The 144,179-nt window shown below is 41.9% G+C and overlaps 1 protein-coding gene across 2 annotated transcripts; it reads right to left on the reverse strand.

Annotated features, from left to right (window-relative positions):
• Nucleotides 1–10,580: 10,580 nt before the first annotated feature.
• On the reverse strand, nt 10,581–114,675 carry HTR1F (5-hydroxytryptamine receptor 1F). 2 transcript variants are annotated; one of them, XM_082220785.1, is made up of 3 exons: nt 114,454–114,675; nt 20,376–20,529; nt 10,581–16,324 (listed from the first exon to the last, which is right to left on the reverse strand). In XM_082220785.1, the coding sequence occupies exon 3, from the start codon at nt 16,285–16,287 to the stop codon at nt 15,166–15,168; it is 1,122 nt and encodes a 373-aa protein (XP_082076911.1). In that variant the 5' UTR covers nt 16,288–16,324; nt 20,376–20,529; nt 114,454–114,675; the 3' UTR covers nt 10,581–15,165. The 2 variants fall into 2 exon arrangements, with proteins under 2 accessions (XP_082076911.1, XP_082076912.1); XM_082220786.1 differs by lacking the exon at nt 114,454–114,675 and adding an exon at nt 83,884–84,001.
• Between the last annotated feature and the right edge of the window lie 29,504 nt (nt 114,676–144,179).

The following is a 144,179-nucleotide window of genomic DNA, read 5'->3' on the forward strand; positions in this document are numbered from 1 at the left end:
CCCAAGTTTTCACTTTCTAGGACATAAAGATAATTAATCCAATGAAATCATTTTTTTGTATACATTAATCATCCCAACTGAACAATATTAGACATAAGGCCTTTCCTAAATCAGCCAAACTGACAAAGCAAATGGTGAATTAATAAAACTAAAATCCAAGGAAGGCGGAAGCAGTTTCTGAAAACTGGACTGTTCGTATTGAGTGTTTTTGGCTGAAGACAAACAACGTTTCTTGTGTTTAGTCATCCCTGTGGTGAAATATACGTTATTAAACACAGCTGTGCTACATTGGCTTTATTGAGCCCTTGGCCTCTCATTTTGCTTTCACAAAGGCCGAACACCCCCTTTTCAGGATATAACAAATGTGCGCTGCTTTAAAAATATCTCGGGAACAATGAATCAGAGCAGTTAAAATAAGCTCCCCAATACAAAGGGTAAAGCGAATCACTTGTAGAGATCACTCTCACGGCTCTATAGAGAAACCAGTGTTTAGTTAACAGTCACACAGAAGACTTCCTGCCATTGCATATTGCCCTTCTGTTAAATCATCTGGTTGCTGCTCTTTAGTTATTTCGCACCAGCTTTGAAAACTGCCTAAAATGAGTCAAACTATTGGTCCATTTAGCCCAGCAGCTCTCCAGGATTTCAGTTTGGTTCCGTTACTTTTATTGGTTTGTTTAAAGTGGTTGATGATCCCAAAACAATACTGCATATCTAGACAATCTCCAAAAGATGAACAAACAAATTCATTTCAGTGATGATAAGAGGCAAGTCCAAATAAGACAAACTGCAAGTAAAGGAAGAAGTAATTCATGAGGCTTCTAATTTTACAGCTGCAACAGCAAACAGTTCTGTCTTATAGGCTACATCAGGGATCATCACCACCCTTTTCTCCTTATTTGTCTTCACACTACCACAAGACTCCTGGCTAAAGTTGGTCAGAGTTTTGAGTGGGAGCATTTCTGTTAGGGGAGACCACCAATGACTAAAAACACAGGCTGCATACACACAATCTATACCTTTAAAAAGGGAGTGGGTGGCGCTGTGGTCTAAACCACTGAGCCTCTTGGACTTGCTGATCGGAAGGTCGGCGGTTTGAATCTGTGAGATGGGGTGAGCTCCCGTTACTCTGTCCCAGCTCCTGCCAACCTAGCAGTTCGAAAGCACACCAATGCAAGTAGATAAATCGGTACCGCTGTGACGGGAAGAGAAACGGTGTTTCTATGCGCTCTGGCTTTTGTCACGGTGTTCCGTTGTGCCAGAAGCGGTTTAGTCATGCTGGCCACATGACCCGGAAAGCTGTCTGTAGACAAACGTTGGCTCCCTCGGCCTGAAAGCAAGGAGAGCTGCAACCCCATAGTTGCCTTTGACTAGACTCAACTATCCAGGGGTCCTTTCCCTTTCCCCTTTACCTTGAAAGTATGTTTGAAGCACATTCTTTCCTGCAAAGGATTCTGAGCACTGCAGCTTTCTCCTCAAAAAGTGACAACTCCCAGAAACCCTTAACAAACTAAAAAAGGACTTTAGTTTCTTGGGAGCAAAGATCTGTCAATTGTGATTATTTTGGTTCAAGAAGGAATGCATGTTCTGATTAGCCACTAGGGGGAACTGCTGGCTTGGGAACGAGACCAGGCTGCTCTCTCAGCAAGCTTAAGACCTGTAGAGAGACTGGCTAACCTCTGGGATGCTCTAGGTGCATAACTCAGAATTACCAGCCATAGGTGACTGCCCGTTGCTTCAGCTGGCAGTTACCATTGGATTTCTGGCCAGAGTCTTTGTTAGCAGGGAACCGGGGAACAATGGATGTGTAGATTGCACACACGGGGCTGCTAATGGAGAGGCGGGGAGAGTCCGCCTCAGTTTTTGGCAAGTGTTCGGTGACAACAGCCTACCCTTCAACAGTGACTTACGATGCAAATATACACATGAGGATAAACAAAGGCTGCGGTCCCATGAATACTTACCTAAAGCCAACTGAACACAATGGCAATTCACTCTGAGTGAACGTGTATGGAATCAGGAAGCATGCTAACAAAGGCCGAATTGACAACAGAAACCCCAAATATTTCTGGGTTGCTAGAGTATGAATACTGCACATCATCTGAGCATTGGGGGGATGATTTAACCCACCTGCCTATTGTTGCCGCTTTTCAGTCCTAAAGTGTCCCTGTAGTTTTTATGCTGCTACTGCTACAGAGCAATAGAGCAACTCCTCTAATATATAGGCGATTCTTTGTGCTTAAAACAGCACCACCTTCATAATATTTCAGCAGGGACCAAAACGCTTGGCACCAAAATGATTTGATTCTGCTTATTTACTTGTTTGTTTTATGGAGGTAAAAACTGCTTCACGGCCAGAGGCTCTTAAAGCAGTGTATAGTAATATGTAAAACACAAAAAATAGGCTTTAAAAACAACAAAACCATTCTTACAGTTGTACAATTAATATTCCATAAAATGGCTGAGTCACACTTCAGGAGAAAGGTCTTCATTATGCGAAAACTAACAAATGCATCACCACAGCAGGACTAGGAAGGGTTAGTCACACAGAACCTAAAGAGCCTAGTATCTGGAGGAACAGGCTGGGAGAGGAAATGGTCTCTCCACACTTGAACCCTAGAGGCAGCATCCATCCACTGAACTATCAACCAGAGATTAAGGTCTGAGTCCTGCCCCAGGGTTCATGCTCACTCAACCCCACTTGCCTGATGTAACTGAGGGCCCACCCAGAAGTCTCCAAATATTGCACAAGACTCCAGATACATGTGCAGATCCAAGAGGCACTCCATACTGGGGAAACGTTGAGTCTGCCTGGATCTGCAGAGCCTTCTCCAATATGGGAGAGCCTAGTCTGGCACATTCTACTCATGTTAAAACACGCTGATTCCCAGACCATCTGCGGGCCGGATTTAGCAGGCGATTGGGCTGGATCCGGCCCCCGGGCCTTAGTTTGCCTACCCAAGACCTACAGTTCTGAGGCTGTATCTTATACCATATTATCGTGTCCTCTCCAGTCCTATGCTCACCTCCCCCATCCCTGTCGGTTTTCTTCTGGCTGATTATACGGAATAAATGACGTCTGTTTCTATTTTAACCAGTTTTCCTGCTTCATCTATTGTTTGTATCTTTGCAGTGGGTGGAAACAGCAAGAGCAAGGAGCTGAGTAAATGGAAGGGATGGTTTCGGGAAGTGTTACTCTATTTATATGCAGTGAAGTGCAAAAAAAGGGGGTTGCATTTTATTCCTTTCATATGCAGTATTTGTGGGGTGGGGGAGTGGATTTCAGCCACTTTATCTCCAGGCAAGAAAATGGCAAAAGCAAAGCGAACTTGGCTTGAAAAGTTTTTCCGAAAAGTGAGCAGCTGTAACTTAGAATGAGGCATAGTTTCTGTTGTTGCTGCTAGCCATAGTGCCTTAACACAGTGGCCAAGAGGAAAGGGAGCATTGGAATAGATGCTAAGGGTGGAAGGACCTGGAGTGAGAATCAACGGAGGGATCAGAGCACACCATGAAATACTTCAGGGCTTGCTACTGAATTGGGGCTGGTACCTGAACTACAGGGCTCAAAGGTCATTCTTAGGCACGCAGCAGTCGGGGGATGAGGATATGCCCTTTTCTGGACTGGTAAGTAGAAAGCAAAAAGCAGGAATAAACTGGTCAGTTCTCACAATGGAGAGATGTGAGATGTAGATGGTACCAGTTGGCTGGAGCATGGTGCTGATAATGCCAAGATTGCAGGTTCGATCCCCATATAGGGTAGCTGCAGATTTCTGCATTGCAGCAGTTTGGACTAGATGATCCTCAGGATCCCTTCCAATTCTGTGATTCTATGATTTAGGGCGCTAACTCCCAGAAGGGATTGTGAAGCGCCCCAGAAGGAGATCACCAGACTGACTGAAAAGGCGACAGAATGGCAAATGCAGCTTAATGTACATTTGTGAAAAGTTATGTGAGTTGGAGCATTTTTTAAAAAAGCAATAATAACTTCACATATTCACTGATGGCATCTGAGCTGGAAAAAGATATTGTGCCTCTTTGGGGAAAAAGATAGAAAATAAAACTGCCAATAGTCTTTATACAGATCTGTGGTGTGACCACAGTTGGAGTACTGTGTACAGTTTGGGTAGCTGCATCTCAAAATACATCTTGTTGGGCTGGCAAAAGTGCGAAAAAGGGCAGTGAAATGATCATGGGGCTGGAGCAGCTCCCCAAATTCCCACACCCTCTCCAACAGATGGGGTCAGCAGAGTTGGCTATTTTGCTCCAAAGGTGGGGATGCAAGGACCCATGGTGAATGACCTTGAGGAGATTCTCACATAAATGTCCAGAAACTGATTTGAATGGTATTCCTATCTTTCATCCCAATCTTCAGCTAAGAATGTTGCTCTCAAATCTTGCTCCCCCAGCCTTTAAAGCTTTCTTGGGATCCTGTCATTGCTGATTCTTAGGGTTGCCATATTTCAAAAAGTGAAAATCCAGACACAAAAGTTGTTGAGTTTTGAGGGTTTTTTTTTTTAAAAAAAAACAAAATCCCCCAAAATTGAAGTTTTGGAGCTATTTTTAAGGATATTGGCCAAAATATAAACTTACGATTCTAATACAGAATATATCTGAGATATTCCTTTAAAAATAAAAATAAAATAGCAAGCTGTTGGGAGACCCAAGCTTTGAATGGGAACAGTGATCTTGTAGCTTGAGATGGTTGGATAATGAGGGGAAGAATCGGAAGAATCTGGAGCCAATTATGATGGACATTCTGCAATTTTTCTTGAGGCTGCTCACCTCACAGTTCGATTTGGCTATTATTGTTGCATTGATCTAGTGGCTGGAGACATTTCCCTCAATCTTTTGGATATGGATCAGTGGAAACAAACACTGACGTTTTCTTAAGTTGGCAGCAAATCTTCATTCCCTTTATTCACTGACAGCTACAGCCACACCTTATCTCAGTAAAGAAGAGTTTGGATTTGATATCCCGCCTTTCCCTCCCTTTAAGGAGTCTCAAAGCGGCTAACATTCTCCTTTCCCTTCCTCCCCCACAACAAACACTCTGTGAGGTGAGTGGGGATGAGAGACTTCAAGAAGTGTGACTAGCCCAAGGTCACCCAGCAGCTGCATGTGGAGGAGCGGAGATGCGAACCTGGTTCCCCAGATTACGTGACTACCGCTCTTAACCACTACACCACACTGGCTTGTATCAGAAACGCTGAAGGAGAAAAGGGACATGGGGCTTGCCATTTATGCCTCCTCAGTTTTAGACCAATTTTTAAGAATGAAAACATTTCCAGGACATTTAGAATGAAGAAGGAACCTTGGATCTTTCAGGAGGATCCTGAGTTTAAATGAGCAGCACACTGTGTTCATCAGCCTTCCACAAGCAGGCACCTTCTCTGAGTTTTGGACCACAATTTATGTTTCTCTGGCCTCTGGCCACACTGGCTGAGTCTCAGGACAGACAAAAGGCAGCATCTCTTAGCACAACACATAGTTCTATTCTGGAACTCACTCTCAAAGGAGGAGATGATGACCACCAACATAGACGGCTTTAAAAGAGGATCAGACTGATTCACGGAGGATCAGACTATCAGGGACTACTTGCTACAATGGCAAGGCTCTGCAGTCAGAAGCAGTATGCCTCTGAATACTAGTTACGGGAAACCACAGGAGGGGAGAGTGCTATTGTGCTCAGATCACGCTTGCAGGTTTCTGATCCGGCACCTGGTTGGCTGTTGTGAGAGCAGGAAACTGGCTGGAGGGCCATTGGTCTGATCTAACAGGCTCTTCTTATTTTCTTATAATGGGTACTGTCAGGGAACTGACATGGGAGCGAGAGGCTAAGGGGAGGCTCCCAGATGATGCTGGCAAAGGACCCAGCAGCAGGGGGAGAAACAGCTCAGTAGAGAGGGAAGCCAATCAGCGCAACACCAGGGATAAAGTGGGGCAGACGGGGGAATTGGAGAGAGGGCTCCAGGACTCTTCACTGGACATCAGTGAGGAGAGCCCAGGTCCTCCACTACCCATGCCCTCCCTGCGCAGAAGACTCCCGCGCAGTGAGAGGAGGAGGAGACTGGGTGTCAAACAACTTTTATGTTGGAAGAGGTTCAAGAAACGCCCACTGACGGATTCTGCCAGTGACTGAGGCAGCCATGATGGGAAGGGGCTGTGCAGTCAGAAAGGTTTAACCAGGCAAATTAACCGAGAAAGGCACCAGTTTACGCACAAGTAACTCATACCTATTACAGGTACATATGGGGGGCACTGGGTTGGGGAAGCCTGCTGCACATACTCCGTTGATGATACATTTGGTTAGACGTTTCCCTTGGATCTAGCTTGCTGATGTAATTAATTTCTACTTAGCCCAGTTAAAGCACACATTACTTTGAATGGGACCGTGCTGGTCATAATCCACCCTCGCTCCTGGGATACTCAGTTTAGTGTGATCATTAAACTTTTGAAAATCTATGGGATGGAACCCCAAATGACATCATGAAAAAATCCTTGTTTCTTTATATTGTGGTTCCAACCTGTCTGTGACTCTTTCTATGTTCTGAAATTGGATTGCTTTGCTCATCCGTCTAATTCAAAAGTCAGCTGTCAAGATGAGCTCAATTGCAAATAAGAAACTAATATAAAATCCCTCCCTTGCTGTTATAGTTCAATAGTCTTACAATTGCACCTTGACTATATGGTGGGGAAATTGGAAGTGTGTGTGTGTGTGTGTGTGTGTGTGTGTGAGAGAGAGAGAGAGAGAGAGAGAGAGAGAGAATGAGATCCTTCTTGCTTTGATAAGACACCTTTGGATAGCTGAGTATTTGCACCTTGGAGACAATGTTATTACCTAGCAGTTGTTCCAAGTTTGATCTGTTTTGCTCTTATATGCTTTTCAAATTGTGCAGTCTCCCAGATGGCCCTCAGAGTCCCTTCCTGCTCTACAATTCTATTGTTCTATGAAATGATTGTATCTAAAGTGGCGCCTGCTTGCTGTGGGTTCCACTGTCAAGTTCAAATTGTGGAGAGCCCACAAGCTCTGAGATGGTGCCAAGGCAAAGCAAACCTATTCATTACTATGACCCCAAGCTGTTAAAATTTCATTTTGATTGGCTTGGTTTAAAAGATGATAAGTGAGGTTGAAAAAGCTGCATCAAAGAGGCCAGTTCCTCCCCTCCTTTCCAGCCTTGAATGGTCAACACTTGGTATAATTACAGACACCAAGTTGAATAGTAAGGAGCTGTGTCTCAATATTTGTCAAAAGAAGGTGGATGATTGATCACTATAGTAAGAGTCGAGAAGACATTGCCCACTCCGGCTCACTTCAGATTGCCTAATGGCTCTGTCTGGCTTGGTCAAGAAACATTTCACACAGCTTCTGGCTCAACATGCTTCTTAATGTCAAGATAGCCTCCAGAGATGTCTCCAGAGATGGAATGAGATCAGAGAGCAGAAACAAGGCAGAATCTGGGAATGAGGGAAGAGGTTAGCAGTCGAGGAATCCATTCCTGGGGGGAAGGAGGTCATCTGCATGTCTGCTGTCTGGGTTGGCACTGTCAGGCACCAGCCAAGGCCCAGGCAAGGGGTCCACTGCCAACCCTGGAAGCCCCATGGCCCTGTTGCTCCTCCCCTTGCTGTCACTGCCCTTCTTTAGTAAGTGAGTGACAAGGAGCAGCGCCTCTGCTCACCTCTCCTTCTGAGCAACTGTGTGGATTGGGCCCAGAGGAAGGCTGGTAGTGAGAACCACTCAAGATGTATTGCCCAATAGCCCTCAAATCATGGAGCCAGCATTAGTCAGAAGTTATAGATTCAGAGCCGAATGACAGACGCATAGGCAGGGAGAAATGTGCTGTGCTAGCTGCTGCATCATTGCATTTTTTATTATTTCATTTATTTCTTATATATTGTATTTGACTGCATTACAATATGAATCCCATAGGGACACCATAGGTCATTTAATAAAATGCAATAAAAATAAAACAAAAGAAGCAATACAAATACAAGTAAAAATCAATATGACTATTTAATGTGATAGATGTACCCTCTACTGTCTTCTGGACGTACTGTGGTCTGAATGAAGCAGAACACAGTTTAGGAACCCCTGCATTACGCTATACTTGCTAATGTAAAAGGTTTTAGTGCTAGGGTTTTATAGATGCCTTTTTGTGACACAAGCTTATCCCCATTAATTTCAGGGCATAGATTAACAGACGTGGGCCATGTTGCTAGCAGGAATTGTACAAACACTGCATATGCTTTCCGCCTAGAAAAATAACACGACACAGTTCCAACCGAGATCGTTAATAAGTAATTTTCAGCGGGTTTTGTTGTATCCCAGGGAGAATCGACCAATATATCTTTTATGAATCATCAGGAATCATGTTTGCAGGTCACATGTTATGGACTCCAGCCCTGTAGAAATATAAATAAGACCTGAATGTGATGCCATTGCTTTCCTGGTGAAGTGGACCGTTTTGCCAGTGTGGCTGCTGTAGAATCTATGCATTTGAGGCAAGATGAACATTGTGCTTCCTTTCCCTGGGATTCAGATAATGTGTGGAACTCTGCCATTAGCTGGAAGCAGCCTGAACAGCAGGGCTGGAAATCTGCCCTCCACTCTCCTTGTTTCCCAGTCTTGTTGCAGCCCTGGCACTTAACATCTGCTTCTTTAGACAGTCGCAACGTCCTGATAAATCCAAACTGTTCTGACACTGAGGTCAATCCCACTTGTACTTTCAGTTTCTAACTCTTTTTTATTTTCAAAGGGACATATAACATAGTCTATTTATACGAATCCTTCATACCTGCTGGGGCAAATTTCAGTTGTGTTTGGGTATGAATATTGAAGTTTCCACTAGGGCTTGTTTCCGCTAGAAGCCACACATTCACACATGTCCTCTCTTGGGGTGTCTGCATGCCCATCCGGGGGCATTTCTTTTAGAATTTAATGCAAATGTCTGTGATTTGGGATAGCACAAGGGGATGCTCGTATACGGGCTTTCTATATTTACAAATGATGACTTAGACCCAAAATGGAGACTCAGGAAGCACTTGTTGTGCACTAGGCTCTAGTGAAATAAACTTTGTTGAAGAGGGCATGAGGCTTTGTGAGGCTCAGCATAATTAGAAGATACCCTGTGGGTAAGAAAGGGCAGAAGAAAGAATAGCAGAAGATGATTCTGTTTTAAATTGCTCCCTTTCACCAAAGTTCTGACCTTTATATATGTGCTCTTTGTAGGTATTTCATACTAATGCTAAAAGGTGAACAAAAGCTTTTCAGAATTCTAAATGCAAAAAAGCTAAAAAGAAGTACAATTGATTGTTAGGCAATGAAGGGTAATGAAAGAGCATCTTCAAAGCAGACAGGGTGGCAACACTGACATTGTCTAGCTGCCCTGGAGTTAAGAGATCATAAATGGTTATATATGAAAAGTAAGAAAGTTCAGGACAGTTTCTTTTCATACACTTTGAGATTTTCCGATGCCCTATTCTATTGAGCATTTAACCAAGCAAAGGGATAGGAATCGAGGCTATAACCTTTGGTTATTGAGCAATACATATCCAATCTGGAAATGGTCATCATCTAGGGATGAAGAATCTATCTGACCATCTTCCCTGGGAAATTCTTATATAGAGAGTACTTTCCCCAAGGAAACATGCCCCTATTTCAAATGCAAATTAGTCTTTCCTTTGTTTCCAGTCCAGTCCTGGAAATGTAAATCTGATATATTTTCCTTGGCGGTATTTTTGGGATGATTCCCATTCAAGAGAAGACTTAAGATGATGAGTGAATGTAGCCAAACCAGTCCCAACTGGCCGTGTTAGGACCACAGTACCAATTAGGACTCAAAGGGGCACATGGGGGGGGTGAAGTTACTCCATCTCCACCAGTTGGAACATTCCTATGGGGGGCGGGGGCAGACACTTGAAATAAATGCTTAGAATTGATATGATAGCAAAATCTCTTGGCAGATTTGTAGACTTACAGAGCAACCCAGGAAGCCAGTGTCATTTATACTGGGGCACATTATGCCAATGTAACCCACCCCTATTCCAAATTCTATTCAGAAGTGGGGCTACCAGCTGAGCTGGCCTGAGCTTGGCAGAGGGAAAACAAGCCTTTCAAAATAAAGAGTTTTTGTCATGTCACCGAGCTGAATAGGGACTGGAATAGGGGTAAGGCTCTCCCTGTCCCACCACTCCCCCGGAACATTCATTTTCCAGGACTTACCTGGCCTCAGCTCAGCTGGCTGAACCCTGGCTGAGCCAGGATGGAGGACTTTAGACACCTTATCTCCATTGCCTAGGCCTCTGGCTTTTTTTAGATAGCCATAATGGCATATTGTGACCCAATACAGTTATTGGAAGTGGTAAAAGAGTCTCATGTGGCATGAGAGTATTGGCGACTAAATACTGACCTACAAGTGGCGATATTTGAAAAAGCTGCTTAGCTACATCCTGCAATTGTTGGTATCTTGAATGCTCCAGTTGGAACCAGCCTAAAGGGTAGAAAGAGCCCACCTTTGACTCCTAGCTGCAGCAGCAACTGCTATATTTGCCAAGTATTACATGTAAGCACCGACTGCACAATGTAACAGGTATTTTCTTCTTTATTATCTACATATTGATCCATTTCCCGAACCGGAGACACTGCAGGCAAACGTGATAGCTGCAATAACTTCTTTCCTAACAGCGACACCTTCCCCCCTGCCTTTGTTCTGCTCCGTGAGGTCTTACAAATAATGGCAATATAATTCTTCTGCACTCGGCAACCACTATGAAATGGACCATATAAATCAATTGTCAGCACTGTGACTCGCAAGTTAAGAAGCTCCCGGCTCCAAGTCCCACATCAGAACATCCAATTTGGACAAAGTGGCTTAAGGATAGTGCCGCACAGATGTAAGAAGTCCTTCGGTTGACAGTTTACGCCGAGGTCCTTTTCTGTGGCTATTGTCCTTTTGCAAAAGCAGATTTATGACACTATTTGGAGTATGGAATTAGTGAAGCGCCAGCCGATTCCATCCCACCCGCTCCCGCCTGACTTGTACCTTAATAGATTGGAACTAGGGCGGCAACTGCTGCATCAGAAGAGGCAGTTGCTGCAGTTCTAGCAAAGTGTTTGGACTTAACTTAGCACTGGACATATATTTACATACAACAAAATTGCAGTGCTTTCCCCTAATATGGTTTGAACGTAGCTTTGCTCTGGACAATCAAAATCAAATGATATATGGATCCCAGAAATACACTTCATGAGAAAGAGAGTAGATAACTAAGATGGTCATGAAAGCGACCCATTCTACCTGGTTGTGTTACTCTCCAGTATGACCTCAGTCAAGCCTCAGTGAGTGAATCACATATTTTCCCCAGGTGGTAGACTCTAATGAGTTATACACAAACAAGAGTTTGTAAACTCAAGAGTTGCTTTTGCAGAATCTGACTCTGTGATGCTGAATGTCCCCGAGAGTGATTATTTTACAAAAATCTAAATGAAGCCGTTCAGGGAGTGTAATTTGAAGTGTTTTTCCTTTGGTTGCAGTATTTGATTTCTTTCTCTGAATATTCTGGGCATGTGAAATGCCAAGCAGGCCACAGTAATGTCACATTAATGTAGTGCGGCATGTTGGTGTCATCCATCAGATCTTACAGCTGGCACATTAAATTATGTCTTTTGTAGGCATTGCTTCAACAGGTCCCAATGCCACTGGTTGTAAGATGCAGAACTGCATAATGATAGGCAGCTAAAGACAGCATCTTTTTTTTTAATGGGAGATGGCTTAACTTGCAAAGTTAGAGCATGACCCAGGTCGCAATGCTACATGGAAGTGCAAGGGGAGTTGTATTTGCAAACACTTGCCATGTTTCTTAAGTGTGTGTTGGTGGTGGTGATCATCCTAAAGGACTGGTAAAAGAGTGCCATTGTAAGTCCCAGGACTTATCTACACTTATGCTTTCCAAGTACAGATCCACACTTTAAAGTTACGCGTACAACCACTCTTTTATTGCCCCGGAGCTTTCCCTGAGGAAACCTGCTCTTTGTCACCAAATCTGAGCAAGTGGCAATCCACTGAAAACCTGAATGGGCATTGGTTGGTCTTCAGCTTTAAAGAGTGGATTTTCACAGGAAATGCACTGGGGTGCAAAAAGAGTGCTCATAGAGCTTTAAATCACAGAGTTGTGCCTGAAAAGCATGGGGCAAAAGGTACGTAAGCATGGAGAAGCCTCCAGACCTCAGTAGGCTCAATGATACCTGTCCAGGAATGAAGCAGCATAGATGGATGTCTGCAGGAGAGAGAAATGGTGTGTGGGATATCCATACTTTCCAGGTTGGTATGTACCTAGAATGCTTATTCAGGTACAGTGGTACCTCAGGTTAAGTACTTAATTCGTTCTGGAGGTCCGTTCTTAACCTGAAACTGTTCTTAACCTGAAGCACCACTTTAGCTAATGGGGCCTCCTGCTGCTGCCGTGCTGCCGGAGCCCGATTTCTGTTCTCATCCTGAAGCAAAGTTCTTAACCTGAAGCGCTATTTCTGGGTTAGCGGAGTCTTTAACCTGAAGCGTATGTAACCTGAAGCGTATGTAACCTGAGGTACCACTGTATTCCTAAATCTCCCACATGATGATGAAGAGCAAGAACTAATGTGTTATCTTGTCCCCATTGCTCTTCCTGATTTTCCAGGGTTCTGAATCACACAGTAGCCTACATGTGTACAGCAGGATCCCTACTGCAAAAGTTATTCCTCCAACTCATGAGGAATTTAAAACAGGTTGTTGTGGAGCTTATTAAAAAATGCAGAGTGTCTTTCCTGGCAGTTTCTCAAAAATAATGCAGCAGTTAGAACTGATGCACAAGAGTGTAGTGCCTTGCAATCAGGAGTGTTTTTATGGGTTGGACAATGGGGCTGAACCCCAGATTTTCTATGTAAGATTCCAGATCTCCTGCCCTAATCCTCTTTAACCCTTTTACTTATGGGTGTGCTGCAAAATGGAGGACTGGTGGGACCTCAGCTACCTGCCAATTGCATTTATCCAGAGCACTCCATGCATTTATGAAGATTTGTGTTGTGGGCTTGTGCACCAGGTCCTTTGAGTGATACCCCGACTGCAGTCGTCAAAGGTTCAGTCTCTGTTCGTGGCAGTTAAGTTTTATGAATAAAAATAAATAAATAAATAATTGATAATTCACCTCAAATAGGAAAATGTCATAGACTAACAAGACAACGAAAAAAACTTCTCATTGAGCAGAGCACTCAACTTTGGCCCTTACTAGAAGGTTCTCAAATGGCTTTTGCTTCTAGTTTGCGAAAACAGGCTCTGCAAAGCATTTTATGTCTTGGGGAAAGAATTCAAAGGGTTCTATCTGAAGATAGTCTTGCCATCCTTCAAAGCTGCTTTAGACAATTAATTCTGTGGGCCAGATCATTTTGTATGCATATGTGAGTTGATGTAGTTTCTAGGGGGTTGTGGTGAACTTCCAGTCAAAGTTGCAGTAAATGCTTATGAAGTTTTTTCCTTGAAGAAACTTGTCACAATCTGACCTTTATATGCCTTTTGAAGCTTTTTATTCCAACAGAATTCTTAATGGTTTATTTAATTCAATGCCTGCCTTAGGGAGTGCCATTACTGTGTTGTATTTTGTTAATATTTTCAGATTTAGTGGTTGAATCCTATGCTTACTTATTTTCTTTACTTTGAGGCAAGTCCCTCTCTGTCCATCGTATCATTATTTTGTTGGTTCCTTTTCTGTTGAATTTTAGCTAACACTTTTGGGAATTTATCACTGTACCCTTGCTTTATCTGCTGTTTTGCTTCTTTCTGGAATGTCTGGTTGCTATTTTAAATAAATATGCAGGATGGCAGACTCAGTTAAGAAATGGAGAGTATAATAATTTAAAGTATAATGGTAATAGTCTGGCATCGCAAGGTCATATTTCAGTCAGACTATGACAAGCTGAGTAGTGCAGCACTGATTTGACCTCTTTGGTACACACTGAAAGCCCACCCCCAAGATACAACATGGCACTGTTTTGGCTTCATTATGAGAATCAACCCTGGGAGAGGGAGAAGATGTGAATTGACCATGTCCCTGGAGTCCTTGTGGTAAGGGAAACAACCCACACAAGTCTTGGAAGTTCAGTGGTACCTTAGAGGGAAGAAATCATGTTATGAGTTGGGTTCAATACATCACTTCCATTTGAGATAATCCAGGCTGAATGGTTTCTTACATAACTCAGAGAACACACTTCCTTAATGAGAGAAGCTTCACTTCAGTTGCTGACACGTATGGAAGTGGAATGGTCGTACCCTGAATTAAAAAGTCTGTTTTCCATTTTCATTATGTATTTTATAAGCTAAATCCTTCCATTTTTAATAGATGAAAGATGAATTTGTTTTGTAAAACAGCTTCAGGTTTTAATATCCAAAGGAGTCACTAGATTAGTGAGTAACTGCATTGGAAATGACTTGTGCATCATCTTAGTTTCAAGTGACGCTGACCTTTCCTTGGGATATTTCCTGTACTCCCAGCTGCATGTTACAGCATGCAATCAGGAGCGCACAAAGCTACTTTTTGGATGAGCCCCAAGTATACAATGTGATGATCAATTCACGTAAAAGTTAAGTGTTCCTATCTGAATAGGTCTATGCATGTAGTTAGCTTCTTTCCAATAAATATGACCAAAGGTTACATCTTAGTGTGTGGACAACATTCACTGTGAGATGGTAATGATACAAAACAGAGATAGTCAATATGTAGGTGTTTCAATGCTTTCCTTGAACAGAGCTAGTGTTATTAGAAATCATGTATATGTAAATATTAGAGATGTACTCCAGAAAAAGGTTGGTGGACCTGGATTTCACTCTCTCTTTCTGTGTGCCCAGATTTCCACCTAACATCTGCCAAATCCATCTTGGTTCTCTCATACTGAGAAGACATGGGAGATTACAGGGCTGGGCTTAGACTTCTAGGACTGCTGTGGTCACGGCACCTATTGGTGCTGGAGCTCTTTTTGCAGCCTACCATATCCCTGAAATTTTCTGGATGCCCACTGGAACCCTCTAGATTCTAATGAAATCTCCAACACAGTGTGGCACAATTCTACTACCATGAGCAGAACTGCGAATCCATTCCCCCCACAAAAAAAACCAGTCGGCCACAGAGTACTTTTTCTTTTCACAGAGACGTCTTGCATTGGATAAGTTTCTGGAATGCCTTCTTGAAATCTTCATTAAAGATTGTGTAAATCAGGGGGTTAACAAGAGAATTAATATATCCCAACCATGTCAGAAAATTATTCATTTCTTCAGAAATCTGACATCTTTCACAGGTATTAACAACCACCTCCTTCACAAAGAAGGGGAGCCAGCAGATCACAAAGGCACCCAAAATTAAGCCAAGGGTAGTTGCTGCCTTTCTCTCTCTCGTGGTAGAAATCCGTTGTCTCTTCCATCCCTTTTCATTCTTGGACTCAGAATTGGGGCTTCGCAGGGAGATATGCATTCTGTCCAAATCTCCTGAACGATTAGATGCTTTCCCTTTTGTGCATGATGCTGAGGAAGCTGGCTGGCAGCTTTTCTCAGCTCCTTCCAGGAGACCCTGTCCATTCGCCTCCTCTTTGAGAACACGACTCACGCTCCTCCTGTGAAAAGTCTTAGCTGCCTTGTATATTTTGTAGTAAAGGATCAGAATCAATGCCAGCGGGATATAAAAGGCTCCAAACGTGGAGTAGATGGTAAAAACGATATGGTCGTGCTTAATGATGCACTCGTCATCTCTGCTGGCAGCCTGGTGCCGCCAAAACAACGGTGGCATTGAAATGAAGACAGAAATGACCCACATGACGGCAATCATGATGCCTGCCCGCTTAGGGGTTCGCTTCCTGGCATACTCCACAGCATCTGTGATTGCTCGGTAGCGATCCAAAGCGATGGCTGAGAGATGCAAGATGGAACAGGTGCAGCAGGTAATGTCAACGCTGAGCCAAAGGTCGCACATCACCTGGCCCATGATCCAGGTCTCTTTGACAATGTAGACGATGCTGAAGGGCATGACTAGGATGGCAACCAGAAAATCAGTGACTGCCAAGGAGCAAATTAAATAATTGGCAGGGTGGTGGAGCTTTCGGGTCACAATTATGGCAGTCATCACTAGAGAGTTGATGATAGTTGTCATCACTGCTAGCACAGAAAGTGTAAGAGAAACCAGAATCTTCGGTGTTACTTTCTTAAGTAGTTTTTCTGATGTGTCATTTTGTTCCAATGTATAATTTTGTTCAGTAAAGTTCAGGAAATCCATGATTGCCTTCCAGGCGATTTTTATCTAACAAATATACCTGTAGAGAAGTAAAAACAGTTTAGGAAACAGCAACTTGATATCCCAGAAATCTCACAATACACAACAGATTTCAATATTCTCCCTTACTTTTCCCTGTAGTATTTTCCATGCCACATGTTTTTGTCCCAGTCGTAGAAATGAGAAAATTGATTGGAATAACCAATCCCATAAAGGTAAAGGTAAAGGGACCCCTGACCATTAGGTCTAGTCGTGACCGACTCTGGGGTTGTGGCACTCATCTCGCTTTATTGGTCGAGGGAGCCGGCATACAGCGTCCAGGTCATGTGGCCAGCATGACTAAGCTGCTTTTGGCGAACCAGAGCAGCGCACAGAAATGCCGTTTACCTTCCCACTGGAGTGGTGCCTATTTATCTACTTGCACTTTGACGTGCTTTTGAACTGCTAGGTTTGCAGGAGCAGGGACCGAGCAACGGGAGCTCACCCCGTCGTGGGGATTCGAACCGCTGACCTTCTGATCAGCAAGTCCTAGGCTCTGTGGTTTAACCCACAGCGCCACCCACATCCCTAACCAATCCCATATGGCTTCCTAAATCCTTACTGCAGTCACCACTTCCTTCTTCATTTATTTGGGGCGTGTGCAAGGATGAAAAGACGTGGATAACCTAATCAAAGGGAGGATTTCAGCTAATCATACCAATCCTTTTGGATGACATCTAGATTGATAGCAGCATGTTGAGGTGACCACAAATGGTTCAAGACTGAGAAAAACTATATTTTTGTGCTACATGTGCAGTATACATTTAAAGCAACCCCACCACAAAAGGAATCTGCAGTTTGTCCCTCACGGAGCTCTATTTCGCCGCACCTTTGACAAACTATACTTCACTACTCTAGTAGCCACAATTTTATAGCAGGGATAAGTAACGACTACAGTACTGGATTATATATAAAAAGTCATGTGCCAGAGTGAGTAATATAAAAGATGTGAGCTCTGTAGCTGACACTTCAAAAAATATATGCTTTGAAAAGTATTTTTTTCTGTGGACAACAGAAGCATATCTGCCTACACTAGAAGAGATTGGATCAATCAGAAGTGAAGCATGACATGGTAGATTTTCTGCACTAGCAAGGTGGAAAGCATGTCTAGTCATTTCTGTCCTATTCTCCCCCCCCCAAAAAAAAATAGACTAGGAAGAGTTCAAGGCTGTTGTTGCTTCTTTCTCTTTTAAGAAAGAGTCAGTAATGAGAAAACCCCAGGTCACTCTATAAATAATTACTTTCCTCTTTTCTGTTCTTCCTGCTTTTCAGTAGCAGGTTTTCTTTCTTGGACTCAGTCCTTTGGAAAAACGAGTCAAAACTAAAGGTATAGAAACTGCTACGCTTTCTAATTGCACTGACGCCAATTAAAACAACAACAACCACATAGCAGAATCCCTATTTAAGTTAAGGGAGCAGGGGGAAGATAACCAGCAAATAACCAAGAAAATAGTGGGATTAGTGCTTGCATCCCTGACTACTTTCACTTGGTGTGTTTTTCATCTTTCACAAAAAGGGGTTAATGCACAGGAGATTGTTCACACAGCACAGCTTTTTGACATGTGAAATGTGCTCATTAATTGATTCAGCTAAACATTTGGCTGCTTTTGCTTAAGCAATGCCTCATTCAGTTTGCTCTACAAAAATGCTATGATTTTTAATTTTTTTTTAAAAGGAATATACCTACCTGGATGTGCCTTTACTGAAAAATGGATTTCAACATATTGGGGGGGGGGGAGGTTTATCAGCAGGAATTACCGATGACAGAGAAATTGGGCCTCTGTGTTCAGAGGCAAGATCACTCTGTAAGCAGATACTGAAGATGAGTAACAGGGTGAGGGGTTTGCCTTCAGAGGGAAATGGCTGGCTACTCATCAGATACAAGGTAGGCCAGGTGATGGACCTGTATTCTAATCTAACAGGACTCTTTTTTATCTTCTTAATGTTTTCTAATCATCCCACTTTGCTCTGTCAGTGCTGTTGTTTTGCAAACTGAAGGACTGCTGTGGTTTCCCTCCCAGTTAAATATGAAAGGAGCTTTATGTCCATAGCTCTGTATGCTACTGCCTCTTGCTGTGGTGATGATGTAGTGAAAATGCCAGGGTTAGTGACCTACAGATCCCATACTAGACAGTTGGAAAAATATTATAAGGTGGGCAATTTATGCAGTGAGAACTACTCTGTATCTATCTCTTTGCAATATTTTGACTTTTTACAAATATTCAAGGAAAATTTGACATATTTTTTCCCCTGGGCTTTGCTAGCTGAGCTGCCTCCATACAGAACCAATGCGCTGGCCATCTGTCAATCATGGCCCACAAGGGATGGGGCAGATCAGGATCTAGCCTGATTTAATAAGCATTATTTGGAAAACTTTGAGATTTAATACAAAAGCCTTCCAATAACATGCATAGTTCTTTCTTCTTTCATAAACTAAATCCGTGGACTGGAGCTGTACTGCAGTTTCTTGGATTTGTATCAGCTAAAGGGCAACCTCATCTGTAGATAAGCACAATGAAACTAATTTAGATCACACAACTGAACGGCATCTCACTGGAATATTTACCCTCGTAGCTTTGCAGAACTGTGCCAGCGATGGCCTTCTGGGTATATGCACCAAAAATAACTATAAAGCCGCATGCAGTTATCAACCAAACATATGTCAATCTACTAAGAATTGGGAAGGGGGGGGCAGAGAGAGAAAAGCTGTAACCCCACAGCCTGACTTGGCCGGCCAGTCAAGTGTTGTGATAAACAAGCACCGTACTTGGGTTCACAGAGACTGTGGGCGTAATCCCATCTCATTTCAGTTAATAGTTCTGGATAGCTCTCAAACTGGGTAAAGAAATCTTAGCAGTCCATTGGCAATTCAGTGTCAGCGTTCAGAGTCTCCAGCCACTTTTTGAAGTGGCTGCACGCACAGAGTGATCTGTATGCTTTTGGCAACGTGTGATGTGCAGTGTGTCTAAGGAGCTCTTTGGGGCATTTATTTCCCCTCTCTATTTGCTGATCCATAAAATGTTTAGGTGCAAATCAGGCTGCTATTGTGCAGAGACAGGATTCTGAAGGCTCCTGCCACACTGAGAGAGCACATATATTAGTGTAAAAACTGGGAAACTGCTTGGGGGAAAAGGTGCACATTAAGTAAAATTGCATACTTAAAAGTGCTGGTGAATTTTCATGAGAAAGTAAAAAAAGAATAATATTGCCAACTGATGCGGGAATGTGGCAAAGTCAACTTAAGACGGAAAAGAAATAAGAAACTGAAGTTGACAGATTCATTCATCTTTAGGCTAGACCTGTTTCTTATTTCTATCTGCCACTTCCTGTCATCTGCTCTCTGTTAGAATTCCTGCTCCATAATTGCAGTCATGGGATTGTTGTCTTTCGCATGACGGTATATGTTTTGACTCCACAGAGTGGGAAGTGACAGAGACAGGATGTTGTGTTACTGTGTTCCGTGAAGTGGGACGGTTGCCTTTTGTTCTTTCTCTTTGCTGTCTGATGCTAGAGAGAGGGGGAGCCATGTTGCAGTGCTCCATGTGTGTTTATATGTAAATCAAGTAGATTAGCCAAAATGCTGAGTTGCTGGGGTTCTGTTACGCAAACTACGCAGACGCTGCGGATCCCTAAGTGTGCCGGTGTCTGTTGGCATTGGTCGCTGTGATGTTCTGGCAGAAGAAAGCTTTTGAAGCTCCCGAACGATTGGCCAGGAGGGAGAGAACATGCCATTCGGGCATGTGTCTCTACCAGGGTCCTACTTGAGTGTAGGACGAGCTCCTGACACTCTCACCATCTTACCACTCTTTTCTACCCTCCTCAATGCACCATTCACAAAATGCATTATAACTAACATAACTAAAACATAAAATAGAAGAGTGACTAGCTTTTTCCAACAATGTTGCTCAGCCTACACTTGCCTACCCACAGGGCCCTGCTTCTTGCTCTCTGCAAATGGAAGGAATGACCACAGTTTCAGAGAGATAACAATCAAGTTACTCTCACAAAGACTGACAAACACAGCTTTATTAAACAAAGGTTAGAGATCAAACCTTTTCCTGAAGCTCCATACATCAAGGTACACGTCAAAAAAGTCTATGCAATACAATCCAGTTCCAGTCTTAAGGTGATGGTTTGCTTTGAGTTTTCTCCATGTCCAGCCAGCCTCTATTTTGGAAGGCTTGTGATTGCTTCTTATTTGCCATTCTGTAACAAAAAGGAGAAAAGAGTTCTTAGGGCAACATCTATAAGAATCCTGGGTCTCCTCATATTTTTCTCAGTGCACCACACCATTTTAGGCAACAGCAATACCATACAAAGAGTCTATGGCAAATGAATTTTAAATTATGACTCCAGATCAACACTCTGCCCTCTGGTGGGCTGGTCTAGAGGACTGAAAGAGGAGACTATTGCCAATATGCAAGCAATAGTGTGCTGAAGCCTGAGGACCAACCAGGCTGAGAAAATAAAATGCATGAACATGTGCAGAATGCCCCTTTTTGCCAATGTTATCTCAGGGCTGCACACATCTTGGATCTAAAGGAGATTTTTTTTTAAAGGTCTCTGGGCTGCACTCTCCCATGTTTAAAAAAGGAGACCTGGTCATTCCTGGCCTCTTCCTCAATGCTCTATTCACAAAATGCAATATAAATAACATAACTTAAAAATAAAATAAAGTAGTGACTAGCTTTTTCCAACAATGCTGCTCAGCACTCTCCTAAAAAGTTCCCTCACTGGTCAAATCAATATTAATAAAAAGGGGTGAGGGAAGCTACTTGTTCGGAGAGGCAAGGGAGCTGCCTAATTTTTTAGCAGACTGTGGCTCTGCAGCTTAATAGGTGGCTCTCCAAAGAAACATATGTGGGCATGCTCAGAAACTGAGGAATGATTCTGATTTGGCTTCTCAGGACTTTAAAGCCTTTCCTCCTGGCCACCATATTCTGCACAAAAGGGCCTAAAGCCTTGAATTTCCTTAAAGTAACAAGCCTAATTAAACCATATTGGTTGCATAGCCAGAGATTTTGCTGGTAACTCATTCTAAATCACAGGGTCTACGCTAGAGGAAAATCCAAACAGCATCTAAATTTGTATCTTGTTTTCCACAAATGCAAACAGGGGCTAAGCAGAATCGAAAGGGCAGGACTGGTGTGTGTGTGATTTTGGGGTTACTGGTGGGAATCCATGAGGACTAGGGTGGGGAATTCTCCTTGCACTTGTGTGTGTGTGTGTGTGTGTGTGTGTGTATATATATATATATATGCTTTCGTAGATTTTCACGGGTACAGGAATGCAGGTTTTGGTGTCTTCGGGTGTCTTCCCGTGTAAGAGTCGGGGTGTCTGTGCGACGTTTCGACGAGGTCTCACTCGTCATCTTCAGGCTGGTGCTTTCGGCTTCTTGTTACTGGAACAGAGCAGAGTCTGGTGTTTGAGTTCCTATAAATACTGTTGAGGGGTGTGGTGTATAGCCTCCAACGTTCTGGAACTTCCTCTCTGCCCAGAACGTTGGAGGCTATACACCACACCCCTCAACAGTATTTATAGGAACTCAAACACCAGACTCTGCTCTGTTCCAGTAACAAGAAGCCGAAAGCACCAGCCCGAAGATGACGAGTGAGACCTCGTCGAAACGTCGCACAGACACCCCGACTCTTACACGGGAAGACACCCGAAGACACCAAAACCTGCATATATATATATATATATATATATATATATATATATATTTGCTTTCGTAGATTTTCACGGGTACAGGAATGCAGGTTTTGGTGTCTTCGGGTGTCTTCCCGTGTAAGAGTCGGGGTGTCTGGGCGACGTTTCGACGAGGTCTCACTCGTCATCTTCAAGCTGGTGCTTTCGGCTTCTTGTTACTGGAACAGAGCAGAATCTGGTGTTTGAGTTCCTATAAATACTGTTGAGGGGTGTGGTGTATAGCCTCCAACATTCTGGGCAGAGAGGAAGTTCCTAGATCTAGGAACTTCCTCTCTGCCCAGAATGTTGGAGGCTATACACCACACCCCTCAACAGTATTTATAGGAACTCAAACACCAGATTCTGCTCTGTTCCAGTAACAAGAAGCCGAAAGCACCAGCTTGAAGATGACGAGTGAGACCTCGTCGAAACGTCGCCCAGACACCCCGACTCTTACACGGGAAGACACCCGAAGACACCAAAACCTGCATATATATATATATATATATATATATATATATATGCTTTCGTAGATTTTCACGGGTACAGGAATGCAGGTTTTGGTGTCTTCGGGTGTCTTCCCGTGTAAGAGTCGGGGTGTCTGGGCGACGTTTCGACGAGGTCTCACTCGTCATCTTCAGGCTGGTGCTTTCGGCTTCTTGTTACTGGAACAGAGCAGAATCTGGTGTTTGAGTTCCTATAAATACTGTTGAGGGGTGTGGTGTATAGCCTCCAACGTTCTGGGCAGAGAGGAAGTTCCTAGATTAGTGTGCCTTTTCTTCTTTTGTTCCTTAATTACTTGAGGGATATCTTGAGTGATATCATGAGTGATATTCTGAATACCACTGGGTGGGTCATTAAGTGTAGATTAGTTGCTAAAGCTTTCGTGTCTTGACCTCTTGAGCTTGTGAAGAGTTTTTCTGAGAAGATGGCTGTGCTGCATTTAGTTGTGCTCTGGCTTGGCTTCGTGTATAGGGGCGAGCTGTGATTTTGTGCCTTGTGCCAGCCAGATCTGTGTAGGGATTGCAGGGGGGTGCAGCATCCGGAGGTGCCACTATAGTTTGGCTACTGGATGGAGTCTGTAATATGTCTGTGGAGAGGGTCTGGGTTTGGGTCTGGTGTGGTTGATTGGTGACGGCGTTCTGTGTGCCTCTGGTTCTGGTGTCGGTTTTTGTGGGGAGGGCCAGACCCTCTCCACAGACATATTACAGACTCCATCCAGTAGCCAAACTATAGTGGCACCTCCGGATGCTGCACCCCCCTGCAATCCCTACACAGATCTGGCTGGCACAAGGCACAAAATCACAGCTCGCCCCTATACACGAAGCCAAGCCAGAGCACAACTAAATGCAGCACAGCCATCTTCTCAGAAAAACTCTTCACAAGCTCAAGAGGTCAAGACACGAAAGCTTTAGCAACTAATCTACACTTAATGACCCACCCAGTGGTATTCAGAATATCACTCATGATATCACTCAAGATATCCCTCAAGTAATTAAGGAACAAAAGAAGAAAAGGCACACTAATCTAGGAACTTCCTCTCTGCCCAGAACGTTGGAGGCTATACACCACACCCCTCAACAGTATTTATAGGAACTCAAACACCAGATTCTGCTCTGTTCCAGTAACAAGAAGCCGAAAGCACCAGCCTGAAGATGACGAGTGAGACCTCGTCGAAACGTCGCCCAGACACCCCGACTCTTACACGGGAAGACACCCGAAGACACCAAAACCTGCATATATATATATATATATATATATATATATATATATATATATATTAAAAATCCAGCTCTGGACTTAATTGACTTTACTGGATGACCTGATTTTACATGGTGATGTGTATTACTTCACTTACTTCAAAATGGGATAAGCAACCCCTGCTGTGTTTAAGGGTCCTCTTGCCCATTCTGTAGGATGGGGTCCTGGACTTCTGTCTCAAAGCCCTGCCACAATACTACTGCGGATGGGCTCTTGCTTTCTGTGTGCAGCTGGATGTCAAGAGGAAGCTGTGCTCATATACTACCTATTCTACAAGTACAACATCCTTCAATACTCAGAAGAATGTAATGGAGTCTGGTGGGGAGGGAGTGGAGGGGAGAGATCTGTGTCTAAGATCCCTTCAGCTTTTTCTTTTGTGCTTTACAAATGTGAGAAAGAAAAAAAATGTTTCTGTCTGAACTTTTGAAAAATAAGGCAGTTTAAGCAATTCAAGTGGCAGAAAATTGAACTCCTTTACTTTTTTGACAGTAATTTAGCAAGTGGCATATAAAAAAATGCAGACTCTGTGAATCCCTGCATTTTCCACTTCAGAATGAGCAAACTGCATCGACTGAAAGACATTTTATTTGTGCTGTTTTCTCCCCAGGATAGTTTTACTGAAATAAAGCTGCTCTCATAAGTGTTTCACTGAATCAGAAGCAAATGATGGTATGCAGGTGTTTGCCTGCAGATGATATTCTGTACAAAATAAAAAACTGAAGGTTTCTTGTTTATACTTGCTGTTTTGAGACAATGCCAAAAATTAACATTTCAAGTCAGTCCCATCCACCTTTTCTTGTCTGAGCATTATGAGGCACTCAGATTGATTATACAATCACATATGTCTTCTAAAGTAATAGGACCAACTTTTTAAAATGATCACAGATGATGCTTTTTTCCATAATTGTTTTGTACTTTTTGTTTATCCCTAACTTCATTTTTAAATGGCTCAATATATTTCTCTTGGCTTACTCTTATTCTGGGGTATAGTTTGCTGTGTTCCTATAGGCATTTTAAAAGCATTAATTCTATCAATACACCCAAACCATCAATTGCTGATTAGCAAGAGCACAAACTTTCGTTATTTAGGTTAAAAGGATATGTCAGCACATATTTGTTAACTCTGTTTCCAAGCTCTATTGTTTAAAGCTTGTGTAGTCTCAATATGCTGACTGAGATGTGTGCATCGGTATGTGAAATTACTCTAGCTATTCTAGATCAGTTCGGATTAGGTATAAGAATGTGGGATAAAGAAAAGGATCAAAAGTGAACCAAGATAATTCCATTCCTCGTGCTTTGTGTCTACACACCCTGCTGATTCCTTGGTCTGTGTCAGAGAAGGGGAAACTGTGGCCCTTCAGATGTTGTTGGACTCCAACTCTCATTGGCCCCAGGTGACATGATCAATGTTTTGATTGTGACTATTCTTCCACTCACTCTTCTGTTGTGAGGGAGCATCACTGTAATGGCAGACTCCTCCCCATGTATGTTCATTAGAATGGGTCAGTGGTATCTGGTGTCCATTATGATTAGTAGGGTGGAAGGCAGGAAGCCCAACAACTGGTGGAGCTAGAGCCACTGACAGGCAGAGCCAACCAATTCAAGTTTTGTCCTGATCCTCCTCCTTGCTGTGTTTAACAAGTACATAGAGTGCAAATTTGTGCCCCATGGCATATTATTTTGAGCATCATTTTATGCTTTGCATAGTCAGGTCTAAGGCCAATCTTTTCTTTTTTTCTTTAACTGGGAAGCGTAATGAATCATTTTGTTGGAACATCTAGTTCAGCATCCTTTTTACCACACCAACCAACCAGATTGAGAAGCCCACAGGAGGACACGAGGGTGAGAGTTCCCTCCTGTTGTTGGTCCCCAGTAACTACTAGTTGAGAGCCATTAAGCCAAGCCATTTTATTCATATGACATGTCCCTCCTCAAAATTCTCCTTAAAACATTCAAGACAGCAAGAGGGGGCTAAAAATAGTTATTTAAACATAGACTGAGGGGAGAGTCTGTGTTTATCTTCAGATGAACCTTGACAAACGCTCACTCTTAGATACGCCAACTCTCGAATTTCAGGCATTTTGATTACCAAACAAGGCCTTTTTCAACCTGCTGCACTAATTGTCATTCCTGATATGAAAATAACTGACTGTCACAAAAGCTTCTTTCTCTTGCGTAATAACTTTTGACAACCTTCTGGCATTTGACATAACGCTTACACAAGGGTGACTGACTTCAAAATGTCAATTGGTTGTTCAGAATTAATAATGAAGGACTACTTTTAATTATAGTTTCACCGGTTCAAGCCAATCTACTTGTCTAAGATAATTAATTCAATTTTAAATGGGACTGAGACATGGAAAACAGAACTCAGAACCACATTGAAAGTGCTACACAGTCTAGAGGAAAGGCAGAGCTTTAAATTCAATAAATAACAATATAAAAATTTTAACAATTATTCATAGCAACTCCAGATAATGTTTTGAATTGCCAATTATTGTGCAACAAATTATGCAAAACTGCGAGAATCTTTCTTCATTTGTAAGCACTCGGTCAAGGCAAGATTTTAACAATTTACTGTGGATTGTGTCTGTGCTTTTTATTTCTCTCTGTAGACTGTGGTAAAAAAATAAATACAGCTCCTATGTGCAGAATTTTCAGTGCAAAATAAGGGATGCATCATCAATTTGATTATTTTCTTATGGAGTTCAAAAAACGAGCATTGTCTTCCAACCAGAAGATACATTGGAGGGCAGGGGGAGACATGAAAATGAATATTGCTTTTCTACTGCAAAATGAATTGCTGCTTGAAGTCTGTGTGATCTATTATAGAATGGATGCATTTGCAAAGGTAAAATTCTAGAAGCCCAGTGCTGCTGTTTTCCAGCGACATTTTATGCCTTGCCTTTCCCTCAGGACTGCAATGAGGCGTACAAAGTGCTGTCCCCCTCCCCATTTATCCCCGCACCAACCCTGAATTGTTAGTTTGAGAGTTATTAGCCCAAAGTCACCCCATGGTCTTTATGACAGAATGGGATTTGCACCTTTGACTGGCACTCTAAGCCATCATGCTACCTGGGCTTTCAGTCTGTGAATATGAATATGGTGACCTAGGGGGAGGGGAAATGAACATGGTGGGGCTTTAGACCCCCTCTTCCCGACTAATGAAATCAGGTGTGTAGACTGGTTTGACAAGAATGGCAGATATAGGTGAGGCAACTTAGGACTGATCTAAATATTGAGCTGTACTCCCGTGTGAGAAGTTTCTTGGTGATTTTAATGGCCGCCAACAGATTTACAGCAAAGGGTAAACCAAGTTCACCATCACATTATTATCTTGAGTTCTCACCTTGTTAACTTGATTTACCCTTCACAGCAAGCCTGTCACCAAAAATAATCACCAGCCTTACCTAGAAAACTATCTCACTGGCCCAATGTGGTAGGGATGTATCCTAAAATTTATCTGCTACTTCTACTACTACTACTGTCTATGGGTAGTATACTGAATCAGAGCACTGACAATACATTTTGTTCAGGACTGTCTTGGAAGGTAGGAGGGTGGAATCTAGACACATATAAAAATGTATATTGAATTTAGGAGCAATGGAGAACTTAAGAAACAACAATGGAAAATTAGCTCCACCCAAGGTATGATGGAGAACAGCAACAACAGACAAAAGATAGACACGATACAGTACAAAGTCAGGAAGAAACACTATGGACAGAATAAGAAGAATAAAAACATACTTTGAATGGTTCACCTGTAGGATTATAAATAATTTAATGTGTTAATGAGAATGGAAGTTGTTAGAATTGCAGCTGTGGTATAAGGGTTTGTTTTTCTGACTGGTGGGTAATTGAAACTTATAAGATTATGGAACACAGAAATTATGTAAATCATCAAACCATTAACTCTAGCACGTGGGGGCACATAAATTGTATAATTTGGCATTTGAAAGATTGGCATTACTAATTATATTATAAATTGTTATTGACATAATGAGGCTTTTATTGGAGTATTGTAATTGAAACCTAATAAAAAAATATTATTAAAAAATAAAGAAAAATGTATTGAATTTGCCATAGCTCACCATTGCCATCTAGTGTCATGTTTGTATAATGCACTTTACAACACACTTAAAACATTTTATTTGCAGCTGTATGTGCTGCGCTGGTGCTGGCTCGCCAGAGCAGCTTTGTCACGCTGGCCACGTGACCCGGAAGTGTCTTCGGACAGCGCTGGCTCCCGGCCTCTTAAGTGAGATGAGCGCACAACCCTAGAGTCGGACACAACTGGCCCATACGGGCAGGGGTACCTTTATCTTTACCTAGCTGAGTCCTGGGACTTGGTCTATGCTAAACATGATGTGCTCCACTCTTGAGCTATGTCCCCACCTGAATTCAATGGGATTTATTCCCAAACAACGTGATCACAGAACTGTACAGTTGGAAGGGACTCATATTCCTGCAATGCAGATCACAGTTCTCCTTTAAAAAAAAAAAAAAGACTGTGTGTGCCGTGGTGCTTTTGACCTTGTCAGTTGCAGGTATGATCTTGTTGTAGGGGTGGAAACACCTGCTTGAATTTTGATTGCATTATGTTCTCAGCATCTTTCAGATCATGTCATGTTCCTTCTTCCACTTTGTATTTACCATGTCATCACCTAAATGTCTGCCATAGCTGTCTCCTATGAAGACTGCACTTATTTTGTGTGGAGGAGGAAGCTTCTCTTTAAAAAGAGAATTGTAACAGAGAATCTGTTATTCTAATAGAGAAGTCCTAAGTGTGTTGACTCAGAAGTGAGTCCCACTGAGTACTTAACTTCCATGTAAGTGTGTAGAGGACTTCAGCCTAAATCGGACATCTGGGTGTGCTTCAGCTGTGTTTCCTCTCAATTCCCCCACCCCCCCCAAGATCTCTGCCCATATATTTCAAAAGGAGATGCCTTTTGTGTGCTTCCTTTGTAAGCAGTGAGGCCAGAAGACATCAGCGGCACATGTAAGTGGATTGGGAAAAATATATATAGATACTGGAATCTGGGGTTAGAGCATGACTCTTCACAGCAGTAATTCTGCAACACCTGTGCAACCAGGAGGACTCTCTCAGGGACTGTGGATGCATCGGGTGTCTGTGCAACAGGTAGGCACTCCACTGCAATATCGTAATCCTCTTCAGAGGGCCATGTTGTTAACTGCTTACACTGTCTGCCTTTAAAGCACAGTATGAAGTAAAGATGGGGAAAAGATTCTAGACCAATGAATAGCTTGTCTGGGTGTACTTAAGATGTTGATAAGGGCAAAAATGTGAGGGACGAAAGTCTTAGAGCCTTGTTATAATCACTATTTGTCATTATGTACACTATGCTTTTAGGGATGCGGGTGGCGCTGTGGTCTAAACCACAGAGCCTAGGGCTTGCTGATCAGAAGGTTGGGGGTTTGAATTCCTTCGACGGGGTGAGCTCCCGTTGTTCGGTCCCTGCTCCTGCCCACCTAGCAGTTCGAAAGCATGCCAAAGTGCAGGTAGATACATAGGTACCACTGCAGCTGGAAGGTAAATGGCGTTTCCATGTGCTGCTCTGGTTCGCCAGAAGCGGCTTAGTCATGCTGATCACATGACCTGGAAGCTGTCTGTGGACAAACGCTGGCTCCCTCGGCCTATAGAGTGAGATGAGCGTCATAACCCCAGAGTCGTCTGCTACTGGACCCAATGGTCAGGGGTCCCTTTACCTTTATCTTTACCCTGTGCTCTTACAGTATATGTTGTATCTCTTTCAATCAGGATTATGGTCTTGTCTTAATGGTTCAGACTTTCAAAGTGCCTCTTGCCCATTCCTGTTCAGCGTTTTGCCTTCCCCCACCATATTTTTGTAGTGTTTTAAAATGATGGTTGCAGCTTTTGAGCTGTGTCTTCTTCTGGCGAGCCACAAGTTCTCAGTTGCCTAGCAGTTGGCTTATCCATTCCATTGTCCTTTCCTGAATTCATGTCAGTGGGCATTCTTTATAGTCCTCTGCAGACCCTCCTTCCAATAACAACGTTACAGCTGATTAAGTTCACCATTCATTATAGGCTGTCCTCCTGGGTTCTGTACAGCAAACAGAAATGGCTGCTCAACCCTCCCCGTTATTTCATATGCATTCTCTGTTGTGAAAGTGGTTAACTAAATTAGTTTTGCCTTTGCTGCAGCGGTCTACACAAGGCTGGCCTTTAATCCTTGCTTACAGCGGACAGCCATCTGTTTGAAGGAGTCCTCTATTGAAAGGGCTGCCTGATCTGAATCCATTCTAAAGATAAAAAGCCATAAGAAGTAAGAGCAGGGGCCTTGAAGTTGCCCATCAACTACTAGAGCCTCAACAGGCACACCTTTCACATGGGAACAGCCTACCACACAATGGTGAGATGCACTGTATTTATACTTACATAGTAAATTAGTGTATGAAGGTTTTATTGAAATTTGTCCTCTTTGGCCCTATTTTTTGGTGATGTGTTTCCTCTTTCTGGGGAGGTGTATAGAGGCGCCATCTTCTCAAGATGATTGAGGGGGGTCAAAGTGACGTCCTGATGTCATGCGTGTGACATTGTGAGGAGCCAGGCAGCAGAGCCAACTGCCCTCTGAACATTGAGGGAGACCAGCTCCCTCAAAAGAATAATAAAAAAAAGGGAGATCCCAAAACTGCCTTGGCACCTTGGAGCTGGCATGCATATGTGGCCACCCTGGTCTTTGCCAGAGATTGTATTGTTAGGGCAGTCACATGGGCTTGTTCTGTTCACTGGTACAAACTGAGTAGTACAAATGCTTTTGAAACCAACTCTTGAAACTCCTTGGGAAATCTTGACTTAGCCTATTGCATAGGCAGAGCCACCACCTTTTGCCTGGTGTCCTTGGAAACACTGCAGTGAAGGCGTAATAACCATGGGCAGCGTAATACGGATGACACCTCTTCCTCCTCTGCCTAAGAAGTGGAATAATTGAGCCCTAGAGGTCTGGGTAATGATTCACTTTATTAGAAGATACAGCTGAAAAAGATAAAATTAATGGGCTTGCTGTTCCATGTGAAGATCAGATGTGTTGTCTGAATTACTAAAGCACCCTCATTTCCAGAAACATTTATTCTGCTATCATTTAGTGTCAAACGTGTTATTACAATTAGCCACCATGCCAACTCCAGAAATTCAGTGATATTTATTGCCTGATTTTTCAGACTTCTGAAGTGACGAAGGGAAATAGTGAAACCACTCAACTTGTTTATTCACATCATTTTTCTTCTGCTATACCTGATAATGAATTTATTTCATCTTAAGGAAGTGTGAGACAGTTAATTTCACTTTATCGCCTAAGTTTCAATGTATCATTTGACAAAAGGTGACATGTCTATAATTCTTACTTTGATACTTCTGTGGAACAATTAATTTCAATCAAAGTCTAATATGATGCTTATTTTGCACAATATCCTTCACGATACATACAATTTATATTTATTTTCTTTCCTAGCCTCAGGTCCAAGTTAGATAGGTCACAATTTTAACACACAAAATATGTTAAGTGCAATTGGCTTTAAGAATTGCCCCCTTTTCTGATCATATCAGAACTTTTGAGCAGCGTTTCACATTGCAGATGACATCAAAAACACTCTTGAGCAGTTCCACTTGTTTCTAAAGGTATTAGAGGGGTGGTGATGAATAATCCCCCCCATACTTAAAAAATTCTCTGCATGATTCAATTATGTGCCCCCACACCCACCCACCAACAAACTCAAAATGTATATCTGAGGCCACTGTAAATAATGGCATGAACTAGTCATCAGTTTCCATAAGGAAACAGTTAACATCTAACTCTTCTTTTCAAAGGTTCCTTTCAGGCATCTTGGTTAATGAACATTCATACAGATTTATTTGCACAGAATTTCTGGGGAGATTAGACAGTGTTGACTATTTTTGATCATTCAGCATTACGGAATTCCGTGGTCCCCCCCTTCTATTAATTGCTAAATTGCTGTTTTTATACAATACTATACACGGGTGGCACTGTGGGTTAAACCACAGAGCCTAGGACTTGCCGATCAGAAGGTTGGCGATTCGAATCCCCGTGACAGGGTGAGCTCCTGTTGCTCGGTCCCTGCTCCTGCCAACCCAGCAGTTCGAAAGCACATCAAAGTACAAGTAGATAAATAGGGACCGCTCTGGTGGGAAGGTAAACGGCATTTCCGTGCGCTGCTCTGGTTCGCCAGAAGCGGCTTAGGCATGCTGGCCACATGACCTGGAAGCTGTACGCCGGCTCCCTTGGCCATTAAAGCAAGATGAGCGCCGCAACCCCCAAGTCAGTCACGACTGGACCTAATGGTCAGGGGTCCCTTATACAATACTATTCTATCGTTTTTATGTTGTATTTCTGTATATAGAAAAAATTTGAGATATTAAGTGGTTTAGAAAGGCTTTAAAATAAATGAACAAATAAATACTGATTTTATATATATATATATATATATATATATATATATATATATATATATATGCGCAGGTTTTGGTGTCTTCGGGTGTCTTCCCGTGTAAGAGTCGGGGTGTCTGTGCGACGTTTCGACGAGGTCTCACTCGTCATCTTCAGGCTGGTGCTTTCGGCTTCTTGTTACTGGAAGCCGAAAGCACCAGCCTGAAGATGACGAGTGAGACCTCGTCGAAACGTCGCACAGACACCCCGACTCTTACACGGGAAGACACCCGAAGACACCAAAACCTGCATTCCTGTACCCGTGAAAATCTACGAAAGCAAATATATATATATATATATATATATATATATATATATGCAGGTTTTGGTGTCTTCGGGTGTCTTCCCGTGTAAGAGTCGGGGTGTCTGTGCGACGTTTCGACGAGGTCTCACTCGTCATCTTCAGGCTGGTGCTTTCGGCTTCTTGTTACTGGAACAAGAAGTTCCAGTAACAAGAAGCCGAAAGCACCAGCCTGAAGATGACGAGTGAGACCTCGTCGAAACGTCGCACAGACACCCCGACTCTTACACGGGAAGACACCCGAAGACACCAAAACCTGCATTCCTGTACCCGTGAAAATCTACGAAAGCATATATATATATATATATGTTATATATATATATATATATATATATATATATATATATATATATTGCATACAGTGCTGTGTCAAGCAAGAGCCACCCCATACTTTCCACTGCATTTCACTATCACTTTCCTCGTCACAAAAAAGTCTGCTCTTTGGTGGGATATGGAGTTAGCGTAGTGGCTCTGCCCTACCTTGTGAGCCAGTTGCTCACTGCATCTCTGCCTGGCAAGCAATGAAGTGATAGCCAAGAGGAGGCGGCAGCGGTGGCAGCAATGGACTCATTGAGGGATGGTGGCCCCTGGTGGGGATCTTGCCAAAACGGCCCCCGAAACCTGGAGGCAACTTTGCAGATGCCACTTTCCACCTCGCAGATGCCACTTTATGATCTTAACCTTGTGAGATACCATTCTGTTCTTTAAAAATCTTTAATATCTATAGGCAGCAGCTACAGGAAAAGCAGGGTGAGGCAAGACTACACTGAACCTTCTCACTCAGGTTTTTAAAAAGCAAGTAGGCTGGCGTATAGGGCTTATCAGATAAAGCAGATGCTTCGTCTATAAATCAGTTTTATGTATTTCACAGGTCATTGGAGACATCGAAGGCAATTCCTGCTGTACTGGGAAACAACACCCTGCCCGGCTTACAAGATGTGATAGAGCTTAAGCTGACTGTGCCCTCCCACTTTTGTCGATCATTATCCACTTTCATTACTGTTCTTTAATGTGGAATACATTGATAGCTAAGTATAACATATGGGGGAGGTGTAGCATAGTTACAGCCTTATGATACGTTAATGATTACGAAGAACACAGTGACCACTGAATGCATCAGGGAGAACGGGAAAAGGTATTAAAAGAACCACAGTAAACTTCAAGGTTGAATGACAAAGCCATTAAGATGAAAAAGATCACAGCCAGTGGTTATGAGTCTCATGCTTTGCATTCCTTCCCCCGCCCCTGAAGTGGGTGGAATTACTGCTGCATACACCATGATTACCATTTTTAATATTGCCTACAAGTTTGCAGTGTGTATGGTGTGTAGGCATTTTGCTAGCACTAAATGACACGCGCCCCTTTCCCAAATCAAGGTACACAGTACACATGGACAACCCAGTTATTTTGGTATCTGAGGCAGAAAATCCAACATGCGCCTCTCCCACTCTTTGATGTCATCCTATGCATCTAACAGAGAACTTATCACACCCCGGGAGCTAAGCAAACTCTGGAGCGCTTGTGTTAAACAGAATGTGCGCAGTAGCAGTCAGTGGTAGCTTTGCTTTCTTGCCTTCTGGACACTGAGTGTTGCTGCCAGTTCCAGAGAGGGGCAAGACAGAGAAAGAGGGGCAAGCAGAGACAATGGCAGACCCAAGCTAATGGTTGGAAGGCAGGTGAGCAACACTGTGCTGCCCCACCAATTGCTATTGAATGTGTGGGATTACCCACAAAGAATGTACACCTGTTTCTTGAACAGGTCCTGATGTGTATTGTACAAACATTAAATATAAATAAAATTACTTATGAGGATTTTTAAAAAATAAGCATATAGTTTTCTTTAAAATATCAAAATAATAATAATACAGTCATACCTCAAGTTGAATGTGCTTCAGGTTGAGCGCGTTCGAGTTGCGCTCCACGGCAACCCGGAAGTAACGGAGCGTGTTACTTCCGGGTTTCGCCCCTTGTGCATGCGCAGACCTGCCGTCACGTCTGCCGTTCTGTTCGGGATGTGAACGGGGCTCCGGAACGGATCCCGTTCGCATCCCGAGGTACCACTGTAAGCAGATACGGTATGAGAGGACAGAATATATACAAAAGACACAATAGTGGTAATTGTATTAAGCAGAAACACATTTCAAAAGCTTTCCAAGGGTCCTCAAGGAGCTACCCTTCCCTTAAAAGGTCTTTCTGAGCTTGTCCCAAAGGAAGAGGAGGAGAGAAGCTAAGATGATGTGAAGGACTAAGGTGCGGTCATGGTGGGCGGCTAACTTGTGGTTCCCGAGATGCATTTGGGCTTGAACTCATCAGCCCCAACCAACATGGTAAGTGGTCAGGATGATGGGAATTGCCATCCAAATGTCTGGAGGATGGCAGGATAGCAACTCCTGGGCTACAGTGTCAAAAGCGTCTATTTTTCTCTGAATTGACTACAATATTTATACCTCTAAACTCATACAGTGGTACCTCGGGTTAAGTGCTTAATTTGTTCTGGAGGTCCGTACTTAACCTGAAACTGTTCTTAACCTGAAGCACCACTTTAGCTAATGGGGCCTCCTGCTGCCGCCGCGCTCCTGGAGCCAGATTTCTGTTCTTATCCTGAAGCAAAGTTCTTAACTTGAAGCACTATTTCTGGCTTAGTGGAGTGTGTAACCTGAAGCGTATGTAACCTGAAGCATATGTAACCCGAGGTACCACTGTATAGGTAAAAGTAAAGGGACCCCTTACCTTAGGTCCAGTTGTGAACGACTCTGGGGTTGTGGCGCTCATCTCGCTTTATTGGACGAGGGAGCCGGCGTACAACTTCCGAGTCATGTGGCCAGCATGTCTAAGCTGCTTCTGGTAAACCAGAGCAGCGCATGGAAATGCTGTTTACCTTCCCAGCAGAGCGGTAACTATTTATCTACTTTCACTTTGATGTGCTTTTGAATTGCTAGGTGGGGAGGAGCAGGGACCGAAGAACAGGAGCTCACCCCATTGTGGGGATTCGAACCGCCGACCTTCCGATTGGCAAGCCCTAGGCTCTGTGGTTTAGACCACAAGCACCACCCGCGTCCCTTGTTCTAAACTCATATAGGTCAGCATTGATTTCTAATTTTTATATACATCTTTGAGCATTACTCCTAAATAATGATTTGTCTGAAGTCTAGTTTTATCATCTACATGTCAGCATTTCCTAAACAATGAGTTTTCACTAAAATTCCAAGCAAAATCTTGACTTTAGACAGTGTTTCAGTTCTCTACCTGTGACCAGCAATTTACCTGCTTTGAAGCCCTGATAATATTTCCACTATGTGTTCATCTTGTCATGTTAGCAAGCAGTGTTAACAATATTAGCTTAGCCAAGTTCCTTCCTCTTAAAGTATTTCTCTGCTCTGCTGGAAATAGGAATATATCAGGTGAACTGCAGATGAAAAAATATCTAACCTAAGCTAAGAAGAAACAGTTGGCTGCAAAGAACAGGATGTAAAAGGCAAAGATGAGAGTTTATATCACACTTAACAGGAAAGCGAATATAATACATCTCTTAATATTACTATGAGATCACAGGCACCAAACCAGTAATGAAGCCAGGCATCTAGAATTTATGAAGTCCATACTAAACTAAATGGAATGATGCACAAAGCATTAGAATAGTGAACTCTGGCAACACAAACAATCTATTTTCCTCTAATATCCAGGACACTGGCAGTAAAAATGCAAAAATAATAAATAACAATTTCCCGTCCTTTCGTGACACCCCAAATCAGCTGCCTTAGGCAGCCCACCTCACTTTGCCTAATAGGGAAGCCTGGCCTTGCTAACCTGTCAGTTTGTCTTTGTGGAAACTGAATTTCACAGCTATGTAGCCATGAAGTAGATTTTGAAAATCTGCAAACTTTTAGTATTATTCGGAATAGGAAGTCGCGAAGCTGTATAAATACACAAATCTAAATGTCCCTTTTACTTACAGAGATATTTCTAGCCTCAGCTTAAACAGATCTGGAGGAAGAGAATCAGCACAGCTCACGGCAGCCCATTTCCAACGTCAAAACAGCTACTAGCATTATTATTTATTGTTTATTATCAATTAAATTTCTATACTGCCCTTCATCTGAGGATCACAGGGAGGTTGACAATATAAAAACTATTAAAAAAAACATAACAAAGTGTTAGTAAGTTTCCTCTCATGTTTTGCTGAAATCTGTTTTCTTGCCATGCCCACACATTCTTTCTGCCCTCTGAAACAACAGGGAACAATTTCAGAAGAATCCCAACCCCTGTTATGTAGGGGGTGTTTGGATTAGGTAGAGATGTCTGTCTGCCCATCTCTCCCAGTTCAGCTGGCCTCCACTGGCAGATTGAGGAAAGCATGACTCTATTGGTGCCATGCCTCCCGTTTCCACCCACTGTACATGTGGAAAGGCAGGGGCGCGGACACGGGTGACGCTGTGGTCTAAACCACTGAGCCTCTTGGGCTTGCCAATCAGAAGGTCAGCGGTTTGAATCCCCATGACAGGGTGAGTTCCCGTTGCTCTGTCCCGGCTTCTGCCAACCTAGGAGTTCGAAAGCACGTCAATGCAAGTAGATAAATAGGTACTGCTGTGGCGAGATGGTAAATGGCATTTTTGTGTGCTCTGGTTTCTGCCATGGCGTTCTGTTGCACCAGAAGCGGTTTAGTCATGCTGGCCACATGACCTGGAAAGCTGTCTGTGGACAAACGCCAGCTCCCTTGGCCTGAAGTGAGATGAGTGCCACAACCCCATAGTCACCTTTGACTGGAGTTAACCATCCAGGAGTCCTTTACCTTTTTACCTTTACCTGGGGCAGGGGCATTCTGAAGGCAGGGAGAAGGGTGGGCCAAAGTGGCACAAAATCCTCTGCATCCCAAGCTGGTCTTTACCTTCTGCTGTGGTGAGTTGCAGATGCTGCCATGGCCTGCCACTCAGCAAAGACGTGTGTGTGTGTGTGTGTGTGTGTGTAATTTGGATTCTACCCTTCTCTACTTTTGCATGACAGGCCTTCAGATATTTGAAAATAGCTACATGTGTCCCTTAACCTTCTCTCCTTCAGGCTAAATATACCCTGAATGGGCAGAAGTAAGCAATTTTATGACGGTGGTGATGGTGCCATTCCACTGGACATTAAGATCTAGTGCAGACAGAAGGAGTTGTTTATTTTGGTTCTCTCATTTTTCTAACTTTAAATTCAGTTCACATATCTGCAGCAATTTGTGAATTGTTGTTTTTTTTAAAAAAAATCCCTATTAAAATTCAGCATTTTAGTTTGAATTTCTCTTACGAAACACATTTTTGTAAGCCATTTCAGCCAATGCACGTATTTTTGCAAGCAAATTATTCTAATATAAAAAAATGCATGTAGTTTTCACTTGTATATTCTTTTGCATGTACACTTTCCTCTCACATATGCTTTTTTATAAGCAATGTTTGTTTGGAGAACCATAACAAAAATTCAAATAAGTGCAAATTTTGAAAGGAGTATTCAAACCCTGCCTTATGTTGGTGATGTCTTTATTAATTTTAAAATCTTATGTTTATTGTGTCTTTGTTTTAATTTATTAGGAGCTGTTTGGAAGGCAGAAAAATAATATATAATAAATTTAAACAAACTTTTTTTTTTTACCATTATGCACTTAAAACATGTTAACATATGACTTCAGGCTGAGAGTGATGTACATACAACTGAGAATGCTCAGAGGGTGTTGCTTTTTGTCCAGATGGCAGATGGATTTTATCAGCCTAAAATGAAATCTGGTGATCAAAATGTTAAATCTGAACATTTGCCACTGGAAACCTTAGTGCCAGTGATTTCCATCTTCCATATGGATGTGAAAGCTGGAAGCTGACCAATGATACAGAAAAATAATCTAAATGCTTTGGAAGGCAAATGTCTCAGAAAAGAGCTAAGGATTAAATGGGATGAATTCATAGCAGATGCCAAGAATCACCAGAGAGTTTCCTGACCCTTTATTTTCAAAGTCATCCAGAAAAGATGAAAATCACTGAAAACATATTTTCAGAATGGAGCTAAAGCATCTGCCATAAGATCCTACAGTATCTGCCATAAAATGGATAGATTAGGCTAACATTGTTTGTGCCCTATGCCAAGGTGTGGGCAGATAGGCTTGTTATACTAAAATCCCAAGTTCATTTCCAAAGGCAAACACTTAGAATCTGTGATTTTGTCTAAAGTGTTGGACAGAACTGGGTTACAAGTCAGGCTTTGTTTTCTCAGATAAATAGGGGTGGGTGGGTGGATGGACTATCTTTTCATCTGTATCTTTGAATCCTAAGTCAGCAACTTTATCTCAGTGCCCAAGATTCTGCCTTAGCCTGCAATGTCCACTTTAGGCTGAATATATATACAGAATTTATGTGTATAACATCCAGCCTTATATAGTTCTACTTTAAAAGTTATTTTTCTTGGCCCAATCATTCCCTAACTTGTGTAACATCTTGTCTGATGAAAAGTTTTGGAGAACTCAAACACTTGCCACATTTTTGAGACTTTCTGAATAGTCCTAATAAAAGTACGCAACTATGGACCACAAAATTCAGGCACTCAGAATGGCAAAAATGAACTGAGCTTATAGTCCCCCCACTCCAAAACCTATTGCGTGGTGCTCTCTGCAAACTTTCTTCATTTCATTAGTATAATTTTTTGGATGGGTGGCGGTCATTTTGCTGTTGCTGTTTTTAAACATTAGCGAGTCAGAACTCCTTGCTGATCTTCAAATAATCAGAGATCTAGCAGTATATCTGGGTGTGTCTTCTGCCTACTTTTCCAATGGATGACAAATCAAGAAGACCCAGAGAAGCTGAGGAACAAAGAGAGTTAAGATAATACTATGACGCAGGAGTGCTGTTTTGTTACCCAAGTTCTCATCCTTTTGTTCTACAGCTAGCCTTCACAAAAGTCTGGCTTGGATCCAAAGGTGCTCTTGGTGAGCAGAAGGTAGTTCTTGTGGAAGAGTAGCTTCTGGGGTTTTCTCCACCCTCAGATTTCCACTTCTCACTACAGACCCCTATGCTTTTCTCAAGGGTTCCTCAACCCTCAGGAGAAGGTCTGGGGAAATGGTCAGAGGAGATGCAGCTGGAAAGTCCTATTCTGTGAATGGAAGTCCACTCAGGCCAGTTGTGATCTTAGCCTGTGCTCACAAGTGTGCACAATGTTAAATTAGTTTAAGATTAGAACAGAGGAAGCCATTGTGGTGCTCTCCTGATGCTGCTGGACCACAACTTCTGTTATTTCTGATCGCTGGCCATGCTGAATGAAACTGATGAGAACTGCAATAATATCTGAAGGACACTATGTTGGCTGCCTCTAGATTAGACAATTAATTTTAGTGAGAATATAGTCCATGCTGAAAGACAAAATTATTCAACTGTTTGAAACAATAGGAAACCAGTTTACAAGAGCCATGGCAGAAAAGAGGGCCCTCCCACCTGCAATATTTAATATCTAACCTCTTTCTGATTTGGATATTCATTTATTTGTCTTTTAAAAGATCAATTTACATGTATAAAGGAAAGTGCATCGCAAAAGCAAAATGTTTTACAATATACAGAGGAAAGGTTCTGTATAATAGCATTTTGTACATCAACAAATCCATCCTACAACTAAAAAGGGTAAAAAGTTAAGGCCGGAAGGGGAATAAAAAGCAATCATGCTTCTATGCCCTGCTCAAAACAGCCAGATGATTTAGAGAACAATCAACACGAAGAACTTTCTGAATGAGAATGCTCATGTTTAGTTATGATTTTATTCCCTTGTGTGCCAGCCTAAATGGGAAGCAACATTATACCTCTCCAATTTAAAACACCCAACAGAGGAAGCCGCAAATCTCTCACAGGAGGCATTTCATTTTCCTATGCACAAGCCGGAGCAGTTGGAGCAGACCGATAAATTGTAACTCATCCAATTACCAACTTCCATGCAGCATCCTTGTGTCATACTGCAAATAAAATAAAATACAGACAGACTAAACTGTGGCTTTTCCTGGGGGGTCTGATTAGACTTAGTTTATAAAAAGAAGCTCCCTACACCCAACTTCTTCAATTTTACATTCCCTTCTTTTCAGGATGCAATTGCTGCCTCTCGGCTCCTTTATTGCACCCTGTTCTAGGTTTTCCCTAGAAAAAGATATTCTGCTCTTCAATAGGCTTGAAGTATCAACTTGGAGCTATAGAGTGGAAATCACTGTTGCACTATGTTAGCCTAGAATAACAGAAGTTTGGGGCTGGGAGAGTATGTTGGTAGTTTCAAATACCTGATGAACCTGGGCTGAAAGAGAACATGTTCCTTCAACTTGTCCTAATGGGAATTTGCCATCTTTGTAGCTTTCCCCCAATTTCCTTCCAGCATATCATCCTACTTAAACTCCAGTGTCCAGAACTGAATGTGGTACTTTCAGATAAGTGTCATTAATTCCTTCCCACTACTCTGAGTCATTATGCAGTGGTGAGAACTATTTCTTCCTTCCTATAGCTAAATGCAGCCCCCTCTGAAACCTGCCTTACTGCTTGCTTAAATCAGCTGAAGAAAACGTAACAAGAATAATGAACCACTCTTTCTTTTTTTAAAAAATGGTATCCCGGGGCTACTTACCACCCTGTCCTTAATGCACACTAATGCATAATTTGCAGTTCTATATAGCTGCAAATTGAACGAAATATGCAGAGTATGTTCATGATTAAGATTTAATGACAGATTAAGTTTTAATTTAGGGTTCTTAACCAGCTCTAAATCTTTTCATGGAAGACCTTTCTCCCCATGAGGATGCCTTAAATAATTTCCCTGCTTAGCAGTTAACAGACCCACCTTAATTTTTACCCCAAGGTATTATTAGTAAAGCTTTGCATAGACCTCTACGGATCCTGCTGTAAGATGTCATGCAAGTTGGGGAACAGAAGGAACCACTCTTCTTACTTTCTATATCTTTGTAAATGACCTTGGATGGCATAGTTGGAAGAAGCTAAGATTTTTCACATAGCAATTTTTGTGGCAATCTTGATGCTAAATGCAGATTCTAGTATTGCCATTAAGATGCCAACAGTGAAATAACACTGTGGCTTTAATATGGTTATCAGGGAATTCCCCTGGATCCTACTGGCTTCACTTTAGTTACTCAGATCAGTTCACAAGCCTTAAGCTTCCCAAACGGTGGTCTGCAAACCTCTAGTGGCCCATGGGCTTCATTCATTGTAGATCTGCAGCATATCTACAAATTTGTGTTTGAAGATGGGAGACAGTCCATCCAGTGCAGTCATATCGATTTTTAAAGTTTGGCTTCTTTATTTCTTATATTGTATTTTCTTCTATTACACTTTTGAATTATATGAAATTCAATTCAATACAAACAACGCATTACAATTGGCACAATAGGCAGAAAAATGGCTGACCCTCTAAGTATCCCTATTTTCCAGGGACGTCCCTGATTTAGAGAAGCCATCCTGGTTTCTGATTTCACCCCAGAATGTCCCACTTCTCCTTAGCATGTCCCTCTTTTAATTGGAGAAATGTTGGAGGGTTAGGCATTATCCGAGTTGTCTGAAGGCAATCCTGTACAGTGGTACCTTGGGTTAATAACTTAATTCGTTCTGGAGGTCCGTTCTTAACCTGACACTGTTCTTAACCTGAAGCACCACTTTAGCTAATGGGGCCTCCCGCTGCGCCACTGCCACACAATTTCTGTTCTCATTCTGAAGCAAAGTTCTTAACTTGAGGTACTATTTCTGGGTTAGCAGAGTCTGTAACCTGAAGTGTCTGTAACCTGAAGTGTCTGTAACCCGAAGTGTCTGTAACCTGAGGTACCACTGTATAGGGAAGTTTTTTTAGATGTTTAATGTTTCATTATGTTTTTAGATATGCTGGAAGCTGCCCAGAGTGGCTGGGGCAACCCAGTAAGATGTGTGGTGTATAAATAGTAAAATTATCATGATGGAATGGTTTGCCCCTATTTTTGTCAGAAAAATGTAATTTTCAAGTCCTTGCATGGGGGAAGGTTTGGGAACCATTGCTGTAGAGAATTCAAGATATGCAAAATCCAGCAGTAATAAACTATAACTGAGGCAGAATTTTTTTTCTGAACTGCCTGATATATATACCTAACTAGGAAGAAATAATCACTGTTTTTACATTGCAGAAAAAAAGCTGATGATTCATACACATTAGCCCCATACTGAGATTTTACTTATGCATTCTCCAAATGCCAGGGTGGGGGTGGGGGTGGGGGGCAGACAGGCTACTGAGTAGCCAAGTCCCCTACATCGCTCTGGCTGACAAGTCCTGCCCTCTGGTGTCTGCATGTACAGTACAGACATCAGTAGGGACGGAGCCTTCATGCCTGCAGCTATGCTTGCAAAGGCTTCCATGCAAAGATTTTGTGGAAACATTTTGCTTGCACATCTGAATGCATGAACAATCTGTTCCTACAGGTATTCACACTATATGCGCAGGCACCAAGGAGTGTAGTTAATCGTCACAGCCTGGTCCACCTGCTCTGAGAACACATGAGAACAACTTATGTGTAGGACTATAGCCAGGGCCGGCTTACCCATAGGCCCGAGGGGTGCGGGGCACCCCGCCGCCGGGCTCTCAGGGGCACCAGGCCGAGAGTCAGGGGCTGAGATTTGGTGTCTGAGGATTGAAGAGACAGGCCAGCCAACAGCTGCTGCTGAGCAGAGCAGAGCCCGTCGGAGCGCCACAGCTTTTCTGCTGCGGGCGCTGATGCAGCTGGCTGGCTCCACGCTCCTGCGCGTCTGGGATTGGCGGGCTGTTGAGAGACCCACCCACCCAGCACACACACACACTGCTCACACGAGGTGCGCAGCTCCCCTCCCAGGCCTCTGTGGGGAATGCTCTCCTCCCTCCACCCGCAGCTGCATGGGAGAGAGTTGGATGCCCCCCCCCAAAGCTCAACAACTCTGAGCTGCCCCCCTAACAAAAGCTCAATAACTTTGCCCCCCCCCCCAACTGGGGGCACTGGGCAGTTTTTTGCACCCTGGGGCCGCATATGCTAAAGACAGCCCTGACTATAGTGCAGATTTAAAACTTAGGTTATTAATGCCCTATGACTATTACTTAGGCTAGTTCCTTTGCCGTAAGATGCTGCTTAACAGATTGCAGCCAATCCTGTTCCAGCAATCTCATTCCCAATTTCTGTTGAAAAGTGTGGCTTTATAAAAAAAAAATAAACTCGGCCATGTAAATCACAGCTATCTGGATTTATAGGCTTCCTGATAAATCGTAGTACTTTCAAACACAATTAGCTCAACCTTCCTAAAGTGCTTTCGCTATCTTAAATGAAGCCGAGCACATTTAATTATCTCGCCCACTTCGTCTTGCCATTTATTTGACTTTCTCTCTGCAGGTAATGTCAGACTGGCTTGTCTGAATTTTCTTGGCAAGTCCAAGATAGCATCAGCCGTTTTTAGGAGTGTCACCGAGATAGAGAACAACACCTACACCATGCAGCAAGGAATAACAATTTCCTTCAGTGCCCCTGCCATCTCATCACATTAGGGGGAATTAAAATGGTGGCTGATCTGGTGCTGACTAGAAGAAAGCTATAGCCCATCCCTGCTGCTAGATATGCCCACCAAGGGTGCCCACTGACACAGGGAGAGGGCTCACCACAGGGCCGATCACTGACCCCGCCTCTTAAACTTGGATCCCGCCCTGGCACTATACCAGTTGTTTTTAAATAATTAGAATTTATGTAAAGAAAAACTTTGATGCCTCAGCACAGTAATAGATCTAAATCTAGATATTGGCTTATATTCTGTTTGAAAATAAACAGTTGCATTCATTTTTTAAAAAACTGAGTTAAAAATAAAAATTAGGCTACAGAATAAGCAACTGGTATTATAAATATTTAATTACTTGCCATTACTTAGTTTTGGCAATAATAATGCATGCAGTTCAAAGCAGCGATTAATACAATTTATTACATTAATTTCTCCTCACAAAATATTAAAATGTTGGCTGTTTATTGTTCTAAAGTGTCCCTATGTTTGCTCTCTGTTAAAATGCTAGAGCAGGGGGTCATCAAGCTTTTTGGACTAGTGGGCACATTTTGAATTTGAGAGAGTGCTGGGGATGCCAGTCCCAAAATGGCAGCCACAGAGGGGGTGTGGCATAACACAAAATGGCTGCCACAGGAATATGGCATAACACGAAAGTAGAGGGACAACCAGCACCGGTTTCCATGGGAAATCAGCTATTTCCTGCTGGTACTGACTCGGTAACTAAATTGTGTAATGGATAACCCCACAGTCTGCTAGCTGAGGCAAGAGGACTGAAGAAGCAGGGAGGGATTGTGGGTTCTCTATTAGCTAGTTGTGTGCCGGAAATTACGGTGCAATATTCCCAATTTTTCATCCCCCCCCGGAATCATTGTCCCTGAATAGAGAATCTAGAGGCTAAGAGTGAGCATTCACTGCTTACAAGGAAAGCGTCTGCTTTAAAGGAAGGTGGGTGGTGGGTGGGAAAGGAGACAATACACAGCTATCAGCCTCTGTCCATTTTCAAATAGTCCATTCTTTTCATTGGTTCTTTTTTCTTAATAAATGTTGTAAGGGTTGGAGTTGATGTTTTCTGAGTTTTGGAAAGTTGCACCAACACACACACGGGCCTTTATATAAAAAGGTGTGTCTCAATGTTTCTATGATTAGTATCCACTGCATTCATATGGTGACACAGCAAGCATTAAGGAAGTTGGATAATAGACCCTGTTTCTTTGGAACAGTTTGAGTTCTGTTCTGCCAGTTCTGGTCAGAACCTCCGGTCTATAGAAACCAGCTGGAAACAGAATCCTGCTGGCAAGTCTATTCGTGATAGTAGTGAGTGCTGGATTACCACAGAGAGGGAAGAACGAGCCGTACAAATGACATTTTGAAAAATAAAGTCAACACCTTGAAAGGCACTTTGCAGAGCCACTGCATTTGAACTAATGGCTATGCAGTACATTTAATAAACCTCTGTCAAAGACTTCTTGGCGATGAAACCATGTTTGTGCTGCAATTAAATGTCTCCTGTGTTCCAAGATGGGTCAGTGCAGTAGTAAAATAACTCATAATCTGTGTTATCTGTACACATTTTTAAAAGGTTAAGGAGATATGGATGTCATAATCCAATTTGCTCTGAAACAGGGCCCCAATTGTTTTTGCAGGGAGTCATAAATCTGAAATACAAAAATTCAGAATCCCTTGCGGAAAAACCAGAACAGTATTTGAAACCCATCCTTTTGTTAAGAAGCTCTTGGACATTTATTCCTGGCCAACTCAGTGAAGTGGGAAGATTTCCTTCCTTATCTACCTACATTAGATGAGTCAGCAGCATGATACATAATGGGGACTAAATTGTCTTTAGCTGGTTTTGTTTCCATTTCCATTTATGTGTCATTTCTATTACTGCTGTAACAATTTTATTACTGATTCGTTCTTGATTATCCTGATCTACAATGAAAAATTAAATTCCCAAGATACAAACTAGAGTGGCTGGGGCAACCCAGTCGGATAGGCAGGCTACAAATAATAACATTATTATTATTATTATTATTATTATTACTATTACTATTACTATTATTATTATTATTATTATTATTATTACTACTGCTACTAGATGTAGCAAACAGCCTACAAATTTAGAGAATAATATCTAGTGGTATTTAAATATTGATTGGAATAAAATTTCAATGTGGTTTAAGTATGAGGATTTCACTTCCCTGTTTCTTTAAAATGATACATTGTGTGTGTAAAATCACACACACACACAATGTTTTTTATTTCCTTTTTACCATTCTCATCTATCTATGGGCTTTATCAGTTGCTCCAAGTCCAAATATTGGCAGCTATGATCACTATGATCTAGACTTCTCGGTTAAAACAGCCCCCCCCCCAATATGTCAACTTATCAATTTTGATAGGTGTCAATTTCTTCCGAAACAGTTTGGTTATTTGAAATCACTTCTTAACCTGTTGAGTCGCCTCACCAGGCAAATCAAAGTGACATTCATTCTAGCTCATAATTCTTAATGTGAAATGAATAAGATAGCTTCTAGCTAATAATTTTGTAACCATACCCGCATACTTACATAAGCAAAGGCTAGAACAAGACTTTCTTCAGCTTCATAGCCCTATGAAGAACAGAAATGTTTTTCAAGGCCTAGGTTTCAATTGAATAATTTTAAATGGGTATAGCATCTATAAAAGAAATACATCTATAAAAGTCTACATATAGAGGGCATTAAATATGGATGTTGTGCTTTCCTCCCCTGGCCCATTTCTTTTTTCATTTGTGTTTCAAATAAAATATAACAAATGTTGACTCTTGTTGACACTGGCCATGCAAATGTCAGTGGGCAGTGGAAAAGGCTGTCCTTTGACCTCACATCAGCCTGTGCTCTGTCCATCTAAAAGTGATTCGTTCTCTGTGCTCTCTTTCATAGCAGGCAATAAAAGCATCCTTAGAAAATCTTTCATTTCCATTCTTTTCTTGCAAATGCCATAAAATGCTTTGTGGGGGGGAAAGGTGAGTGGATAAGGATGAGTGAAAGTCATGGTGAAAGCTGGGTCAGGACAGCCAGGCTGTGGCCCTAAGATGCTCTACAACCCGAGGGAATTGCTTGTAGTCAACGTGGCCCTGCCTTGCATCAAAAGTGTAGGAGGCTATTTCCAAAATAAAACCCGTTTTCATGCAGCGTTTGTTTCACACTGCCTCCCGTACTTTTGCCTTGAGCATCATTTATTTCGTGTGCTCCTGTGTTAATATGCATGTGCACAGCTGTGTCTGCACAACTTGGTTATGGTGCTGTTACAGGGGAGGGATGAGGAGACTGTCACACTGTGAGTGGGCTCAGTGAGGAATTCTTGTCACTGTAAGCAAATTGAAGTGGGGGTTCAGACCAGCGTGGTCAGTCGGGCTCAACATCTCTTCATATTTCTTCAGTGCACAGCATAGATCAGATAGGTATAAGGAGCCACGGAGAGAGCCTTGAGGCTCCATTGCACTCCCAAGGACGTAATCAAAATGCATCTGGTTTAATAACAATGGATGGATTTGAGATATCCAGCTGATAGCCTCCAAATCCATTCAGAAGTGGAAATGGGCAGAGCTGGCGAAAGGTGGTCTGCTAATCCTTAACTCCACGTTGTTGAAAAACTGCACATGAAGAAAGATTATGGCAGCTATAAAGAAATCTCTTACCAAGCAAAGGACAGCAAGTCACAAACTCAAGACCCACTTCCTGCCAACTGATTCTTCTCCTGTTTTATTGTATAATATTCCTTTCTGTCATACTTACCCCTACTCTACCTAGGAAAAAAAGTTTCTGGGTAGCATCCAGAAGTTCAGTTGCTTTGCAGTCTAATAACAGAAAGGTTTAAAAACTTTTATTTGATCTCTCTCTCTCTCTCTCTCTCTCTCTCTCTCTCTCTCTCCATTTTTTAAAAAAATGAAAATGGATGGTGCTGAGCTCAAAACACAGCAGATCCCTCAAGCAGATTCTCTACACGTAAAACCATTCCTAAATGCTTTTAACACATGACTGCAATGCTGTAGGGGAGAAAGTGTGGTTGAGTGGGTGGGTGGGTGAGAGAGAGAGAGAGAGAGAGATCTGGAGCACAGCACAACAGTGGAAAAGAATTAAGCTCTCTTGTCACGTATATAAATAAAGGAACAAATGATTGTTCGCCTCCAGACTCAACTTCCTTTATGCACTTACCATATATACATACTAACAATTTAACTCGAAGTATTTTGATCTGCAATGCTTACAGGAATCAATGTATGTAGCTGTCACACAAAGCCCCCCTATAGTTTTCATTGTCAAAAGTTGTTATTAACCACCTTTCGATAATGCTGTTCTGCTAAATTGTACTTCATGATCACTTCCAGACTGTTATCATTCTGCACATGGGATTCAACTGCATACCAGCTGAATTATGTTTCACAATTGAAGTGGATTTGGCCCTCTTCTACAACAAATCTACTTCCAAAAAAGAAAAGATTTTTTTTTTCAGTAAGGAAAGTGACATGGAAATGCACTGGAACGTGCAGAATAACAATGGCTTGATGCACTGTTGTATGACCTCCTTACAAACAGAGTCCTAAGTGTTGATAGTTTTGTACATTTCTGGTTATACCATTTTTTTATGCCTGCTTCCTGAAGTGGGCTCTCTATTATTTTTTTTTAAAGAGGGGGAGCCACTGGAGTTTTGTTGATCTTACTGTTTAATTAAGCCCTTAAACAAACAAAAATTAAAACATTTTATTGCTGCATCCTTATTGTGGCAACAGGAGACTGCTGAGGAGACCCTCAGGTTTAGGGTGGGATATAAATCCAATTAATAATAATAATAATGGCAAACATTAATGATATATCTGCATGACATCATAAAACATAAGATCATGATGTGTTGCAAAATTAGCCCAATTCTGCAGGCAGATACACTAGCCCAAAAAAGGTGTTTACTCCTTTGCTATTTATGAGAATAACCTTGCTGTCATCCAATGCTTTTGCTTAACTGAACTGTGGATTGAACTCAATGCCAGTGCATGACTGTTACACAGTATGTGACTGTTACACAGTTTGCCCCTGCATATGAGGAACTTGAGTGCAATCACTTTACAAATATGACTATTGCTATGTAAACTCCCTACATTGCTATTTAAAATACTCTTGTAATAAAACACAGCTGGGATAGATGACTTGGTAGAGCAAGAGGCTATTAATCTCAGGGTTGTGGGTTCGAATTCTGAATTGGGCAAAAAGAATCCTGCACTGCAGGGGGTTGGGTTATTAGATGATCTGCATGGTCCCTTCCAACTCTACAAGTCTATGATTCCATGATTGATGTGTCGATGGGTGACACATTGCTAACATTTTCACAAGATCATGCACTGGAGAAATAAACAACTTTAATTTCATAAAACGTGTAATTTTCACCACTGTGCATATGGTGTTAAAAATATCACTGCAAGTACATAAAGACAAAACATAACTACCGTTTTCTATGATCCCTAAACATTTAATTCTATGTTAAGCCTAATTGAAATAAAAGACTTTTATGAGCCTCTTCTAGTCTTTTCCACGTAGTCTTGCTGGGAAAAGCATTGTTGCTCTTCAGGATTATCTGCTTATTTAAATGTAATTACAGAGAAGAACATTTTCCTTTCATTTATTTCAATGAAATCCACAAATTCCAAGGACCCCTTTCCTTTTAAAAGGAAGGCACTATATATGCAAGCAAATAAATCATAGATAAAAAGAGTCTGACATCCCAGATAGTCAACAACTAAAGTAAATTATGTTTTTAAATAGTTCACTATGGTAAAATAATGTTTCCTTTAAAGGAAAGGCAATATATTTTCAGGCAAAACTGCTATTTCTAATAAAATTACAACCAATCTAGCAAACAGTAGCTCTATTCACACATCAGGGTAAGTCATAAACCATGGTTTAATGTCCATGAGTGAACCACAATCACGTCACTGCTCCCTGCACATCCTGGAAGGACAAAAACATTGCCTCTGGCTTAGCATTATACCTGGACCATGTATGTAGTTTACTTCACTTGTAACAAACCATAATCTGTAGCCAAGGTTTGTTATTGGCTTACTGACCGTAGCTTATTGGAGCAAAACAAAGCATGATATTGGGTTTGGATGTAGCACTAAGCCTGGGATCATGGTTTGTTTCCTCCCAGGATGAATGTGGAGGAGCCAACTAACCCATATAGGTGCCTTCATAGTAAACCATTAACTATTATTTACTGTGATGTGTGGACTGGGACAATATATGATATCAATATAACCCTATGCATGTCTCCGCAGAAGCAGACATCCATAGAGTTTATTCCCAGAAATATGCATACAGTGGTACATCTGGTTACAAAATTCATTCCGGAGGTCCGTTCTTAACCTGAAATTGTTCTTAACCTGAGATACCACTTTAGCTAATGGGGCCTCCTGCTGCCGCCACCTCCTGATTTCTGTTCTTATCCTGAAGTAAAGTTCTTAACCTGAGGTACTTCCTGGTTAGCGGAGTCTGTAACCTGAAGCGTTTGTAACCCAAAGCGTTTGTAACCTGAGGTACCACTGTACAGGGTTGCAATCCTGTGCCTACTTACCTGGGAGCAAGCCCGACTGAGCTCAAAAAGACTTGTTTTTGAGTAGGGATCAGGGAGGAGTTTGATTCACTTCATATTTATAGGTGAATCTATCAAATCTGTTCCAGAAAGTGAACGCTATGAGAATGGAAACATCCTTTGAAATTCAGAGTTATCTGAATTTTGCAATGCAGTTCTCCAACCAATGTTTACAGAAACGCAAGTATTCAGGATAAATGTGCACAAATATGGAGGTATAAGCGGAAATAACATGACAAATTGCATTCTGTTAGGGAACACTGTTTGCCAAAAAACATGTGCATTCGTCAAAACTAAATTCCCACTAAAATGCTGATGACTGGGAAATTGCCACAGAAATGTGGAGATTGGAAAGTTTGGAAAAATGAGAAACGGAGAGGAACCAAAATTGACAGATCCTTCCATGCCTACTTCTGAACAGACATATGTAGGATTATTCTGTCACTTTTAAAAATGCATTTGAATGTCTTGTGTCTTTCTCCTCCTACAGCATTCTAATTATAGCTACGAATATCACTTATATTCTCCATTTTATCAAATGCAAGAGCCTTATCTTTGTGTTTTAGATCCTCATGGCATTTCTCAGATTTTCTAATCTTAATGTTGATCTGCCATCAAAAGCCTTTATGCTGCCATCACAGCATTCTAGTAATCTCTCGGCATGCCCAGGCCACCGTTTGGAAAACCACTTTAGTACAAAACCTTGAAGTTTAAAACCTAAGGCTCAGACCCAGAGAGCTATTTAGGCCATTTCAAAGGCTTCAGCTTGTCAGTGGTGTTAAAATAAAATAAATAAAAATTCACCCCTTTTTACCACAGATCCCCACATCATAGCTCAAACTCTTATCAGTTTCAAAAAGGGTCTTTCATGTGGCACATGGGGCTATTGTTTGAGAAACAGAGGCCTAAAGCACTCTTGGATGTCCAGAACTAATTGTACAGTTCCTTGGATTCTGGCCTAATTCTGTAAAACAATTTCCTGATTCAATGTAGCATTTTTCATACCGGGGACAGTGGTAGCCTCCATACTCAGTGTTTCCTAACACCATTATATTGCCTCCAGTACAATCTTGTGTCTAAAGAACATGCCATTGGGGGGAGTACATAATTTGCTGAATTTGATGCAACAAATTGTGGATGTCCTTCGAAAACATAGATGTTTAGATTCTCTTTCTAAGGCATCTTTTCTCTGAGGGGAAAAGTGTGCATGTTTTGAAACTTGTGATATTGGAACCAGGGCTTTATTGACAGTAGGCTTAGGTGCTGAAGGTTATTCAGATTCTGCAAAGAAGAATGCAACTGGATGCTTGCTATACATTATTCATACATTGCCTCAGAGCACCAACACCTTTACAGAAGGCAAACCAAAAAGTTTCTGACCTGAGTAACAGAAGATACTTCTGCTGAGTTTGTCACAGCATAATAATGGTTTGATTTTCACGAACATGTTCCAATTGCCCATTTATTATATTTACTGTCTCCCAAGTGTGCAATTAAATTATGGTTTGTTAAAAAACAAACAAACAATTAGGCACCTACTTCTAAAAGATTCATAGTTCCTTGGATTAGCAAAATAGCTGACTTCTTGAAAAAAAAATATTACAAGGGATTTTGTTGTCCTTGTTAGAGAAACAAGCATAGAAGTGAAGGATTCTTAGATGATTGTCACAAACCAATTAAGCACTGGAAACATGGTAGATATATGAATGTCATTTTAAAGTGAGGAGGGAATTTTGCTAACTCTTTAGACATGGCACTGATGAATTTTCAAAATCTGAACAGAATGGGCCTTCGGGTCGAAGAAACCATGATGTAAAATGGATGTTAGTGAGCACTATTGAAAACATGAACTTTTTATGGTACTTGGTTTGACTGGAAACAGTGTATTGAATTATTATTTTCCTAATGCAACATACCTCCACTTGTGAAATCACACTAGAGGTTTTATGCTCTGTTGCTGTGAAATAGGCAGTTTTAGGTAAGCTACGTTAGGGTATCGGTAGATTTTAATAAAGCAAAAACTGATTAAGCAAGCCATATCTGCCAAATAGAATAGCTCATATCTAATATACTGTTTTCTTGATTTTTATTCTAGTCAGCAATATGTTATTTATTTAGGCTGCAATCCAAATTGTATGCACCCTTACCCAGGAATAAAGCCATTGACCTTAATGGGACTTACTTCACAGTATAGGATTGTGCTTATCTATATCTATCTATCTATCTAAAGTCACTATTAGCAAATGCATTCTCTAAGTGTAGATTCTTATGCAGCCAAAACAAAACCATCCATGCACAAGAGAGAAAGACGGTCATATATAAAGGCTGTTACCTGGCCAGAATAGAAGAAGAAGAAGAAGAAGAAGAAGAAGAAGAAGAAGAAGAGGAGGAGTTTGGATTTGATACCCCGCTTTATCACTCCCCTTCAGGAGTCTCAAAGCGGCTAACATTCTCCTTTCCCTTCCTCCCCCACAACAAACACTCTATGAGGTGAGTGGGGCTGAGAGACTTCAGAGAAGTGTGACTAGCCCAAGGTCACCCAGCAGCTGCATGTGGAGGAGCGGAGACACGAACCCGGTTCCCCAGATTACAAGTCTATCGCTCTTAACCACTACACCACACTGGCTCTCACCAGTGTGAGAATAGCAGTGTTATAGGCCATTTATGATGGGGAAATACTGCAACTGTTTCATTGAGTTAAAAAGTCAGATTTATTTTGAGCTCTAAGAAGAAGTAAAAACAGGATCTGAATAGGGAGGGGGATGTTCATGGCACCATGGAAGTCCCCCGGAAAAAGTGAGTGAAGAAAGTGCATGCCTGAATTTGTTTGTTTTCTTCTTCCTTCACTATCCCTTCTTCCTTTTGTGTTGTGTCTGCCTTTTTAGATTGTAAGGATGGTGAAAGGGATTGTGCTATTTTTACAAATCTGAATACTGACTGCTGTGGGAGCCTTTCCAGCTGAAATATAGGGTATTAATGCTTTAAATAAACATCATAAATTACCCATATGGAAGCAGCTGCAGTGTGTGTCACAATGTTTATTCTGCACACTGAAATGGTCGTGTGTAAAATTAAGCTACATATGACCATTGTAAATGTGGGACAACTTAACCAAAAGAGAAAATGCTGCAAAATATAACTCCTTTTTATTTTTTGTTACATTTGTGATGCAGATTCCCTGAACTGAATGTTGCACATTTCTAGGTTGCTAACTCCCTCTTTGCCTGAGTTCAAAGATTCCATCTTGTCCCTTGTATTTATGTCCTTTTATATCCAATATTATTCTGAAGATAACTTAATAGAATTTCCTGTTGGAAATGCGAGCTTGTCACATCATCTATAATACGCAGTTTAGGATAAATCATGTAAGACTTATGAAAAGAGATCTGACAAAATGGAACTACATATTGCATTAAATCATTCTTTTAGATTTAGATAGCAGTGATCCAATAGACATCAGTATACTTAGTACTCAGGGAGGCAGAAAAGCATATGGACTATGAAGAGCTTTAAAAAAAGAAAAGGAAAGAAAAGACCTCTCCAAGGTGGTTAAATGGGAAACAAAATGCAACTTTGATTCAAAGTTGAAATAAATAAAGAAATGTCCAGTAGCACCTGAGAGACCAACTATGTTTGTTCTGGGTATCACCTTTCATGTGCATGGTGTATCATGGTGGCTAGCTCAGTGAAAACATCGATGCAGAGGCAATGAGGTATAGTCAGGATTTGATTGGATTGGATTGGATCAGTAAAGATTCCACGAGGGCCAAGAAGATGCAAGTGCAGTTAACGAGCAGAATTCTTAATGAAATGATAAACAGCAAGCACTTATTGTTTAAATACTTATTTCAATGTTTATTTCAGATCAAGAAAGACACCACTAGGGCCAAGAGGGTGGGCAGGGTCAAAGAACCTACAAGAAGGAAGAAGGCTTCCTTTAGAAAATGGAAGTCTTTCCCAAATATGGAGAACAAAAAGGAACACAAACTTTGGCAAAAGAAATGCAAGCAGGCATTAAGGGATGGTAAAAAAGAATTTGAGGAAAATGTTGCTAAAAACAAAAAGATTGACAACAAAAAATGCTTTAAATAAGTAGCAGGAGACAATGGAAGCAGTTGGATCCTGGAATGACAGGGAAGTTGAAATTGTGCTTGAGTACTTAAAGTTTCAGATTGTGAAACCTGCATGAAAAGTCGCACGTGAACAACTCTGCTTGTACTTAGGGTGTCAGGGGACGGCCAGATGGGACTTTTTCTGCCCTGATATGGTGGTTTTTCACTCTAGACATTACTTGACCTCCTTGGGTTAATCCTGCCTTGTCATGTTTGAAAATAATTACTGGAATTATAACAGCATTATAAATATTTCAGCTCACATTTTATTCAACATGAATTAATGTTGTGAAGGTCCATTGCCTTAAAAAAGCTCTGCCCTGACTCAATTTACACCACTTTCTGCTCCAAAATGCTTTGCCTTCTTCCCTTTTAATTTTCTTCTCTCCCCTTGAGTTTTAAAAAGTCACTTTGCAGTGAGTAGCTCAGCTTGCTATCCCTGGCCCTCTGTGGCTTGGATGAATGCAATAGCCATGGGGTGCCTGCACAATCATATATATCCCAGCACAATACACTATTATTTAGTTGATGTTGAAATGATGCGGCTTTCATCTTATCTGAATATGTCTCTCTCTAAAGGGGATAACCCCTCATGAATACCTTACAAGCGCCCTATCAGCAGTTCCAGCATGAGATCATGCGCATGGCCCAATTCACACGAGGAGTCCACGAGGAGTAGAGCCTACCTGATTATATGCCTCCACTATGTCATTTCATTAGCTGTGTAATAATAATGTTTATAGCTTTCTGTAAAGACTTTTGCTGCCTGTTCTTAGTTTCTGCATCAAATTAGCAGATGATTGTTATTTTACTGAAGCTCAGTTAATCTAAAGGCTTCTTCAGATTACTTGTTCGTAGACGATTCATCCTGATTTGCTTGCACAAAACTTGCACAAAAGATGGAGAACATGGGAAGGTGAGAGCCTGAGAATGAGGCTCTCAGTAGCTTGCTCCCAATCACCTAAACCATTCTCAACTGGGCTGTTATCTCTTACACCAGGGGTCAGCAAATTTACCGCGCCTCGGGCCGGTGTCTCCAGCGCCAATTGTGCGGCGGGCCGGAGGGCAGGGGAGCACGTGCCTATACACTGTTTCCGATGCACTTCTGGGTCGGAGGAGCACTGGAAATAGCTTGTGCGCATGTGCATGGGCCTCCTCCAACCCGGATGTGCACCAGAAATAACGTTGTGCATGTGCAAATAACACTTGCACATGCACGCGAGCTATTTCCGCTGCTCCTCTGACCCAGAAGTGGGCAGCCACACAGCACAGCGCCGGTAAGAGCGGGCGGCAGCAGTGGGCGTTGTTGCGGGCCGGATAAACGAGTCCCTTGGGCCTTATCCGGCCTGTGGGCCTTAGTCTGGGGACCGCTGTCTTACACAAAGCTACCCCACAAGGTTGTTGCTTGGTTTAAGCACCTCAAAAGTAGTGTGGATTGCAAATATAACTAATAATAATAATGCTTTTGAGATCCAAAAAAAGAGTGAAAATATATATAAGACGGCGGGGGGTGGGGTGAGGCATAATACGATATGGCAAATGCTAAACTGAAGATGCTAGTAGTTTGTGGAGGGAAAATGAATTGCTACTGATCACTTTTTCCCTAGGCTTACTGACCTTCATCTTGCTGAGTGTTTACTGAATAAGCACAGCATAAAAGGTCAGCCCTCAGTTACAGCTGTGTTATTTGCAATTATATTAGCTAAGTGCCATAATTGAAAACAGTATCAGAACCAAGGACCAGTCTTTTCCACAGTGCCATGTGTGTGAGTCTTCTTAAGCCTGCTCCCCTTGCCGTTCAAGTTAGGAAAAACATAGCACAGAGAGCCCACACAAGTAATAGCATGACCCTAAGCATATTTACTTGGAAGCAAGTCCCACAGAGGTCAGTGCTCTAAAGTGTTTGAGAGAAGGCGGGAAACACCTTTTTATCACACAGCATTTGCAACACACAGTGTGGTTTCTGTATTCACAGCTACTGTTTGTTGAATGATGGCAATAAACACTTGGAGCTGACTGAACTGTGACAGAAAAGGACCCAGCTGGTCAAGGCCTTGTTTGGATATGCGAAAGCAGTGAGTCACCAAGTACCACATTCAAATCATTGCATAAAGCACAACTCAAGAGTTCAAGATCTAGAATTTAATCATGAAATATAATGTTGAGGACTTTTCTGATCCCCGAAATTGAAATTAGACTGGATGAATGTCTCAGGCAAAATAATTAAGCAAGTTCCCATGTTGCGTGTCGAGGTCCCCCAAGCCACCCCCAAATAATTCACACTTCACACATAATTTTTGTTTAAGGTTTTTGGCATAATTATGGCCACAACTTTATTAAAATACATAAGTATGAGTGGTTGCTTAGGCATTGGTTATGACTATCTGTCCCCACGCCCAGGGACAGAACTGACTTTCGGATTCCAGCAAAAGCCAGTAAGGGAAAACAATATTGGGGAGATCATGGAGCCGGGCACCAGACCCTCATCCTCCCCCCCCCCGCATGCTCCCGGGGGCTTGCGCGGCCCTAAGCCCCATTCAGGGGTACGGACAAACAAATGGCAAGCCCCTGGATTCCTTTAATGGAATTCCCTTGCAGCAGCAGCATTGGAGGGGCAGGCACTGCCAATCCTTACCCCTCCACCAACCAATTTTTTAACCAATGCCTAACCGCAACCTTACAAGTTGTGACTATTTGCTACGCAGTAGGCAAAAACCAAATGGCACCAGCCAATCGGACAAAATTCCTACCAGGCCCCTGCCCCCAAAACAGGCAACCCCATGACAGGCATAGCAAGGTCAACCAAGATCCCTAAAATTAGGGAGGGTGGGCGGGTGATCCGATGCACACAGCAAAAGAGCCCAGTCACAGATGCATGATTTCATTTTATAACCTTTGGTCCAACCCCCTAAATGGCAACACCAAAATTTGCCCAACAGCCCAACCGCCCAATCACTGTGGATGGTCATCCAAACTAACCTGCCCAGCAACAGAGGGGTGGCCTGTCAGACCCCACCGCAACACATGCTCTCTATGAAGGAGAACATGCTTTGCCACATAGGAACTAATGGTTAAAGACTTCTGGATGAAGAGAGTCATTTGGGATAATTCACGGATAAAGTAACTGCAATATTAATTAAAAACCAGTCTAGAAAGCTTGGCCTCTTGCAGCCACAAGGGGAAGGAAAGTGCCCCCTGTCCCAGAGCGGTGCCAAATGATTCCTATATCTGTCTATCCTCTATCTATCTATCTATCTATCTATCATCTATCTGTCTATCTATCTATCTATCTATCTATCTATCTATCTATCTACCATCTATCTATCTATCTATCTATCATCTATCCGGCCCTTCCTATCATAAGGCGGTTTACAGTATAAAAGCACAAAAATACATAACACAATAACAAATGAAACAATACACAGATTGTATAAATAGCCAAAGGCCTGGTTGAAGAAGAATGTTTTCACCTGGCACCTAAAGATATGTAATGAAGGCAAGTCTCCCTGGGGAAAGCATTCCACAAGTGGGGAGCCACTGCATAAAATGCCCATTCTTGTGTTGCTACCCTCCAGACCTCATGGAGGAAGAAAGGACTCAGATGATGAGCACAGGCTCCAGGTCAGTTCATACGGGGAAAGCCAGCCCTTGAAGTACAGTGGTACCTCTGGTTATGTACTTAATTCATTCTGGAGGTCCGTTCTTAACCTGAAACTGTTCTTAACCTGAAGTACCACTTTAGCTAATGGGGCCTCTCGCTGCCGCCACACAATTTCTGTTCTCATCCTGAAGCAAAGTTCTTAACCCAAGGTACTATTTCTGGGTTAGCGGAGTCTGTAACCTGAAGCGTATGTAACCTGAAGCATATGTAACCCGAGGTACCACTGTATATACCCTTCTCTCCTAACCATTATAATGGACATTTCAGTACAAGCGGCGACCATTTCTTGTGGGGGTTCCATTCCTGCCCCCTGTATGTGTCAGTGGAGCATGTATAAGTGTGCCCTGCCCTGTTCCACTCCACCCTCCCACTCCACCCCCATTTTACCTTCTTCTGTGTCCAAAGGGATCTCTGTGTTGGTGATCATGTATCAACTGGATGCACCTAAAATGTCTACCACCAGTACCTCCAGTTTTTTAAAAAGATACTCTTCTTGTATCAGAATGATATCATCTAATATTATCTATGATTGAATGTGCAAGATGGTGGTCAACATATTATCTATGAATGTGCACAATGGTGGTGAACAACCACTGAGCATTCAGATGTCAGCTCTAGTAGGGGGCATGTGGTTTGGAAGAACAATCTGAATTACTCAAGAATCAAAAAGAAACTTGAGGAATTGTGCATAGAATTGCAGCCTGAGATGATAGATAAGAAGGCCAGATACATCTAACATATTAATAGAAATGGAGGCTAACTCTCGCCCAGTTTAGTCAGTTGCCTCATACATTCCTTTTAGAAATGGAAGGGAAAAGGTCATTATGTTGGTAATCTGTTTCCACTGACTGCACTGAGCTCCTAGGTGGAATTTGAGCTTAGACCGTGTTTTCCCTCGCTTACCAGTAATGAGAATAATTCCTGCCTAATTCACATAGGAGCTGTAAAACAAGACACTTGTAAAAGTACACTGAAATCCTCAAATAGGAGGCACCAAATATATGCAAATGATTTTCTCTATTTACATTTCCCTGGACTGCCAGTATGAATTAATAAGCAATTATTAACAGACACCAGCAATTTCTATGAGAGCTATTCTCCCTGGAAAGCTGTTTGAGCTATTAATGAAATAAATGGGCATGATTCAATCAAAGTTTGTCATTTTTAGGAACCCCTAAATGGGAGATAATTAAGCATAAACATAAAATTGTCAAATTGAAGTTAATGGGGTGTGAGCAAAATTAACTGCTGCAGAATTGTTTCTGCTTATTTTTAATTTTTATTTATTGACACCTGCAATTGCTTTCATGGTAAATGCAATTAATCGAAGGGTCTAATGCAAGGATGGGGAGCCTGGGGTTCTCCAGATGTTGCTGGAGTCCAGTTTCCATCACACTCAGCCAAAATAAGAAATTCCAGGAGTTGGAGCACAACAGCCATAATAATAATCAATAAAACTGCATGCAAACAAATGTGATGAAAGTCCAGTACAGCAGCTTTGGAGAGGGCAATTTGGACTTCGTGAAGAAATGGTAGGGAGAGTAACAGACTTTCCATTTTTCAGGTTCAGGCACATATTCATCACTTTCAAATGTGCCTTTTGAATCTCATGGGCAGTGATCAATCAGGGCAAATAGGGCATTGCCAGAACAAGCTCAGTCTGCCCTCAGCCAGCCCCCCCACCTGCCTACTTACAACCCTTCCAAGGGGTGACAATGGCTGTCATCCTCCTCCTCCTTAGTGCTGCCTTTGTAGAAGTCAGGGAGGAGGATGGAGACAAAACCAACATTAGTTGGCTGTGCCTCTCATTGGCCTGCGCACAACTACTTTCTACCTCCCAGCCTTCTGTTCTAACAGTCTCAGGGGACACCAGTGTCCCCCCACTCAAAGGAAATACAAAGGTGGTATGATGGTGACAGAGACAAACCGTTTGCAGTCATAGTTAGAAATGGGTTTGTAAACTTTGATTTGAGCTAAGCTTGGTGAGAGTAATGATGGATGCACGTGTAATGTTAACCAGAAGAATGAAAGGAGAAATCTGGAAGGGGAAGAGAGCTTGCAACATGTTCCTGTGGTTCGGGGAAAAAGTGAACATCATGTCTGCACAAGGCCTATCAATTGATTACATTCAAACACATATGACAAAAAAGATTATTACATTAGATATTTGTTTGGCAATAGAATTAGACAGAGAAGCCTCAAGAGTAGCCTGTTGTTGCTTGTAGACTCATGAATTAAGAAACAGCTCTTTGGTAAATGTAATATATTAGGGGTAATTGGTATTTACGGGATTATACATGAACAGATAATGAGAGAGGTTCATTATCTGTTCCAATAAAAGCTAAGCTAATTTTAGCTGTCAGAGGCTATTGTCAAAAAACTATAAAATCAAGAGCTATTTCTCCAATGAAATTACATGGGACATTTAATTCCTTTCTGCGCTGTTAACTGCACTCCAGAATAAAAGAGATCATTCTGAGTAAGGGCTGATAGACACCAGACTTCCCAGCTGGCATTTTAGGGAACTAGATACATGATATATTGTATGCTGCCATGTGATCCTCGGATGAAGGGTGGTATAGAAGTTTAATAAATAAACAAAAATGTCAAAAGCAGTTTCAAGATCCCTTAAACATATTCTCAAGTTTAATATTGATTCCCCGACCCCCAACCTCTAAAGTGAACAGAAAGTTTTCTAAAGCAAAAATAATCTTATTAATATGGTACTATCAAGGGAACTTTAGAATGCAGGGACTCCCATGAAAATTATGAAGTTTTAATCACTAGAAGAGAATGATGTTTTAAATATTAATACTTTTCTATTATATAAACTCTGCTGGGTTTCAGCAGAATTGTCCAACCCCAGAGCATTTGGGGAAAATGTGGCCATATGATTAGATGACATTTGTGAATTGCAACATGCATTACAATTTAAGACTTCTTGGAAATCAGACTCTTTGTACCAGGGTATTTAATAGTTCTGTAATATTTAAAATAACAGTAATGTGAGCTGTAGTACTATATAGAACTGAATGCTCTATTGAGAGAATTTTAAGCTCACTTGTAGAAATAACACTTAGGTAATAATTTATAATTTCCAATGTTCAAAGTAGAGCAGAGTGGAGCTATTCATTTCTCACACAATAGCAAGCTTGGGAAAACCCCAAGGTTTGTAGAAGTACAAAAATTATTGAGAGGAAAATGCATAAAAGGAGGTGGACCCCAAAAGCAGTCCAATAAGGACTGGATTTCTTCAGTAGCCTTGGAATACTATTGCAAGGGGAGTAACCCAGAATGAATGGTGGACGGACTGAAACTCTGAACAGTAGCACTTCACACTGCAATATTTTGTCATGTTTATAATCTTTTGTTGTTGTTGTTTAGTCATTGAGTCGTGTCTGACTCTTCATGACCCCATGGACCAGAGCACGCCAGGCACTCCTGTCTTCCACTGCTTCCCGCAGTTTGGTCAAACTCATGTTCGTAGCTTCGAGAACACTGTCCAACCATCTCGTTCTCTGTCGTCCCCTTCTCCTTGTGCTCTCAATCTTTTCCAGTCTTTCCCAATCTTTATAATAATAGTTTATCACATTGCGATTGTGTTGTTTTAGAATTCTGAAAGATATGATTTTGGGTCTTGCATAATCTGCTGTTATATAAAACTTCACTACAGTAGACAAATGGTATTTTTGAACAATAAGGCTTTATACTTCAGAGCATTGTTATTAGCATAATTGAGGTGGTAATGCCGTACAATTTTAAAACATTACAGCTCCCTGCTGCTCTAATTTGAAACCTTAACACCAAGTTACCTCCATAAATGGCTGTCTCTACCCAAGTGCCCCCCAAAACTGCCTTTAATGTCCTTATGCAATTTTTTTGGGTGTCTATGTGGGTGCTCTTTGAATACAATTATCACTAATAAGATACGAGTTCCCCATGTTAACAGCAAATAAATATCAGCTTTGGCTGTTGATTCATGCAGATTCATAAACCACTTCTCCCTGCTTTTCTTTAATTGTCAATGATGTTTTTATGCAATAATGCCACTAAAGATCCAAGAATTTTAATAGCAAGTAAGATACTGAGAAATGGATAGGAGGCAAGCTATCAAACAAACCTGTGCAATTCTACACATTTCCTTGGAGGTAGGTCCCCTTGAGTTCAATAGGGCTTCCTCCCAAGCAAGTAAGTGTAGCATTACAGTCTTAGGACCAATCTAGACATTCACCAGACAGCAGCATGTAATTATGGATCTAGTTTTTTTCTTACTTCTGACAGTTCTGGGACTAACCCTTACCAAAAGGGCAACATGTGCAGGCAGAGGAATATGTCTTCACTCCTCCACTGCAGTTGGAACAGAGATGCACTTAGAAAAAAGTCCAAGATTGCACTAATTGATATTTTTTTCCTAAGGCCCCATGGCGCATCTTCACTATACATTTAAACAGTATCATATTACTTTAAACATGGCTTCCCAGAGAGAATTCTGTGAGCTGTGATTTGTTAAGGGCACTGAGAGTTCTTAGGAGACATGTATCATACCCTCCAACATTCCTCAGATAACAACAGGAATTTATCATTCCCCCCACAACTCACCCGCCTCATCATCATCATCATCATCATCATCATCATCATAATTTATACCACAACCACTCTGGGCAGCTCCCAAAAGAATATTAAAAGCACAACAAAGGGTCAAACATTAAAAACTTCCCTAAACAGGGGTGCCTTCAGATGTCTTCTAAAAGTCAGATAGTTGTTTATTTCCTTGACATCTGATGGTAGGACATTCTATAGGATGGACGCCACTACCAAGAAAGCCTTCTGCCTGGTTCCCTATAGCTTTGCTTCTTGCAGCGAGGGAACTGCCAGAAGGCCCTCAGCGCTGGACCTCAGTGAGCGATGGGGGTGGAGCATAGCTGTAAACCTTTCCCTTTTCTTGTGAGGAATCCTATTCTGAATAAGGGAATTTCCCTTAAAAAAAACGTTGACAGCTATGGGGTGGAGACGCTCCTTCAGGTATACTTCACCAATGGGACAGAGCACACATGGCCTCCACCATCCCGAGAAAACCACTTAATCCCAGTTTTATTTTATTCTTTGGTCGATTTACAAAAAAAAACACACACCAATAAATAATTTTTAGAAAGGGGGGAGATTAGACACAAACACAAATTCTCTCTCCCTTTCAAATCAAGACCCCTTGCACTCTGCTCTGCAGCTCCCCCTTTCTTCCCGCCCAGGGTGAGCCTGCCCTCTGCCTTCCTCTCAGAGCCAGCATGTCACACAGGACTGGGCCTCAGTGGCAGCAACCTCTCCTTCTCCTTGCCTGCTCTCCAGCAGCCAATATGAGCCCCAAGGGAGGAGGCTGGCAGCAGCGGTCATGGAGAGGCAATAGGATGCTCCCTCACCACCATCACCACTCATCCTCTTCCCTGAGCTCAGCGGCGGCAGCACTGGCAGGGGAAATAGGGACATTCTGGGATTAAATCAGAAGCAAGGATGGCTTTCACAAGTCCCTGGAAAGTCGGGGCTCTTGGAAGGTATACCATATTCCCCTCACAAAGGTACAATTCTCAGAGTGGTTTATTTGTCATTCCCTCCTTCCAGGGATCTCTAGGAATTGTAGCCTTTGTGAGGGGAATAGGGCCTCGTAGCAACTCTCAGCACTCTTAACAAACTACACTTCCCAGGATTCTTTGAGGCATGTGTGACTGTTTAAAATGGGATGGTACTGCTTTAAATGTACAGGTAACTCACATCTCAGCAAACACTTAAGTTGAGTGATTTCAACTTTATGCATGTGGTAGCTGCCTAACTGAAATTACATAAGTTAAATGTATGCAAGGAGGAGGGTTTAAAAGCTATTTTCACACTGGGTTTTTCCATCACAGAAGGAGCTTTCAAGCTCTCCGCCTTGCTTACCAGGCTCTGGGAGGCTCTCACACGGGCTTCCCAGAGGCCTTAAAGCAAGGTGAGGGGCTTCAAATCTCTCTGTCTTGCATGGCACAAGGCTTACCTGGAGCCATGCGGGGTCAGTTCCAGGGTTGTTTTGACTATTTGTGATTTCAGATTTGCACACAATCCCTGGCTCAAGTTGTGAATTACCTGTACAGTACAGATGGGGCTTCAGTCTCATGGGGGGACAGGCTTCAGTTCAATTATGCTGTGGTTGGGAAAGATTTGCCATTTTGTCTTCTGTATTTCAATTTTGTAGCAAACCACAGATGGGTTGGGGGAGGGAAAATGCAATTAAAGGAAGTAGCTGAACCCCTCAACTTTCACATCATACCTACATGCACTTGTATGTGCGCGCACACACACAGTCACTCTAAAAAAAGCCTATGGCAGGTTCCTCTGGCAACATTTCATTAAAAACTAATAAAAAGCAAAGGCATTTTTGCTGGTCTATAAGGAAAAAGTATTCCAAAATCCACAGTTGGCAATAACTTTATCAGCAGCCACCAAAATGTCACAAAAGTGTGGAAATCTTTCAAGTTTCCCATAGCTCTTCATCATTTTTTTAAAAACCTAACTTGATAGGGAATACTGAATGAATTTATTGTCCAATGTTTATTGCAAGCAGGTGTTCTCTAGATAATTAAGAAAACAACCACCACCCAGGGCTTCTCCCTTATGGTTATACTCATTTTAGTTCCAAACTAACTTACGGAGTTTTGCTAAAAGGAAAGGAGAAGCGTTGGCTGTGGAATGGAGTTACATTTTATATTGGTAAGTCTCTCTCTGCCCCCCATTTTTAATATATAGTTGAGTTCTATGGTTCTTTGATAGTGCAGCAACATTTTTTAGAAATATTATAATATTCAAGAAAAAGGATTTAAATGGCAACGATGAAAAAGGCGGAGACTGTCACTCATTTTTAGTGATGACACCCACACAACCACATTTTACACATTGTTGGTGAGAACAAATTGATGTGTTAACTGGGGGAATAATCTTATTTTCCTTTTTTATTAAAAATTGCCAGTTTTGGTGTTACAAAAACGTGATATCTTAGCAACAGAAGGATTAATCAACAAAATGTTTGGATACTCACAGTGAGTAAGTATCAGATTTCCACTTATTATTATTATTAATAATAATATTAACAACAACAACAACAACAACAATTTTATTATTTATACCCCATCCATCTGGCTGGGTTTCTCCAGCCACTCTGGGTGGCTTACAGCACATTAAAAATTGTAAAACATTAGACATAAAAAATTTCCCTAAACAGGGCTGCCTTCAGATGTCTTCTAAAAGTCAGATAGTTGTTTATTTCCTTGACATCTGATGGGAGGGAGTTCCACAGGGTGGGCACTGAGAAGGCCCTCTGCCTAGTTCCCTGTAACCTCACTTCTCACAGTGAGGGAACCGCCAGAAGGTCCTTGGCACTGGACCACAGTGTCCAGGGTGAACGATGGGGGTGGAGATGCTCCTTCAGAAATACTGGCCTGAGGCTGTTTAGGGCTTTAAAGGTCAGCACCAACACTTTGAATTGAGCTCTGAAATGTACTGGGAGCCAATGTAGGTCTTTCAGGACCGGTGTTAAGTGGTTTCGGTGACCACTCCCAGTCACAAGTCTAGCTGCTGCATTCTGGATTAGTTGTAAATAATGTGTGCTTGGAAAGGCCTATAGTTATAAGACTAATGGATGCTGTTTGTGATGTGATTGTCATAGTGGAGCAATAGAGTGCTGGTGAGCTCTGTGGGGCTTGTGCCCCGATAAGTGTGCTGAGGATTACAGCCTTGGGTACAGCTAGCCCAAGACATTTTGGCACCTGAGGTGAACTACAAAATGCACCCCCCGACCTCCAGGGAAGAAGGGGTAGGCAAAGATCTACATCAGGAACAAGCGGGAATAAAGAACTGCATCAGGAAAAGGGGTGTGAGTGAAGATCTGCATTGGGTGGAATCAAATCAACCTTAGGCGACAGTTGAATGACAGGTCATTACATGAGGGCCCTTCCACCCAGAATCATGCCAGGCAGGTCCAGATCCCAGGGGCAGACTGAACCATTTCCTCCCTGGGTGCGAGGGGACCAGCAGCACCTCCTCTTTGCCAAGAGCTTTCTGTGGAGGCGGCATTTTGAGGGGGGCTGCCAAGGAGGTGGAAGTTCTGTGCCAACATCCCAGTCCTGCTGAGGGTGGGGGGACAATTGATCAGGGCCCAGTGCCAGCTATAGCATCGCCAGTTGTTTCTTTGCACCACCATTTTGATCAGCTCAGATCATTGGTTAGTTCAATCTAGCTTAAATAAGACACATTGGCAATGTAGTTTTATGAGTGTGGATTATTTTTTACAGCCCATGGAATCTTTCAATTCCCATTTTAAATTAGATTGACATATGCTGGCCAGGCGACTTCAGAAAATAGCCGACTGTGCTTCTCCAACAGAATATTGCCTTGTTATTTATCTAAAAAGTAATTTGCTAGAGATAAAGTTAACATTAGATAATTTTTAAATGGAAATTTAAGATTTATTGGTTAAACTGTTTAAGTCTGGTTTACTTCCCCTAAAGTATTATGAGGGCTGATAATTGCTACTGAATTTTTATATAAAAAGGCATGTGAACATTTTTCAATATTTATAATTTAATAAGAGGGATTTGATGATGATATTCAAGCTGTGTGCCATTATTCTTGTAATAGTTAAGAAGTCAATAAAAATCTGTAAAAAAAGACAGTCCTATTTTCTTTATTTCATTCTTTCCCCTGCTTTCATTATCTAGCTTTCAGTGTGCACTTATCTTCTTTCTGCAAGCTGCCTTATAAAAAAGATCAAAACAAATCATGTTTACCTACAATTATAATATACATTAATTGTGATTTTATTCATGCATCAAATACAAGTGCTTGCCTTCCATCCCCTTGTTTCTTCGTCCAGGCGAGACCTTTTATAGCTGGGGGGGATGGGGGGACCCACTATCCCTTCTGAGCAATCTTTCAAGGGCCATATGCCAGTGATGGGCAGAAGTGGAGGGAATAAGCAATGGAAATCTTACATACGTACAGTGGGCTGGTTTCTACACATCTGTCTCTGTCCTTCAATCAGGCAAGTGAGAGTCATTATCAGAGGGCATGTTCCAACAAGGCAAAAGCACTCAAGGAAGGTGTGAACCAGGGCCGGGGGGGGGGGAGGTGGCCTGTGAGCATTCCTGACCTGATCAGGCTGGGAGAAAGAAGGGGTTGGTCATTGCACTAACAGGTAGTGTTGTTGTGATGTCTGGAGGAGGAAGCAGTAGCAAAAGTATTGGCAAGGAGAATTGCAGGAATATACGGTGGAACATGCACAATTATATAGTCATGGCATTCTGTTGCAGAATTAAGAGCCACGGAGGCCTGCCATACTCTGAGGGTGAGTCTGCTGTAGTTGCTCCCCAGCCTCACAGAAGTCTAAGGTGAGGGCCCTTTAACAATCTTGCCAGTTTCCCTAGGGAGGGAGAGCCTCTCGTAGTCTAGGTCTGTGGTAGCCAATGTGACTAAGCTGCAATTTCCCTTAACCGTATGCTGGCTGGGGCTGATGGGAGTTGGCTCCCCCTGCTTTAGGTCTTGTCTGCCTACATTAGGCTTTGATTAGTTCTGCCTGCAGAGATGTTCTTTTCGTAGCTGTCTTGGGATGAGAAGTCTTCAGCCAGAAGGGCCCCCTTGGAGCTGTCTGAGGTCCTGAACTTGCCTGCTGTCTAATGTCTCTCTGCCTCTACAGAACACTACCTGCACTGAGGAATGTGAGCCTCAAGCTTCAACAGAACTCAACAATAGCTATTGAGAGACCTGTCTCCAGGAGCCGGTGCAGTCCCCTTTAAAGCCACCTAAGCTGGTGGCCATTACCTTTTCATGCTTAGTTTTTGAGCTTGCTCCTTTTTGATATTGTGCTCCCTACACCCACTTGTCTTTTGTTCCACCCAGAACATTTTTTTGTGTTACATTTTCTCTCTCAACTAGCACTTTTCAGTAGCTCTGTGATTTGCTACTGCATGAACTACTGTGTAAATCTTTGATACATTGTGTATGTTGTAGGAGCGGGGAGAGGGGACGCACAAATGATGGTTGCACCTAGGAAGATTCACTGTAAAATCGACATTCAAAGGTTTAGCAAGAATGCAGAATGGTTAAAAGAACCCTCTCCAAGCAAAGGGTTCTTTCTAAAATGTTGAATTATCTTTAAACCTTGAAGCGTTGATCTTAATAGGTGCAGCAGCCTCTAATATATCAAAGGTTTATCTAGTAAAGTCCTTTAAAAAGAAAGAAATTTAGCACCAGCAAAATCCAGACAGCAACAATCCTGCAGACAGTTTGATTCCCTCCCCTACATCTGAATGGCTTTTATTCAGTTGCATTAGTCTACTATAGACAACTTCATCATGCTTTATATATGGGATGGGGAGAGAGGATTGATAAATACTGACAACTGCCTTATACAGATCTGTGTATGAAGGCATTTTTATGCTGAAGCAGGAAAGTGGTGGTGGAGGTAGACTGGTCTATAACAGTGATGGCAAACCTTTTAGAGATAGAGTGCCCAAACTGCAACCCAAAATTATTTATTGCAAAGTGCCATCACGGCAATTTAACCTGTATATCTCATTTTTTCTCTGTGTTTCATGTTTCTTCTTTATGACTGATGTTGTAATAAATAATCCTTCATAAAAGTTATTACATTACATTCTTCATTAAATTATCTTTCCATTGATATATAATTTTATGGTATAACTCAGTGCTTCCTCCCCCCTAAAAAAATGTTTAGGGGTACTCCCATTTTGACTCAAGAAAAACACCACGGGGGGGGGGGGAATGAATATAGTTCAAATTGGGAAAAAATAAATACAGTGGTACTTCAGTTTTTGAACAGCTTAGTTTTCGAACTACTTGGAACCTGAACACTTCAAACCTGGAAATGAATGTTCCGGTTTGGAACTTTTTCCGGAAGCCGAACGTTGCTGCTTGCATGAGAACAGGAGCTGGATTGGGGCTGCTCAGCTGGGGAGGTGCAGGGTCCATCACACTTTCCGTTGAGGGGTTCGTGGCTGCACTCCCCTCAAGAGAGAAGCTTAAAGGAGTCCCACCTCCCTATCAGATCCCCTGCAACCCCATGAAGGCAGCCAGGCTGAATAGTTGCTGGGGTTGGGGAAGGTGGAGGCAGCCCAGAAGCTGCACCTGAGAGACCCTGCACCACCTGAAGGCAGCGAGGCACTCCTCAGTTGAGCAGCCCAATCCCACTCCTCCTTGCGTGAAAGCAGGAGTGGAGGCAGGGATCTCTCGGCATGAAGCTTCCACTCCACTTCTAATAGATCCTCACCTCCACTCCTGCTTGCATGCAAGCCCTCCTCTCCTCCCCCCCCCAACATGGAAGATAAGGCCCTGCTGGGGCGACTGTGCGTGTGCCCACAGAGAGGGCTCTGAGTGCCCTCTCTAGCACGCATGCCACAGGTTCTCCACAACTGGTCTATAAGGACAAATGAGGCACTGCCTCACCAATGTCAATCAGCCTTTAGCCAGCTCCCAATTACCCAGAATTCATTTTTGCCCTGCCTGCTATTGACTCTAGCTCCATCTATTGTTGGTCTCTCTGCCTTCTGCCCCACCACTCTCAACGTCCACCAGTCACCGCTGATTAAAACTATAGGTTTGCCAGAGCCATAGTCAATGCATTAGGTGCCAGGGACCTAGTGAGTGATCTCATGTGTGCAACTAATAACACATTGAATGTGTTTACCGGCCATTTATTTATTTAGGGGTGTAAATATTCATCTTGTGGAACAATGGAAAAAATGTGATTTTGGTTTGCTTGTGAAGACTCTGAAATATTTGCCTGAATCAATATTTTCATTCAGACATTCTTCAGAGAATTCCAATCAGGTGTTGGCATTTGCTCAGAAACAGCCTCTTTTCCACTTATAACCGACAGAAGTATTGCTTACTTTAAATATCTGGAGGTAAATGAAGAGAATAAATCTTCAAAAGCTTATGCAGGTACAGACTGCCGTTGGCTTCTCCATGAGGCCTTCAAGTTCCTTTCGCTCTGGTAATTATAATAGCAAACATGGAATGTCTGTTTATGAAAGATACATGGTCATTGTACCCATTCTTCATATAAACTACCATTCTTCCTTCTCACTCTTCACTTACCATGTCCCTGTAAATTATAAAGCTACCATATTGGGATGAGTTGTCTGAACATAACAAATGCATCTGTTGTAACCATCTCAATGGCTGCCGACAGAACAATAACTCATACACAGGAATGAAAGGGAAGTAGTCTATTCATCTCAAAGTAATCTGGAAACAATTCTGATGTCCTTGAAGACGCTCAAAAGGTCTCTCCCTTAACTTTTAATGCCATGCATGGGCCATAGCTCAGAGGGAGAGGAAGGAGCAGACTGGGAGAAGGCGGTATTGGAAGCAGAAGAGGTAGCAGGATTTAGTGAGCAGGAAGAGGCTGTGGCAGAGAGCAGTTCAGACACCCAGGCTGAAGCGGAGGCTGGAGAGGAGGGTGACCAAGAGGCAGAGTTGACAAGCTGCTGAAGAATCCAGAAAGTCTCCCTTCCTGCTGTGACCAGCTCCCCTCCCCCAGATCTCCTAGAACAGGGGTTGGCAAGCTTTACGTCTCCTGGGTCAGTTCACTCCAGTGGATTGTGCATTGGCCAGATTGTGTGTGTGCATGGCCGCGATTTCCGGCATCTGTGCAAATTTCCGACGTCTGTGCTGCGCAGATGTGATTTCTGTGCTGTGGAAGGGAGTTCCTGCGTTGCGCTGTGCCAGTTTAGCTCAGCATGTGGGGACTTGCTGAGCGGGCGGCTCAGTTCAGGGGCGGCTCGTGGGCCGGTTAAATGGCCCCAATGGGCTGCTTGTGGCCCATGGGCCTTAGGCTGCCTACCCCTGTCCTAGAACATGCAGAGAAATGAAAAGAGCAGAGCAGAGATTCGTTGTGCACAGATGCATTTTGCAACTGCTTGGGAAAGTCCATGGGAGGAGGAGCCTTAGAGATTGGTGGGAAGGTAGAGCAACTGGCTCATTGGGGCAAGACCTACTGGGAAGAGTTACTGGGATCACTAGGTCTGCACTGTTTTGATTTCTTTGAATAAAGATCTAACTTCGCTTACACCGGCTGTTTTTTGTATTGCTGACCTATGCTTGACTCTAGCTCCTGACTTGTCTGTACTCAGAAGAAGCTAGCATTGAGCTCAATGGGACTTATCACAGCTAAGTATGTACAGGACTCCAGTGCTATACACAATAGGACTTACTTTTGAGTAGTTATGTATCAGATTGCTCTGTACATCTATCCTTTTGGGGGCATGTTATGATCACCGTTTTTAAAACCTACTTGAATAAATACAAACACTACAAGAGAGCTTGAATAAAACATTTGGCTGGTTTGCTTCAAATCATCATGTGCTTGATAGGATTGTGGGCTGGGGGAAAATCACATACAGGTCCTACTTGGCAATTGAAAAAAAAAAGCTCTGGTTTCTCTCCTTTGTTCTGATCCTCTGATTATTTTGTCAACTGTTGAGATCAGGACAATAAAATATGTCTTTATATTGCTGTCAGTGAGCTGCCATTATGGAGATTTTGTTTTTCTCCTGGCACACTGATTTGTGATTTGCTATTAAAAATGTGCAACAAAGGGCTCGGCTTAATGATATTGTTCAGTACCTTTTTGACAATTTATTTAGAGCCAGTTTCCGTTATAAGAAAAAAGAAATTCCATGGTACTGTATATCTCTACCAGACTGTCAGGAATATTCAGTTTCTTTAGGACTTCTTTCCTTCCCATTCTTACAGTGCAATATTGTATGCACCTACTCAGATGCAAGCCTAAGAAATAAGGCTTACTCAGAGATAAATGGGTATAGGAGAGCAGCCTAGCCCTATTTTATTTTTTATTCCATCATCCTAATCTCAGATGTCAAGAAACAAAGCATATATTCAGGAATGCACAACAGTTTTAGTCTGCTTTTATACTGAGACCTACGGATATAGGGCAGTATATAAATTCAATAAATAATAATAATAATAATACTGAGGTTATCATTTATAGGATTGCATTTTTTGTCCCCTGCAACTTTCCCTTTCACCACACAGCTGTGTGAATTACGTTTCACTTGCAATCTGGAGTGGACAGCATCCCCATATTTTACTTTGAATATGTGTCCTCTCCATTAAAACAAATTGTTCTGGCAGTCGACTTACTAGTACATCTGTTAGATGCTTGTAAAATGTTTTTGCCATACAGATGGCACCAGTGTATGTTATTTAAGAAGCCTTACTTTGCATTTTCTATAAAATTGCTTCCAGTTCACTGGAAAATGTCATTAGCTTTGGACATATCTTCCCCCCCACAGATGTCTTTACAGGGATGGGTGTGTGTGTGTGTGTGCGTATGTATAGATAGATAGTATCATATTTCTTTGAACTTCTAAACTGTCCTGGGTGTTAAAGGGGAGTTGAAATTCTTTTTTTTTTAAAAAAAACAACCTGATTTTTTTACATAACTGGCTTGAGATCAGAAATTGTTTGTTAAGTTATGAATAGCTCAGAAACCAAACATTTGTATGTTACATCTTCCATACAGTTGACTGCAAGTGCGTATGGGAGAAGGGGAATGCCAGGGGAAGGTTACACATGTAGTTTGGCTCTCAAAGGTAAAAGGCTTCCATTCAATGAAGATACCAACAAATCAGCACCGCCACATTGCCAGAGTCAGAAAACTACTTGCCTATGAAAACCTGACACTAGCTGAAAAGCTAGCATCGCAGCATCTGCACTCACAATTTGAAAGGGAGTCTTCCAACTGCTTGCTGCCATGACAGCGGCCCTGACATCAGAGAGGCACCTTCGGCAGCAGGCAGTCTAGTCTGCAAGATGCAGCCAAGCTGTCTTTGAAATACTGCCAGGTTGAGTCATTGCTTTTCACTAGTGACGACTGGTGAAATAGTTTGACTGCAGGTAGGAAGGAACCACCGACTGCGAAGGGGGAGGAACGCCCAGTGGCGTAGCGTGGGGGGTGCCAGGGTGCCGGCCGCACCGGGCGCAACATCTGGGGGGGGGGTGCACTCGCTGCCTCCGGAGTCGCCGAAGAGCCTCGGGCGCAGGCTGTAGCAGAGCCGCATGTCTCGCGGCGCCCGGCTGAAGGCGCCCGGCAGGCAGCGGCTCTCAGCGCTCGCCGCGGAGGACGCGCCAGGCAGCCCCTCCTCACAGCCCCGCCTCCGCCGCTGCTGCTGCAGCTGCTGGGCCGTTGCATTTTCCTCGCCTCTCTGCCCCCCTCCTCCTCCGGGCAAGCGGCGTCGTTTGGGCGGCAGCGCCAGTGGCAACTCGCAGGTTAGGGGTTGGGGGGGCGCAAATTACTTGCCTTGCCCCGGGTTAGGGGGCGCAAATTACTTGCGTTGCCCCGGGTGCTGACAACTCATGCTACGCCGCTGGGAACGCCAATGAGCTTCAGTAGAAGTCAGGAGGTTTCTCACCATTGAGCAAGGTCTGATGGGACTGAGTGGCTGGGCAAACTGTGGCAAACAAAGTCTCCCCAATTGGGGATGTCTTGGACTTGAAAATGTATTGGATTACAACTCCCATCAGCCCCAGTCAAGTGGGGCTGGTGGGAATTGTAGTCTAAAATATCTGGAAAACACCCAGTTGGGGAAGGCTGGCCCATTACATCAAAATTGCCAGTTCACAATTGGGAAGAGCTGAGTTCAAAATCCCCATTCTGCCATGAAGCTGACTGTGTGATCTTTGAGCCTAATTGGCCTTACAGGGCTGTTACGTGGACAGAATGACAGCATGTGCATCACCCTGGAGGAAAAGTGAAATAAAAATGTAATGCGTATAGGAAGTACATAAACCAGTGGCTGTGACATCCACTTGCATGGTGCTTCCTGGGTACATTCCACCTCTGCCTACAGTCAGAATGGGAACAATTTCCCCTTTTCATTCAACTTATTTACAGTTATTCCTACCAGCAAACTACTGAGTCAGTTTATTTTGTTTTATATTACTGATGAAAATTAGTTTAGATTATTTATTTGGTCCAATTTATAACCCTCACCTTTTTTGCATTATCTGCCCCCAGGCCATGTCCTGAAGATTTAAAAGGGGATCTCAACTTTTTGAGTATTGCACCTTAGGTCATTTCTTGCATATTTGAGGGTGTGTGGTGCCTCTACACAACCTTCCCTGTGATGAACTAAGCAACGTGCTATTTTTAAGCCTTCTCACGAAAGCAACCATTTTTCTGGCTGTTATTAGCCACTTATGCATGGAGAGTGGGAGGACGGGAACTTGGAGGACATGTTGCACTATTTTATTTTATTTTTACAGCCAACCACATCACTGAACATTCTGTCTTCCACCATCAACAAGCCATTCCGCATTATTCTAATCTTTGTGCAGTTGCTTAGAAACCCCGAACCTTGAACTAAAAGCCAGGAAGGAGAGAGCTTCTTGAAAGTCACTTCATTTGAGAAAGGCACCTTCTTGCAGACAGAAACTGCATACCTGGTGAGAGACTCCCCTGCTCTGCATTTTCAGGCCATCACATGATATTTGTAATGACCTTTGTTTAAAGGATAAATTCTATTTATTTATGCTTCATTTATTCATGCTATTATGGACATTAGATTAAATTTCCAACACATTACTCATTTGGGGGTGGGGGGGAAGATGACCATGGCTTCTTCCTTCTGGTAATGGCTTTACGTTAATTATATTGACTGACATGGCTGACACAAATTTATGGGAACACTAAAAATGCAATGGTGTTTTAATTCTCGCTCTAATTTTAGCAGACAGGAATAAAGCACTCAGAGCTCTGTTGCCTCCAGAATGAGTCATCTGGCCCCCATGTTCATAGCTGACTTTCCACGTGCAGATCGCCATGGTTCCCGGCGCACCACTAAGGTTTACCATGTGCACCAATTGCCATTTGCAATAAGAATAACAAAAAGAGTTTCTCTTTAAAATAAATCCCCCAATGAATCGTGGGAAGCAACCCTTTCACAAGAGAAGTTATTATTGTTGTTATTACACTTTTAGAATGTTCAGAGCACTTTGCACATATTATCTCACTAAGTGCTACAATCATCCTCTAAAGTAGATCAGTATTCTGGTCCTCCTATCGCAAAGGAGGGTTTTACAGCTCATGTGCTATGCCACTCTCAAAATGCCAATGCGGAACATGTGCCAAAAAATCCAGTTGTAACGTTTAATGATACTACATATTATCTAAGACAGGGATGGGCAACCTGTGGCCTTGCAGATGTTTTGGAGTCTTGAAAGATGTTTAGCAACAGGGAGCATGGTTAGTGGTCACACATAATGGCAGCTGCAGTTCAGTCATATCTGCAGAGCCACAGGTTCCCCATGCTTGTTCTAAGGTCAGCCTCATAAGTGTTGGTATTCAAAGTAGTTGCACCAAATAATCTAAGAGGTGCAGGTCCAGGGTCCCTTGAGATTTCGCAGGGGATACTGGCCCACACATCTTGATGGAACATAGAGCCATGTGACATTTTGCAGTGTCCTCTGTGGCACTGCAAGCAACCCTCCTAGCTGAGCACCTGTCTGATCTTGTGTTGCTTCACAGGTATGTTGCCTGAAAACTTTGCCACCCAAACTATCACTTGGGCTGTTTCTGCAGCTGGGCCATCCCCAGTGTTATCCAGATGGAAACCTGTGCAAGAAAAAGAATTTCAGTGTAATCATAGCAGTATGAAATTTAGTTATATGCTGCATTACTGAAACAGTTTTTCTTAATACAGTGGTACCTCGGGTTACATATGCTTCAGGTTACATACGCTTCAGGTTACAGACTCTGCTAACCCAGAAATAGTGCTTCAGGTTAAGAACTTTGCTTCAGGATGAGAACAGAAATTGTGCTCCGGCGGCGTGGCAGAAGCAGGAGGCCCCATTAGCTAAAGTGGTGCTTCAGGTTAAGAACAGTTTCAGGTTAAGTGCAAACCTCCAGAACGAATTAAGTACTTAACCCGAGGTACCACTGCAGTTCTTTTGTGGGGGTGAAAATCTGGACACAAACCACTGAAACCAGAAGGACATAGGTCATTTATCCATATGTACAATGCCTAGTTTCTGCACTGATGATTCTCTGGGCTTGGCTTCAACAAAAAAGGCCTCATATAGCCCTGGGTCTTGTATTCATCAGAAAGTTACAGAAAAGTTTAGTTTGTTTTACACCTCTTTTCTTCTAAATTTGTCCCAAAGCAAGTATCTAAAGTCATTGTTCATATAGGAAAGTCTATGGCTGTGTACACACGCCTGTTTAATCTGCATTCAGTGCACTCCCATGACTAGTTTGGGAAGCGGTGTGCACACAACATTTGCCACAATCCGTATCTTTCTGGTATGTATCCTGTCATTTCTTATAAAATACTGTGCTTTGATGTGGTTTCTCCCAAGCCAGGCTTCACCCAAATCAAATCAAAAAGAAAGATCCAGCTGTGTTTTATGTTGGTACTGTGTACACAGTATTTGCTTACAAGGTTCCTGGGTTTGTTTTCAGATACTTGAGTTTTCCCATATCTCCAACCAAGAAATTGTCAAGGGCATAATCACAAAATGTCTGGACGGGTGGGGCGCGACTAGTCACAAAAGACTGCTGTGGGGACCTGCTGGTCACCAAGAACAAATAATTTATCAAAGAAACTTCTCCCAAAGCACACAAAAGCCAGGCTAAGCTGACACATCAAATAACAGAGAACGTGCTCAGGCAAAAATACCCAGGCAAACACCCCAAAGCCAATTCTTTCCGCACAAAACAGGCAATACTCTCAAGCCAACTGCCCCTAAAACAATCAGCATCACAATGCCAACCCTCCCAAATTGGCAACATCCCCCCCACACTTTTGCTCTCTTTTGTATTTCATGAACACCTGCCCTAGATTTCCTGTATCTGGGGGGAACCATAGCTTGCTTATGGGCCAGGAAAATTGGGAAAGCTCTTGGAATTTCAGAGAATTAGTCCTAGGGACTTTGATATAGTGGGACACACAAGTCCACTATTCTCTTACATTGTGATGGGATGGGATTTTTACAACAAAAGGCCAACATCTTCTGAGGCCCTCCTTCATGTGCCTCCTCCTCGAGAGGTCCGGAGGGTGGCAACACGAGAATGGGCCTTCTCTGCAGTGGCTCCCGGTCTGTGGAATGCTCTCCCCAGAGAAGTTCACCTGGTGCCTTCATTATACACCTTTAGGCACCAGGCAAAAGCGTTCCTTTTTAACCAATCCTTTGGTTGATCTAATTTACATCTTATGCTTATTTAAAATGTGGGTTTTTTGGGAGGGGGTTGGGTTTTTGTTTTTATTTTTATTATGTATTTTGTGGTTGTATATCTTGATTTTATTCTGTGAACCACCTAGAGACCCCCCGGGTATAGGGTGGTATATAAATTCGATAAATAATAAAAAAATAATAATAATGTGGATGGTAGATAAACCAGTGCTTTTTTTCCTGCAGGGATGCAGGGGTATGCATACCCCTAAACATTTTGTGAATCTTTGTACTTTTGTCCATTTACTGTATTTATTTCCCCCGATTTGAATTATAAAATGGTGGTTTTCTTGAGTCAAAATGAGAGTACCCCTAAACATTTTTTTAATAGAAAAAAGCACTGAGATAAACAATATGTTAATTACTGGTGACCTGAAAAGGTTGCAGGATGCATACTCCACATCCCTACATACTTTGAGAACTGCTGTTGGCAAAACCTTGGCTTAAGGGTGAGATCTGATAAATTATCCACCATCAGAATAAGATGAAATTAGAAATATAATTGAGTCCTCCTGAATCTAATGTGAAATACCCAACACAGAAGAGGAAAGATGGAGCCAGGAGGCAAAGAGATATCCATTAAGGAAAGAAGAAAGGGGAGGGGGGACCTAAAAGAGGCTGGAGGGAAGATTAGTCACAGAGTTATTGGTAGGTTGGGGAATTGAAGAAGAAAGCTGTAAACTTAGATATGACAACATCCTTAATGTGGCCTTGGGCAAATGCCTTGGATTTTGTTCCTTTACTCCTCATCTGAGGTAATGAAATTAATTTTACCTCTCAGGACTGCAATTTGCAATTAATTAATCTTTATAAAGGCACTTTGAAGAAAGCCCCCAAAGCATGGAAGAATTTAACCAACCCATCCTTGGAATGGCTACTGCGCCCCAAAATGCTTTTGATGTTTTAACACAAAGCAGGCTGGAGAGAAAATTATTTTAAAACTTTGCTATTAGAATTAGTGGGTTTGAATAGGTCCGTATCGAATGTTTGCCCATCTTGATCTTCAGGACAAAAGTTGCGTTTTCAGGTGGGATGAAATATTTATTTGAAAACTTACAGAATAATCCCATGCATGTTTATGCACAACAAAGTCCCTTTGTGGTCAATGGCCCCATCTGGTTTGCTGCTATTTGATTCTTCTATAGGGTTAAGTATATATAGCCAACTGTTCAAAATTGGCTCTTTTAAGTAAAAATCATAACACTGGAAGCTCTGATCACAGATGTGTTGTTTGGTCCTGAGAGATAAACCTTTCACTCTCACCATCAGAAACTAACTGGGCTTCAGAAGTGTGGTTCTGCCACTCTGAGCAATCCCTGGGCAGCATTCAGATCACTATGTAAAGCTCAGAAACATAGAATTAAATGTAATGGTTTGCTAATTTAACCTTTTAGATTTACCACACCACATCCTGGACATTTTCTAAAACACTTCAAAACACATTTCTACATTCATAAAAGCCATAACCTAACAAGTGCTTACTTTCTGTGACCCCTGTATTTTATTTTTGCTGTGTAACATTCCATCTTTATTCACAGAATACGAAGGTCTTTGCTTTAAAAACAAAAACATAGAAACCTTCACCATGGGCAATGCCAGTATTTATGCACTTTAGTCACATAAAAGGTTCCACATGAAATTATTTCACATTAAAGCACCTTCCCTGCAGAGACTCACCCTACTTTTTGTGATGCAGCACTTTGAAACAAATTGCTTAACTCTTGCAAAGGACTCCCACTTTCAAAAGGATATTACCACTGTGTCCCAAAGTGATTCCTCTGTGAAAGTGTTATCATTAAAAAACAGCAACAAATGCTCATGACTAACTATAAGGAGGAAAGCAGCTTCTTTAAGCCAGGTCTCTCCCCTGCCCCACTCTACCCACAGTAGTGGCTAATAGGGTTGGCTAAGTATTGCAGTGTTAATTGCATGAATTTAGAGATTTTTCTAAATGCAAATTCCAGATGGGATTTTAGGAAGTCTGTGGCTAGTTTGCATGGTTGGAAAAAAGACAATTTGGCTGGATTGTTATGTACCTGCATAGTTGATGAACCTACAGTGTATGGCATGGGCTGATTAGGGACTCAATAAACCTTTCCCCCCCCCTGGCAGCTTTCTACTGTAAAAATCAGGGGCAAGCACTGTCAATCACCTGGCAGGCAATGATACCTGGCTGTTGGACTGCATTCAGCTTGATGGGTCACAATGTCACAGAGCCCTGCTGTAAAAACAAAAACCAGAGCCCAGACTCAAAGAAGGCTGTCCAATGTAGCAGTGCCCTTATTAGATAATGTTGACTATGTTATCATTCTGGAGCATCTCAGAGAAGTGGGAAACTGTCCTTAACTGGTTCCATTCCTACCTCCAGGACCGTTTCCAGAAAGTAGTTATGGGAACAGTTACAGATAGGTAGCCGTGTTGGTCTGCCATAGCCAAAATAAAAAAATTCCTTCCAGTAGCACCTTAAAGACCAACTAAGTTAGTTCTTGGTATGAGCTTTCGTGTGCATGCACATTTGTGTATCTGAAGAAGTGTGCATGCACACGAAAGCTCATACCAAGAACTAACTTAGTTGGTCTTTAAGGTGCTACTGGAAGGATTTTTTTTTTATTTTAGTTATGGGAAGTTACTGTTTAGCACCATGGGAGTTGCCCTGTGTTGCCCCGAAGGTTTCCATCTTGTACCCTATGCTGTACAAGCCACTGGGAGTCGTCATCAGGGGTTGTGGAGTAAAAGTGCTATCAACTTGCAGATGAGTCCCATCTGAATCGGAAGAGACAGTTGAAATATTAGACCAGTGCTTGGAGGCAGCAATGAGCTGGGTGTAGCCAATAAACTGAAGCTGAATCCTGAAAAGTCATAGGTGTCATGTGTCCCCAGTTCTTACGTCTGGGTGCTGGGGAGATGGTCTGTTCTGGATGGGATGGCACTTCCCTGGAAGTCTACAGCTTGTGTGTGTGCGCGCTCCTGGATTCAGCTATGTCACTGAAGGCTTAGGTACCTTGGTGACTAAAGGTGCCATTTTCAAGACGGTTTGCCAGTGATGGTCTCTTTTGGACTTGGCCACTGCACTCTATGCTCTAGTAACTTCCAGATTAGATTATTGCAATATACTCTAGGTGGGGCTGTCTTCGAAGATGACTTGGAAACTTCCAGTTGGTCAAAATGCAGTGGTTAGATTACTGGCTGGGGTTTCATTTAGATCCCATATAACTCCTGTTTTATAGCAGTTGCACTGGTTGTCAATTCATTTCTGACCCTAATTCAAGGTGCTCAGATTAGTGTTTAAAGCAGAAAACAACTCAGATCCCAAATCCTTGAAAGACTGTCTCTTACTCTACAGGCCCCTCTAGTGTTAAGACTGACAGAGGTGGCCCTCTCGGTTGTTCCACCACCCTCAGAAGCTTGGGGTGGCGGCGGCCAAGGAAAGGGCCTTCTCTGTGGCAGCCCCTCAGTTCTGTCTGGCGTCTTCCTTACACAGCTTTCAGCCACCTCCTTACTCTGTTTTTGAAACCTGATATGTATGTTTTGAGGACCCAGCCTATTTTTGTTATTGTAAGTTATTTTAAACTCTTTTTAATGTTGCATTTTAATTATTGTAAGCTGTCCCATGACCTAAGGGAGAATGGCAGGCAATAAATTAAACTACTATTACTACTAATAATGGTAATGATATTGTCTTGTATTTTTAAAAATCATATTCTAGGCAGAAAGAAAAAAGTAGTTCTTGGAAAGCTGTGTGTCCCTTCTCCATCTCCAGAGTGCATATATCCCCTATTTATTTAAAGGCCACAAATACAAAATAAATACAGCTATCATCCAAATGTTTTGAGACAGGAGTACATTGGGAACTCTATGGAACTGTCATGGGCACAACACATCACTCTTTTTACAGAAGTAAAACTCATGATGCTCAAAACTCCCCTTCCCCACAAAAGACAAAACACTTACACCCTTTATCTCTATGGATAGCGGTTGTGTGTGAGAGTGCTGTGATGCCCAAAGGTGGACTTCAGTCATACAAGAAGGATCTCCCCTGAAGCAGAGCTCCATGGTCTTTTCTTCCCAATACACTTCATGGGGATAACATGACATGGTCCAGAAAGCCCTGCAAATTATTGGTGGTCGCAAAGAAATGACTTGTTTTGAATGTATTCTCATAGCAATCTATTGTTCCACCACCCTTACCCTAGGTTTATTCTTGTGAAAAATAAGGGGAAAAAGGAGGACAAGTTGGGTACTTTCCACACAGCAGAATTTCTGCAGTTATATTTTAAGAGAACACCACAAAACCTCCCTTGACTCCCTGTGGTTTGTATGACTTCATTTAAGGCCAACTGCATTGGAGACCTTAGGGCATAAAGGATTGCTATGATGCCTCAGCTTTTCTGTGAAAAGCAATAGAGGTCCAGACATTACCAGCATTATTATTAAGCATTATTAAATAAATGGCATTGCTGTGTTATATCTATAAAAACCAAGGATGATGCTCCTGAAAAGATACATTGAATGGTTGGATTTCTGCTGCTTGAATTTTGTTCTTTTGATTGACCTAACTACACCCAGGGACATATAATTATTTTTTTTTATGTTTTGGGTGCTTTATTCTTCTCATTAAACTATTATGCACTAACCCCATCCCATTTACTAAGGCCGCATTTCAACTCTGATGTAAGGTACTTCAGTCAATTTAAATCAGTGGGGTTGGCCCAATTTAATTCTGTGTTGATTTTGGCCTAAGTGTTCGAAGTTTACCAGACAGACCTTGTTCTCAACAATGGCATAAAGTATTCATAGGCCAATGTCAATAAGTAAATTATTTTGCAAAAAAGCTGAGGCAACATGATGCATACTCAGAAATTCAAGAAGTAGATCACACAAATCTCTCTATTTCTATGCACATTGTCAGTATGTTTACTTGGAATTATGTTCATTACAATCAGTGGTACTTCTTTCCGAGGATCTGATCTGCCATTATGGCTCCCTATTTGTTTTGAGGATCAATTTTAAGTGGTGGCCTTAATTCCAGGTATCTAAGGGAACATCTTTCTCAACATAAACCTGCCCGTCAGTCAAGATCTCATTCAGAGGCCTTTTCTGGTCCCTATCATTGTAAGGTACATTGGTGGGATGGAGGAACTTTTCAGTGTGACTTCCAATTTATGAAGCTCCATTTGTAGGCATGCTTGCCTGGCGCCTCCTCAACCTCTTCACCTCCAGACAAAGCCTGTCCCATTGGGTCTTTTAATTACTTCCTAGCATGCTTGTCCTCTTTTACCTGACTGATCTGTTATTTCTGAGTTCATGATTTTTAGCTGCAGTCAGTGTGGCTTTTAAAACCTGCTATTTTATAGTTAACACTTGCCAGTTTTATTGTCTTTTAAATAGTTTTAGTGAAAGCCCCTTTTTTGCAAAAGGCAGGGCAAAAATGCCTCAGATAAAGAACTAAAGGTTGACATCGACATATCTTAAAATTTTATACCAGGATGTATGTGAGCTATGATGTAGATTTAGAAGGTAAATTTTTAAGCCAAAACTTGCATGTCGCAAGAACAGATGTAAAAAAGAAAACCTCCAGCAAGTATTATACAATCTGGTAAACAGCAGTACCTTTTTCCTACTGGGAACTGCATCCACATTCTGCTGTGGTGATTTAATGTGGATCTCTCAATATTAAAGGCTGATTCATAAATTACAATAATACATTGGAGCCCTAGTCTCATAGTTTCTTTTCACACTGCTTTGGTAAATCTGTGGTTGCTAGCTAGGACCATATGAATGGGGCTGAGCAACACTCCTTTGGACAGAACACCCCCCCCCCCCGAATCCAGATGTTGCTGGAGTAGCTGAAAATATAAGCCCTACATCATTGTGGTGTGATATAAATCTGATTCCATGGTCTTTGGATCATGATTATGACAGCACTTCTATAAGGGTGTAACATATGACATGTAACCTTACAACAGAAGCAGTAGCTTGCATGTTAATTCTACATGTTCATAAGCCACACTATGAGTTTAATGGAAGTTTGTCATCACTCTCTAAAGCTTTGGTCAATGGAATGTTTTTTGCTATGCCTACACTCCACCCTTCGGAAGACGCCATTGCATACCTTTTGCTAATCTAAAGAAAAATCTCCACATTAGTGACATTTCCTCCTCTTGGTCTGCATGTATGTCCAACCTTACAATCTCTGCAGTTCACTATCAGCAGGCAACCAGTTGCGCCTCACATCCTGGCTCCGCAGAAAGAGAGAAAACACAAAATGTAAACTCAAGTGCTGACTAATATGTGGAATTTGGAGATGCGTATGAAATTAAGTTAATAAATTCTGTTCAGGTCTCAGTAGACAAGTGATTACGCCTAAACAAATCAGTTGCCTTGTTAACAGCCACAGCATTAATGCATCGGAAATATTGTGCGTTGATTAGACTTGCAAGAAATCTGTTAGAAGACAAGCCAAAGCCATGTGCAACCTCGAGAATCTTTTGATACATGCACCACCTGAAGTCCTAAATATGACATTGTAGGGGCAGACATAGTCAACTACATGCATTGGCCATCTGCACAGGGGTTGCAGTTTGCCCTGCATGAATGCTATGAATGAAACAAAAACATGGACACACTACCTACAACCAGGGAGATTGTTTCAATTATTGCAAATAAGGCTGTACAAGGCACAAGCAATCTTAAACTAAGGACTCTACCAGTCAGACTCAAGTAGTAGACTCTCTGTGCTACTGTGGGGTTCAGCCAGCTCTTGCCTGGGTTTCAGTACCACCGTTGCAGGGTGGTATTGCAGCAGGTGACTGGAGGGGCCAGCAGGGTTCCATTTAGTCCTATAAATCTCCTGGCATAGGCCTAGTTCTTCAGCCTGAGAAAGTGCTTGTCCACACCCAACTGTTTGCCTGACTAATGTTCCAGTATACCTGAAGGAGCATCTCCACCCCCATCGTTCTGCCCGGAACTGAGGTCCAGTGCTGAGGACCTTCTGGTGGTTCCCTCACTGTGAGAAGTGAGATTACAGGGAACCAGGCAGAGGACCTTCTCGGCAGTGGCACCAGCCCTGTGAAACGCCCTCTCATCAGATGTCAAGAAAATAAACAACTATCTGACTTTTAGAAGACACCTGAAGGCAGCCCTGTTTAGGGAAGTTTTTAATGTTTGATGTTTATTGTTTTTAATATTCTGTTGGGAGCTGCCCAGAGTTTTCCTCAGATAGTGAGCCAGCCTCAGACAGCTGGCTTTGGGTGACATGAAAAGGTGGTCCAAGCTATTTATTTATTGCATTTTTGCTGCCAGGGAAGGGAAGAGGCACTTTTGGGTTTTGTTTGCTTGAAGTGCCAGAATAATTTGTGAGGTAGCTTCTCTTGGGGGGGGGAGCATCACTCACCACAAAATATATTGGGCTGACACTATCTACACCAATAGTCTGGAAAGGATGGGTCATACGGATAGGAGAGACTAATAGACATGGCAGACCTAAGAAGCTGTTTCTGGATGCAATGAGAACCCTAGTGCTGCGTAATGCAACTGGTGTTTCCTTCAAGGTCAGCATGGCATGTAGCCAGAGAGGAAAAGGTTTCATCATCCTAAAAACTACTTCTACAGCCAGTCTGCCATGATGGTACCTGGGCTAAGACCCATCAGTCTCTACTGTATGCTTCTGTAAGTAGATTGTAAATACCAGGTGGAGGTTAAAAGGAAATATTTTCAAAGGAAACTCCAGCTGCACTCCAAGGAATCTGAAATGGCTCTCCTCTGGTGAAAATATCTACTCTGATGCTTAAAGATGATTTAGCTCCTAAGGCTGTCAGTCTGGCACTTTCATTTACTGCTTAAATGTACACACTTTCCCCAAATATTAAGCTACCCATTCAGTACTCTGTTGAGAAACTGACATAAAGCAGACCCTTTAAAATGCTGTTTACTGTGTGTACTAATCTGAAGGCTGTTTCTCGGAAATGCATTAAAAACCTCATAAACTATCTGAGAGATATGAGAGGTATAAAGCAAAAACAAGGAGGCACTGGCAGGGAGTTGAAAGTCAAGGACCCTCTTTGTGATGCATGTGGCGAAATGGATGCAGCGTATGCTTATTGGGAGTCTGTTTCTGCATTTCAGTCCCTGTAAGGCGCTGCACGTGTGCTATTTGCTTCTTGAACTAGCACAAAATGAGAATCTGCGTTATACTGATGTGAATGCAGGAATTGCAAAGACAAAATTCCCTACATGGATATCACAGAATCATAGAATTGTCAAGTTGGAAGGGACCCCGAGGGTGATCTTGTTCAACCCCCTGCAATACAGGACTCTCAACTAAAGCATCCATGACAGATGGCCATCCAACCTCTGCTTAGAAACCTCCAAGGAAGGAGAGTCCATCACTTCCCAAGGGAGTCCGTTCCACTGCCAAACAGCTCTTCCTGACAGAAAGTTCTTGATGTTCAGTTGGAATTGCCTTTCTTGTAACTTGACTCAAATAAGATTTACTCAGAGTAGACCCATTGAAACTAATGGACCTAACTTATCTATGTACCTTAACTTTAATGGGTCTACTTTGAGTATGATGAGGGTTGAAATGCCACCCAGAGAGACTTAGGATAGGGAAGAAATTGGATTCAGTTCTTATTTAAAGGCAACCTACTGAATCTGCACTTTCTAAAAAGAGGGTGTGAACCAAAACACTACTGCTGTCCAAAATTCAATTTCTCAATTTTTCAGTTCTCCAGCCAAGCAATGTCTCTGAAAATGAATTTATTACTGTAAAGTGCATATAGATTAGTGAGAATAGTGCTGTATATTAGAGGGAAACGCTTTGCAAAAACGTATATATATTAGAAAAAACTGCATACAACAATGTAACGTATTAGGAGAATTTCATACTAAAATGCCAATGAATTTTCATGAGAACTTAAACAAAAATTGCGAACTCTTATGGAAACTTGGGAACTGAAAAAGTGAGAGAAACCAAAATGGACATGCTTAGCCATCCCTAGTTCTGAGCAAGTGTATAGAATTGTGCTACAATTCCCTCTTTTATCTTCATGCGTTACCGTTGAAACCATTTATTTTTAACAGCTGCCTTTTGCCTCTCCCTTTTCTTCCCCTCGCTACTGAGCTCCTTTCCGCCTTCACAAGTTCAGCCGGTGGGCTTCCCGTATTGTCAGGTCTCTTTCTGCAACTCAACAGTAATGGGCTTGAGCGGAAGCTCCTCTTTTGCAGAGTCTGTTGCCTAGCAATCTGCTTTGCAGGGCCTGATAGATACAACAAAGTCTTTACAAAAGAAAAAGGAACAAGGATTTTTTTTTATAAAAAAAGAACGATTGTTGTAATCAAAACAGAGAGCTCTTTGGAAGACTTTGCATCGCACCTTCTTATGCTCGACTGCCACGTCTGTGCTGACGAGTTTCCTTATACAACGGTCTTTGTTGCCCCTCTCAGAGTTTCATAATTGGCAGATTGTGCTAAGTGTTATTAGCTATATAGTTCATTTTTATCTCTCGTTCAATGGAAGACTGTGAAGAAATAATGGCTGAGAGTCATGATGGCGATACATTACCTCCAAGATCAGAGGCAGTATGCTGGGAACACAAGCAAGAGATTGTTGTTGTGCTTGTAGAGAGTCAGTGTGGTGTAGTGGTTAAGAGCGGTAGACTTGTAATCTGGGGAACTGGGTTTGCGTCTCCGCTCCTCCACATGCAGCTGCTGGGTGACCTTGGGCCAGTCACACTTCTCTGAAGTCTCTCAGCCCCACTCACCTCACAGAGTGTTTGTTGTGGGGGAGGAAGGGAAAGGAGAATGTTAGCCACTTTGAGACTCCTTCGGGTAGCGATAAAGCGGGATATCAAATCCAAACTCTTCTTCTTCTTCTTGATTGCTACTTATGGGCTTCCCATAGGCACCTGGTTGGACATGGTGGGAAGAGAATGCTAGATAGGCCTCTACATGAAGGTGCAGAGAATATGCACAACATATACACAGCATGCACACATAGTGTTGTAGGAGAATGTGTAGCATCAATTGAATAGCATGCTCCAGAGGTGCCAATTGTGGGGGCCAACGTCACACACATGACATCATGTCTGCCATCCCAATATCACGTATGTGATGTCAGGATGTTGGGAGCAGCAGGGGGAAGAGACAAACATGGCAGCCATGCAGTGGCAGAGCTTCATGCTCCGGCACCGGGGGGCAGAGAGTAGGCGGGGCACGCCAGCGCAGGGTGCCCAGCGCAGGCAGAGGTCAGCCGTGATGGCACCCTGCTGGGATCACGCTGCCGGAGCGGTGCCCTCCCCCTGTACGCCTCTTCCTCCACCAGTGCAGCCATGCAGCTTCAGTGGCCGGTGGTTCCTCCTTCACGTCCTCCTGGCACCGCCATCAGTGGGAGGCTGCTTTGCTTGGCTTTGCGCTTTGCCTCTGTGCTTTTGGGACATGGAGGGGGGCAGCCCCAACTCGAAAAATATTTGGGGGCCCCAAAAGGGCTCATCCTCGGGAGCTGGTGCCCGAGGCATGTACATTGGTCATTAACATTAAGCTACACATATTAAGTGAATAATGTGAGGCTGATCCATATTGAGGTCATTGCAGGGGGTTGGACTAGATGACCGTTGGCTCCCTTCCAAATCTAAAATTCTATGAGGTGATAATGCTTGACATCCCATTGTTCTCCAATGCCAGGAATGATGACTATTCAGGATGGCTACTGTATAGGCTACCTGCAGGACCAGAGGCAGGTGTCTCTTTAACAACATCTGAACAAAAGCTGCTTCCAGTTCCTGGAGCTTAACCCCTTATGCATTACTAATCTACAATGGTGGACCCAGCTTCTCATGACCTGTTTTAATAAGCCAAGACAGGCAAAGCTCAAGGGGGCAGGTTCCTTGCATTTTTCAAGATCCTTTCAGCAACTTCAGGAGAAAACTTGAAATTGATTCAGTCTACTCAGGGCTGGCCCAAGGCATTTTGCTGTCCAGGACAAGATGGTGCACCTTCCTGTTACCTGTACTGTAGCATGTTAGATGGACAGTTGAGTCATACTTCAACGTTGGTGATGAGACATCCTCTACCACACCTGAGGCTGGCTTTGGCAATGCAGGGCCAGCTGCCTAGAATGCATAACTTTGTATTCTAACATCCCATTACAGGTCTGTTCTCCAGCATTGGTTGCTGAAGGTGGCTATCTGACAAATGTTAGGGCCAGCCTCGAATCTAGTAGAATGTTGCATGTATGTATGTATGTGTTTGTGTTTGTGTTTAGTATATCTAGTAGTATATATTGCTGCATTCCATCCCAATCTCCAAGTGGTGTGACCAGTGCTTTTTTTCTAAAAAATTGTTTAGGGGTACTCTTGACTTAAGGAAATCACCGTTTTATAGTTCAAATTGGGAAAAATAAATACAGTAAATGCAACGAAACTGACCAATCACCATGCTGGATTCCAGCTCCTACTTCACACATTAAATGCTAGCTTCCGTTTGAGACTCAGGAAACACTGAGACAGGAAATGAGGCCACCATTGGGGGTAGCAATGGAACTGACGATTCACTGTGCAAGAGAAGAAACTAAATTTTTAATATTTTTTTTAGTTTTTTCTCCCGTTAGATTCACAAAATGTTTAGGGGTATGCGTCCCCCTGCGTCCCTCCAGAAAAAAAGCACTGGGTTTGAGACTCCAGGGGTTCCTCAGAATGAGGGACAGCAGAGACTGTGGTGTCTTTATGATATATGGTTTATTTACACATATATGGTTTATTTGCACTCCCCCCCCCACAACTCACAACAATATATAGTTTTAATTCTATCAGTGTTTAACTGCTTTTAAATGATTACTAAGGTTCTATGTTTTAGCTGTTCTTATTTGAGCCTCTATCAAGGAAAAAGGTAGGGTATTAATAAATATAATAGTAATAGTAGTAACAGAACAAGTAGCATCTTTCAATATCTTTAGTACAGTAGATGTAAGGAATAGCAAAGCAGATTATCTCACATACAAATCCTTTCACCGATGCAGATTTTAGTTGGGTATCATAGACTGCCACAGAGTCTTCCTGGAAGATCATTTAAGAAAATGTCACACAGTTAAATGTGGGATAATTGCAAAGGGAAAGGTTATACTAATAAATATAGATTTATATTTCAATGGTGTTAAAAAAAATATCTAATGATGATTACCTTCTGCTTAGGAATGCCACATTTTTCTCACAAGAAGGTAGGTAGCTTAAAGGATAATAATGAAATAATATGCAGTTGAAAATGATGACAATAGGACCCATGGAGGGGGTGGTGGGAAGTCTGGAGATTCGTAGAACTTTCTAAATTTGAGTATGTATTTGAAATTGTCATAATTTTATACTTGTAAAATCAAATAAAACCTATTTTCAAAAAAAGAGAGAAAAAGATAATACAGACAGCCTGTCTGATATGAAGCAGGAGGGAGTTTCATAGGGCAAGGTCTGCCATACTAAAGGCCCGATTCCTACCCTGATGAGATACAAGAGACCCTTGTCTTTTTGCCATGTGCTAAATAATCCCAGAACACTCTCATCTGAGCATATATTGAAGTTGGATTTGACACTCAAGAGCTCTTTCAAACAGTCGACTGATAAGGGCTTTAATTCAAGGATCTACTCGATGGTTCTTTTTAATAATATAATTGCCATTTTCACATTCATTTTACTCTAGCCCTCAGGGATGTTCTCAGAAATACCACAAACCTGTCCCCAAGAGCTTGTTTCAGGTGTGAAACTGACCTGAGGGTGATATCAGGTCACAATCATAGGTCCCAAGATCTGTGATTAAAAAAAAGCTGTAGCTGAAAGTTCAGTGATAGTACTTGTGAGGGGGTTCATCTCTCCCTTTCCTTAATGCTGCTCCCTCATCCCTTTTTGCACAGAGTGAGTGATCTCTACCACTCAGTTCAGAACAAGTGTCACCTCTCCTCGCCATTCCTACTGGCAAGTGCTCACCCCGTCACATGAAAATCACTCCCACATTTTCAAAGCAGCAGGTCATGGAGAGCAGCTGCTTTATAATCTTCCCACTCACAGAATATGCCATAGACTGCCCATATGACAAACGTCTGCTAGTCGTGATTCTACAAACTGCTTATTATGTAGGGCTTTTTTAAAAAAAAAATGTAGGAAAACAATAGTAAAACATGCATCTGAATAATACATTTGAATAAATATTAGCACAGCCCAACATTCCCCCTCCCAACAAATGCTTTGAAAAGAGAAAAATATGAGGTTACTCCATAACATGCTCCAATATTATAAATTTTGCTCTTTTGGAGAGGCAGGAGGATAGCTCTGCTGACTCACTTGTACCTTCTGCATAGTTATCACTTGAAGATTTTAGCTGCGCTACAGAAACCACACTATTTTATTCATGCATGCTAGAAAATAAGTTCCATGGAGATCAATGGGGATTTGCAACACCAGAGCTCCAAATGTTTTGGAGTACAACTCCCATCAGCCCCAGCCAGTGCCTTATGCAATGAAGCTGTACTGCAGAGTATCAACAGAAAACAGAACTGGCACAGGGTGACTGTCTTCTTTCAGGCAGTAGAAGCCAGTTTGTGTTCTATGGATGCTCCATGTTGCATCCATGCAGCTGGATTTTCAGGAGGAGGAGTAGAAGAAAGGTTAGAGCAAAAAGCTGGGTGAACCACGTATCTCACAGCCAGACAGGCCTTGCTTCACACCTAATGCTGCTACAACTGTTGTAACACAAGCAAAGGTTTCTTCCTCAACTAGTGCTGGGCAAATAGCCCTCCACTCAATTTGGAATGGGCTCAACTAACAGTGTGGCATAAGAATGTAAGCCCTGATGGATCAGACCAAAGACCCATCTCATCCAGTGTCTTCTTCTCAAAGGGGTCAACCAGATGCCCTCTGGAAGGCTACAAGTGGGACTTGGGTGCAACAACATCTCCTCAGTTGTGAACCCCAGCTTATTCCCTCTGGTCCTGGTGGTAATTATGCCAGCCTCCTTGATTTAAGACTTGTGGGCCATTTCAAGTTGGGTCCAAGCTTACATCTCAATTTATCTTGGAAAGGGGGTTGCTTTCCATCCTACCGTAGAATTTCTTCCTCACCCCCCCCAGCTCCTTTCAAAACAATGAACACAAACCTTTACATCTGCTTGTGAAAGTGGCTTGGTGGGTCCTGGCTGCCTGTCTGGCTGCTGGCATTGAAACCATGTTCAGAAATGTCATTTCATGCCAGGATTGTGGACACTTTATCTTCAGAAAACTGAATATAAATACTAACATACCAAACTGGACTGTTATATGGATTTTTCAGTGGTTTATGCAGTGGTGTAGATAAGCAATTTCAGACTCTAGATTTAATGGTTTTATGGGGATCCTTCTCCAGATGGTAATGTGTGTTACTTCAACTGTGAGTACATTGTAAGACAGGGTTGGATTTGATGCTCCAATACTTTTAAGGTTTAGCCTATATCTATATCTGTCTATCTATTTCAAAAGCAGTCTAGTTGCAAGTTGATTTTTTTTTAAAAAAAGGTTCTGTTGGATATCTGAGTACATTTAAATAATATACACAGCTTGACAGATGTTTGCTGCAATGAAATGCAATAGGCAGCAGTACTGCACCCTTCCATTCTTTAGAATGGAGAAGACAGACGCCGAGCCAACCGTGAGCAGTTGTGGGTGAAAGTGATCTCCTGCTGATGTTGGGGTCCTAAACTTTGGCTCCCAAGTCCAATGTCCCATCTAGTCCAGCATCCAGTTCTCACAGTGGCCAACCAAATGCCTGTGGGAAACCTGCAAGCAGGACCTGAACACAAGGGCACACTCCCCTCTAGCAACTGGCATTCAGAAGCACATTGCCTCCACTGTGGAGGTAGAGCACAGCCATGACTAATAGCTGGTGCTAGTCTCATCTTCCATGAATTTGTCTAATCTTCTTTTAAAGACATCTGGGTTGGCGGCCATCACTTCATCCTGGGGGAGCAAACTTCCCTGTAACTATGCACTGTGTGAAGAAGGACTTTCTTTATTCTAGTTACAGATGGGTAGCCATGTTGGTCTGCCATAGTCAAAATAAAAAAATTCCTTCCTGTAGCACCTTAAAGACCAACTAAGTTAGTTCTTGGTATAAGCTTTCGTGTGCATCTGAAGAAGTGTGCATGCACACGAAAGCTTATACCAAGAACTAACTTAGTTGGTCTTTAAGGTGCTACAGGAAGGAATTTTTTTATTTTTTCTTTATTCTGTTCGGAATCTTCCAACATTCGCTTCATTGGATCTCCACGAGTTCTAGCGTTAGGGGAGAGGGACAAAAACTTCGCTGAGCACTTCAAATGCTCAAAAAGCACAATTTCTTTTAATAACATAAAAAGAAATTAAATGTTATTTAATTAATTAACTTCTATACTGTCCCTTCATCTGAGGATCACTGGGTGGTTTGCAATAGACAACGAAGGACAAACACTAAGGACAAAATGTAGTCACTGTGCAATAAACAAAAAAAGGAAATCTCCCTAACTGATGGCTTAGTGTGGGAGTTTTTCTCATGGTAACTGAATTTAAAGGCCCTCAACTTTGGCTCAACTGAGTCCTAAATGTAATACTGTAATTATTAACATTAATTAAAGTCATAAAAGGTCATTTCAGCTGAAATTATAGTACTTCATTTCCACACACCCCTGACATTTAGCTATGGATAGGTAACTTGTTTCCACTTTATGCGTTTTATACTTTTATTTCATTTTAACAGTTGATAACACATTGTGAGTGTCAAAGTCAGAAGAGGAAACGTAGGAGGATGCTGGAGGGAAAGAAATGCCTGCAGTACACATATGACAGGGAGCCAAAGATAACATTTCAACGTATGTCTTCAGTCTGAAAAGATTAAAAATTAGCTGCTGAATGCAAGAGAGAATATTTTGGTGTGTGTGCATGAAGCTAGTATTATTTGAAGAAGTTTTTGTTATCTTGTAGTTATATACCAACAACCAAAAGCATAATCTCCCATGATAAATGTGTCAGAATTTGATACTATTTCCTCCTACTTTAGTAGGGAGAAATAGTTATGTAAAAGTCCATCACAAATATTAGCCGACCAATTGCTTTGGCCACTTTATGCTCCTTTCTCTGCCTCGTTATTCTGGAAGTGAATTCCTCATTTTCTTGATTCATTATTTCTGTTTTAGATATTCACCTCCAAATAATTGTAGCTTCTTGGAAGCAAATACAGCCTAACTTTTAAAAGTGTGTTTTCAAACTGATTTATTTCCCTCAAGCATCAAAATGGGATTTACCATCCCTGGTCCTGAAACACTCCAATATACATTGTTGGCTAGATTCAGATTCTATGGTCCCTTTGGTAAGTATGAGTGTACAGCAAATAATAAGCAACCCAATGCACTGCAGGACACACGTTGATCTTGATACTTTGCACTGACATTTATTCATATTCTCCTTGGATGGAGGGAGGGCGTGCTGGTGGTTCTGCTCCTTGTGCCATGCGGCTGGGCTAGCCACATCACCAATGGTCCTGCACTGACATGTGAAGAGGAAAGACTATGTGTAAGCAGCTTCTGAAATGTAGGCCTTCCTCATCAAAGACATGATCATGCCAAATAATATCCCAGTTATGCTATATTTTGACACAGCCCTCCAAATTGGTCCAGAGACTCCCATAGTACAGTCAACACTAATACATTAGAAGTAGTGATAACCCAACTGGGTGATGTAGGGAATAGGGCCAGAGGTATGACCCCACTCCTCCTCCTACATGTGAATTCCCTCCATGTGAGTTATGCATAAAGAGAGCTGCAGAAGCAGGGAGTTCAGTTATTGGGAACTCCAAAAAGTACTTCTGCCACAACCTTCTGAAAGATCTGTTTGCTGTGGGGGCTGGTCCACTGATGTCACTGACTCAGTCTGGTGAAGTGGCTCACAACCTTATTTGTTCCACTCAGTTCATTTTTGCTTAACCGCCATTCCTCCCTTCAGAAGTTCAATGCTAGGATTATGATAATTCATTTTAAATGAGGTGACCCCTGATGACACTTCAGATACTTTGCTGCTGAGTGCAGACTGCTGGTAGTTCATCAAGACCGCTAAGCGCTTCAGGCAATTTCATTGGCTTCATACTATCTATCTTCCAAGGACACGTTGGAGCACAGATTTTAACTTACAGAGTCCTGGATAGACATATACAGCAAGAAATTACCATTCAGATTTACAGATTTTGATGTCATTTGCAACATCTGGCACCGTGAATGTCAATTTTATTTCTACACATCAAGCCTGGAATTGATAGCTTTAACTCCTGTGACAAATGTTTGGAAGCTTATATAATACAATGCAACTTTGATTATCAAGCTTGAAGCAATTTAAATCAAAGGTCCAGCTGGGGGCTGGTGAGCAGTTTATAGTTAAGTCTCCTGCTGAAAACTCAGACTAAGCTATCATTTCTACCACTCAGCGACCAGTAAGCATAATTTAAAGGAAAAGTCCTCAGAATGTAGGACATTGAATCCTTATTTTGTCAAAAAGGATTCAGGCTCTCTTTGTTTTTTTACTAGAACCCCAAGATTCACCAACAGGAGCTACAGGTGGGGAAAAAGGGACTTCGAATATTAAATGCCATAACTGGTTATTAGATCTGAACAGAGTTCATATTCCTCTCTCACACAAATGTACTCCTGGTTATCCTCTCCCAGCTTTCTTCATTTCTGCAGCTTAGTTTGGGAGGAAGGGCAGTCATTTCGTTGTTGCTATAGTTAAAAACAACAACCAGGAGTCTGGAATCTTTCCCAATCTACTTCAAATCACCCGGAGATTTGATCCTGACCTGTCTTCCGTTCCGCTCTGCGGTAGACATCCACTCCTGATATGCCTCAGTTCTACGCTAGGCCCTAATTAAGATACGATAATTTCAAATAATACCCCGATTCATCATACAGTCACGATTTGAATACCAGTGAGGATAGAGACACTAAAACTAGCATGCTAAAACTAAAAATGCTGCCATGTTACAAAGCCCAGAGTAATGTCAAATGCAGAGGGCGGTGATTACGATCCAAGAAGAAATAGGTAGCAAATGGTGTGTGGAGAAGAATCGGAAGCAATAATTTGACTGACACTTTTTCATTCCTGCGCTTCCAAATGTGTGTGAGAGGCAGACAGAAATGTAACAGGCGTAACCACATCCAGTAAGTATGAAGACGCAGAGAAGTGGAATGCTTCATCCACTACTTTTTGCTCTGTCACACAGTTTCCAAAGAGACGGAGAGATTATGAGAACAAAAGGGTTGGCAACTACAATCCTCTGTGTTTCTCATACTGATGAAATTCAGTGATAGGCAAGCTTCTTTATCCCAGAGGTCACCTTGTCATTAGCTGGGTTTGCCCGTGCTCTCCTTGAGAACAATCGGAAGAAGCTCTGGTTTTTAAAGTGTACAGTGGTACCTCGGGTTACAGACGCTTCAGGTTACAGACTCCGCTAACCCAGAAATAGTACCTTGGGTTAAGAACTTTGCTTCAGGATGAGAACAGAAATCGTACAGTGGTGGCGTGGTGGGAGTGGGAGGCCCCATTAGCTAAAGTGGTACCTCCGATTAAGAACAGTTTCAGGTTAAGAATGGACCTCTGGAATGAATTAAGTTCTTAGCACAAGGTACCACTGTAATTTTGCCTATATATATTTGCAAAAGAATCTAGCTGGAATAGTCCAATGGCCCACCCAGTCCAGCGTCCTATTCTCACAGTAGCCAACCAGATGTTTGTGGGAAGTCCACAAGCAGGACATAAAAGCAGCACTCAGTCCACCTTTGATTCGCAGCAACGGATATTCAAAGGCATACTGACTCCAACAGTGAAGGTACAACACAGCCATCTCAGTTAGTAGCGTTCTTCCCCATGAATTTAAACACTTTTTAAAGCCCTCCAAGTTTGTGGCCATCACTGGCTCCTGTGGGAGTGAGTTCCATTCATAGAATTGTCCCTTCCAACTCTACAGTTCTATGATTCTATGAAAGGAATGCTTTAATAATAATAATATTTATATGATGCCCATCTGGCAGGGTTGCCCCAGCCACTCTGGGCAGCTCCCAACAAAACATTAAAAACACAGTAAAACAACAACCATAAAATCTTCCCTGAACTTTATTTTATCTGCCCTGAATATTCCAACATTCAGCTTCATTGAATGTCCATGACCTCTATCATTATGAGAGGAGGAATATTTTTTTCACTACCCACTTTCTCTATGCCGTGCATGATTTTACAAACATTTGTCATGTCACCTCTTACTCCCTTTTCTCTGCACTAAGAAGTCCCAGATGCTGCAACTTTCCCTCATGGGGGAATTGCTCCATCGCTTGACCATTCTAGTTGCTCTCAGTATGATGATTATTACTATTCCAACAATTGCTATACCTATAGAAATGCTTTTGAATTATCGTGCTGGAGGAGACTCTTGAAAGTCCCATGGACTGCAAGAAGATCAAACCTATCCATTCTGAAGGAAATCAGCCCTGAGTGCTCACTGGAAGGACAGATCGTGAAGCTGAGGCTCCAGTACTTTGGCCACCTCATGAGAAGAGAAGACTCCCTGGAAAAGACCCTGATGTTGGGAAAGATGGAGGGCACAAGGAGAAGGGGACAACAGAGGACGAGATGGTTGAACAGCGTTTTCAAGCTACGAACATGAATTTGACCAAACTGTGGGAGGCAGTGGAAGACAGGAGCGCCTGGCATGCTCTGGTCCATGGGGTCACGAAGAGTCAGACACGACTAAATGACTTAACGACAATAACAACATAGAAATGTTATCAGCATTGTTTTGCTTATTGTTGGTTTTATTATTTTTTAATGACATGTCTTAGGGTTGTATTGTTATGGGTCTGTGCTTAGTTTTATTTAAGTTGCAAACTGGGGGTTTGATGGGGGTGATTTACAAGCCAAACAAACAAACAAACAAACAAACAAGTGAATCCAGGCTCTCTCCCCAGCAAACAAAGTAATAATCAGTAGCTTCATTTTGCTCATTCACTGTAGAACACCAGAGGGAGATAGCTGTAGCTAACATATTAAACATCTCAACAGCTGGAGGCATGAAAGCAGAAGTGTGTGTTTCTGTGTCAAATCTAAGTGCCCCCAAATAACTGCTTCTGTTCAGAAAAGGATTATTTTTTAAAGTCAAAGTTGATGTGTCGTGTCACAAAAAGCAACAGAAAGTGTCTATATTCTATGTCTGTGTTCAGTCATCACTATGATAAACCATGGTGTGTTGTGTTGGGAACTAATCTATGCAACCCTTGGCTCATATCCTTGCCTCCCTCTTCCAGTGTGGTGTAGTGGTTAAGAGCGGTAGACTCGTAATCTGGGGAACCGGGTTCGCATCTCCGCTCCTCCACATGCAGCTGCTGGGTGACCTTGGGCTAGCCACACTTCTCTGAAGTCTCTCAGCCCCACTCACCTCACAGAGTGTTTGTTGTGGGGGAGGAAGGGAAAGGAGAATGTTAGCCGCTTTGAGACTCCTTCAGGTAGTGATAAAGCGGGATATCAGATCCAAACTCTTCTTCTTCTTCAGAGCTGCCACAAGCAGATAGGAAGGTTCTGCTTCTGTTACTCATTGACAGAAGTTTAGATTTCAAATATAATGCTAAACTGCAGTTCATCTTAACTATGGTTTTGTCCAAATAGGACATCTTTGTAACCTGTGATTTGAAGTTGGCATATTTCAACAAACTATAGTTAGCCACAACTAATCACAGCTTGACAGGTTTTGATAATACAAGAATTTCTGGATAATTCAAAACAGATACTAAAGTTTCTGAATTTTCTTTGAGGCTATGTAAGAGGATAGTGGGGTTGGGGAAAGTGCAAGAGTCAGAGGTTTGCATAGGATTGTTCTGATGACAATAAAGTCATAGTTTATTATGACACTGGAGTGACAATATTTCTGCTTATACCAAGTCTGGGTTGGAACTGAAACTGCAGTAATACTGTGATGATGCCATTGTCATTACAACCTTATTGGGCAAGAAATGCACCACGTACCTTGATATGATTAGTAAGATCCTTTCTGATCAGTTATATAGGGCTGCCATACATTCGGGATTTCCAAGAAATATCCAAGATTTTCTGGACATATATGGAATTTGTCTGTTGTGTGGAATTTCTGAAAATTGGCTCAAGAACTTTGCAAAAAAAAAAAAAAAAAGCTGTCTGGATGTTCACTTTTTGAAATATGGCAACATAACATCACTATTGGAAACAATGCTGCAAGGAAGTTGAGACAGCAGGTGCAATACTGTAATCGGTGTAATATCTGGGCATCAGTAAATATTGTTGATAAATATCCATCACATGTGGAAATGTGGATGGGCGATGGCAGTGATAGTTGTTCCTGGCACACTATGATTGCATGTTGTTGTTGAGATAAAAATAGTGTTGTGGAGAATAAATACTCTGCATCATGAGCAGAACAGCTGCCTGACAACACATTGCATGTTGAGGGTTCTTATAACATGTAATTTGGCTTCATTGGTGGAACCACTGAGCAATTTAGACATTCTATGTGCCATTTATGTAAGCGACGTTATGGCAACATAACTGCATATTTGGGTATAATACAATGGTAATAAAAGTAAGGCAATGTAGGTGAAAAGTAACCAAGTCTAAGTGATCTATTGATGACTGCAACATCAAGCTGCTTTTCTGAACAATAAATCAAGGCTTACAAAAGCTTTGCTAGCTCACATGCATAATGCTGGCCTTCATATTAAGCAGGCAGATGGTGATGCTGACACAATGATAGTATTCAGAGTCCTTGAGATTGCTGGTCATGGCTATGATGCGGCTGTAGCTCAGTAAGAATGGCAAAACAAAATAGGAATAACGTGTTCCTGCATTCTCCACCCCTCCCTTTCCATGCTGTTCCTGGGGATGATGTAACACAAGATTGTTCGAACATAGCAAGGAGAAGTAATTCAACCGTATGTTATTAAAAAACAAACAGGAGCTGTGTTGGCCCATAAGAGGAATTTCAACAGACTCCTGCTCATGCAGCAGGGCTTCCTCTTACTCCCCTTCGCTCCACAGCCACCCTTGCACTCCCAAAATCTGCTCCAGGGGTGGTAGCAGGGGGCCTCTGGGGCAGTTCCTGAGGATTCATAGGGGGCTGCAGGAGGGAGAAGATGAAGGGGAAGTCCCAATGCAGAAATCAGTTTGCACTGTGTTGAATACAAATCATTTTAGGGCAATACCGCCCAAAAAGGTTGGTGACACCTGTGGTGTAAGCCTTGGTGTTTTGAATCCTGTGGGTTCTGTGTGCTCTGATTTGACATAAAACACAAAAGCCTGAAATAAAAACTAAATATTTATTTCATATTTATGCTGTTTTCTCCTGTAAACCATCCAAAAATCTTTGAAGAAGAAGAAGAGTTTGGATTTGATATCCCGCTTTACCACTACCCGAAGGAGTCTCAAAGCGGCTAACAATCTCCTTTCCCTTCCTCCCCCACAACAAACACTCTGTGAGGTGAGTGGGGCTGAGAGACTTCAGAGAAGTGTGACTAGCCCAAGGTCACCCAGCAGCTGCATGTGGAGGAGCGGAGACGCGAACCCGGTTCACCAGATTACGAGTCTACGCTCTTAACCACTACACCACACCGGCTCTCTTTGAGTTATGGAGAAGCACACCAATGCTGAAAATAAATAAAATAAAATAAAAAACCCCACCAGCAACACCTGTTACATTCCCTGTATTATCATCTTGATACAGTGATAGAGAAAAATAACTATATTTCATAATTATTTGTGAAGTAGAGTAGAAATACTCCAAATCAGCTGTGAGTGGCTGTTGCATTTAAATGATCAATGAGTTTCCAGTAAGAGTTCACAGTGTAAAATGTCTTGGTTTATTTTTAGAAATAGTTTTAATAATGGAAGTTGAGCTCTAGCCCTGCTCTTTATTGGGAACCAATTCACACAGCAGATGTGTAAACCTGCAGAGACCTCTTTTGGCCAAAGTGTCCCTGAACTGAATCATCAGCTAATGAACCATAAACTGTCTCAGTGAAGTCAGCAATAAATGATCAGAAGTTTTCCTATGAAATACTGAACTGTGTTAGCTGGAAACCAACCGAGGCAGATAAAGCCAGTTTGCTTAAAGTTCAGTATCTTCCTGTGCATGACTTTCTTTAAAGAAATGGGGAAAGGGAAGGAAAAAAAATTGAGTCAGAAATAATCAGTGTCTAAATATATGCTAAATATAGATGCAAATTTGGATAGTTCAAGAAACTATAGGTGTCAGGAAAAGTTGCCAAAACACCTGAAACAACTCAATTAAATTGTATTAACAGGTTTGGGAGTTGCATTCAATGACCAGGAGGATCCAAAACATAGGGTGACTTTACGGAGGACAGTCCTCTGAAGGTGTCCCTTCTTGAAAGACTTTCCAGTATAAGGCAAACCCTGATTTGAATGGGAGTTGCATTCTGGGTCACTGCATGCAGTGGCAGAGCACATATAAGCCCTTGCCCCGCCCCCATGCCACCCCCCATTCTGCCCTCTTCGCTGGCCACTTCCTGGTTACTGTGATACATGTGCGGGCTATTGTCAACTGCAATGCATAAATTGGTTGTTGCCTGTATATCCAGTTTAAATATGTCTTCACAAGGTTTAAAAATCAGTCACTATACCTAGGGAACTTGGAATTTTAGCTTGGTGGGGGAATAGAGGTCTCCTAACAGCTTTTACTGTTGACATTAACTTGTCGACAAAGATCCATATAGTCAAAGCTATGGTTTTTCCAGTAGTGATGTAAGGAAGTGAGAGCTGGACCACAAAGAAGGCTGATCGCCGAAGAATTGATGCTTTTGAGTTATGGTGCTAGAGGAGACTCTTGAGAGTGCTATGGACTACAAAAAGATCAAACCTATCCATTCTGAAGGAAATCAGCCCTGAGTGCTCACTGGAAGGACAAATCCTGAAGCTGAGGCTCAAATACTTTGGCCACCTCATGAGAAGAGAAGACTCCCTAGAAAAGACCCTGATGTTGGGAAAGATGGAGGGCACAAGGAGAAGGGGATGATAGAGGACGAGATGGTTGGACAGTGTTATAGAAGCGACCAACATGAATTTGATGAAACTCTGGGAAGCAGTGGAAGACAGGAGTGCCAGGTGTGCTCTGGTCCATGAGGTCACAAAGAGTTGGACACGACTAATCAACTAAACAACAACAACAGCTCTTAGCAGCCTTACCAAACTACAGTTTTCAGGATTCCTTGGGGGGGGGGGAGTCATGACTGTCTAAAGTGGCATGATACTGCTTTAAATGTATAGTGCATGTGGGGCCTAAGATGGGAGAAAAGGGGTCTTGCAGCTGCTTTTCAAAAGTTACCATGTATTGAGAGCAGGCAAATTGATCCCCAGGTCACAATATTCCCCACGGCAAGCTTTACCATATTTCCATTTAAATTACAGTATATTTTTAATTTTGCATCTATATAATATGAAACTGTCACATTGAAATATGTAGCCTGTTTTATCATCTTTTGTGGGGGGATGCATTAAGTGGTGACACTTTAAAAACCCTCGTGTCAGGGGTGAACTTTGGTATTTCAGATTTCAGCGGCATTTTGTGCAGGGCCAACATTCGGTGCCCCACCTGTTTCTTGCCTTCTGTTTTGCCCAATTCACTACATTATAGTTGTGACTCTCTGTGGCGTCCCCTAGCGTCAGTGTCCAGTGCAGTGGAACCGGTCACACTGCCCTAAATCCTTCTATACTTCTGAATAAGGCTCTTCCTTATGTACAAACACTATGAGCTTAGTGTGTTTCCTTTCTAGATGTAGCCCCATGAAATGACACCCCCTTAGGAAGGTCCAACTGACATCCAGGGCAACTAGCTAGAGGGTACAGGAGGCTATAGTGGTTTGAACAGGGCCAAGAAAGTTTGGGCGCATATGTGGAATAGCTCTTGGATCCTAGCCATTCTTTTTAAATAAAGGAAGCTGTTAAGCTGAAGTAGATTCCCCCTTTCAAGCTCTGTACTTCCTGTCAATTCTCAGTAAGTACATAAAAAAAGAAAGAGAAAGTCCTTATTCAGTATTTTGTCATGTACCTAAGAACTGCTGGCCATATTAAACTGGTTTGGAAATAACTCTGCATATTCCGTCTCATTTTATCTCCAAACTGAGCCGTTCTTTGCACTATATTTGCCATAGATCAGTGTTGATTTGACACAGCAAATGTTTCTGTGAAAATGTATGATGACGCCACGGATAGATACATTCCCAACTACAAATTTTACACATTGTAACGTACTGCACAACTGTTCATGAAAAGATCCTGATTATAAAATGCAGTTGCATTTTATACTTCCCCTTCCCAGACATACCCTCCATATGCTTACACAGAAACATCTTAAGATCCTAGCAGCTGGCCATGACTGTGAGGCTACCAAAATCCTTTTCTATCCTCTTCCAAAAGTCACAAATACCTCATGTGCATAAATGATGCCTCAATTTCTCCTTGGTTTCTACTTCCGTTCTGTGCTTCCACTGCTTCTTCAAAGTCCTGACTCTCCATCCCGACTGTGAGGCTGCATACACACAATACATGTAAAGAGAATTTAAGGCACCCACCCACCCAAAAAGGAAAACTATAGTTTAAATTCACACCTACTATTCACAGTTCCTTTAAACCACAGTTCCAAGGATCCTTGGTGTGTGTGTGGGTGTGTTTTAAATGTATGGTGTGTACACAGCCTAAGTCTTTGTTTGTTCAAGTATGTTAAGGCTACCTTCTAGAGCAGTGGTTCCTGCTCTTTTTTTGGCCATGTCCCATCTAAGCATCTCTAAAATGCCAATCCTCCCCCCGTGACATAGAATTCTTATTATTCAAAAAGTGAACTCATATTCACGTGGAGGAAGCCGAAAAGGCCATTCACTGTTAATAACTTATTCTTGAATCCTTAAAAATCAAGTTCCGTGTGCCCCACATTAGGAACCATGGTTCTAGAGCAAAAGCCTTCAGAAGGGAGATTCCACGAACACACACAAAATCTAAAATACAAATACAAACAATTAATAATTTGAAAAGCAGTATCCTCCCAACAGCAAAAACAACCCCCCCATTCAATCAGCCAAGTCTCCCCGTGCCCTTCCACCTACCCAATTCTTTCCTCAGTTTGTAGTATCTCACTCCATTTACCCTTATGCTCATTTTATTCTGCCAAGTCTTCCTTTGGACTCGACTCTACCCCATGGATTAGTACCTTCAGCTAATAAGCATTGCAGCCACACCTTCTCTTATCTGATCAGTCTCAGAGTCTGTGTTCCAGGTCTCCAGAATCTGTCCTTTCCCCAGGGAAGCTAGACAGAGAACATCCTGTTGCCAGCAGCTTCATTATGTGGAGTATTAATGAACATTCTGTGACAGCACACCAGCTCAGCTAACTCAGCCACAAGCTTTACCAAAAAACAGAATAAAAGTAATGCTCATGATTCACATAAGACATTTTCTTATCTCCCCCCTCAGAAGTCTTTTTTTTAATTTGTTTGACAATAATATTGAATATACATTCTGAACTGCACACATTTTACCATCTAATCCTCTGAAAAAACCAGCAGATGTACAAAGAAAATACCCATTCTCATATGACTCTACTCACGGCAAAGACTGTGGCCCCCATATGTTCCCAGGTGAGTTTGTCTGAGAAAGCCCCTACCTGAAACCATGGATATCTAACCAGTGTTCGTAGACCAGGTGTGTGTATCCTGTGGCCTTGCAGGTGCTGCTGGACTCCAGCTCCCATCTGCCCCAGCTAGCATGACCAATAGGCATGGATAATGGGAACTGGAGTCCAACAACATCGAGCGTCACTAACTTGCTACCCCTGGTGTAGATAATCTTGATGGACCAAAAGTATGGGTTAAGTATGGCAGTTTCCTGTGTCTCCTAATTCTGTCTGTAACATGGGAAAATATTTTTACACTAGCTGATCTCTGCAGAAATGTGTTGCCCTCTCTACAAAATACAAACAAATCCAGCGGGTTGTGTGCAAAAAAAGACCATTGTTCTGGGCCAACAGACGACAGCTGTGATTACTCCATCTCTAAATAGCAAAGGCAACTGGAGATTCAGTGATTTGTTGACCTGCCCATGACTCATCTGCTTGCTGATTCTGTGTCCTTTCTGGTTGTGGCAACAAAAAGCAAGGCCGTCTCCAGACAGCTGCTTACCAAGCGAGAAGTGGGAGGGAAAGTACCTCGCGGAAGAGGTGTCAACTTGCGCAGGGATTTGGCAAGACTGCTGTGTTTTTGTGTTCCATTTGGATGAGTAGGGATCAGTTCAGTTGCGTGCGGCTTGCACAGTAGAAGCAGTGGCACACAGAAACCAAACAGATGACATTGGTCTTTAGATGTCATCATCTGCAATGGCTCTTGGGGTGCTTCCAGGGGCGATATTTTGCAAACAAGTCACACAGATCTGAATTTTCCATGTGTGCAGCTGGCATGCAAGGACTCACAAACATGAGGTTTAAAGCCTATTTTATATTGCTGTATCCCATCCACAGTAGCAGGTAGTTCTTGATGGAATGTTTTTGTGTTCTCCCCCCACAATTTTCCTTCTTTTTCTGGGCAGGTGTGCAGGGACCTCTGTACCTATGTGTGCAGGGACTTCTGTAAACATCTTTAATTTTTGCCCCATAGAAGAGTGCAAGATGCAAGAGCAATGTTACCAAGCCCTGAGTTCCCACACCAATGCACGTTTCTGCTTTGAGGGCAGGGGAACAGGGGCAACATCCATTTCCATTTGGGTTTTTTTAAAATGAAAATGTTTCATAGAGATGTATTTGACAAGATTTGCTTTGTATTGGTAGCTTTTGAAAGCAGCCTGATCTGTTTAGGATCAACTCTGTTTCAATCCAGCCAGATTTGTTACTCTGGTCTGAATGAGATCTATTTAATCCAAAACTATTTTTGCCCAATTGACTATAATGGGGGATCTTAAAATGGCTATCTCTATCTTACCTTTTCATTTAATTAGATGAAATTTAATTATGGACAAAGGAGCCCCTCCAGAGCGGATTTCATGGAAATGTATACAGGGTGTGTGTTTTAAAAAACCTTATAACTTAAAAAAAATAAAATCTGCTGGTGTGGTTCCAAATTGTAGGCATGGCCACCTGAGAGGATGAAGGCTGCCACGTTTCTGAAAGATGGTGCAACAGTTCTCCCATGGGGTATACTTTACAGTTTTGGTGTGTGAAAATAGTAATCATGTTCCCTTCCCTTAGAGGAGTTGTTTTTTTTGTGGGAAATCAGCTTGAAAACTGGGAGCATGAGAGAAGTGCCCCAGATGAGAAACCTGGCAGAGTTTAGGTGACTAGGTCTTGTTTTTGTTTTGTTTTTAAAAGTGATTTCACTTCATAAAAAGCTGTATAACACACTTTTTCTCACTGCTTTCCCCTTCCTGGAAATACCCTCCACGAAGAAAGAAAGAAAGAAAGAAAGAAAGAAAGAAAGAAAGAGTGTGCAATGATTTATCACTGTTAGGAAAAAGAATGACTAAGAAAGAAGCAGGTCACCACAATAATCTAATTTTGCTGCTAATGTCCAGTTCTCACAGCTGAAACGAAAAATGACGACAACCCATGTGAAGAACAACTCTGTTTCCTTACTTGAACATTCCTTCTCCAAATCAGTATGATTGGAGTGGCCTTAGAAATATAATTCACTATGCTTAAAAGCTAGGCCTGCCTATCAAAACAAAACAAAATAAAAATCTCCCTCCTCTCTTCTGCACCCCTCCCCTCTCTAATCCTGAGTATATCCACATTCAGGTAAGTTTTATTTCTCAGAAAAGAAATTATATATTTTTTTAAAGGTCACAAGCTTATCTTTTTGGAAAAACCAAGGCCACAGAACAATTCAAGAAGTTAGGGAATCCTTGCTCTGTCTTGTTAAGAGCATAATTTGAATTGGGAGCATGAGATCATGACTTGAATCCTCCCCCAATTTGTCTCATTATTTGTGGTACACAGAACCAATACACTTCCTTAATACAAATATATATATCACTCTCACATACGCAAACACACCCAGGACTGCACAAAATCAGTCCCTATAACTCCACAGGATAATCTACACTCTAAGGATCTCATTAGATTCTATCAGAATTTGCCAGCTCTCCCTAAACTAGCCATTGCCAATCTTGTGCCCTTCAGATGTTTTGGACTACAACTCCAATTTGGACTACAACTCCAATTAACCGCAGCCAGCATAATTAATCCAAAACATCTGAAGGGCACAAGATTGGTGAAGGCTGCTCTGAACATTTGCATAGAGCTCTGAGCACCAGTGCGCACTGATGTGCAGAGCTTAGAGCCTCTTTATGCACAATATTGACACTTTCACGATGACAACTCCACATTTCTTTCAGAAGAAACAATCAACCGTTGACAAGGAGAACTGAGACAAGAAGTGCAATTTGGAATCTTCCTGTTTTTCTTTCAAATATTGACTCACACTTGCAATCTCCAATGGAAAAGTATTCATCACTTCGTTTTCATGATCCTAGAAGCTGGGTCTTCAGCCATGATGCCAACCAAGGCAGGGCATCCATTATCGCTGCCTGTGCTCTATTTGGTACCTTTAGATTAAGGACAGCCACACAAGACCTCACTGCCTTGAGGCACTGACTTTTTCACAATTATGTAGAGCCTTTGTTGAACTTAGGTTTCAACAGATACCTTGGAATAGCATACATGAAATGGAAATGGATTTATGGATGTAGTCAGGATGTAGTCACTATTTGTTGATTTGCCCTTTATATATGGTGCCCTGAGAAATGTTATCTCCTATTCTCTATTGCTTTTCAGACCTATATTCCCAGGAAGTGATAGTTGAACCCTTAGCTGGGAGAGACTCTTCCCCAAAACCCTGGACAGGCACTGCTCTCCATTGTAGATAATACTCAGCTAGATGGACCAATAGGTTTGGCTCAATATCAGGCAACATCCTATATTCCTGAAAATAATGGAAACTGTAGATAGTCAAGCATTGACTTTTACATGGTGAACACTTTTCCAGCTATTATTTTCCCTATTACAGCTGTTACCGGAACTAAACTTTTCTGCTTCAGCATGCAGTCCAAGTTTATATTATTTTGCTTCAATTTCCATTTCATATTCTATATAACAAAATTGTAGAGCTGTCATTGTTGATGAATGCATGTGGAATGACTGTCATCACCCATTTTCTACAGTGGCACTTCATAACATATTCCAGGGTTGTTGGTTTTTTAAAAAAAAATCTGGAGGAAGGCAAATATTGTGGCTTTCTATGAAGATATGAATTTTAAGGAGATGAAGTTTTCACTGTGAATTACACTCAGGCATATAGAATTCAATTGTCAAAGCAAACCACTCTAACTTTAATTAGGCTGTTCCCATTTAAGAGGTTTGTAGACTGAGGGTGTGTTCATATCACCCCCCCTCAGAGTGCAGTGAAGTTGCACCTCCCCCCCAGCTGTTCACATCAGCATGGCTTCAACTCATTTGTGTTTATGGATGCTCCAGGAGGCACTGACAAGGGGAAAGGTGTCCATAGCTTCGCTAGACACAACAGCTTAATGACTGCAATCAATGTGAAACTGGTTTAAGAAACAATGCATCAAACAGTAGCATCTTTTAACAAAAAAAACCAGGATACATATGTGTTATGTATTCAGTGGTCTGCGTTTGCCTGAGGTTGAGTCTGGACTAAGGATTCTGAGCCCCTGTGTTCTGATTCGATACATGATATCCAGTCACAGAACATTTCAGGATTTGGGCCTCTGCCATTGGCCCATAAACTGAGTTACGATTCGCAGCTTAGAAGTTTAGACAACCAATCACAATGGGAGTGGGAGTGGCCCAGGCTTTCAGAAATGTATATAAGCAGTTGCTTTGCCCCTGTTGTCCACTTCTGTTAGTTCAATAAAGGCTCTTGCTGTTCTCACTGTATCTTGCCTCATGGGAACCCACCAAGGCTTCAATATGCATTTTGGACAGCCTCGTGTGAATACAGCTTAAAAACCCAGCACTGGAAATGCAGTGAGTGCACAGTAAATGGGAACACATCCCAAGATATTTTTCATTTCCTTAGTAGTTGTGTAGCATAATTGTATTCATGCATACTTGAAAGCAAGTCCCAGTTGATTCAGAAAAAGACTTACTCCCTAGCCAGAGTATATAAATTTTCAGTAAATATCCTTAAACTTCAGCATACAGTTCTCTATCACAGTGCAATCTTGCCTTCCTATGTGGATGACAATCTCAACTTTGAATTTTATTTATTGGTATGACTACTTTTGTTATGTTGTCGTTACGTATTTTCTTCATGTAGTTAGCCACATTGAGCATGGTTTGAATTGTGAAAAGATAGCACACAAATAAAATTATGTATGTATGTATTTATCCAGTTGCCCTATAGTGATCTCTCAATCCTATATTTTCTGCTTTAAATTGGTTTCACAAGCAGCAGCCTTGTTCACAAAAAGCCAGAAGTGTACCATGATTACTCCTGAAATAATATTATTTTCCTAGCATTTAAAATCCCCCCATCACCTTTGAATCAAGGAGATGAAAACTCATTTATTAGTTTCAACAGTATCCCTGCATGTGCATGATTCAGTTCCAAATGATAGACTTAATATCTTGTATTGTTTCAGAAAGCCTCTCCAAAAGAGGAGATTTCACCCTCATCAGATAAAATATTCAAAGAGGATGATTCCCACTTTTCAATTGTTCCAAACTGAGAACTTATCATTGTTCATATTGCTAAGTTAATGAGGCATAGAGGTCCCTTATCAACTTCTTGCAGAGTTTTTGGTATTAGCAAGAGAGCTGGAACAATGTGTGAATGCAGCCTTTCTTTCACATGTCCTTTGGTCATTGATAGAAATTGAATTCTCAGCTAAGAATACGGCTCAAGATGATGACTTGAGAAGTGACTCTGCGAGTCTATGGCACTTTGTAAGAACACTCTATGGGCATAATCCAGCCAAGGGGAATAACTTTTCTGTTCTAGTTCCATGGCAGAGTCAACCCTATACTCTTCTCCCTGCCATTGTAAAAAAGGGCTAAGAAGCACTTAATTTTGGGTGGTGCCCTATGTGAGTACTGTGCTGGTATGTTATTTTATTTCTGAGAGGATGAGTGGTTAATCACAATGTTTCATTTCCATTCCATTTAGCTGTTTGTTCCAGAATCTCAGTTTGGATGCCACATGCTATGCATGTTAACTCAGAAGCGAGAAAAGAAAATGTTCAGAAGAGGTTATTACCAGGTAAGTGGGCACAGGATTGCAACCTTAAAGTATGTCTGTGACATAGCCTAACTCAGATCTCTCTTCAAAATAGGAGTCAACCTATTAGTTTTTTCAATTTATTTTTTCACTAAAATGGGCTGCTTCTATTTTTAAGTGGGGGAAACCCCAAGCCCCCTGCAAACTGCTGGATGCTCCCGATTGGAGTAAAACACTCCTTCAAGGTGAAATAGCAGAAAGCTGGAGGTGATTTTCAAGAGAAACCCATGTGGACCCCAATCAGGATTGAGAGCATGTACTGGACTGGGATCCTAGGACTATTCTTTCTTTCTTTCTTTCTTTCTTTCTTTCTTTCTTTCTTTCTTTCTTTCTTTCTTTCTAAATAGCCAATACAGTTTTTTAAAGGCATATAACATGAGGGTCGCGGGTGGCACTGTGGGTAAAACCTCAGCGCCTAGGGCTTGCCGATCGCATGGTCGGCGGTTCGAATCCCCGCGGCGGGGTGCGCTCCCGCTGCTCGGTCCCAGCTCCTGCCCACCTAGCAGTTCGAAAGTACCCCTAAGTGCAAGTAGATAAATAGGTACCGCTTTCTAGCGGGAAGGTAAACGATGTTTCCGTGTGCTGCGCTGGTGCTGGCTCACCAGAGTAGCTTCATCACGCTGGCCATGTGACCCGGAAGTGTCTCCGGACAGCGCTGGCCCCCGGCCTCTTAAGTGAGATGGTCGCACAACCCTAGAGTCAGACACGACTGGCCCGTATGGGCAGGGGTACCTTTACCTTTACTAACATGAGCAATTTGGTCCTAAATTGTACTGTTTTGTGAATTAATTAAAGGGGCACAGCAATCTTCATTTACTTAAAGCAAGATTCATAAAAAGTCCAGCCATTCTAAGATTCAAATTGTTTAAGAAAAAGGGGCACCTGTTGAATTAAAAAGTTGAAACTTGGAGTGCATGATATCTCTGGTGAGGTCTAGAAGTGTGCCAAATTTCAAATTGATCTGATAAAGTTAAAAAGTTCTGACAAATGAGGCATTCAATCTTCTAATTTAATTTTTAAATTTAACTCTTTAATTTTAAATTTAACTTAAAGCCTATGGCAGCAATTGCTGGCATAGTTAGATGCTCAGTTTGATTCTGAAGCTAGAATGCTGCCAGTACTCCCTGTTTACACACAGTCATCAAGTGGATGCTATGCACAATGCTTATTTCTTAGGAAATGGGAGGGGACATGGAATACTCAAGTAGGGTAAGAGAAGAGATTGGGACATCCTACTGAGTTTCTGAAAGCTGAAATGCAGTATGAGGTCCTACTTTCTGCTATTTCTTTCTGTGTGCAAGTAGTGGGACAAGGACATGCAAGAACCCTAACCCTAAAAGGACATGCAAGAATCAAGGTCTCTCATGACAATCTGGCTTTAGCAAAGGGCTGCTAGGGGGGCCAGGAAAGGCAGGCAAGGAATGTGCCTGGAGGCAGTGGCTATCAGTTGGTGCCCCATTCAACTTACCCTTGTAGGCATGTGCATAGCCTCTTATAATAGAAAATCCTTCAATGTGGAGCAGTGATTGAAGTAGCAGCAGAATAAAAGAGATGGTGAAATTTGTAGTAAGGTAACAAAAGATAGAAAGAAGGAAACTGGAGAGAACAAGCTGAAAAAAGACAAATGATTCATGTGTGGTACAGTATGCAGAGGTGGGCTGAAATGTTTCTGCACGTGAGACATAATCCCACTGCTACCCCCACAATGGAGTGCATCTGAGGCTCTGCAAGGACTTCCACTCAAAGAAAAGACCTTGCAAAGCCTCACCACTAGGCGACGGTGGTGGGGCAAACTCTGCAAGGGCATCTGGAACATCCCATACTTGCCAAAACTTGATGAGAGGGGGCTGTCAAAGAGCTTTGGTGCTGACCTTCCTCTGTCCCTAGGGGTCAGGGCTACACCAGCGCCTGATGTGGTGGGGAAGATGGGCAACACCTCTTGTATTTCTGCTTCCTGAGGCAGCTGCTTCACCCTGCCTCATCTGTGGGCCAGCTCTGGCAGTGGGTAGACTTGAAACAGGGAGAATGAACTCTGCTCAGAACTCTGCTCAAAATGAACTCTGGCTACCTGCAGTTATTGGTTCTTCGAGAAAAAGGTAAACGTGTGCCTTCCAATGAAATGATTACTATCAGTTAAGTATTTGTAATTCTGTCTCTCTTTTAAATTTGCCAGAAAACAGATTCAAATCCCTTGCAAAGAGCGTGGGATTGCCAACATGAAAACGCCAAGTTTCTTTTTCCAAAAACCAGGGAGATTCAGTGATAAAAAGCCTGTAATTTAAGACCAGAATAATGCACAGCGTGACAAATTGTTCTTTCTTACTAACACTTCCTTCACCCAAACCTTGCCTTGGTCTTTCAGGTGAGGAAGGATTACCTGGGAGCAGCAAAGATCCCCGTGTTGTTCTGGTGTTGTTATTGTTTAGATTTCTTACCTGCACTTCTCCATGAGGTCCCAGGTGAGGTTACAGCAATACAGCAATAAAATATTAAAATCAGTTATATTTATTCCCCTCCTGCATTGCCTTATGCAGCATCTAAGCCAAGGATGGGGAACTTGTGGCTCTCTGGAGGTTGTGGGACTCCCACCCCCCATGAAGGTTTTGCTGCAAGTTATTTTTAACTGATTTATTGTTTGGGTGGGGTGTGTGGAATCTAGGTTTTCATCTTCATATGTTTTCTAAATCAGGCCCACTGTGAGTCAAATTGCACCTGTTAGATATTGACAATATATCAACAGAAGGGCGTTAGGAGACATTATTGCTAAGGATTTTGTTAGGTCATTTTGACACAAAGTGCTATAAAGCCAAAGTCTTAGGAACAGCTCTTAAATACAGAAGATTTTGAAGTATGAGATGAATAATTGCTCAATAAAAACCTTATGAAAGAAACAACACTTTCCCAATAATTTCTTGGAAGCTTTGGGCAAAACAGAATTGCCTTTGCTACCTTTCATGTTCCTCTGCTTCAGCAGCAAAAACCAAACCAAACCAAACACTGGCAAGCAAATTACATCTATGCCAGGGACAGTCTTTATTTATATATGAAAAAGCTCATTGTCTTTTAAAAACCTGTAGGCAGGTAGTCAGCTGGCTAAGTTTGTCTTTCCTCTGTATAATCCATTTTTTCCCCTTTTAATGTGATGACAGCTTATTAAGAAATCCAAACAGAAAGTGGGAGGGAGAGAGAGAGAAACAGAGGGTGCAAAAAGAAAAGTCAATTCATTGCAAGTGAAGCCAGGCTGAGTTCCTGTGGAAAAAGTACCTTATATTACATTCATGCCTCTGTGCGACAAGATGCTAAGCTGACTTTCTCTGCATGAAAAGGCATACTGAGCTCCCTAACAGCACCAAGTGCTCCAAAACATAGGCAGCAGGGTGAGGGGGTGTGGTAGAAGCCCAGGATCTTTAGAAAGAGCAATACACTTTTCTTTAATCTCAAAAGGTTTTCAACACACAAACAGTACCTGTCCGAAGTTTCCCTTCCCCAACTCAGTACAAAACAAGAAAAGGGAAGGAAGAGTTAAGAGGGCAGGAAAAAATATACAAGGTGGTATGTTTAGGAATAAAAGCTATACACACTCATGTGTTAAGGCATGGCCCATTTCAAAGCAGTGAGCACCAATGGGCTTTGCTGTTTAGCTACAACTATTTGTTTGTGCACTGAGCAGCATGCAGCAAATAACAACCCCGGCTCCAGGATGAGCAGGCAAAGGTCCCGCAAAGACTGCAGCCCTAGGCACACCTGGTGGGGAGTCAGTCTCTCAGCAGGACGTGCATCAGAATCATGCTACAATATAAACAGTACCAAAACACCCAGGCCAAGACTGGAGAAAGCAACAGAGGGAAAATTAAAGGGAGCAGGAATTCCTGTTTATATTGTCTGAATGCCACCTTCTCCCCAGAGAGCCCTCCTTAAGCTTTCCAAAGTCACAGTGCAGCTTCTTAGTCCTGATTTAAACTGGCGTTCCCGATGCAACAGAGGACAGGACTTCAGTACCGCCTACAGGTATGTAGGAAAGTGAGCTTTGGCAGGCACAGCTTCTTATGTCACAGTGCCATGAGAATGAGAAGAGCGTCACTTTGTGCAACTCCCTCCTCCGTACCAAAGGCACAACAGCCTTGTCCTCTGCTGCATCAGGTCACCTGGAAACCATTTTGCCTAATGCTGCCCACTGGAAGCCCCAATGGCCATCCTTCACTATGTCCACCACCCCCTAAAGGCATTCTAGCAGAGCCCTTGGCAGTGCAGCCAGCCAGGTTTTCTATAGGCTAGCACTGAGCAAAAAGCATGCACAGGTAGAGGCTCAAAAGCGTCCCACTGCGGAGCACGCACATCTCACCTCCAGGCTTGGTCCGCTCATCCCATGCCAAGGAAATGATCTTCAGTTTGGCATCTCCAGTCAGCAGCACCAGGCTTGAGAGTCCCTAAAGGCAATGGTATAATAGTCCAGTCTGTGAAGAGGGTGGCACCTCTGTAAACAGCAACTGAAGTGAAGTGTAGCAGTAAAAGCAGCTGAGACGACTCTGGCTCAGGAACTGCAGCCGGCACAGCTTCTTCTATTGTTTCATAGAATAGGAGAGCCAAACTAGGTTCTCTCACCGCCACCTGCTGGATATTTAAATCACTACTCCATCAAATCCTATCGGCTTCCTAAGTAATACACTTACTCCTGAGAAAGCCCCCCCCCCCCGAGAGCTATTGCGAGCACCAAGTGCCGCTCCCGTTTACATCACAAATCACTTTCAAAGTAGAGGATGTCATGCGGGAATGCATGAAGGTTTGTAACTGTCGGTGGCAGTTCAGTATTACAATCCTGCCACCCAGGATCTGTAATCTCATCCACATCACAGAATCTCATCACCCTTCAGCCACCTGACCCAGCCATTCCAAAGAATCACCAAAACTCAAAACTCACCTGCCAGTTTCTCCATGTTTCTCCAGGGTTTCTTTAACCCTGGAATATCTGTTGCTTCTGAAATTCCAAGGATCAAATCTGAATCTATATTCACATGAGTCACATTTCTTCAATTTTGTATTGTTCAGATCTTTGGTAAACTGGAATATAAGTATTCTAAAGAAATAAATATCACCTGCTTTTCATATCTTAGAATCCTTTGGACCCCAGAAACATACCTGTGTTTCTTCAGGTCATTAGACCCAAACTCATCAGCCAGAATGACTTAGGGATGATGGGAGTTGTAGTCCAACAACACCGGGGAAGCCACAGGTTCACCACCCCTGCTTTAAAGAAAAAACTGACATGCTGTACTAGTGAGAAGCAAAATTCTATTTTCCTATTAGCTAATCATTTAACATTTACCACATAATATCTCCACCCACCCATCCTAGCACAGTATTAGCAATCCAATATTTTCAAAGGAATGGCAGCAAAATACTCCTATTTTCCTAAGAAAAAGAGAGTTGAAATCACCTTAATTTCCTTCTATAAGGCAGTTTGTCAATATATTTTTTATGTTTTAATGTAAACATCCATTTCCATTTGATACTCTGTTACTGCACTCACAATATCCCAGCTATCTTTCTTTATCCATTCTGGCAATTTCAGTGGAAGAACATCTCCTCCTTTTAATAGCCTCAGACAACAATTTTGGTAATTGCAGGCTTATTTGCTGGTTATGCAGTCTGTTCCAATCGCTGTAAAATATCTCTGAGTTTGGATGACCTGGAAGTCTTTTCTGCATGGTTTGCCTGCCATGTCATTTCTCATATGCCTCCTGCATCATCAGCACACCCTGCCTTGTTTATAACAAGGGGAAGACCTTTTATCCCATCTCCCTCCTCCTAATTCTGGAAGGCAATTCATGGTACTCTCCAGATGTTGTCAGACTACAACTTCCTTTAGCTCCAGCCAGCCTGTGCGATCGTCAAGGATGATGGGAGTTGAAGTCCGGCAAATCTGAAGGGCACTTTAGAATTCCTTAATAATTTCAGTGGGTGAAGGATTGAGCTTGCTTCATTATTGTGAGGTGGCCAAGAGGTAGTGTTTGCCATTTACTTTCAATTAAACATTTTTTCAGGGCTCTGCAACCTGCCAGGCTCATCTGAAGACACCCATCGAAGTTTCCGCGGGCTTTCACTGAAGCATGAGAACTTGGAGAGGCCAGCTGCCAGGTGCCTAAGATCAGTATGATAACTGATTTTGTATTTAAGAAAGTAGTTTCTTTTAGCTTACATTCCCACCCCCTTCCACACACACACACACACACACACACACACACTGATTTATTTAAAAGTAAAAAGCCATTGCATAAATAATGATAATGATAAAATAAAATAGTTCAGGAGAATAGTAGGGAGTCTTCCCAGATCTCTGAACTTGTAGAAAAAGCTAGCTAAGGACATCATGGTTTTTTCAGGAAGAATGGGCAACCAGGAGGCTGTATAATGCAGACTGCTGGAGATAGAATTTGTATAATGAAGGTTCTTGGCCACCTCGAAAGCAAGGTAAGTGCAACAAAAACCCCATTAGAATTTCACCAGAATTGTCTCACACCTTTCATAATTTTTGAATGCAAATTCTTTTTTTCATTAATTAGTGGACCTCCATAAAAACCCACACATAATAAATCATCAGCAGAGCATTAGTTGCTTCTGTTCTATTAAAAGGACCCGAATGTTCCCAATACAGTGGTACCTTGGTTCTCAAACTTAATCTGTTCCGGAAGTCCGTTCCAAAACCAAAGCGTTCCAAAACCAAGGTGTGCTTTCCCACAGAGAGTAATGCAAAAAGGATTAATCCATTCCAGACTTTTAAAAACAACCCCTAAAACAGCAATTTAACATGAATTTTACTATCTAATGAGACCATTAATCCATAAAACGAAAGCAATAAACACTGTACTACAGTCAGTCAGTCACTCAATCAATCAATCAGTAGCTGAACTGGATTCCACACAGTCGCAAAAACAAAACGCAAAAGCCGCAAAAACAAAAACGCAAAATAAATAGCAAAAACAGACAGACCTCAGCGTAACACTCAAAATGGAAGTGTGGCACTTAAATTGGAAGTGCAACACTCAAAATGGAGCACATTCGGCTTCGGAAAAAAGTTCACAAACCGGAACACTTACTTCGAGGTTTGCAGTGTTTGGGTTCCAAGTTGTTTGAGTCCCAAGGCGTATGAGAACCAAGGTACCACTGTAAAGGGATGGCTGAACTGTGCTGCTACAGGAAGGAAAGAGCTGTAGCTCAGTGATGGGAGAACTCTAGGCCAAAACCCCAGAGGGTTGTTGCTAGTCAGTGTCAGCAGCATTGAGATAAATAGACCAACGGTCAAACTCAGCATGTCAGATTCCCACGTTCCTGTGGGCGTAACTACCATTTCAGTGATGACAAGACAACAAGGGCAGTGTGTATCAAGTCAGAACCCGAGAACCATGATTCTGACAGCTGAAAGACAGTTCAGCTATGACCCCGTCCTCCTGGGCCAGGCGCTACACTGTGAGAGAAGCCGGGGCAGACACATTCATCATGCCTTGGTGCCCTTCCACATGCCCTGTTGCAAAATAGGCTCTCCTGTAGGTTGCAACAGAAACACCATTTCTCTCAAGTCCTGCTGACTCAAGTGTTCCCTTGCAACGTCTGGAGGGGGAGAATCACACTTACTGGCAGGTTTCATGAGGGGGTGGTCGAGAAATGCAGTTTTCCGCAAATTACATTGTGCTGTCTCCCCGATGGCATGCTGATGGGCAGGCTAAATAACCACCTGCTGGTATCGAGATGGTTGCTCCTCCATTTGCTGAAAGTTTTCTGCCTGTGAATAGTGAAAATGTTAAATCCCTTAAGAATAAACCTCAGCATTTCCCCAAGTATATTTAGCACTGTCTTTGTTCAAAGCTTTATATTTTTTGCATCATTTACAAATAGATTTTTATAGAGAGAAAGTTTTTTTAAAAAACAAACAAACAGAAAAAGACAACTTACTGAGTCACCTCCATTAGACATTGACTAGTTCCTCCCAGGTTTGCAGAAGTACATATTTGTCTAGCCAAGGCTGCCTCAATTAGTCAGTTGGTTTCCTTTTCCTGAGGAGAAAGCTTGAGGTCATACTTCAGACCTCCACATTCCTAATTTATTTTGACAGAATCCATATGTTAGATTTTCTGAGTTACTTGTTACAATATCATCTAACTTTTGTCAATTTCTACCCATCTACCCACAGCAATTTCTGTCTTTTTCAGTCATAGCATACAGACAATGCTGAACAGATGTAATTTTAGACTCAACCATGACCTTATGTTTACCTCCCGCTTACCCTCTTTTGATAATCTGTTACTTCATAATGTGGTGATCCAGCCCTGCTGTGTTTGCCAGCCATCCTAAGCAAGGGCCTGAAGTTCTCTCTCCAAGTCCTGTCCTGATAGCACAACTACTTAAGTCCCTACCCGGCCAGGGCCTAAACCTGTTTTTTTCCTCCTCCCATGCAATCCCATTTCCTTTTATGTCATGATTCTATATTGCAAGCCTAATACCAGGGACTGGCTTTCTCTTTTTTTAACAAAAACTAACCAGTAAGCCTCTATAGGAGACTTTTTGGCTGAAGAATGGGTTAAAAATGCTTCAAATCAACAAATAATAGAAAAGCCTGTTCCCTTGATTCTGCCACCTATTCAGCCATCACACCTCTGCTACCCTTCAACTGTGCCTTTGTAATTATTTACTCCTACAACCCATACCCTCTCATCTACCTCCTGAATTAATACCATTCTCCATAGCAGATACCCCTGTTCATTTTGAAAAGATCTTCATTCCCTCAAGTATCCCCTATTATTGTTACTTACAAGCATCAGTGACTCAGTATGGCTCTCCTTTGCTTTTATTTTAGCACTGAACTTAACCAAGGTTTTTGTCGGCTTGCTACTGAATTCTCTTGCTCTCTCTCTGAAAAGTTCAGGTTATTAATGAGAAAGGTACATAGCATTGTTCAGTAGTTTCTGGCGACGTATATAGGGCACATGTAATTTTTTTTTCAGTGAACATTTTAGGAACCTAGGGAGATGACTTTTACTGTGTCAGGACATTAAGTCTGGCTCAGCATTGTCTACACTGACTGAAAGCAGCTCTCCAGAGTGCCAGACAGAGTCTTTCCCCAACCCCGACTTGGAGATATTGGGGTTTGAACCTGGTACTTTCTGTATGCAAAGCCTATTGCTCCACATCTACACTACCACTGATCCTGCGGTCTGGTCAGCTGCAAGATTGCTTTCTTTTCATTTTCTACCCAAACTCCCACAATGCTCTGCTTCCTCTGTCAGGCCTTTTCTATTCTGGTTTTTGTAGGGTCTTCCTTGACGGAGCGTCCTGGCTTCCGTGCTTCACAAAGAAGAGTTGTGAATGTCTAAAGCTGTCACAGACTGAATGTGCAGAAGTTGTTTCAACTAAAGATGTCATTTCCCCTTCAAATATATGTAATATGAAAAGGATACTTGCAGCCTGTGAATGTGCTGCCAACTCTCTTTATATTAATGCCTCTCTCAGCTGCCAGTCTTGTCTCTCTCCCTGCTCACTTGATGGCTTGGCTGTACCACTGCTGCCTCCTCCTCCGCCTGGGAAACGAAGAGCCAGACTAAGCCTGAGAGGTGAAATGTCTGCATCTACTATCAAATACCACCGGCTCTGAGGGCCCAATAATTATGGGGTAGGAAACCTTTTTCAGCCCAAGGTCCACATTCCCCTCAGAGCTACATTCCAAGGGCCGCATGCCAGAGGTGGGTGGGGAAGAGCTGGTGAAGCAACAAATGAAAATTTTTATCTTTGCACAGTTTGCTAGCTTCTACACACATTCACACACCCATTTTGAGGCAAGCAAGGGGCAGTATTAGAGTTCACAGATACATTCTAGCCAGAAAAAAAATATTTGGGCTGCAAAGCAGAGCCAGTAACAGATGTGTGTGTGTGTGGGGGGGGGGGGCGGTTCAAGAGGGCAAGAAAGAGATTTCTGGCGGGCTACATGGATTTGGCCTGAGTGCTGAGGTTCCTCACCCCTGCAGTAAAATGTGTGAGTGTGTGTGTGAGTGTCTCTCTCTTTTCTCTCTCCCCTGAGAAAAATCCCTCTAGTGGAGTAGGAGAGCTGAAAATAATGCCAACATATTTCACATCTGGCAACCAATGTTCCCCTTTGGTTTTGGATAGTACATGGGTAGGTGAGTCTAAAAAGCCCAGGACACAAATTTCCACAGCCCTCTAATGGCTATGGTGGTTCGTTTACCAGAAGTAATGTATTTAGCTTTAACTCTGGAAGTGTATAGTCAATTCTGACCAAACTAAGCCTCCTAGAGCAAAAAATACAAAGGAGGCTTTGTGTAAGAGGCCAGGACTAATTGTTTCATTTTACACTTTGATTATATGCTCTTCAGCAAGAACCATCAGGCTGTGTGTGTGTGTGTGTGTGTGTGTGTGTGTATGTACTTGGTTCAATGAAACACTGATTACAGCTTCTGGGTCCTACCCTAATGTATTGGGAAGCGATAATGAAGTGATGCTTTGTTTCAGATACATTAGCCAGCAATTTATAAATACACTTTCTTCTTGGAACCTCTTCTATGTCTTTATTCTAGATTTTCCTCTTCAGTCTTTTTAAACTGAAAATTACAAGGTCAGAGAGTAGGAGTGTTTGCGGCATTGTTTTCTTGCCACTGAGAACATAGCGTTGCATCATTCCAGACACTGCCAAGGCAAAAGAGTAGGGAACTGGTGTGCACAACAGCAATAGGTTTTCTTGGAGAAGAAGGGAGTTGAGGTGAATTCCAGGGCTACATTCTTCCCTCATATTCAAGTTCTTTGAGAAGATAGTAATGGTCCCTTACACACCCACCCCATACACACCCGAGAGAGAGAGAGAGAGAGAGAGAGAGAGAGAGAGATGGGAGCGTCCATACTTAAAGCCATTTTTGACAGACTTGAATAACAAGCTTAATGTTGAAGACAGAGGGTGAATGGGTATACATACATTTCTCTGCGGGCAGGAGAGAAGATGGAAGATGGCACTTGTTCTTGAAGAAAGTAGGATGAGTGTCCAATGGGCAGAGGATGCACTCTGTTACAGCAAATCCACTTTAAAAAAGTGTGGTTAAGAAAGGGGAAATACATTGAAAAGTGTGGCATGAATTAACAAGGAATAAGAAGACATATAAACATAGTGAGTCAGACTGTAACTTGCTTGAACTAACTAATTTGGAGAAGAAGCAGGAGGTAAGTAAAAACCTGAAAAGAGGTGATAAATTTTTCAAAACAAATACCGTATTTTTACGTGTATAACATGCCCCTGTGTATAAGACGCCTCCTATTTTGGGGGACTCAAAATTAAGAAAATGGGGGGAGATTACCCCTGTGTATAAGACTTACCCCCCTTTTAACATTATTTTTTAGTAAAAAAAAATAGTCTTATACACGGAAAAGTACTTACGTAATTACGTAAGGATGAATCACTGAGGAAGGAGTAGGATACTTATCTGTCTCCCTTACTGCAAATAGGTAGGAGTCTGGACTAGATCACCTTTGAGGTCCTTTCCAGATCTACATTGCTCGGAACAAGAGTGCACCATCTCAGAGTTAGAGTGAGTTTCAATTAAAACCATTCTAGGTTTCCTTAATTATAATTATCGAATTTAACTTCTAAAGAGCCAACTACTGATAAAATCCTTGTGTCTTTATTGTGTTTAATGAAGTGGCTAAGCAAATTGTGCTTTAGACCAGCTCAGTAATTTTTTGTGCACCAGCTGAGGAACAAAGGCAAGTTATGAAAGAAAGCTTCGCTGCAGGAGGAATTTAAGGATTAATATCAATAAATGAAAGTGACTAGATGAATTCATGAATATCATGGCAACCAGCAAAATATTCAGACATGAATTACAAAACCCCAATCAGCCTGAATTTCAGAGAAAACAAGGACTGTAGAACAGGTTTGTTGTGCAATAACTTAAACAAGAGTTTTGTAGGGTTTATTTGTCCAACTTCACACAATTTGGATATTTGCTTGATGAAACCAGAAAGCTAGAGGGCATTTGCCACACCACTGGAAATATATGGAGTGCAAAGTGTCTGAAAGTGCAATTTTATAGCACCCACTCAGAAGTAATTACCATTGAGTACTTTTCAAATGGGACTTACATCCACAGAGTTATAATATGACCTTTACCTACAAGAAAGTAAGGGGTAAATGCCACACTTATTGTGAAAGAATACAAGCCCAAATATAACATCAATAACATGAATGTTCCTACTTTGCCTTAGATATCAAAGACCTTGCTTGCCCCATATCTTTATTGTTAATATAAGCTTTATTCTTTATTATGTGTGTTCCAGCATTTTTTTTTTAAAGCAAGGTCATACACAGGGGTTATTCTATTTATCCTCAGTACAAACCTGTGAAGTCAAGTAGGTTCATATTTTCTGTAAGTGAAAATAATGCAAAAAAAAAAAAAAGCTAGTATTGAAGTTTGGTATATAAATTTCAGCAGAGTGCAGAAATAGTCTGGGAAGACTGCTGGCTGAAAGAATCAAGAAACCTGTGGATTATTTCTTGTTAAAGCTGTACTGAGTGCAAGGTTACATGCGGCCACCATGGAGTCATGAGGCTAACAAAAGGAACACTAGCATGAACTGTCTGAAGAAGAAGCAGTAGGAAGGAAGTAAAGCCTGAGGAAATACAATCTACAAATAGTTACTTGTAGTTAATAAATCAGTAAGTAATTAAAAAGTCAGCAAGGGAAGATTAGGTTATCTTTCTGTCTATCTCCACACCCCTCAGTTTAGGTAATTTATTGCAAATGTACTTTCCTCACAACACTCAACAAAAATGCTAAATAGTAATGTTTATTGTAGCTCAATGCACTGATATTTTCAATTTGCTCTAGATTGCAACTATTGACATGGAAATGAAATGCTATACAAACTTTTAAAAATATTTGGGATACGCCGAATAGAATAAAAATGTAACCATCATTCAATACATTTACATCAAACGAAAAATGCAAAATAGTGTTTTTTGTTACCCGTAGCTTGATAGCTGTTAAAACTTTAAGCAAATTTTGTAGGCTAACATGTCAAGCAAACAAAAGTTATTTTAATATTAGCCAAATTATAAACTATCAATACACAGTATCTTAGTTTATGTATTACAGTGTCAATCTGAAGTGTCTTATCTGTGTTGCAAATATCTGAATATTCACACGTCAAGCTTGAAGATTGCATGGTTTTAAGAGAGGCAGCCTTGCTATAATTTGCAATATTTGAAGCTCTCAAATCTGTGAATGGAGTAACCACTCTCTCTCCCCCAGCCCGCTTTCCTTGTGGGCTCTGCCTGATTCGGTGTGCCATTTGTCATTTTAATTCCCCATCCTCACCCTACACTTTTCCTTTGCATGATTGCACATCACACATTTGCTAAGTGAACAACAATAGCCTTAGGAAATATCATCAGGCAGGAGGCACTTCATGTAAAATGAGTTGGATCACACAATACACAACTGCACAGCTATTTCCAAAATGAAAAAGGGAGGGGGGACCTAGGAGGCTGATGAAAATCCAATTGTATTCCTGCTTTCTTAAGTATGGTCTGCTCCAAACTATGCCAATCAGTGCTGCCACTATATGTGTATATGAATTTGTATGTGAGTGCTGAATAGAGCACATGGTTTTAATTCAGAAGTACTGCAAACAGTGTGAACCAGCAAGGGGCCAGACAAACAAAGAAATCTGCAATTTAGATAGAGCTCACCTGCAAGTCTAATATGTGGAGGAAAAGGGGGGAAATCTCCATTCACCCAAGAGTTGTTTAGGCTCATCTCAGGAGTTTAGATTGGTCCAATGGATAGTTTTGACATTTTTTGCTTTAAACTACTGGCCACAGGCAATATTAAAAACTATTTTGAAACTCCCCTTAGCAACAAAAGTAGTTTGCCGTATGACACTGGGAGGAGCAAATTTCTGTTGGGCAAAATTAAGTCTGAAGCCTTCTTTTGGAAAAACCCAACTCAACCCAATGTTGTTGGAAGAATAAGTCTAAATTCCCAATTCATAGATGGAACTTGTTTATTTGTTCATCTTGGCTTTCAAGAGAGTTACTGTGGTGTGGGTGAGCACTGAATGGACTGTGGGAGACCCAGGTTCAAATTCTCACTCAGCCAGAAATATTGGCTTGGGCCAATCACTCTCTCCCAGCATAGTCTATTTCTTTGGTGGGCGCCTTTGCAGGCTGGCATTCCCCCATGCACTGGGATCCAATGTGAGAAGTCCCAGGGACTGTTTCCTAGGCAGCAAAGGAAACCTCTGCGCCAGGCTTGCTGCCTGGGTAATTGGTCCCACCCACTTGCCTAATGAAGGGACGCAGGTGGCGCTCTGGGTTAAACCACAGAGCCTAGGGCTTGCCGATCAGAAGGTCGGTGGTTCAAATCCCCATGACAGGGTGAGCTCCTGTTGCTCAGTCCCTGCTCCTGCCAACCTAGCAGTTCGAAAGCACGCCAAAGTGCAAGTAGATAAATAGGTACCGCTCTGGCGGGAAGGTAAACGGCATTTACATGCGCTGCTCTGGTTTGCCAGAAGCTGGCCACATGACACGGAAGCTGTATGCCGGCTCCCTCGGCCAGTAAGGCAAGATGAGCGCTGCAACCCCAGAGTCATCCACAACTGGACCTAATGGTCAGGGGTCCCTTTACCTTTACTTGCCTAATGAGAGACTTGTGAGTGGGCATGCTTGCTTAGGCATTGTATAGGCATAGTTTTGGTCAGAGGGTAGGTTGTAACCTTTGCCTGACCCCTCTAAAATGGGGTATTCCATTAATGGGATCCAGTGAAGATGCTTCTATCTGGATGTCCAGGTGGGGCCACAGCACTCCCCAGGTGCAATCCAGTGCAATTCCTTGATGTAGGTTAGGGATTTCCTCATTTCCAGTTGACCCAAAATGCAAGCTCTTCCAGCAGGCGGTTCGGAAGGGCTGGGGTCCACCCAATGCCTCTGCCAAACCTCTTATGTCTGTTGACCATAAATATTGTTTGTCTTGTCTCTTATTCTTGGCATTGGGGAGGACAGAAGAGTAGGGGTGGGGATGCCTTGCCATGCAATAAAATCGGAAGATAAGATAAATGAGTAAAAATATTCTGGGGGCACCTCGCAATAAGTGCTAAAAACAGATATAGCTTTGCCATTCTTTGGATCCAAAGTCATCAATAATCACGCCATCATCAGAAATGCTAGAATGCACCCACTACATCACCAAGCAAAGAAAGCTATATGCAGTAAATACGGCTTTTCTTTTTTAAAAAATCAATCAAGTTATGATTGATTGTTAAATAAGAAATAAAAATGGATTTCTTTGTCCCCTAGAAGCAGAAATGCTGTGATGGAACTCACTGCCAGAGCTGCTGCTGTCAGCAACTCTCTGCCTATATAGTGATGTTTCAGTGGCAAGAAGCAATAGAGCCCAGGAGATAGGAACTTGGAAATTGAGTAAAGGGCGCAGTGTAATGATTAACTGAATACACTGCTGATGGCGGGAAAGTGTCCCTAACAACAATGATCTTCCCTTTTTTTGCGGGGGGCGGAGGCAGGAATCAGCTACTGAGGAGAGATGCTTCCTGTCTTAGTAGGGCCTTATTGTTGGGTCCTCACATCTCTGTCTGGAAGCTCTGCCAAGGGGCCGGCAGGACACCCAGCCTCCAATCCATTGCTTTGTAATCTAAAATGTGTCAGAAAAGACTGTGGTTGCTTTTGCAGCTTGTTATTAATATTCTAGAGCCTAATCCTGTTTCTGAAAACAGATTCTGGGCACTTCTGCACCAGCCATGTACTAGGAATTTGCAGTGTCTTGGCACCCATTTCTCTGTGGTGATGGGGAAGGGATCCACACAACAAGGTGCTTGAGTTGTACATACCTTATCCCCCCCCCCCCGTTAATGCAGACTTTCTCTTACCTGGAAAAAGAAATCCACCTGAGTTGTCAGGGAAGGCAGACGTGGGGTTGTATTTCCAGCTTTCTTCCCTGTTCTTGCTTCTTAGCCATCATATGCTCATCTCATCCCTTCCCACCGCATCACAACTAAATACAACTTTTCTATGTTTTATCTCCTACTTCATATGCTTTTCAGCAACAAGCTGTGATTTAATCTCTTCTTAAATTGATTTTTAAATTACAAAAATAGGAGGAACAATATAAATCCACTAAGTATAAAATCATTATGTAATTAAATGCATTAGAAGAAAGGTGACATATGGAACGACTTTCTCACTAGAAAGGAAAAAAAGACTAACAGAGCAATCCTGGGAAGGGAGCAGTGGCTCTTTCAGGGCTGCATTTTCACCCCTGCTAGCTTCTCCCGGGGCGGGGGAGGTGGGGAGGGGGACAAGTCCTGGCCCCCACTTGCTGCTGCAACAGCTCCAGGTTGGTGCAGCTGAGGAAGTGGAGCTGTTTGGATTTGTGAGTTTTCTGCTTGTTTCAGGGCATCTAACATTGTGAGACCCACTTTCACCACCGCTTCTCCTTTCTATTGCTGGAAAGATAACTCTATAGCTCCTCCCCATCTCATAGGTTGGGACTGCAGCCTAAATTCTGATAAAGTAAAATAATTTTAACTGAAGGCACGCTTCATGTTTATTTCAACAACCAGCTTAATAATGGGTTATGTTCAGTGGTGGACTATGGGCTCTCAAATTTCAGTGGTGCCCTGTGCGACACAAAAAATGGGTGCCCCTCGCTTCTGGCACTCTGTTCCACATCATTGTTGTGCCCCCCCCCCAGAGTGGCTGAACTGGAAGCACTACCCTAAAACCGACTCTGTTATGTTTCAATGCTGTGCAAGTGGACTTCCATAGGCGCAACAGGATGTCCTCTCCTCTCCATGTGCACCCCCAAAATCTGCTGCAGAAGATTCCCCCCAACCCTCTGGAGCAGATATTGAGGTTGTGTAATAGGGGGCTGCAGGGGAGAAGAGAGGCGGGTTAAATTCCATTGCAAGAAATGCAAAAACCTCCAACTGTTAATGTAAATAGGAAATATATTTAACTGGGGCAAGGGGTGCATGGCTGGGGAGAAGGTGTGGCCTGGAGGGAAGTCCCTTCTTAGTGTGCCTCCTCTACAAGAGGTCTGGAGGGTGGCAACACAAGAAAGGGCCTTTTCTGCAGTGGCTCCCTATTTGTGGAATACTTTCCCTAGGAAGGCTCACTTGACACCTTTAGGTGCAGGAGAAAAAGTTTCTCTACAACCAGGCCTTTGGCTGATTAATATTCTGTCACCTTTTAAACGTGTTTGTGGGGTGGGTGGGTTGCTGGTTAGTTTTTGTTTTATTATGTATTTTGGTTCTCATTTTGTATTTTTATGTTGTGAACTTCCCTATGATCTTTGGATGAAGGGCAGTATATAAATGCAATTAATAATAACCAGAGTTCTGTATTTCCTAGCTAAAGGCATACCAGATTGTAATTAACGTCATGAGAAGTAATTACGTTTGTTATTCAGTGATGGATGCGCAGCTTAGGCTTTCGTTTTAAAGCCTGCTTTTTGAAAGGATTATTTTGACACGTTAGGTCTTTTCTAAAATTGTTTTCTGTTTTGCATGCAGAATTCATGCATCAGTGGACTATATCAACATTTCATTTAACATGGCACAGACTGGCAAACCTCCACTATGGTACAAAACAGAGGAGGGAGGGAGGGAGGATGGATTTCAAAGGAATTGAGACATAATGCATTCATTAGCACAAGAGTAAGCAGTGGTTGAGATGCATGGTTAAACTGTATGCCGTTACACAATTAACTGGCCTTGTTAATAGGATCCCATTTAGTTCACGAGAGCAATGTATTTTCAGTGCCTCTCTCACTGCTTTGACACTTGTGTTCTCAGTACATTTGCAGTTATTATTGGTAGCTAGAGGCCAAAACATGTTGTGTTCACTTATATTCATTTCAGGACCCCAAGAGGACACTTTCACATTTCTGCCATTAATAGTGCTACAACCTACAGTATGTCCGAACAGCACAGGTTCAGGTTTGAAAACAGTTTCAGTGACAGGCTTGATTTGCTCAACATAGATCCATTTGTTTCATCTTTTCACCTTGTTAACGTCCTTTGTTCTCTCCTCTGCAGTTTCAAAGAAGGGTGAGAAGTCACAACACAGTACAACTGTTGTGCCCCATTCAACCAAGTCTCACCTGGGAGAGGTCTGATGCAGACATGGAACTCCCTCACCTGAAAGATCTTTTTCATTCATTTATGTGGAAGGAACTGATCCTTATGTGTTGCTGGCATCTGTCTGCATCGAGGGGCGACAGAGTGCATCTCCGGGGGTGAAGTCAAACCACTGTATTAGCAGCACAAAAGTGACCTCCCTGGGGCGCATGCCTGGAGGTCCTGGGCTGGACCTCCCTGGGGTGTATGGAGGTCCTGGGCTGCCCATATGACAGGACACCCTCTCAGCTTTGCTGATGTGGTCCAAAAGAATGCTGGAAACATGTTTGGCACCAGCTTAGCTGCAGGAGTTGCCAGCCTTTGTATATTCCAGGTAGGGTCCTTCCACTAGGGTCACCATATTTAAAAATATGAAAATCCAAACGCAAAAGTTGTTGACTCTACCTACCACTGAAATGAGGATTCACACTAAATTAGTTGAACTTAGGCCCCAATGAAATCAATGAGACAAATTAGACATGCCTTTTGAAGTGAAAGCTTGACTGGGTTCAGTGGGAACCTAGTGCAATTAACATTGTCTGGACCTAATTCGTGATATTTGTGTATGCATCAGAATGCATATAGAAAGCTAGACCTACTCTGTGCATAGTGGTTACCTGTCATCTAAGTAGTTCTCCAGTTGGCAGATGTAATGCCAAAAGGTCCAGACCATTCTCATAATAGCTTAAGCCTAGGCAGTCATGCTTCTTAGTCGGCCTGTGATGACTTGCTAAGAGCTGAGTGAGCTGGTCATTCACTACATGCACAGCCGAGTCCAGAATAACTTTTGGAAATGGATTACATCCACCTGAAAAGCTGATTGAGACTCGGCTGGGTGGCTTTGTACAGCCTGCACAGAACCAGGTTTGTTCAACATGGGCTGACCTTTCTTTTCTTTTTAAGTGTTTTGCTGGTCATTTATACAGCGATTGTATATAGCTTAAACCAGCTACGCATCAATAATTTGTCAATGCAGCTAGTTGACTTTACTGTGTGCCATTAAATCATATCACAAAGTTAATTAAATCCGTCTCCCAAGAACTTTATTTAGCTTTTAATTGCCAATTATGTAGTGCCTAATTTTCTGAGGCAGCAAGTAAACAATGTCATTTTCAGATTTTTATTTGCTTTCCTGATGGTATAGCTGATAGATCCTGTAAGGAGAACCCCATTGGAGCCATTGTGGGTGACACTATGGCAGTTTAAGTTCAGAGAACAGTCTTATTTAAAATCTCACTACTGGCTGCATTTCGTGGGAGTGAGGGTGGAGAAGTGTGCCTGTAGTATCAGAATAACCATCCCTGTCTGGATTTACAGCTTGCTGTTTGGACTTTTAAGGCTTCTGGGCATGCCTAGTGATGTCTGCTAAAATGCTTTTGGAGCAGATGCCCTTAATTCCAGGCACAGATAGCTAGCTGACAATCAAAGTGCAAGGCTAGATGTAAAAGTGAAGAAGGGCAAAAGGGCAGGACATATCTATGTTTTCTGAAAGGATAGCTGACAGCAGAAGAGGAAGAACATTGTTGCCAACATTTCTAAAGCAACTCCGGACAAGGTGAAAATTGAGAAAACCAGATTTGTCAAATTCCGACAGAATTAATGAGCAAGAAGGGAAGTGTGTAGCCATTTGGGTACCAAGATCAAAACTGGTGGTGTTCTGTACTGTATTAAACAGCGGCAGTGGAAACAGATAGTCCTTTCAGCCATTCAGTCATTGTGTGTGACCTGCTTCTGTTTTTATATATGAGCGAGTTACTGTGAGTGACACAGAAAGCAATCTATAGCCATAGCGTTGTAACAGGCTGCCATATTTCTTTATGGTGAGTTGCTGAGTTGTATTCGGATCTGGTTGATCAAGTTCAGAAATGTGTAGCTGGCCCCTTTGGGCAACGCTGTTGAAGCAGACGCATCTTTATATTTGACTTTCTTCTGTAATATTTTATTCTGGATTGTTTTATTTGATGTTTTAATGTAGGTTGTAAATCATTTTGATTCCCCCACCCCTAAAAAATATAAAGCGGTATAGAAATGAAATTACTAATAATCTTTAATTTGACTTTAAAATTTTGTTTAGAAATATTATAAAGCAACAAACTTGTTTTAAAAATAAAGCTGTAAATGAACACTGGAATTACAACAGACTTTTTGTTTGTGAACACCATGAACTGAAAATTCAGTGTTATTGAGGCTTTTATTATGATTTAACCTGAATATTCATTTGAGCAATCTACTGATGTGAATTTCATGAGAATGGCACATATGTAAATTAAATGCTAATATTCAGTGCTGCTGATCTCTCTTCCATAATTGTTACACTTGAACTTACATAACAGATAGACGAGGCAGAGGCAATTGAAATACTATTGCACCCTCTTCCTCTTTGTTGTCATTTCTCTATGATTTTGGTTGCTTAATGTTTGATGTGTATGTGCTTTTAATCGCATTGGCAAGAGAACAAATTCCAATTAATGGCTACAAACCTTAGCAGGTTTTGTTCCTTGCCATGCTTTCCCCACAGGAATCAGAAATAGCACATTTGAAAGTTCTTGAATACCACACAGGTCTCTCTATTTTGCTCCTTCTGCTTTCGTCAGGCAGGGGGCAGGGAATTCTGACAGTTGACTGCATCATGTGTCTCACCTGTTCTTAACACCAGTCAGAAAATGCTAATCCTACTCAGAGGGATATGAACAGGTGACAGGTAACAAAAGCTGCATGTGAGCCAAATCAGCTGTCAAGATTTTCTACCTCCTATGATGTGCAGGAGAACAGGTGTGCAAGCAAGCATCCATCCATCCTCTGGGCACAGACGTACCAGCCACTCAGGCTATAAGAACAAGTCACAACATGTGACAGGACATTCAGGTTCGATGATGCTAGTCCTGCCTTGGCAGGATAATGATGGCTGTTGTCAGTTTGAAATCTGATTTGAAAGCCCATATTAGAAGTTCTAGAAATTCCCTGGCAGCTTGTTGAACGATTATACTTTTTACCTACAGAAGTGGGGATATCTTATTCCTTGGAGTATTTCAGAGGAAGCTCAAAAAAGCTGTGGGAAGAATGTTGCCAATACTAGAGGGATCCTGCCTCTGCCTCAAGACAAAATCTTTCAGTATGATGCCAATTTTAGGATTTGCTACCTGGACCATAATCTGACTGGGGATTAAAACAGTGATTATTTCCAGGGAAGCTGTAAGAAACCAAAGCTTTCATCATTTCTAGTGGTAATAAGGTTGCCAGACACTTATTGGAAGGAAGATCTGGTCAGAAGCTTCTGTAGACTTAGCCAAACCATCTAAGGTCTGGTCACCACAATACAACAAGGTGGCAGAGTGAGGTATCTCCACTGAAAGTGGAGAAAGCATTTATTGATCCTCACCTACAAAACAAAGTTCACTGAAAGGAGAAAACAAGCACAACTGGGAATGCGTAGGACTACAACTTTTAACTTGGATGTGGTAGCTTTTTGATGGCACTAAAGAAAAAAGAGATATATTCCCACCTGTTGTTGTTGGCATCTGTCTGTCTTGAGAGACCTATGGAGTGCAGTCAAGAATTCCACAACTGCAGTCTATGAGTCCAACTTCATTCTCCTGTATTTGTGTGGGCCAGAATTAAGGTACAGAGGACCTTCTGGCAGTTCCCTCACTGCGAGAAGCGAACTTACAGGTAACCAGGCAGAGGGCCTTCTTGGTAGTAGCACCCTCCCTGTGGAATGCCGTCCCATCAGATGTCAAAGAGAACAACAACTGTCTGATATTTAGAAGACATCTGAAGGCACCCCTGTTTAGCGAAGTTTTTAATGACTGATGTTTTAATGTTTTTTTAATCTTTTGTTAAAAGCCTCCCAGAGTGGCTGGGGTAGAAATAATAATAATAATAATAATAATAATAATAATAATAATAATAATAATAATAATAATAAATACTTATTACTTATTACATTCCATGAGACTTCCATTTGACCTGAGATGTTATGATTATTCCTCCCTTTGCTGTCTCTTTTTCTTTCCCAGCCCTTGCCCCACCTCTGAAAGAGGAACATGCCATAAAGAATTCAATGCGGGCGATGGTTGCTACTTTCTGTTCCCTCGTTTTACAACATCCTCCATCAGCATTATAGCAGGTTGTCAATTGGCCCATATGTCATGTTACAAGAAAGATATGCAGTACAAATGACCCATGACAGAGGAAATGAGTCTGCCTTTAGACTCTAGCAATATAATTCCTGTTAAAAACAAGAAAAGAGTGGAGGAAAAGGATCATTGCTTCATTTCAGCAACACAGCAGTGCCTTCCCCCCACTCACTAATACAAGCTTAATCAATATTTCTAGGTGTTCATTTCATTGCATTGCAGATTTTTATGTCTCCCAATAGTCTCATAAACATGCTTGAAGGTACCCCATCCTGTTGTGTGAGCATCTACCATGTAACATTAAAACCAGCTTTAATATCAGCCCCTCATTTGCAGCTGAAGAATTCATAGTTCAAGACTTTATTACAAAGTCCAAGGCTTTATTTTTTTTTTTTAAATAGGATTACTATCCAGGCAGGATGGGAACAAAAACACTGAGGCATTTTGTGGGGCCCTGATCTGAATCCACCACATGCCACCTTCTTATTTATTTACGAAAATATTTATATACCGCCAACTCATATCAGTATTGATGTGGATAGCTCAGTCGGTAGAGCATGAGGCTCTTAATCTCAGGATAATGGGTTCAAGCAAAAGATCCTTGCATTGTAGAGGGTTGGACTAGATGATCCTTGTGACCCCTTCTAACTCTACAATTGTATGATTCTGTGATTCTATATGTAAGTACAATAAAGGTGTTAACTAGTGGTATATAAAGTGTTTAACAGGTTGGGACCAATTTACTTGCAGGATTGCCATATTCCATTTATGCCCACTCAACAGCTTTGATCTGCAGAACCGGCACTGTAACAGGTGCCACATAATACCTTTTCCACATTTGTAAGAAATGTATTTTTTTGAGTTATTCCTATTAACATCAAGCAGGCACTGCCACAAGCAGCCACTGTGCTCTTTTTGGTGCCTGCTAAAAACATTTTTGTAGATTGTAGAATGTTGCCAGGAGTTTTAATCTGGTTTTTAGTTTATCACTTATTTTAATTAATTTAAAAACTGTTTTAAATGGTTGCTTTTAACTGTTTTTATTGATAATTTTGTTTAATTCTTTCTGTAAATTGCTTTGAGGTTTTATTAAAATCAAATGGTATATAAGTCTTGTGACACAAACAAACAAATGATCATCCAACCATACAAAATAGTCATTAAAATGACTAGTTAATCAAGGAACTTTTTTAAAAAATCAACAGTATTATTACAAAACCCTTCCTCAGTTAATTAAAATGTGTAACAATTTGCAGGCCTTGGGCTCTGCTGCTGAGAATGTCTTAGTAATGCATTTCAGCGGAATGACAATAGATTAACTATTATGCAAAGGTTGATTATCGGCTATAGTGAGGTACCAAAATGCTGCATAGACCCAAGAATAAGAAGGTCACATGAGCAGGAACATGAGTTGTTGGATCTGACAAATGAACTTGGAAAAAGCCAGATTTGGAGAGATAGAGTTTTGTTTGGCTTGGAGATGGGGGGCTGGATAGGGATGTTTTGACTTTTCAAGTCTGGCAATGGACTGTGAGGAGTTTGGGGTTGTGGGGGTCCTCAACTCTGGAGGGACCTTGAAACATGCTTTTAAATACCACATGGAGTTCAGTGTGGATTATGGAAAAGGGGCTGATCTGTCGAGAAGGGACAAAAATACTGTCAAGTTGGAGTTTCCACGAGTGAAAGGACCAGGAGACAAAGTAAAGTACAGGTATAAATATGAAGAAGATCTGCGGAAGGGACATGGAAGAGACTTAAGGGCCTCAGACATAAGATTACCAGGTTAATGAACTAGATGGATGGGATAGAAAGGACTGACAAAACCCGGGACCAGGAGGAAGAGACGTTGGATGAAGATTGGAAGAAAGTTTTTTAATTTTTTTTAAATTTAGGATTGTTTTGTAAAATCAATGAGTATTAGAAAAATGTTGGAACGAAATTATTTGGCTTTAGCAGAAATGTTAAAAAGAACTATGCAAGAATATGTTATGGTTATGAGAAATTGGTATAAATAAGATTTAAGTTTTAAGTCTTAGGGTTTTTGATAGTAAGATAAGGTTAAAATAGATTAAGGTAATTTAATGACAGAATATTATGAAAAATGGGAAGGATTTGCTGTGATAATTAATAGCTAGATTACAAAAAAGGGAGGTGTGAGGAGGTCGATGAAATAAGGCAATGACAGTTAAGGATTTGGGAATATTGGATTTGTTTTTAAATTTTTGTGGTTTATTTTTGTTTTTTGATTTTGATGTGTTATGTTTTTTGTTTTTTGATTTTGATTTTTATCAATTTGTATTGTTTGATTGCTGTTTGTTTTTCCCTTTTTTCTTTTTTGTCTCTTTGTTTTTTCTGTAATCTTAAAATGCTTAATAAATATTTTTATATATAAAAAAGAATAAGAAGGTCAACATCACCATTCCAAGTCTTAGTATGCATTTTGCACCAGAAATAAGTGCAGTCCATTGAGTTTTGTGTGAGAAAGGATGGCACATGGATTCAAAGGAAAATTCTCATTAGAGTTCAGTGATCTCATGGAGAAGCGGCTGCATGTCTTCATTAGTCATGGTGAGGAGGGGAAGGAACACTTTCCACCAAATTTCAGTTGAAAAGGGGGGGGGGCGGGGGGAACACACAGGGGGGGAAGGCATTTCCATCAGCTGGTATTTCAGAATTGTGGTGTGTGTTGAATTTGTGCTTCAACAGCCATTGTGCTTGGATGAAAGAAGCCCAGGAGAACTCACTGTGAGGTCCCTCTCTGCAGTGGGTGTGCATCTGTGCATGGCCCTTGAGAAAAGAATTAAAATATAAGGGGTGGGGTGGGGTGGGGAATGAGCTTGTGAAAGGGGCATTATTAAGAAAGGCATATTGTGTTTCCCTGAGATGTTTCCTGGATAAAAGAAACATGCTGTTCTTGGCTGTCTCTTGAACTTTGGTAGGAAAAGGGAGGCGGATTAAATATAATGCTATCTTAATTTGGAGCATGCTTCTTCAGGCAGGTCTGTGTTTATTAATTTTCAGCAACATGAAGCGTTTTGCAACTTCAAGTATCTCAAAAGCAGCAGCTGCCTCCCATGCAATGGAGAGAGACTTTTCCAAGCAGTGCTGGTGAAGGATCAGGATGACCTGTGTGTTTACCAGCCATGAACAATGGGTGGCAAGTGATGAGTGGGGTCCGCACAGCACAGCTGATGCCCTGCTGTATTCTAGCACATATGACCATTGTGGCCAGTGCAGATTAGTATTAGTGGCTCATTGGTTGCTGTAGTCCTTTGTGCATAACCATAGTGCAGTTGGTAGAGCACAAATTCCATTGATTACAATGTAACAGTGATATCATAAAGATAATGGAGTATATATGCATACTGTATATTCAAGAACTCTACATATTCGTTTTAAAAGTCTCATAGGTGCATGGCGTTATGTGGCAGTGCCTCTCTTGTGGTGGCCTCTGTTGTTACCAGTGGTAGAATACCTGTCTTACAAGATTCAAGTAAATGGGATAGCTCAATCAGTAGAGCATTAACTCTTAATCCCAGGGTTGTGGGTTCAAGCCGCGTGACTAGACAAGAAAGATTCCCGCATTGCAGGGGATTGGGATGGGTGGCCCCCATGGTTCCTTCCAACTCTACGTTTGTATTATTCTATGGTTTTCTTTGTCATGGGTTTCTGGGACCAGGAGGTCCGAGTCACAGATAAATAAATTCAGATAATTGCCTCAGGGTGTGATTTTATGACTTCTTTGTTAACTCTCCCTTTCCGTTAAACTGCATTTGTTTGAGCCTGATTCTTTAGAATGCAAAAGTAGAGATGCTAACTCCTGGAGATGCACTGCTGAAAGAATATTTGTTTCTACTTAGGAGAAGGGGTGAAAGAGAGAGGTATGTGTGACTGAGACCACAGCTCTCCTTCCCTTTTCCCCATCAGAACTTACAGTGCTACTGAGAATTGAAAAATGGAATGGCTGCATGAACCAGAAGCACTGCAATCTGCTGATGATGTGAGGCCATTGCATTTGCAGGTGCAATTTACATTGTTTTCAGAGCAATCCTACACTGGATTAAGTTCCCCAGGATTCCACCTTGATAAGGTTGTTTAGAGCAGGAATAGTGAATAGGGTGCCTACAGATGCCATTGCAGTTGTAGTTCAGACCATTTGGAGCTGCCATATTTGCTAAACTAGACTAGATGACACAGGAAACTACAAATGCATGAAGTTGTCATATACTGAATCAGGCTATTGTTTTATTTAGTATGATTGACACCATGCATGGGGAACCTCTGGCCCGTTAGTTCTTGGACTCCCTCAGCCACCATGGATGATGGAAATTTTAAGCCAGGCATACCCAACCTTCGGCCCTCCAGATGTTTTGGACTACAATTCCCATCATCTGTGACCACTGGTCCTGTTAGCTAGTGATCATGGGAGTTGTAGGGCAAAACATCTGGAGGGCCGCAGGTTGGGGATGCCTGTTTTAAGCCAACCATGTTGGCTACCCTGGCTTATATTTATAGCTTTGGTGCATTGCTTTGCAACTTTGAAACTATTATGTGCCTTTAAAAAATGGCAGCACACATCCCATAATGGTACTATGCCCCTGAAGTGCTGCTTGAAACTGAAGGTGAATGTACATTTGCATAAAATACATGAATAAGCAATGCATTGATATTACACAGGCTTTTCGACTTTGTTTCTCTGGAATTCAATCATCATTCAGAAAGTGTACGTCATGTGGATTGCAGTGGGAGTGGGGAGAGGATAGGAACCCCCCCCCATGCAAAATGGTTTCAAATAGAAGGGGGGAAAGTGTCTCACTGTAATTATGACAGACTTAGATCTGAATGGCATTTTATGGAGCATCTCTGAATATAAACCCACAGGCTGTAAATAATTCAAACTGAGACAGAATTTACAAGAACTCTGGAAACTGGTCTAGCCTCGCTGCACAAATTTAGCTTGCAACCAATAAGCACCCGTTCTAGACAGCATTTTTCTCATCTTCCCTTTAATCTTGGGAGTCATTTGGTAGGCTTAAGGTGATTAGTCCAATGAAAGCTGTCTTAAATAATATCTGAAAGGAATGAAAGAAAAATTGACTTTTTAATGCAGGTAGACTTCCAGTAAAAATAGCGCAGAGCTTAAACATGAGGGTTAATAGCTTAGGGTAGGGTGGCTGATAGAAAAGGCTGACTTGGGGAATGGCACAAAGATGTGAGGAACAAATTTATTGCTGAAACCTGGATCAGAGACCTCCTGTGAAGGCATCTAGTTAGCCTGTGGTCAGCCTGTTTCAGAACAGAATGCCAAGCTAGATGGGGCTTTGGTCCAATTCAGCAGAGCTCTTCTTACATTCTTATGAAACATTTGTAAGTCTGTGTTTCTCTGGACAAGCAACAAGATGGGTACAAATGTAATAAATGAATAAATAGGACTGATTTATGGAGTGAGCCAATATTTCTAGTCTTCACTGAACAGACCTGATGCATAGCATATGCATGTGCATCTGTTATTGATGCTGTACCAAAAAGAAACTGGTATATATATAATTGCAAGATAGAAGTGCTGCATATCAGACAGAAAAAAATCTACCTGTAATGCACTTGTATTGTGGTGCAGTGGCCTAAACCATGGAGCCTCTTGGGCTTGCTGATCGGAAGGCTGGTGGTTTGAATCTGCAAAATGGGGTGAGCTCCTGTTGCTCTTTCCCAGCTTCTGCCAACCTGGCAGTTCAAAAGCACGCCAGTGCGAGTAGATAAATAGGTACCACTGCGGTAGGAAGGTAAACAGTGTTTCCAGGTGCTCTGGTTTCCATCATGTTGTTCCGTTGTGCCAGAAGCGGTTTAGTCATGCTGGCCACATGACCTGGAAAGCTGTCTGTGGACAAATGCTGGCTCCCTTGGCCTGAAAGTGAGATGAGTGCCGCAATCCCATAGTCACCTTTGACTGGACTTACGTCCAGGGGTCCTTTACCTTACCTTTACTTTACTATAGTAAATAGTTAAGGTTAAAATAATGTACATTTGGCTAAATGGCGCAAAACAAATGGTGCAACCTTCTGATTCAGCAAAGGAAATATATGCATGGAGGCAATTTCTATATGCTGAACCCATTATTAGACTGGGAACTCTCTCTAGAGACTGTATCTTAATGTACATTTGTGTTGCAATGGAAATTAGGGCATGAGGCATCCAGGGTGTCCTCTCATTTGTACTACATGGTGTGAGGACACACAATCCTAGCCAAATATGTATCTCTAACAACTGTCTCTCTCTCTGTGTCTACAGTTTTGTATGTAACAGATAGGTAGCCGTGTTGGTCTGCCATAGTCAAAATAAAAAAAAATCCTTCCAGTAGCACCTTAAAGACCAACTAAGTTAGTTCTTGGTTTGAGCTTTCGTGTGTATCTGAAGAAGTGTGCATGCACACGAAAGCTCATACCAAGAACTAACTTAGTTGGTCTTTAAGGTGCTACTGGAAGGAATTTTTTTAGTTTTGTATGTAAGTGTATCTGGATCAGGGCACATCTGTAGACCTGAGATCTCAATCTATGCAATCCCAAAACTAGGTTAAGATATTGGTTAGGGGGAATAGGAAATCATTCATTGTCTTCCCATCCTTAGGGTGGTGTGTCTCAAATTACTTGTTCCCTAATTTTGGGAGGATGCTTGAAACAAGTAGGATAACTCCCCTGGTGGTCGTTCTTTGGTTAAATTGACTACTTCAGTGTGCAGTGCTGTTTTTCAAATATCTGCCAGGAGCACTAGAGACTTTTTAAATGTAAAAAATAAACTAAAACTTTTGCAAGCGTGAAACAGTAAATGTCAGTGTTATACATACACAGCACCACTATAAAATGGAGTGTAGATCATTCTTCAAGGTGATGATGACAAGCTGCATTGCCACGCAATCGGACCTGCTTGACTCTGATAGAAAAACCTCATTCCTTAAATTACTGATTTTAACGGGGAAAATCGGTCAATTAAACTTGCTTCAAATGGAATCCTTGAGAATGCCTAAAAATAACCCTTCTTAGTGCAGATAACATAGCACTAGTTCTGTGCTGCTATCAAGAGATGGTATGGGGGAGGGAGAAGACAGACTAACAAGCCACTTCTGGAGCTGCAAGGATATTATTTCTGAAGTTTATGCATGGGTGAAGAAAAGAGGGACACCAGCCTATCTTGTTTTCTGTGCAACTGTGCAGAAAATTGAAGGAAGGAGAAATCAGGGCAAATGTCGAGGAAGCAACACAATGACAAGAGCAGTCAGGATGTACGATGAGAGATTTCTTTGTCTTGGCTCATGCTTTTTGCTACCTTGGCAGACATTTTCATTGGAAGAGAAAGGCAGGGAAGGAATGCTTACATTCAGTTACTATGTTTCCCTGTAGTGATATATAAAACTACAGCTTCAACAAGAAAAAGGATTAAAGATTGCATAAAAATGTACCCCAAATCAATAACATAAATATTTCGCTTGAACGTTACCACCTTGCAAGTCACCTTCGGCTCATTAGAACAATAATATCCCATCAACCAAGCTGAACGTTTTTAAGTAGAGTAGGGATGGCCAACTGTACTATGATCAGATGTTCAGATGATGGACTCAGCTGGGCTGGAAGCATATTTTGCCACTCAGACTGGATATCTTATGATACACCAGGGTGGGTGAATATGTAGATATTGGTTTCTCTCAATGTATAATTTTTCCCATCTTAAGTTCAGTTCCTCACATTTCCACATCAATTTGTGATTTATTTTTTAAAAGGTCTCATAAAAATCCGTAAGCATTTTACCACGACTTTCTCCTAATATACACACTTTTGTATTTAAATTTGCCTATTATACACATTTTTTTCCAAAGAATTCCCCCCCAATCTAATGAGCTTTCAAATGTATTTTTCACTAATACATGATTTTTATGTCCACTTTACTCTAGTATATATATATTTGAAGCTGGAGAACTGCTTCCAAGGGACATCAATGAAGGCCTTCATGCTAGCTTTGCGACCCACCCAACACAAAACCTAGATGCATATGGTTCCTTATATGTAACCAGGAACCCTAAAAAACATGACTCCTGGTTGCATAGAGTTCTATATGCATATAGTTGTTTTCTCCATCCCTGTGCATGTTCGCTGAATGTCCAAAATTACTGTCAGAACTGATTGTGTATGAAGTAGTCTCCTATACATTAACATACCAGGCATGAGTTTTCTTTCCTCTCATGTCACCTAGCAGCACACTTTGAGATAGGCAGGACCCTGCCTCCTCAGCATATATGTTGAGATAAACAGACTATTTATTCTCCCAGGTTCCTTTGTTAGGTGAGGCACTAAACAACACAGAAAGGAGCTAACTATCCTCTCACTGGAAGCTTCCGTTTTTATGCAGCACCCTTAGAAAGTTCTAATCAGTTCTGTTGGTTTATTATTATTATTATAAAGCATTGTATAGCAATTTACACATTTTGTAAATAAACAATACAACTGGTTGGTTTATTTTTAATTCAAGGAGCTCCAGTATACATCTTGAGGATCAACTGAATTTCTATGATTACCTCAGTACTTCTTCTCAACAATTCAATAGCTGCAATTATATACTTAGAAAACCAAACCAGTGCTCAAATACAGCACTGCTACTTAGCTGGCACATCAAGCCACTTGAAAATCACATATTACCATATGGGCAGTTGTCTGTAGAACCTTAATTGCTTGCAAGCTGTGAAATGAATTAACCTGGACCCTCTGTGAGGAAGAGAGAAAATTGTACCTTAAACAGTATGAAATTTCTTTAGATCTCCTTCTTTGATTAATCTTCTTATTCACTCTCTGTGCTGCTCTTTGACTCAAGCCGCCACTTCTTCACCTGTTTTTCCCACAGGTTCCTATATATCAGTCCATTGCCTGGTCTGTATCCTTCCTTCAGTCACCCTGCCTCAAGGATTTCTATTCCTTAGCTTCTCTGTGACCCAAAAATCCCTTTACATGACAAAATTGGACTCAAGACTGCTTTTTTTTTTGCAAAGGGGCAATCGGGATAATACCACTGCCCCATCACATATAAAGTGATGGGAGTTCTGATTTTTAAGAGAAAAGCTGGTGGGGATGTTAGTCTCTTCAAAGTACTTTTTCCCCAGTCAGGCTTAGTATCAGAACCTGGATGAAGATGAAGGGATCTTGGGGATCATCCTGCAAGTAGGTAAACCAGTCAGTAAACAGATTTAGCTCTTCTCTCACACACCACTCTTTACTAGGGTGGTCATGGGTTATTCCCAGTACTTTTGAGTTCATCTAGAGAAGACTTGCTTAGATGTCCTCACCAACGACACCTGGTGGGAAGATACCCTTGCTATTTGTTCTTGGGCTTTTGCCAGCAGGTTCATATCTTCAGCCATCCAAGAGATAATTCAACACAACTTCCCTTTCATACACAGTGCCAAAGACCTGCTTTCTGCCAGTTATTGGGATCTTACCCCATGATAACCTGGTTGGTGGGCTGTAGGGGCCGGCTGATGCCTCAGAGCAGGCATCCCCAACCTGCGGCCCTCCAGATGTTTTGGCCTACAACTCCCATGATCCCTAGCTAACAGGACCAGTGGTCAGGGATGATGGGAACTGTAGTCCAAAACACCTGGAGAGCTGAAGGTTGGGGATGCCTGCCTCAGAGCTTTTGAACCTGGATTTCTGCCCACACTTGCGTACAAGCTATCAGGGCCCAACCAAGTAGAATCTGAGTCTGAGGATGGCTGTTTCAAAGGGGGGGGGGTCTGTTTAAATTTTACTTCAGACACCTTTCTCCAGTATTAGTCTCTCTGTAGGCTGTTACTACCAGGACACTGACTGCACTGACTTAAAATCCAGATGCCTCCACAAATCTCAGATTCCTCCATGGCAAGATATGAGACCTCCAAGGAACAAAGAACAGCAGGCAGATGCCCCATCTCACAGACCATAAAATTGGTTAAAATGAAAGCACGAAGAAATCCTAATCATGCCTTTTAATATTACTTTGACAGCCTGAAACTATGTAGGCTTCGGCATGTCTAAGCCCACTGAAATAAACCATGTGAGTCAGACAAACAGTTGCTCTGCTCCATGATGTACCCCAAGCAACTGAAAGTTTAATTTAGGCAATTAAAGCATTTGTTACCTGATCAAAACTATTTAATCCAGATGGTTGAGGATGAAATTTTGAACCTATAATTTTTCCCAAGTGACATTTCCCAAATAAAACCATAATAATCTTGTGAAACCACCAGGGGATGCTCCAGTAGCTACAGAGAAATACTATTCTAAGCCTAGATAGCAAATTAGGAAAATTGCCTGAAATGCATTTGAGTTGGTGTGAAAGTGTGGTGTGTGAGGAAACAGAGCATACAGATTTAAAAATGGAAAGGGTGATGGAATTGGAAGATCAGGTAATGGGGAATGAGGAAGAATAGAGCTTTGTGATGCTTTAGAACACAAGGGAGAATCTAGGATGTGGAAAGTGCAGATTCATTTGAATGCAAATAAGAAAGGGCATCCACACCACCTTCTCCATAGCCTGGAATGTGATCTATGAAATAAGGCCCTGACCCTTTTAAAATGAGCTGTTCAAGCATCCATCCTATTAGAAGAAATACCTTAATTAACTGATGTTCTCTTGTTTTGTTGGTAATAGCTGATGCATTGAAAATTCCTGCTAATTGAAATAATATAACACAGCCCTAATGAATTTAATTATTTGAGTAAATGACACAACTACTGCTCATTGTTAAAATCTGTCTATGCCCATTTAAAGGAAAAGCAGTCTTTGTGGTATACCTATATAAACCACCAGCTTTCACTTGGTTCACCAACTTTTAAGATAACCTAATCTAACAGAAAAAGTCAAGCACTAATAATCCAAATTCTTAAGCATGTATCTTTTTAAAATATTTTTGTTTGTTTATGAAGTGTTTATGGGGTTCTTCAGTTCTAAGAATATCATTATTATGTTAGAGAAGTATGTATAGAATTATAGTGTTTCACTCTGTGAACTGCCCTGAGATTTTATGATGAACCGTGGAATAGAAATCAAATAAATAGATGGATAGATGATAGATAGATTAGATAGATGATAGTGTTTTTCTCTCTTATTTTTGTAATTTTTTGCAAATGTTTGTTTCTGTTTCATTAGTTTTTCCACTTTATTTAATTTAACTGAAATATTATTAATAAAAAGCATGTATCTTTTTCAGCACCCTGGCCAGCTCCATTGAGTCACTTCAGTTCTTAATGTCAACTAGACTTGACAAGCACACAAGTAAGAATTATGGTGTCTGCTGCTGTTGCTTTACTTTCAACCAAGGGAATATTTAGTTTCCCATAGATATGGAGCATGGAGCATGGAACATAGGGGAAAGGAGGCTGCCCTCCCCTTTGCTGCCATGCCACAGTCCAGATGAACCTCTCCAAGAACCTTCTTCCCAGGGGTGGTAGCAGCAGCGAAATGACAGTGCCCTTGTTCCACTAAAGAGCTCTGGTGGATCAGACAAAAGCTTAATGCAACATCCTGTTTCTCCAATGCTGGCCAGACAGATACATTGAGAGAACCCTCAAGCAGGGCACACAGCCAACAGCCTTGCTGTTTGTCTGAACTATCTCACAGAACTACACTGCTTTCAAGCATGATTTCCTATTTAGTTATCATGGCAAAATTAGTAGAAATTGTTTTGAAAAGCCATCTAAACTATTATTTATTAGACTGATATGGCTGTTTATCA

This window comes from Podarcis vaucheri, assembly GCF_965113315.1.
Source record: "Podarcis vaucheri genome assembly, chromosome: 4".
In the NCBI taxonomy this organism is placed as follows: domain Eukaryota; kingdom Metazoa; phylum Chordata; class Lepidosauria; order Squamata; family Lacertidae; genus Podarcis; species Podarcis vaucheri.

Coding starts and splice junctions, on each gene's coding strand:
- HTR1F (XM_082220785.1), bottom strand. CDS start 16,287: ATGGATTTCCTGAACTTTACTGAACAAAATTATACATTGGAACAAAAT.